The sequence below is a fragment of the Chlorocebus sabaeus genome, chromosome 14 (genome assembly GCF_047675955.1).
Source record: "Chlorocebus sabaeus isolate Y175 chromosome 14, mChlSab1.0.hap1, whole genome shotgun sequence".
Classification (NCBI taxonomy): domain Eukaryota; kingdom Metazoa; phylum Chordata; class Mammalia; order Primates; family Cercopithecidae; genus Chlorocebus; species Chlorocebus sabaeus.
In genome coordinates, this window is record NC_132917.1 from 85,726,448 (window position 1) to 85,863,877 (window position 137,430).

At 48.1% G+C, this 137,430-nt stretch overlaps 8 protein-coding genes, 1 long non-coding RNA gene and 1 pseudogene across 16 annotated transcripts; 6 read left to right on the forward strand and 4 right to left on the reverse strand.

The window, feature by feature from the left end:
- The first annotated feature begins 593 nt into the window (after positions 1-593).
- Positions 594-5,466, forward strand: VAMP8 (vesicle associated membrane protein 8). Its single transcript, XM_007970020.3, has 3 exons — positions 594-753; positions 2,115-2,273; positions 5,009-5,466. The coding sequence occupies exons 1-3, from the start codon at positions 751-753 to the stop codon at positions 5,147-5,149; spliced, it is 303 nt and encodes a 100-aa protein (XP_007968211.1). The 5' UTR covers positions 594-750; the 3' UTR covers positions 5,150-5,466.
- A 2,682-nt stretch (positions 5,467-8,148) lies between these two features.
- VAMP5 (vesicle associated membrane protein 5) lies at positions 8,149-17,230 on the forward strand. 2 transcript variants are annotated; one of them, XM_038007192.2, is made up of 4 exons: positions 8,169-8,246; positions 14,732-14,827; positions 15,537-15,674; positions 16,772-17,230. In XM_038007192.2, exons 3-4 carry the CDS (start codon positions 15,591-15,593, stop codon positions 16,979-16,981), a joined length of 294 nt encoding a protein of 97 aa, XP_037863120.1. In that variant the 5' UTR covers positions 8,169-8,246; positions 14,732-14,827; positions 15,537-15,590; the 3' UTR covers positions 16,982-17,230. The 2 variants fall into 2 exon arrangements, with proteins under 2 accessions (XP_007968210.2, XP_037863120.1); XM_007970019.3 differs by lacking the exon at positions 14,732-14,827 and having other exon boundaries at positions 8,149-8,246.
- A 1,450-nt stretch (positions 17,231-18,680) lies between these two features.
- RNF181 (ring finger protein 181) lies at positions 18,681-20,504 on the forward strand. The gene is made up of 5 exons (XM_007970018.3): positions 18,681-18,832; positions 19,449-19,579; positions 19,753-19,862; positions 20,035-20,109; positions 20,368-20,504. Exons 1-5 carry the CDS (start codon positions 18,747-18,749, stop codon positions 20,425-20,427), a joined length of 462 nt encoding a protein of 153 aa, XP_007968209.1. The 5' UTR covers positions 18,681-18,746; the 3' UTR covers positions 20,428-20,504.
- A 956-nt stretch (positions 20,505-21,460) lies between these two features.
- On the reverse strand, positions 21,461-25,628 carry TMEM150A (transmembrane protein 150A). Of its 3 annotated transcripts, none has more exons than XM_007970014.3 (8): positions 25,516-25,628; positions 24,799-24,979; positions 24,347-24,394; positions 23,936-24,022; positions 23,265-23,332; positions 22,820-22,947; positions 22,441-22,618; positions 21,461-22,233 (listed from the first exon to the last, which is right to left on the reverse strand). In XM_007970014.3, exons 2-8 carry the CDS (start codon positions 24,861-24,863, stop codon positions 21,992-21,994), a joined length of 816 nt encoding a protein of 271 aa, XP_007968205.1. In that variant the 5' UTR covers positions 24,864-24,979; positions 25,516-25,628; the 3' UTR covers positions 21,461-21,991. The 3 variants fall into 3 exon arrangements, with proteins under 3 accessions (XP_007968205.1, XP_007968206.1, XP_007968207.1); XM_007970015.3 differs by lacking the exon at positions 25,516-25,628 and adding an exon at positions 25,211-25,430; XM_007970016.3 differs by lacking the exon at positions 23,265-23,332.
- Positions 25,629-25,829: 201 nt separating this feature from the next.
- USP39 (ubiquitin specific peptidase 39) lies at positions 25,830-82,685 on the forward strand. Of its 3 annotated transcripts, XR_012095395.1 has the most exons (15): positions 38,978-39,302; positions 40,790-40,859; positions 43,264-43,358; positions 45,477-45,613; positions 47,347-47,499; positions 52,489-52,714; positions 57,911-57,988; positions 59,245-59,312; positions 61,060-61,248; positions 63,619-63,761; positions 67,532-67,667; positions 70,764-70,850; positions 71,576-71,668; positions 81,728-81,868; positions 81,966-82,685. XR_012095395.1 is itself a non-coding variant. In XM_007970009.3 (13 exons), exons 1-13 carry the CDS (start codon positions 39,035-39,037, stop codon positions 71,621-71,623), a joined length of 1,698 nt encoding a protein of 565 aa, XP_007968200.2. In that variant the 5' UTR covers positions 38,978-39,034; the 3' UTR covers positions 71,624-72,103. The 3 variants fall into 3 exon arrangements, 2 of the variants coding, with proteins under 2 accessions (XP_072879237.1, XP_007968200.2); XM_007970009.3 differs by lacking the exons at positions 81,728-81,868; positions 81,966-82,685 and having other exon boundaries at positions 71,576-72,103; XM_073023136.1 differs by lacking the exons at positions 38,978-39,302; positions 40,790-40,859; positions 81,728-81,868; positions 81,966-82,685 and adding an exon at positions 25,830-25,990 and having other exon boundaries at positions 71,576-72,103.
- Positions 27,828-34,646, reverse strand: C14H2orf68 (chromosome 14 C2orf68 homolog). Of its 2 annotated transcripts, XM_073023137.1 has the most exons (5): positions 34,436-34,646; positions 34,229-34,347; positions 33,652-33,752; positions 32,004-32,155; positions 27,828-31,636 (listed from the first exon to the last, which is right to left on the reverse strand). In XM_073023137.1, the coding sequence occupies exons 1-4, from the start codon at positions 34,540-34,542 to the stop codon at positions 32,051-32,053; spliced, it is 432 nt and encodes a 143-aa protein (XP_072879238.1). In that variant the 5' UTR covers positions 34,543-34,646; the 3' UTR covers positions 27,828-31,636; positions 32,004-32,050. The 2 variants fall into 2 exon arrangements, with proteins under 2 accessions (XP_072879238.1, XP_007968199.1); XM_007970008.3 differs by lacking the exon at positions 33,652-33,752 and having other exon boundaries at positions 34,436-34,643.
- A 1,973-nt stretch (positions 82,686-84,658) lies between the features above and the next one.
- On the reverse strand, positions 84,659-91,301 carry SFTPB (surfactant protein B). Its single transcript, XM_038007200.2, has 10 exons — positions 91,199-91,301; positions 90,765-90,892; positions 90,251-90,322; positions 89,762-89,887; positions 88,984-89,172; positions 88,677-88,766; positions 87,066-87,247; positions 86,750-86,897; positions 85,425-85,505; positions 84,659-84,931 (listed from the first exon to the last, which is right to left on the reverse strand). The coding sequence occupies exons 1-10, from the start codon at positions 91,299-91,301 to the stop codon at positions 84,869-84,871; spliced, it is 1,182 nt and encodes a 393-aa protein (XP_037863128.1). The 3' UTR covers positions 84,659-84,868.
- A 13,138-nt stretch (positions 91,302-104,439) lies between these two features.
- Positions 104,440-105,288, forward strand: LOC140713442 (uncharacterized). The gene is made up of 2 exons (XR_012095518.1): positions 104,440-104,526; positions 105,056-105,288. It is a non-coding gene; the product is annotated as an uncharacterized lncRNA (long non-coding RNA).
- Positions 105,289-107,473: 2,185 nt separating this feature from the next.
- On the reverse strand, positions 107,474-108,868 carry LOC103219935 (probable G-protein coupled receptor 160; annotated as a pseudogene).
- Positions 108,869-115,905: 7,037 nt separating this feature from the next.
- Positions 115,906-120,665, forward strand: GNLY (granulysin). Of its 2 annotated transcripts, XM_038007201.2 has the most exons (6): positions 115,906-116,036; positions 116,484-116,564; positions 116,888-116,991; positions 117,529-117,627; positions 119,077-119,248; positions 120,480-120,587. In XM_038007201.2, exons 1-6 carry the CDS (start codon positions 115,985-115,987, stop codon positions 120,488-120,490), a joined length of 519 nt encoding a protein of 172 aa, XP_037863129.1. In that variant the 5' UTR covers positions 115,906-115,984; the 3' UTR covers positions 120,491-120,587. The 2 variants fall into 2 exon arrangements, with proteins under 2 accessions (XP_037863129.1, XP_007968193.1); XM_007970002.3 differs by lacking the exon at positions 116,484-116,564 and having other exon boundaries at positions 115,914-116,036; positions 120,480-120,665.
- Positions 120,666-137,430: the final 16,765 nt, after the last annotated feature.

A 137,430-nucleotide genomic window follows, 5' to 3' on the forward strand; every position in this document is an offset into this window, starting at 1 on the left:
GCATCAGCACCTGCAAACTCCACAGAGGTGAAAAGGTTCACTCAGGGGCCTGTAACTAGTAACCCAGAGCTTTCTGAATCAGAGCCCGGGATCACAGTATTCCAGACTTCAGGGGTTTTAGTGCTTTCTGTCACTGAGGGACCTGAGAACAAGTGTTATCCAGCAAGAAATTTTCATAACTGCATTTTGTTTCCCTGTGAGCCAGGCCTGGCATGGTTGATCTCTGTCTCTAGAAACTGGAGTCAGATATTCAAGACATTAAAAGGAGATGGCTGGTGGGGCGTCATGGCTCCTAGGACTTTGGGGGGTTGAGGTGGGAGGATCGTCTGAGCCCAGGAGTTTGAGACCAGCCTGGGCAACATGGTGAGACCTCATCTCTATTAAAAAAAAAAAAAAAAAGAGAGAGAGAGAGATGGCTGCCCTTTCTAGATCAGGAGGTCCAGCCTCAGGAAACCTTGGAGGGCTGCTTGATCTTTCTTTTCTAATTCCTGAAAAGTTAGAAGACCTTTAACATCTGAGAACCCTATTACTCTAAGCTTAAGCTCTTGTTTGGGAAGCCACTGGGTGGACAGTGAAGAGTGCCCGCCTACCTGGGGAAACCTGAGTTAGGTGTGGCTGGAGCGACTCGAGATGCGAGGTGGGCGGGGGCAGGCTGAAAGCTGGAGCAAGCAGGAAGTGAGCTGACGGCCACCCTGGGAGGAAGCCGACTAGGCGAATTCACCTGCTGATCGGCCTGGGCTGCTCTGAGACATGGTGAGCGAACTGGAAACTAGGAAAGGGCTGATTTAAAGAGGAGCCAGAAGGGGCTCGGGACTGGGGGTTGGCTGTGTGGGGGGAGGAGAGTTGGCGGCAAAGTTAGAGGGCTGGGCCAGTGCTGCCTGTGGCGTCTCCTCTTTGACAACTTGGCTGCAAATAGCTCTGAACCGTCCTAGCAGGTGTTTCTATTCCTTCTTCCTCCCTCCCCTGACCTCTGTGCTGGTGGGGAGCTGGGCTTCCGTGCCAGTGCCAATGGGGGCTCCGAGTTCCAGGCAAAGTGTTGTTGTGCCTTCCTCCTCCAGGGAGCCCGAGGCGGGTGTTGTGACACCACCAGGCAGTGCCTGGGCAGTTTCCAGTTCAGATTCCAGCCCAGCGGCAGGAGCTCTCCTCTCTGGCCTTTCACTTTATCCCTACACAGAAACACAAAGGATTTGTGTGTCCACTGAGTCCTTTGGGTGTCCTTTCTCCATTAACATGAAGAAGAGAACTAAGGGTTTATAAGATAACCAGAAGTTGGTTCTCTGTGATAAGCTAGTTCTGACCCATGCCACTGGCCTGTTTTTGGAGGTCAAGGAGGGAGGAACTTAATAATATTTTTCTCTCCTTGTTCAAAAACCTTGTCATGAAGCCTCTGAGATGAGACATCAGCCAGGGAGGACTAGTCCTCCATTTCCCCCAACACCCAGGCGGGTATTTTTATTTAATATCTGCATAAGCAGGTGGTTGCTTGGTGCCTGCGCATGGTGCCCAGTGGTGGGGAAAGCAGAAGTGTGTGGCTCAACGGCTCTGGGCGCCTTCTGGGGTACTTGGTTGCCTGTTGTTCTGGGTCACAGCAGCAATGGCACTGCGGCCAGGGCCATGCTCCAGCAGCTATTTAGAGGGGCAGATGCGTGAGGCTGGGTGAGGGTGTTTTGCTGGCCAGCACAGACACTTTCAATGAGGATCCCGAGAAATCAGGAAAGGGGGGTGGCTCCGGGAATTGTAAATAGTGGTGGGCTCTGCCCTGGAAAGGGAACATTGTGAGATGCCGGCTCTGCTGTATTCTACGGCCTTCTCTAGGGAGCAAGGAAGCAGTGGGGAGGGATTTAGTGATGTGCTGCTTTTCCTTGTCAGGGGCCCTAACAATCCCGAAAGAAGTTTGATCTAGTCTCTTTAGCATCATGTCTTACCTTCTGGGGCTTACAAATGCATTTATTTTTGATTACACAAGTAATACATGAAAACATTCTCTTTGTAAACATTTCAAGCATTTTACAAAAAGCTGAAGTCTGCCTGAGGCCTTATCCTCCCCAGACCTCTGAGGCCAAGTCTCCAGTTCCCCTACCACTTGGTCTAATTAACCCCGTGTTGCCGCGCAGGAGGAAGCCAGTGAAGGTGGAGGAAATGATCGCGTTCGGAACCTGCAGAGTGAGGTGGAGGGAGTTAAGAATATTATGACCCAGAATGTGGAGCGGATCCTGGCCCGAGGGGAAAACTTGGAACATCTCCGTAACAAGACAGAGGATCTGGAAGCCACAGTGAGACAGGGAGCCCACTGGGGGCTGGAGGAAAAGAGGAAGGGAGGGAATTTCTTTTTGGTGGGGCAAAATGAACAGGAGGGTCAGAAGTGTAACATTTCTGTTGCCTTTCACCTGGTTTGGGAGCTGATGTGAGCTGAGTCTCCACTTCTGAATCTGCTCTGCTCCACAGATTGTTATGGATCCCAGGGAATGGATCCCATGACTGGGGCTTGAGGTGGCAGCTCACCCATAGAGGCATATTCTGAGACTGATAGCTCAGTCAGCCCATGCATTCTCAGGCTTCTCTCTGGGAAACTTGTTTTCCGTTTGAAGCCTGCCCATGACAATCATTTGGATCTGACCTTCCCAGGGCAGAAATATTGGCTTTGAGGAAACCCCCCCCACCGTGGCCTCTAGCCTTCTCTAGGAGCTATTAGACAAGGAGTGGGAAATTGCTGGCATCTTGCTGAGTTGGCTTTAAAAAGAAGGAGGAAAGAGCAGAGAAATGCTTTGATCCCAGGGTCCCCTGCTAGATGAAGGGTAAAATAATATCTCCCACACATCTTGCTAGACCTCATTCTTCTCTCTCTCCAGCCAGGGGCTGAGGCCAGCTGTTTCAGGGAGGAAGTAACTCCAAAGTTGAGCAAAGTCTGGAGCCTCAGATTTTGTGTCCAGCTGGGAAGCTGGCTCTGGCTTTCTTAGTCCTGTGTGAACTCTTGGCTCTTGGGTATTGCTCCCTTGTCTCCCTGGGGCTCATTGCCTGTTTCTGTAGCTTAATTTTAGCTTAATTTGGGGAGCACGGCCCCGGGATTTTTTTTTTTTTTTTTTAATAGAGCCTCACTCTGTTGCCCAGGCTAGAGTGGTGCAATCTCGGCTCACTTCAACCTTCGCCTCCTGGGTTCAAATGATTCTCTTGCCTCAGCCTCCTGAGTAGCTGGGATTACAGTGTGCACCACCACACCTGGCTAATTTTTGTATTTTCAGTAGAGATGAAGTTTTGCCATGTTGGCCAGGCTGGTCTCGAACTCCTGACCTCAGGTGATCCACCCACCTTGGCCTCTCAAAGTGCTGGGATTACAGACTTGAGTCACCATGCCTGGACAAACACTAGGAAATTTAGTGTCTATAACTCGAATTGCTGGGCATGGGGAAGAGTGCATGGAGGAGGAGGAGTTCCCTTACTTCCAACCCTCTGTACTGTCCTGGTCCCTCCTCCAGCCTCAGCAGTCCCGATGGGGCAAGGAGTCCTGGAGCTGGGAGATGTGCCCATCTGGAGCCTGCATCCCTCAGTCCCAGGATCTGCCCTCCCAAGGGCAGATTGTGCTGCCAGTGTTGTACCCCTGGGTGTAAGCAGGTGTCAAGGACCCCTCAGTGTGCATGACAGTACAGGGGTAAGAAGAGAAAGGGGACCCCTAGTCATATCTAGGTGGAGACCTCCTAGGATCCTGAGAATTCTAAATTTCAACCCGGCCTTCCAGATTTTTAGGAAGGTACATTTGTCAAGATAGGCAAGATAGAGCTTTTTTTTTTTTTTTTTTTTTGAGATGGAGTCTCGCTCTGTTGCCCAGGCTGGAGTGCATTGGTGTGATCTTGGCTCACTGCAACCTCCGCCTCCCAGGTTCAAGTGATCCTCCTGCTTCAGCCTCCCAAGTAGCTGGGATTACAAGCACCCACCACTATGCCTGGCTAATTTTTTTGTATTTTTAGTAGAGAGGGAGTTTCACAACGTTGGCCAGGCTGGTCATGAACTCCTGACCTCAGGAGATCCATCTGCCTCAGCCTCCCAAAGTGCTGGGATTATAGGTGTAAGCCACTGTGCCCGGCCAGAGCATATTTTATTTAGCAGTTTGCTACCTCAGCTTACAGTGTCACTATTAAGATGTATGGCTTGAGCTGGGCATGGTGTCATGTGCCTATAGTCCCAGCACTAGGGAGGCTGAAGTGGGAGGATTGCTTGAGCCCTGGAGATGGAGGCTACAGTAAGCCAAGATTGTGCCACTGCACTCCAGCCTGCACTGGGCGACAGAGCTAGACCCTGTCTCAAAAAACCAACAAACAAGGCCAGGCACCGTGGCTCATGCCTGTAATCCCAGCACTTTGGGAGACCAAAGCAGGTGGATCACCTGAGGTCAAGAGTTCAAGATCAGCCTGGCCAACATGGTGAAACCCCATCTCTACTAAAGATACAAATATTAGCTGGACATGGTGGTGCACGCCTGTAATCCCAGCTTCTCAGGAGGCTGAGGCGGGAGAATCTCTTGAACCCGGAAGGTGGAGGTTGCAGTGAACTGAGATTGCGCCACTGCATTCCAGCCTGGGCAGCAGAGTGAAACTCTGTCTCAAGAAAACAAAAACAAACAAGCAAACAGATGTCTGGCTTGTAGGCTGGGCACAGTGGCTCACACCTGTAATCCCACCCCAGGAGGGTGGATTACTTGAGGTCAGGAGTTCAAGACCAGCCTGGCCAACATGGTGAAATCTCATCTCTACTAAAAATACAAAAGTTAGCTGGGTATGGTGGTGGGCACCTGTTATCCCAGCTAGTCAGGAGGCTGAGGCAGGAGAATCACTTGAACCCAGGAGGTGGAGGCTGCACTGAGCCAAGATCGAACCACTGCCTGGGCGACAGAGCAAGACTCCATCTCAAAAAAAAAAAAAACAAGAAAGTTTGGCCTGTGGGTTGTACTTGTACTTATACTCTTGTTCCAGTGGGAGGAGCCACTGGGTCACTCACTCTGCCTTTTCCTCAACAGTCTGAGCATTTCAAGACGACATCGCAGAAGGTGGCTCGGAAATTCTGGTGGAAGAATGTGAAGATGATTGTCCTTATCTGCGTGATTGTTTTTATCATCATTCTCTTCATTGTGCTCTTTGCCACTGGTGCCTTCTCTTAAGTAATAGGGAACCTCTCCCACCTGCCCTTCTCTTCAGGGACAACCCTCCGTAAATGGGTGCCAAGAGGGTCTCCTTTCCTGTCCTCCTCTACAGAGAATGCTGCTCGGTCCTCCTACCCCTCTCCCCGAGGCCCTGCTGCCGTGTTGTATGCCCCAGAGGGTAACTTGGTCCCCCAGAAGGAGAGAAAAAAGAGAGCTGGACTGCGGATGCATTTCATGGGTCCTTAGAGTGGGCTGGAGAGACCTAGAGGGCCCAGCATGTGGCTGGGAAACTGCTGGTGGCCAGTGGGCAATAAAGACCTTTCAGTATCCCTATATGTGTGAGTCACTTTCTCTCTTCCCATTTTTCCTTTGGCTTTTCTATTTCTTTTCTTCCCAAGGATACCTTCTGGCTGAAATTCTCTCGTTTGAGGTCCAAGTGGTTTGAAGGGCAAAGAGTGTATGTTTGGAGAAGAAAGATGTCTTTCTTTATTCCTCCCGGTTCCATTCATTGTCACAGGTCTCAAGAACGAGAATTTTCTGGGAGTCTTGGCATATGGAAAATTCAAAACCTTCATAGCATTTTGGGGTGGTACGCAAGATTTTTAAGTGTTCCCATTGGGTCCTGCCATGGCCCTGTAGTACTCTTCTTCTGGAATTGTTAGCTGAGGCATGAAGCCTACCCGGACAGGGTGTTTAAGAGCTGCTTGAAGGCCTCCTGCCTCTTCCACCAGAGCCATCTCTCTTCAACGACCGTGTAGTCTAGAGCCGAGGGGTGGAGGAAATGGACTGCTATTCCTTTCCTTGTGCTTTGCATGTTCTATTTGTCTTTTCTCTGTCCTTGTCTTCTGGGACTTAGCAAGGCCTCTGGGTCTTAGTTATCCTAAGGGGGCAAGCATCTCTCCTCAGCATCCCATGGCTGGGCATAGTCAGTCAGTGTCACAGGACAGGGCCAATGGCCCTCCTTCCCCTCCATGCACAATGAGCCTTTCTGTCTTCAGGCCCCCCTCCTCCCTACCAGGTTCCACTATCACTGTTACTTTTTCCAGTGCCCAGTCTGCCTTGGTTTGCAGGGAGGGTTCTTGCTATCTCTGTTCCTGTTTCCTCTACAGGTTTTCCAGCATTGGAAACAACCTGTTGTCAGGAGGAAGGGGAAGGGTTGAGAGTCAGGATTTGGGACTAGACTGGCAAGTCAGGCTCTGGAAGAATCAGGCTCTGAAGCAGGGAGGAGGAAAGGTCAGAAAAGACCCGTATGAGATTTTTATTTTTATTTTTTATTTTTATTATTTTACTCTGTTGCCCAGGTTGGAGTGCAGTGGTGTGATCATGGCTCACTGTAACCTCCACCTCCTGGGCTTTAGAGATCTTCCTGCTTCAGCCTCCCTTGTAGCTGGGACCACAGGTGTGTGCTACCACACCTGGCTAACTTTTGTATTTTTAGTAGAGACATGGTCTCACTATGTTGCCCAGGCTGGTCTCAAACTCCTGGGCTCAAGCAATCCTACCGCCTTGGCCTCCCAAAGTGCTGGAATTACAAGTGGGAGCCACCGTGCCCGGCCTTGGGGTAGTCTTTGCTACATATATTAATCCTTTCTCTCCTGGATTCAAGGTGTAAGGAACTGAAGTGAAGCTTCTGCCTTGGGACCCAGGCTGTCCAAGGTGGGGGTGAGGGTCTGTGAAACCCTCTTGGTCTGGGACTTCTGTATTCACAGAGGCTTAGCCCCAGAGAGGGAAACTTTCAACTCTGTTGGTCAAGAGAGACCTTATTTGAGGGACTAGGCCCAGTGGCTCACACTTGTAATCCCAACACTTTTTTTTTTTTTTTTTTTTTTTTTTTTTGAGACGGAGTCTCGGCTCTGTGCCCCAGGCTGGAGTGCAGTGGCGCGATCTCGGCTCACTGCAAGCTCCGCCTCCCGGGTTCCCGCCATTCTCCTGCCTCAGCCTCCCGAGTAGCTGGGACTACAGGCGCCCGCCACCGCGCCCGGCTAGTTTTTTGTATTTTTTAGTAGAGATGGGGTTTCACCGTGTTAGTCAGGATGGTCTCGATCTCCTGACCTCGTGATCCGCCCGTCTCGGCCTCCCAAAGTGCTGGGATTACAGGCTTGAGCCACCGCGCCCGGCCAATCCCAACACTTTGGAAGCCTGAGGCAGAAGAACTGCTTGAGGCCAGGAGTTCGAGACCAGCCTGGTCAACATAGTGAGACCCTGTCTCTCTCTCTCTCTTAAAAAAAAAAAAAAAAAAAAAAGAGGGACCTTATTTTAAGATGTCTGAGGCAGCTTGGAGTAGTGGAGAACAGGTAGCTGGTGGTTTCTCTGCAGCAGTGAGAGGAGAGGATGGGTAGATTCGGCTCAGGAAGGCTCTGAAGTGGTAGCAGACACACCACCCTCCCCCATCCTCTGACTGAGGAGCAGGTGCATGGCAGGTGCATGCCAGCACAGAGCTGCACTTGCCCTCATGGTGAGGAGAGACATACAGAAAGGCTAGAGCTAGTACTTTGCCCATGTGGGGCTGCTTTCTTTTTGAATAGAGGTGAAAGTCACATAACATACAGTTTATTATTTTAAAGTGTACAAATCAGAAACATGTATTCAGAATGTTGTGCAACCACCACTTGTCTTTAGTTTCAAAACTTTGGGGGGGCCTGTTTTTGATTCTGGGTGAGATGCACTCACCAAGGTGACAAAGACCCTACCTGGCTTGTTCATGGCGTCTCCAGGACCTAGCGTGGTGCCTGACCGTGACACTCATAGGGTGTGTGTTGAGTGAATGAATGATGCCTCTTCATCTAAACCCGACGTAGGAGACTCCAGGGCTCACTCCACTGTGCCCATTCCACAGATCCGACCCCGAGGTGTGCCCGTTCACCAGGCTGAGGTGTCATTCGAATTCAGGCTCCTGGGGCCCGGGAGGAGGCAACTCTACGGACCCGGGTCGCTGTGGCCCATCGCTTTCGATTTGACTCAGTTTCGGTCGCCGCTCGCGGAAGGCGCGCCCCCCGCCCTCTCTCGGCGGCCCGCCCCGCCCCGCCCCTGCGCTTCCTCCGGGACCGCTGGCACTGCGGCCGCTCAGCCGGCAGAGAAGCCGGGAGCGGGCAAGGAGGCGGCGGCAGCGGCGATGGTGAGGGCCCGGGCGGGGCCGGCCAGCCCTGCGACGGGCAGAGGGCGAGTGGCGAGGGTGGGAGAAAGGAGTCCGAAGTCCACGGGCCGGGGCGTACACTAGGGCCCATGCGGGTCAGACCCGAGGCGGTGACCACGGCCGGAGCAGGATGGGGCGGACCCTCCACTCCCCGCGGGCTGCCTGGGAGGGAAATGCGTGAGCCCCGTCCTGGCTGCACCGCGCAGAGCGAGCGGGGCCCGGGCTCCCCATTCTCCTGAAGCGAAGCGGTTAAGAGCACCGGCTTTGGAGGACTCCGGGCTGGGATCCCAGCTCTGTGACCCGGGGCGAGTCACTTAACCTCCCTGAGCCTCCTTTTCCGCATCTGTGAAGTGGGGTCGGTAATACCTGCCTTGTTGGGTCCTTGCGAGGTTAAAGGAGACACAATGGCAGAGACCCGCCTGGCACTCAGAACCCACTGCTAAGAAGTGGTAGGAAATGTAATGACCTCGTCAGCCCTTTCCGCAGCTGTGAGGAGCCAAGCCTGGCTCAGGAGTTGGAAACTTGAGCAGATGGGGTGGCAGAGGCCATTCCAGCCCCATGGCAGGGTGTTGGAGGGCTAACTCCTCCCCTAGAGAAAGAGAAAGGGAGATGTTTACTCTGAAAGTTCCACTGAAGTTATCAGAGTGTGGCACAGGCCTGACTCCCTGCTAACCTCTACCTAGTGACACATTCCTGAGTTGAGTCACCCCCCCCACTCCTGCTGCATATCCTGGCCTCTGTCCTCACTTGCCATCTCTAAGGCGAAGATGTCAGGAACAGCTGGTGCCAGTTTCCCCCTTTCCCTAGGGCTCCTGGGAAGATGGACTGGGCAGGAAGTAGGCTTGGTGCTTTAAGATTTTGCCTTGTAGAAACTGACAGAGGTGTGATGGATGCGGCCTGGCTAGGGGTCAATGCCTGGATGGCCTCATCTCCAGGGAATTTGGAGGCAGGAAGAGGAAGTGGGGCAGGAAGGTAGCACTGAGCTCTGAGGCCATGCTGGGCAGCTGAGGAAGGCTCTGAGAATAGGGCAGAGCCCAGAGCCCACTTCAGGGTGTGCAGGGCAAGGGGTCAGGCAGGAGTAGGGGTGGGCTTCAGTTGGCCCTTAGCTCTTGGGGAGAAGCTCCTGAAGTGAAAGGTGAAGGCAGGATAATTTATTGGGGGACGAGGGTACTGGGAAACCTGGGGATTCTCACGGGTACATTTGAGGCAGTCTGTGGAGGAGAGCCTGGGGAGGTCGCTCCTCCACCCATCTATCTCCTAGCCTCTTCCTGTTTCTTCTTTCACTATTGCTCCTTTCTCACCCTAGCTCTTTCCCTTCCTTCCACCCATCCCCTTTCCCTCCCTGGTCCTTCTTCCTTTTACTTTTCTTTTATTTTCTATGACTCATTCAACCAACAAGGATTTCTTGGGCATGTCCTTCATGCCAGCATGGTGACAAGTATAGGGGACAGAGCAGGAACAAAGCAGGATAGGAAAGATGGAAATGGAATGAGTAATTACTTGAATTCATTAATCTTGTAGATGATCCTTTCTCCAAAGATTGTGTGTGTTGAGCCACAGGCCTCCCTCATATGCACACAAATTAAGTTGGTAGCATCAAAAGGTTTGGTGGTTCTTTAGCCAGTCAGCTAAAGTGTTTGACCTCCTTGTACCTATATCTAATTTAGCACAGCGGTTATGAATGTGATGCCTGGAGTCTGTGTTGGTTCAACTCCCAGATCTACTTACTGGCTCTGTGATCTTATACAGGTGATTTAATACCTCTGAACCAAAGTTTCCTATAAAACTGGGAAAAGGCCAGGCGCAGTGGCTCACACCTGTAATCCCAGCACTTTGGGAGGCCAAGTCAGGCAGATCACAAGGTCAAGAGTTCAAGACCAGCCTGGCAAGGATGGTGAAACCCTGTCTCTACTGAAAATATAAAAAAATAGCCGGGTGTGGTGGCATGCGCCCGTAGTCCCAACTACTCGGGAGGCTGAGGCAGGAGAATCACTGGAACCCGGGAGGTGGAGGTTGCAGTGAGCTGAGATCATGCCATTGTACTCCAGCCTGGGTGACAGAGTGAGACTGTGTCTCAAAACAAAAACAAACAAGCAAACAAAATAACTGGGTTAATAATATAGTCTTCAATGGGTTGTTGGGTGAAGATTAAATGAGGCAGAGCAAATGAACAGCAAGCAGCATAGTGCTTAGCTCAGAGTATGTGCCCATTGATGGTGGCTGTTATTCTTGCTCAAGATGTAAAACCTCAACAGCCTGCAGTGCCAGATGAAAATAAACTAGATGCTGCTTACCAAAGGCCCATGTAAAGTTCTGAGCTACGGGTTAGAAACGATTATGTGTACTATGTGTACAAGTTTGCCATAGGCAAGAGCTTGCTTGGCTGTGCATTTTGTAAAACGAAGAGGTTTTATTGACCACATGTATTACACAATTCTTTTTTTTTTTTTTTTTTTTTTTGAGATAGAGTCTCGCTCTGCATCCAGTCTGGAGTGCAGCGGCACAATCTCAGCTCACTGCAACCTCCGCCTCCCAAGTTCAAGTGATTCTCCTGCCTCAGCCTCCCAAGTAGCTGGGATTACGGGTGCCTGCCACCACGCCTGGCTAATTTTTGTATTTTTAGTAGAGACGGGGTTTCACCATATTGGCCAGACTGGTCTCGGACTCCTGACCTTGTGATCTGCCCGCCTCGGCCTCCCAAAGTGCTGGGATTCCCGGCGTGAGCCACCACACCTGGCCATATTGTACAATTCTTGAGATCTGACTGCTAAAAAAAAAAAAAAAAAAAAAAAAAATGGAGCTAGGGAAATGTGGGCCACATCAATAATTATAGCCCTTATTTATTGGGCATTTAGTATGTGCCAGGCATTGTGCTAAGCTTTTGATTTACATCACAAATGAATATGTCACATAATCCTTAGCTAACATTGTAAGAGAAGTCATTATTATCAGCACTTTACAGGAGAGGAAGTGGAGGTCAGAAAGGTCATATCCTCAGTCTCAGTCACTCAGCTAGTGAGTGGCAGAAGCAGGATTTCAACAGAGGGGTGCAAAGCAGAGCTCTACTCCTAGTCTCTGAGCTGAGTGCTGACTTAGGGAGGCAATGTTATACCAGTACTTGCGCCCATTTATCTGACGACAGTTAGAACAGGGTTTCTTGGATACTAGACTGGAGACAGGGAGACAAGAAGAGTTAGGATAGGGAGGTTTTTTTTGTTTTTGTTTCTTTGTTTTTTTTGAGACAGCATCTCACTCCTTCGCCCAGGCTGGAGTGCAGTGGTGCAATCTTGGCTCACTGCAGCCTCTGCCTCCCAGGTTCAAGCAATTCTCCTGCCTCAGCCTCCCGAGTAGCTGGGACTATGGGCAGGCACCACTTTGCCTGGCTAATTTTTGTATTTTTTGGTAGAGGCGTGATCCGCCCACCTTGGCTTCCCAAAGTCCAGGGATTACAGGCATGAGCCACCATGCCTGGCCCAGATGGTGTGGTTTTGAGAACTGCATTTTCAAAGCAGGAATCAAAGAGATTGAGCCCAGAAAAACCTGAAAGGTTTGAGTGTCATAGAGGGGATATTCTGTATAGGGGGCAACAGTCTGTCAAGAACATTTCCTGTGTAACTGCCACCCTCTGGCAATGACACAACTGCTCCCCGCTTGCTCTGGCTCAAAATTCCAAGCCCTGCAGGCTTCTGGCCTCAGGTCTCAGAAATGCCTCTCTCACCCTTCTTCCTTTCTCCACGCTCTGCTCATCACCTCTCTCTGTCCTGGTGGGCATCTCCTCACAGCCTTGCTGATGGTACTTCTCCACCCCTCTGGCTGGCCTCTCTGCTGTTTTCTTACTTCTATCCGTGCCTGTCTACCACCAATAGAGAAATTATCCTGAAGCACTTCTTGACTGTCACCCTTGACTCAAAAACCCACACTAGCTCTTAAGTTTTCTCACTCACTTGGAGCCAGTCTTCTCTACCTGACCTTTTCTGCCTTCTGTAGCCCCACCCTGTCCCGCCCATCCTCTGCCTGGTCCTCACTGTCAGGGTGTATCCCTATCTCTCAGTGCCAGAATGTCCCAGCTCCATGCCATCCTTCAAGGGGTCACCCCCCGCAATGGCACCCTCTCTGTGGCAGCTCCGACACTTACTATCTGTATCACACAGTGTAACTCTTTCCTCTTCTCTAATTATATTACATATGTATTTTCCCCAGGGCAAAGTGGTCTTTTTAAGAACAGGCACAGTTAGGCCGGGCATGATGGTTCATGCCTGTAATCCCAGCACTTTGGGAGGCTGAGGTGGGAGGACTGCTTGAGCCCAGGAGTTCAAGACCATCCTGGGCAACATAGAAAGACCCCATCTTTAAAAATATAGGCACAATTCATTCAGGAACTGTTTATCACATATCTGCTGTCTGCGGACATTATGCTGAGTTACAATGTGGCATAAGGCAGTGTGACCCTTGTCCTCTTGCTTACCTCCTTCCAGGGTCCCTGGAGCTTTATTTCTCACAGTGCTAGCAGAGACCTGTGGATATAGGCAGTGTCCTTTTTCCTCTGGTTGAGTGGGGGCCAAAGAGGGCCCGAGACTTGAGTCTAAGGCCTCTGTGTTCCCTGGAGTGAATGTGTTCTTTTAGGCCTGGGTCCATCTTGGCTCCAGGCAGGCCTGGCTTTGCATTGGGGGAGACTGGTCCAGATTACAGCTGGAAGCACAGCCAGCCCTCTGGAGAATATGACCCAAATATCACCCCTTGTTGAAGAATAAGGTAACAATAGCTGTAACATTTAGAATATGTATATATAAAAAAAGATAATATCCAGTATTTTCCCAGTCTCTAGCAGTGACTCTTATTTTCAAGTCTTTATCCATTCTCAAGTTTTTGCTTTGGACTATTTATTTTTATTTTTTTTATTTTTATTTTTTGAGATGGAGTCTTACCCTGTTGCCCAGGCTGGAGTGCAGTGGCGCAATCTCAGCTCACTGCAAGCTCCGCTTGCCAGGTTCACACCATTCTCCTGCCTCAGCCTCCCGAGTAGCTGGGACTACAGGCACCTGCCACTACGCCCAGCTAATTTTTGTATTTTTTAGTAGAGACGGGGTTTCACCATGTTAGCCAGGATGATCTCGATCTCCTGACCTTGTGATCTGCCTGCCTCGGCCTCCCAAAGTGCTGGGATTACAGGTGTGAGCCACCGTGCCTGGCCTTGGACTATTTAATTTTATTTTTTGTTTTGTTTTGTTTTGTTTGCTGAGATGGAGTCTTGCTCTGTTGTACAGGCTGGAGTGCAGTGGTGTGATCTCAGCTCACTGCAACCTCCGCCACCCAGGTTCAAGCGATTCTCCCACCTCAGCCTCCCAAGTAGCTGGGATTACAGGCACACACCACCATGCCTGGCTAATTTTTGTATTTTTAGTAGAGACAGGGTTTCACCATGTTGGCTGGGCTGGTCTCGAACTCCTGGCCTCAAGTGATCTGCCTGCCTCAGGCTCCCAAAGTGCTGGGGTTACAGGCGTGAGCCACCGTGCCCAGCCTGCCTTGGAGTATTTGAATGTGGGGAAGTTCAAAGGATTGAATGACAGAGACTTGTTGAATGCTATAGTAGTAATAATAGTGATGATGGTTGACTCAAGAAAAGGTGAGAGTGCAGTTTCTCTGCTCTCTTCGTTGTTCTTCTGTGTTTCCTGCTTACTGCTTCCTCCAGCCTATGAGCGCACCCTCCCCTACAGTGGTTTGCCTGACCTCTCTTGAAGCAGGTTGCTTTTCTAGCTCGTGGGTAAATATTGACCTATTTGGGTTTCAAATGCCTGCCCCTCGAAACTCATGCAGGGCTAGAAAAACATGCTGGGAGAACATCTCTTGAGAATAAGAGTTGCTTTTGGTTAGGCTGTATCGTAATTGGCCCACTTACTGAGTCCTTGCTTGCAATGGTCAGCACTGTGCTGGCCTCCTGGTGGGATGGTGGTGGACAAAGGCAGGGCACTGCTCCCTGCCCTCCCTCTGGGAGTTTGTGGTCCAGCTGGGGAGATAGGACTCACACACTGGGAATTCTTGGAGACTGTGTACCAAGCAGCTGCAAGGAACCTAAAGGAGGATTCTTGCCTGAGTAGGAGGTGGCCCTCTGTGACCACCAGATCTCTTCTAACACTTAAGTTTTCTGGTTTTAAGTGGAATTCAGTCAAGTGCCGAAATGTCTGTTGTAGACAATGGGTAACATGGGCTGGCAGAAAACGAAGCTTGCCCTTCTTGTAAGGAGGGGAAGGGAACAGGGATGGGCTGTGGGGAACTAGGCTAAGAGGAAGAAATTTCTGTGGTTTGCTAATCCACTGGTATTCATCTCCCTGAAATGTCCCTGCTCCTAGGCTTCTGGCTTATACTAGGGCCTCCTGCTTGGGGTCTCTGTTACGTGCACCCAAAGCCCAGTGCCTTTCTTGCACATGACCCAGATTTTCTCTCTCCCCTGTCATTTCAACCTTCCCCAGCTTGGACCCAAGACCTCCCTTCCCAGTCCTCTGAAATGAGCTGGGAAGGGAGGCAAAGCTGCCGCCCAGGCCGGGAAATCTGTCGGTCTCATCTCTGTAAGTTGGACCCCAGCGAGGACCCCAGCTGACTGGAAGGCTGGAGACCAGGGGCTGGTACCACTGACGTTCCCAGGCAGAGAGGGAAGTTGGGGCAGTGATACAGGGAGCAGGATCAGGCCAGGAGGCAGAACTGGCCTGACCAGTCAGAGGCCCAAGGAGGGAGATCTGAGCTTCTCAGTTTGGGGCGAGAGGGGTTAGGCAAAGACTATGATGTGTGCTGCTTCAAAATTACCTTTCTAGCCTGTAGGGTAGGTCTCCTCCCTGTGTGTTCCAGCCAGGTAGCTTGGTTACCCATTCTTTGCTGCCTTCTTAGGCCAGTGGGAAACCTTAGGGCAGCTGTGCATTATTGGGTAGAGGCCATTCTGGAGCAGGTGAGAAAAGAATCGGCTTGTGGGAGGGTGGGGTCCTGGGAAGATCCCACCTTGGGACAGCTTAGAGGAAGCTGAGGTGCTGGAAGCCAGGGCCGACCTAGGTCCTAGGTCACCCTGCCTTGATGTGCAAGGGGAGGACTGTGAGACCTGAGGTATGCTGCACTCACCCCGAAGGCCAGCCCTTCACTCCACACACATCACACCCTTACACGAAGGATGCTGTTACTCTCATGCCGTACCCACCTACAGGGGGAGAAGGAGGCTTCTAGATCTCAGGGGCAGATGAGGGTCAGGTGGGGGCCTCATGCATCCCTGACCTCGGGCTTGGTGCCCAGGCAGGAAAAGAGTTGGAGCGGTGCCAGCAGCAGGCGAACGAGGTGACGGAAATTATGCTTAACAACTTCGACAAGGTCCTGGAGCGTGATGGGAAGCTGGCCGAACTGGAGCAGCGTTCAGAGCAACTCCTGGATATGGTGTGAGGCCTGGGGGAGCATGGAGGGGAGGGGAGAGGATTGGGAAAGGCTCTTTTGGGCTGTATTCAGGATCTCCAGGTCATTGGTGGGGTTGAGGCCTTACTCAGGGCCAGTGTGGGGCCTCTGGGTTTCCTCAGGCACCCATAGCCTAGACATGCAACAGATAGACTCCACAAAATAAGGCGGCCTTGGTTTGAAGCTGTGGACCTTCCTAAAGGTAGAAGACTGGCGTTGTTTTTTGTTTCTTTTTTACTTTGAGACAGGGTCTCACTCTGTTGCCCAGGCTAATACAGTGACTCAATCACATCTGCTGCAGCCTCTACCTCCCAGGCTCAAGCGATCCTCCTGCCTCAGCCTCCTGAGGAGCTAGGACTATAAGCATGCACTGCTGTGCCTGGCTGATTTTTGATTTTTTGTAGAGATGAGGTCTCACCATGTTGCTCAGGCTGGTCTTGAAGTCCTAGATACAAAAGATCCTCCCACCTCGGCTTCCCAAAGTGCTGGGATTACAGGCATGAACCACTGTGTCCAGCCTGAGTACTGGCATTGTTAACTGAGGGTGAGACACTAGGGCTGAAAGTCAAGGGGCCACACTGGTGTTTGAGATGAGTCAGGTGGGGAGGGTTCCACGGCAGGTGGTATAGAAAGAGAGCAGACAAGGCCGGGCACGGTGGCTCATGCCTGTAATCCCAGCACTTTGGGAGGCCAAGGTGGGTGGATCACGAGGTCGGGAGTTCAAGACCAGCCTGGCCAACATGGTGAAACCCTGTCTCAACTAAAAATACACAAATTAGCTGGGCGCAGTGTTATATGCCGGTAGTCCCAGCTACTAGGGAGGCTGAGACAGAAGAATTTCTTGAATTCTCCTGTGAGCTGAGATTGTGCCACTGTACTCCAGCCTGGGTGACAGGGAGACACTCCATCTCAAACAAAACAAAACACAAACAAACAAATAAAAAAAAACAAAAAAGAAAGCAGACAAGATGGGGAGGATGCAGGAGGAGACTAAGCCTTACTGAGATGGGACTGGGAGGAGCTGGCTCCCAGGAAAAGGGGGTGCCAGCTAACTCTCACTTTGTGTCTGGGGGTATCCGCAGAGCTCAACCTTCAGCAAGACTACAAAGACCCTGGCCCAGAAGAAGCGCTGGGAGAACATCCGTAGCCGGGTCTGCTTGGGGCTGGTGGTGGTCGGTGGCCTGCTCATCATCCTGATTGTGCTGCTGGCCGTCTTTCTCCCTCAGAGCAGTGACAGCAGTAGTGCCCCACGGACCCAGGATGCAGGCACTGCCTCAGGGCCTGGGGACTGACCCAGCTGGTCCTGAAGCAGAAGCCAAACGGCTGCACTGGCCGGTTCTGGTCTCCAGAGGACCTTGGTGTTTGCTCTCCCTTGACCCACCCCAGTGAGTGCCAAAGGGCAGCCCCAACATGTGCACCCCTGCATTTCCTGTCATGCCACAGACTGGCCCTCGATGGCAGCCTGCTGTACTGGCCATGCTGGGCCAGCCCTACCTGGAGCTCAGTAAAAGCTGCTGTTTGATTAAAAGCTGTTATCTGTGTGTGAAGGTCCCCAGTTTGGTTAATCCCATCTGTCTCTACCCCTCGGGCTCCTTAGAAAGCCCATCACCCAAAGGACTCCACCCCTGGGAGATGGCTCCTTCCTCTCCCTTCCCTACTTGATCCAACCCTACACAGACCGGGAGTGTGGGTGCAAGAATACAATGGCCCCCAAACCAGACCCTTGAACCAGTCCTCCCCATCTGAGCCTGTTTCTCTGAGAATGAAATCTATTATTTTTCTGTCATCTTGGGGATGCTTAGAGGACCAATGAGACTGTAGATGGGATGACAAAGGAGAAAGCACTTCAACAAATTTTTTTTTTTTTTTTTGAGATGGAGTTTTTGCTCTGTTGCCCAGGCTGGAGTGCAATGGCACGATCTCAACTCACTGCAACCTCTACCTACTGGGTTCAAGCGATTCTCCTGCCTCAGCCTCCTAAGTAGCTGGGATTACAGGCGCCCGCCACCACGCCCGGCTAATTTTTTATTTTTTTTGTATTTTTACTAGAGACGGGGTTTGACCATGTTAGGTAGGATGGTCTCGATCTCCTGACCTCGTGATCCGCCCGTCTCAGCCTCCCAAAGTGCTGGGATTACAGGCTTGAGCCACCAAGCCCGGCCAAGAGTGCAGTGGTTCTTAAACCTGCTTCACCTGCAGAATTTATACAAGTGCCATTGCCCAGGCCCCACCACAGATCAGTTAAATCAGATTCTTGGAAGGTATCGTACACGGGTGTTTCTAAAGCTCCTCCGCGCCCATTTTCTCCTCTGGGAATTCATATGTAGCCAAGAATGAAAAGGTCTTAGTACAAGCCACTAGTTTTACAGAAGCTAGGGATAGCAATGGGCTGACGGTAACAGTCCCATGAGCTGGTTGAGGCCCCAGGTTCTCTGGCAGAGAGACCTCTCTCCCTCGGTTGGGGAGGCTTGCCCCACCCTTTATTATTATGCCTAACACATAAGAAATGTGCAGGAATTTTTTTTTTCGGGGGTTGGGGAGGAATCAAACGCAAACTCTTGAACCAAATAGAGCGCCGCGGGGCAGAAGTGTCCGGCGGGGATCTGGACAGCGCATCGGGAAGCGCCATGGCCCAACGCTCGCAGGAACCTGAACTCCTGGGCCAGCGCCGCCTTTTCTCGCAGAGGCCTCTAGCATCTGCACAGGCGAAGCCCTCTGAGCCTCAGGGCAGATTGAGGACCCTAACAGACCAGACATTTGGACGCGACCGCGCCAGAAATTCCAGGGAATTCAGTGTTGGCTCCGATTCCAAAACAAATGTTTCCTCACCAGCCGGATCTCCGTCATTGGCGTCGGTCTCTGGTCACCTGACTTATTCAAGCCAGTGAGAGGGGGCCGAATTAGTACTTCCGCTTTCCGTGAGGGTTAACGAGCCACTATGCCCGTCCCTCGGATACTCTGATTGGCCAGCCTCTCTCAGCTCCTCAGTTTATTGGGCAGCGCCGCTAGACCACTATCGAGCCGGGTGCGAGGGCTGTGTCAGGAGGTTGGGCAGCCATGGCGTCCTATTTCGATGAACACGACTGCGAGCCGTCTGACCCCGAGCAGGAGACGCGAACCAACATGCTGCTGGAGCTCGCAAGGTGGGTGCGCGGGGCTTGGGGATGGGGTCCAGCCCGCAGGTTTCTGGTCTGGGGCTGGCTGGAGAAGACGGATTACCAGGGGCAGTGGATTCTGGGGAGGACAGATGAGTAATCTGGAGTTAGTCCGGGCGGCGAGACTGAGGGGTGTGGGAATGAGCATCTCGATAATTTGGGCCGTCCGTTGGACTGGCCTGGGCATGGGGATTGCGGGAAAGATTGGAGCTGGAGAGTGGTGGGCGTGGGGGCGGAAGTTGAGGCATGGGGGCGGGGTTGGGGCCGTGTGCTGTGAGTGGGTATATTCATCAGGAATAGTAGGTACTGCTGACTTGGAATCTGGCTCTACCAGGTTATTCAACGTGGCCTGAGTAACTTCTCTGAGCCTGTTGCCTCATTTGTAAAATGGGAATAAACACTTTACGTGCTGGAGCGGTCTGATAGCAGCTGTAAACTTTCCCATCGTGCTTTTTATCTAGTGAGCATCTACTAACTACTAAGGGTAGCTATTATTCCTACTAGCTGGGCAGGGTGTTTATTAATGTCCAGTGGATTATGGGCGTCAAAGAAAAAGCATAGTTTTCCTTTGTTCTGACTTTACATTTGTACCTGACTTCCCCAGGTCACTTTTCAATAGGATGGACTTTGAAGACTTGGGGTTGGTAGTAGATTGGGACCACCACCTGCCTCCACCAGCTGCCAAGAATGTGGTTGAGAACCTCCCCAGGACAGTCATCAGAGGCTCTCAGGCTGGTGAGGATACTAATTCTTTCTGCTATTTGGGCCAGACCCACCCCTTCCCCAAGCCAGACTGTGGTCTGGGTCCTTCAGTTTTCCAGGTCAGGTGGGGGCAAGTATCCTTCAGGAGTGGGAGCTTGGGAGGCACAGCCTGTAGCAGCTCTCCTGACCAGCGCTCCTTCCTAAAGAGCTCAAGTGCCCCGTGTGTCTTTTGGAATTTGAGGAGGAGGAGACTGCCATTGAGATGCCTTGCCATCACCTTTTCCATTCCAGCTGCATTCTGCCCTGGCTAAGCAAGGTACTGCTTCTCTTCTTCCAGCTCTCACCCTGCCCTGGGCCCAGTACTCAAGCTTCTTTCTGTTCATGGACTGCTGGGGGACTGAAGAAGAGTGGCAGTTGGGAACAGGGGAGGGTGGTTATCAGCTTATGAAGATCAGACCAAGGCTAGAACACTACTCTACTTTTCTCAGACAAATTCCTGTCCCTTGTGCCGCCATGAGCTGCCCACTGATGACGACACTTATGAGGAGCACAGACGAGATAAGGTAGGGGCTGATGGTTAAGTGGAGGGGTCGTAATGGACTCCCCCTCAGTCCTGTCCCCGCTGCCATCACTTCCCACCTCAGCAGGACTGGGTAGGCCTCAGAATCCCTGGCTCTGGCTGCCTTGTTAGTGACTTTGATTTGTGGTAAGAGCCTCAGCAATGCAGATGCCAGAGAGAGTCAACCCCATGATAGCTTCCCATCCCCTCACCCATAGGCCTTCAGTTTGGGCCCCTGCCCAGAGTGCCTTCTTTCCTTTAGGCTCGAAAACAGCAGCAGCAACACCGACTGGAGAACCTCCATGGAGCCATGTACACGTGAGGAGGCTGGGGCTGAGTGCTGGCCCTCTGCGTCTTCCTTACTAACCTTGAATCCTCATTAAAGGTTTCTTTACCCACCCTGAGGCTGTATTGATCACAGACCTGGCCAGGGGCTCTGCATCCTCCATCAGGTCTCTACTCCTGTTGGGGAAGGTGATCCTAAACCACAGAAAGCACCAGGCTGCGGTTTTCCTCCCTGCTGGCCCATCTGGACTCATGGCAGTGGTAAAGAACTGGATTACTGCATCAGCCAGGGCTTGGGCCTATGTGTTCATGGTTGGAAGGCAAAATGTGTCAGGGTCTGGTACCCAATTAATTACTTAAAGCTGATAAACTAGGCCGGGTGCAGTGGCTCACGCATATAATCTCAGCAGTTTGGGAGGCCAAGGCAGGTGGATCACGAGGTCAGGAGTTCGAGACCATCCTGGCTAACATGGTGAAACCCTGTTTCTACTAAAAATACAAAAATTAGTTGGGCGTGGTGGCACACACCTGTAATCCCAGCTACCTGGGAGGCTGAGGCAGGATAATTGCTTGAACCTGGGAGGCAGAGGGTGCAGTGAGCTGAGATCATGCCATTGCACTCCAGCCTGAGCAATAAGAGCAAAACTGTCTCCAAAAAAAAAAAAAAAAGCTGATAAACTAGCCTGCACCCTCCTCCTACTGCAATGTCTAGTTAACTTTGTAATCCCAGAGGTTTTCTTTCTCTCCATTGAGAAAGCCACGTTTAATATTTTAAAGTTGCTCTCTGTACCACCCCCACCTTCCCCCCATGCCTCCTAAGGAATCAAAGTTCAAAGCAGACTCTGAGTGGGGGATGGGTGAGATTATCAGACCAAGGCAGTTCTTTAGATTGCTTAGAGGTCCAGAAGGGTTTCAAGCCCTTTGAAGGGGTATTTGGATGGCACCTGGCAGCCTTTGTTTCTGGCAAGAGTGCATTCAGCACTCTCCTGGGGGCAAGGGCTTGCCCTCCTTGGCTTATGGAAAGCCATCCCGGATCAGGCCCCCCGACTCTCCAGAACAGACTACAAACATGCAAATTAGAATCCTTTTAATATAAAAAAAAAAGTACTAAAATACCCACGTGGTTCTGCTGTGTTATTTGCCCTAACGGAAGTGAGGGGCAGAGTGAAGAATCCCAGTGCAGCTCAGTGGGCCCAGAAATGGGCCTTTCCGTAGGCTAAGGCGTGCCCACTCCACCTCCACCAGACTTCTATCCCCTCTGCTGTTCCCAGCCCCCAATTCCTGCAGCAGGAAACCCCAGTGGTCTGGCTTTGGCACTGGGAGTAGAAGGCACCTGAAGGGCTGGCTGGGTGAGTGAGGACAGGTGACCTTTAAAAACAAAACAACACTGTGGGGTGGGGAAGCAGGTCATGCAGCTATGGCAGCTGGCAGGGCCCACTCCTCTATGGCACAGGTGGACATGGGATGGCCACTTCTCCAGAAGTGAGGAAGCCCGGATCCCAACAGAATACTTTCTCAAAATTGTTTTTGGTACAAAATAAATGCAAAGAAGATATGGGGTGGGGTGCTGCCGAGGCCGGGCCAGCCACCCTCCCCAGACCTTAGATCATAGCGATGCTCTCGGGGGCACAGTTGAGGTGGGTGGAGGTGCTGCTGCTCCCGGAGGACTTGCAGGCCCGGCCAGGGGTAGGCTGCAATGCAGCCACCAGTGTGTCTGAGGAGACTGCCCCAAACTCATAGCTGAAGGTGCCATAGAAAATGAGGATATCGATGACACACACCCACTCACACAGGGCTGCCCCATGTTGCAGCTGAGAACTCTCATGGACAAAGAAGACTCCACCTGAAATGGGGCTAAGGAAATGTTCAGTAGGACATATGGAAACCTGGCAACACCCCTTCTGCAGTCTCAGGCCTCACCTCTCCAAAGGGAGAGGTGTTAGGCCTCTCCCCCACATGGCAGTGTTAGGCCGCCATCCCCCATCCTCTTGGGAGGGAGAAAGGTTGAGCTAGAGGATGAGTTCCCGGCTGCCCCGTCCTGAAAGGATACTGAGGACCAGGGTGATAAAGGCGATGACAGCCAGCACGCTTCGCAGATAGGCCACAGCCAGGTCCAGTGGGGCGGTGGCCCCTTGGTAGGAGAGAGCACAGTGCAGGCAGACAAAGAGTAGCCCCGCAGGGAAGGCCACACCAGCTCCAACGTAGTGCAGAGACCTGGCATGATCCACCTGGGCCCAGAGAAGGGCCAGTTGGTGATGTGGCCATTGGCCCCGACCCTCCACCCCTCCAGTGAATCTCCTCTCTCCCTCTTCCTTCCTCCCCCTCCTTTCTCATTCCCTCCTTCCAGTCCCAACCTTGAGGTGCCACCCTACAGGCAGCCACATCTTGTTAGGTAAAGTTCAAGGTTTGCGGGGAAGAAGGGGAAGCACCTGAAAGTTGCCAACCACCAAGAGGCCCGCAGCGTTGGTGCAGCCTGAGATGAGCGCTGTGGTGTTAACCCAAGAGTGCCTACTCTGCTCCAGGAGCTGCCCGTAGCGCAGGAGGCAGATCAGGGCCACTGGGGGAGGAGAGCACAGTTGAGGCCTTCCTCCAGCCTTGGCCCTGCCCAGTGAGCCTGTCAGCTTCCTCCAGACCCTGTGGTGCTCCTGCCCCTCAGAATGGACAGGTGGGTGGGGAACTAGGTTTCCTTAGGCTCCAGCCAGCAGGGTGGCTGTGTGGGAGTCAGCTTTTGGCCTTCAAGGAAGGGGAGAGACGTTGCTTCTATTGCCTCAGCCTTTGGTGGGGAGGGCTGCACAGAGGAAGGGCTTCCTGGGCCTTTCTGTGTTGGGGGCACTGGGCTGGGCAGGCAGGGTCAGGGCTAAGGGTACAACTCACCCATGAAAGCACCCATGTTGCCAATGAGGCTGAAGAGGCAGCTTTCTGGGGGATAGGAGCCGCACTTGCTGCGAGGAGGGGGAAGGACAGAGTAAGAGGGCGGCAGGAGGCCCAGGGGGCCCCCATTCTGGCTCACTGGCTCTCCCCTGGTTTACCTGCACCTGCTCCTTAGCAGGCAGGCCACTGATTTATGTGAAAAGCCAGGGTCCCTCATGAACAACTGGTTCCAGGCTGGGCCCCCAAAGCAGAGCTCGTGTGTGAGAGAGAAGGGAGTGCCCAGGAGTGTTCAGGCAACCCTGACACTCTTTGCTGAGCCCTGCAGCTGGTTTGGCTATCCTTGAGCCAGAACACGGGCTGGGCAATCTGAGGGCTCGAGCTGAAATCCAGGTGCCTCCACTTATTAGCTGTGTAACCTGGATGAGTAAGACTGAGCCTGTTTTCTCACCTATAAAATGGTGAAAACAATAGCTACCTCACTCCTGGGAAGATGAAAAGAGACAATGCATATAAAGCGCTCAGCAGAGTGCCTGCCCCATAGTAACTGGCAAGTAGTGTTGTTATGAAGTGGCTCTTAGGATACTTATTATTCCTGAGACCCAAGGACAGCTCTTTGCTTGAGGGTCTGTCTGGGAGGACCTCGGATCTCCCCCTGCCCAGTATCTAGGCCTTACCTGATGAGGGGGACATTGTCCAGGGTGCAGCAGGTCTTGGGACCCCCTTGCTCAGCAGGGTCAGGAGGGCAGGACTCGTTGTAGGACCTGGCAGGCAGGACAGGGAGTAGACTGGGGGAAGGGACTGCCCCCAGTCCCTTGGCCTATAGCCTCAGGCCTCAAAGAGGACTCTCTCCCAGACCTCCCCCACAGGGACAGAAGATCACACTCCCCAGTGCTGGCCTGAAGCAGTAACCAAAGGGGCAAAGGGATGGTGGGAAGTGCGTAGGCATGAAGTCATGCCTGGGGACCAATTTCAGAGAAGAGCAGTGAGGCTCTGGGTTGCAGTCTGGCTCGTGGCACCCTCGGGCCCAAGAGGGGACAGAGATGAAGGAAACTTTAGAGCGAGGCTGTCTGCAGAGTCCTTCATACCAGTTCTCCACGGGACATACATGGTGGTTCATCACAGCCATGGCATACCTGTGGGAACAGAACTGTCACCCTGGCCAGCCTTCCTGAGCTTCCCATCAACCCACCCCACGACCCTTCTCTTCAACCTTGATTTCTGGTCTCATTCAGCCTCATTATTGTTCCTGGGGACTCAAGTTGGGGTCCCTGAGGCTTGATGCCATACCAGCACCTGCAGCATGTCCCCCAGCTAGAGGCCCCCTGGAGATTGCCCTGGCTAGAAGTATATTTGTCAGGGCCACCCTGCTGGACAGCAGTTTTGCCAGCTTGTCCCAAGGGGCTGTGTGCCCAGGCACCAGGCCAGGCTTTTGAGACAGCCAGAGTGACCCTGGGTACCACCCTGGAGCCTACAATAGGACAAGGGACTTTGTGTGCATCATCAAGCTCCTGTTGCCCCCGCACCGCACTTTACTCACACAGTCCATATGCCAGTGATGGAGAACGCTGACAGGCTGACAGGCAGGAGGATCCAGGCGGTCATGAGGGAGGGGAGCCAGGGTGGTGGTGGTGTGGGGGGGAGGACAAGAGGTAGATGGGTAAGTGGGGGCGGACCAGCTACCTTGAGATGTTTCTGCCACAACCATCAGCTGCCCTGGCCTGGTGGAGAGAGAGCAAAGTCCAGGAGTGGGTAACTGGCCGGGAAGGGGGAGGGGAAGGGGGTCAACACCTTATCCAGGGCTCCCGTTGGGTCTCTGCGCGTCCAAAGTTTGGGCTGAGCCCAAGGCAGAACGTGGACACCCTCTGGCATTGGGGGCCTCCGCGGTCAACCCAAATGCCACCGGCGTGCTGAGAGACGCAGGCGGACCGTAACATCTGGAAGGGAGTTACCCTCCTTCTGAGGGACCAGGGCTGGGAGACGGGCTGGACAACCGAAGAGGCCACGCCAAGGAGAGGCTGGGTGCTGGCCCAGTGGAGCGGTGGCGAGTCAGCGGCGCGCAGGCAACCACCTGACCATCGGCGCCCTGGGCGAGGGGCAGGTTCACGCGAAAGCCCGGCCCGGCCCCCGCTCGCCTGGGCGCGGGGACCCCGACTGGGGCCGGAGCCTGCGGCCAGCTACTCCCCCGGACCCGGGACGCGAGACTCCCCAGGTGATTCCTGGAAGCCCGGAGGAAGGCAAGGAGCCCACTACGCACCTCCCCGGAACGCCCCGCCGCTGCCGCACCCTGCTCGGCCCCCTCGTGGCGCCGACTCTAGCTGCGGCCCTCGGAGCAGCCCTGAAAGGTTTAAAGGGCCGAGCGGCCCCGCCCCTGGCGGCCCCAGGCCTCGCCGCGCCGCCCGCCGGGACGTGGAGTCCGCGCAGCCCCGGCCTCGGCGCCCGCGCCCTGCCCAAGACTACAACTCCCGAGCCCCCGCGCCCATGTCACGGGGGAAACGTGGGCGGTGTCCCAACTTCGGAGGATCTGGGCGCGGAGGGCTGTGGCGTTAAGACCGCTCTAAAACCGAGATGCCTAGAGGTTTGGTTTAACCGGTTCCTGCGGGGGAAGCGCCAGCAGTTGGGGACCTCGGGGCAGCCTGCATTCCAGCTCTACCTGGGATTGTCGCCGTGCACATGGCTGGAGGAGCGTCTCTCCGCCGCTGCGCATATTTTGCAGCCTGCACCGGCCAACGGTGAGTCCTCTAGGAAGCTTTCTCAACTCGGCGCCCCATGCCTGCCTCTGGCCAGGGCTGCGGCGGGTCCAGAGAAGCAGACACAAAGCCTTGGCTGTTTCTTAAGAAATCCAAGCGCCTGGGATTTGGCTTATGGTTCCTGTGGCTCAGCAAACTCCGGAGGAGGGCTGCTTTCATTAGATACTTTTTGCTTTCCTGCGTGCAAGTACACAGCGTACTGGCCAGAAATAGTGCCCAAGACGTGTTTCCCGACTGATCAACACGTATTTGAAATAAGGCGGCAGAGACCAGAGGACATCCACACATGTAGGTGTCAGTGTAGAGTAGGTAAGGATTAACATGGCCAGTGTTGGTAAGCAAAGAGGGGAAGGTGAGAGACCCGGAGGATTCTGGGAAAAGGAAACAGGATAGTGTGGGAAAAATTACTGACCAGCTTCACCAAAAACTTACAGGCTATGAGTGCATTCTTGGATGTTTCTTAAATTATTGCAAGGGTGGAAATACTTTCACATATCAGAATTGTGCCTGGCATTCTGTCTCGAAGGCGGTCCCAGTATCTGTTGGAGCCCTTGTGAGATGACACTTGGGCAGATAATCACCTGAATGATGCACGGGCCCAGGCTGCCAGGTGTGGGGAGCTGAAGTTTGGCAACACTGATGAGGCAAAAGCTATGTGCAACAACAGGACCCTGTGCTTTAGAAAGGTAGAGCAGAATAAACCGCACAATGACTTGAAGAGGGATAAACCTTCTTGGACCCAGTGGAAAGAAGAAATGAAAGCAGAAAACCTGTTGGAGAGCCCTTTTTCTTTTGAGACGGAGTTTCACTTGTTGCCCAGGCTGGAATGCAATGGTGCAATCTCGGCTCACTGCTACCTCTGCCTCCTGGGTTCAAGTGATTCCTGTGCCTCAGCCTCCAGAGTAGCTGGGATTACAGGTGCCTGCCACCATGCCTGGCTAATAGTTTTGTATTTTTAGTAGAGACGGGGTTTCACCATGTTGGCCAGGCTGGTCTCGAACTCCTGACCTCAGGTGATCTGCTCGCTTGGCCTCTCAAAGTGCTGGGATTACAGATGTGAACAACCCTGCCCAGCAGGAGAGCCCTTTCCTTAATCACATCAGGACAAGTAGTTAAAACAGGGCTAAGAAGCATGGCTGTGTAGTGATCACTGTACAAGCACACCTGGCTGAATGAACCAGTGGGGGATAAAATCCAGGCCACCTGCCGCTGGCTATGCTTTGTGCCTCAGGACCAAGGTGTGCTTCCTTGCTAATTGACAGGAACCATCTTCCTGCCCAACTGCATTCCCATTGACTAGGCACCTTATCTGCCCAATGGGGCTGTGAACCCTAATTGGAAGCTTTGCAGTTCTTAACACTGTATCTTCTTGAGCTGGGGTTTGAGTCCCTATCCAATCAAGATGAAGGCCTGAGAGGACTATTCAAGTTCTAACATGATGTGGGGGCAAGGTATAGTACTCCAGATCCGGGACATGAGGCAGCTTTTGGCTTAATATGACAATCTAATAGTTCCTAAAATAGAATTATCCCAGGATAGAGCTCCGTATGACAGAAGGGCTCTTCATAGGTAGTTGGTAGGGGGAATTGTGTATCATGTACGAAGTAGGACCAGATGTCTTTAAAAAGGCCTTCCAACTCTAATGCTACATGAGTCTGTCTAGTTGTTATGTTCCAACAGGGACAGCTCTTAAAATAGTGTGGCAAAGCAAGAGATGAGATTTCCAGTGCTGACTTGGTGGTGGAATGACTTTAGGGCAGGTATTTAACCTCCACTTCCCCGTGTACACAAGTGATTTCACAACTCTTGGCAAAAACAGTGCTGTAAAAATAGTAAGTTTATTTGTTGAAAAAAATACTGCATTTGAAAAGTACCTTCCTTCTGGGATTTTCAAATAATTTGCACTACATTTTATTCATCTACACATTGGAAATGAGTAAACTGGTGAACATATAGCTTTTTATACATTTAACACAACCAGTGCAAATTCTCCTGGCTCTGAGAAGGCAGAGAAGCCCTTTACTCAGAAGGTCTTCAATTCTAGCATACTCCAACTCCTAGGGAAATTGCGGGTGGGTGCCTATGGCTGTATGACCATCTGATTCCTCATGGATAGGACAGGAATTCAGCAAGGGAGCTTAAAATATTTTAATTGTCAACATTCCATGGTGACTCTCCCCAAAAATCTAGTGGTAGGAAAGTAATCTGTACTTATTCCTCTTTGTGCACACAAAGGCTTCATTTAAATTTGTGAGCCTGCTGGGGATCCATTACCTAGCCATTCAGAGATCCTGTCAAATGCACAGCAGATTAGATACTCCCCATCCCAAAGGGGTTCCTCTCACCTGGATGGGGCCAATCTCTAGTTGACAGTGTCCCTCAGAGTGCATCATGGAGATGGACTGTCCCTTCCAGAGAGACTTTTACACAGGGAAAAGCATTTGTTGGCTGGGCTCCAACTCTCATTTGGTACAAAAAGCTTTACATTCTTTTCCCGTCTTACATTACATTCTTCAAAGACTTCTGTGCTTGCCAGCTGGATACAACTCAAGCTCTAGTGTTTACTCTTGCACAGCCCAAAACCCTTGCAAACCCAGCTTCCTTCTATCAGTGACATCACACATTGTGGCCCAAGAACCACAAAACCTAAAATACAGGCTTAAATTCAGTGAGTGAAGAACATTCCATATTGAATGGGCATGAGATACGCCTATCAGATTGTGTTTTTTTTTTTTTTTTTTTTTTTTTTAAAGACAGCCAATTACACTGTATCTAGTCAAATGAGCGGATTCTAAAGCAGCCTGCTGGGAAGTTCCACTTAGTCTCATCGGACACTGTTCTTTGGGACATCTGTGGGAAATGTGCTGGAACTTGTTCCTTCATGGGAAACACTAATTTTTGAAAGAAGTAGATATCTGGAGGCAGGTCTGGTGAATAAGCTGGATAGTACTGCCTTGGACTCCAGCTGAGGGGTGGCAGTAAGCAATGAGGATGGGCTATAAGGCTGTTAACTGGCTAAGGGCCATCCTTGGGCAGGCATCTCAGACACACCTGGAGAAAGGACAGTAGCATCTCCGATAGGCCAGCTCTGAAGGAAGCTTAGTGCTTAATACAGTCACACTGCATAAATAAGCTTACAGTGCTCTCTTGGGTGGAAAATATTAATAGTGTATATGCACTTGATAAGCAAAATTCCTCAAGAAAAAAATTTTAATAGCAAGGAATTTCCATCAGTCCCCTACGTGAGAGGGGTCTTTGTGAGGATTACCACAACAAACACTTAAAAGGATACAATAAGTATTTATTAAATGCTGCCTTGCCTTTTACCTCTTCCTTTTTTTTTTTTTTTTTTTTGAGACGGAGTCTCGCTTTGCTGCCCAGGCTGAAGTGCAGTGGTGTGATCTCGGCTCACTGCAACCTCCGCCTTCCAGGTTCAGGCGATTCTCTTGCCTTGGCCTCCCGAGTAGCTGGGATGGACTATAGGCACATGTCACCATGCCTGGCTAATTTTTTGTACTTTTAGTAGAGACGGGGTTTCTCTGTGTTAGCCAGGATGGTCTGGATCTCCTGATTTCATGATCCGCCCACCTCGGCCTCCCTACCTTTACCTTTTAAGTAAAGGCCTCCCTCCTTTACTTAACAAGAATGGGGTCTAAATTTTCAGGTGCCAACTCCCCAAACTCCTCTTCTAGCCTTCTGAATTGTGTAATAAAACCAGGAAACAGGTGATCCAGCTGAGAAGACAGACCTCAAAAGTATTTCCAGACTAAAAAGCCAAAGACTTCCAGTGAAATCCTATGTTCTAAGTCATCAGATCAGTTTAAGGACTGGAAGACTAGAATGACTGACTGGTTCTCTGACCAGGAAGAACAGGGTGGAGTTTGGGAGAGCCTCCTTGACCCAGGAGACTTTGGAGGGTAGTTAACATTAGAAGTCAAAAGGCACTTCTAGCCCAGTTGCCTAAGTAGAGGAAAAAGCCTTTCTGCTTTAAAAGGAGAACTGAGCCCAGGATTGGCAAGTTTAAGGCACTTAACCTTGACCAGTTCTGTAGGTCTGGAGCATTCTGGTCCCTGGCTGCTTTCACTACCAGGCCCTTCTCACTTATCCACCTGACTTACTGCCCCAGCATTCCTTTGGCATTGCGAGCTGTGACTTGCCACATTTTAATGACATGATTGAAGTAGCTACCTTGCAGGATAGATTTTCTGGGGTATAGGGAACAAACCAACAGTGCCATCAGGTGTCTTAACACCCGGATGTGGAGAAACCCCTGGGGCAAGGGGCTATGGTTTCAGGAAATCTCAGTTCTCAAAGGCTTAAAGCCACATTTCAAGGCACTGAGGTTAGGCTGATATGCTGGAAAACAAGTGCCTTGGAACTTCCGTACTGGAGAGGGAGGATGTCTTGTGGAATTCAGACGTAAGCCTAACCCTGCATTAGAAAAAATGTTCACCGGGTGAGAGCAGTGGTATTCCTGGGGATCTTTATACTAAGGATCTGAGTTATATACTCCTGGGAGGTAGGAAAGAAGGTCTCATTTCATTCCCTCTAGCGTGTTGTCAATCAGGCAATTATTGCTAATATTGACTTTCCCTTTGTAGGTATGTTCAGAACTGTTAAGTCACAACTTGAGAGTGAGTTCCCACTTGTTTTGATAATTCCCTTTTAGTCTGAACAGAGGACAGTCTGTTCGCAGCTAGGAATGAAGCTGAAAGTTGGAATTCTGTAGCCCTGGCCAAGGCAGGTTTTGCTGTAAGAAATCTTTGCAGTTTAGCACCAACATCTTCCTGGGTTTGCTATCTAGACAGTGCAAAGCAGTGGAACATGCGAGAAACGAAAAAGCCATGGAAAGGGAGGGAGACATGCTTGCAAATAGGCCTCAAAAATGGAGGTCTCCCACTTTATTGGTATCAGAATTACTTGCAGAGTTTTTCAGAAGGATAGATCCCTAGACCTCCCCACCTCCAAAGTCCTGAGCAGCTGGAGGTACACAGTCACGCTGGAGGGGGAGCAGAACTGATGGATTCTACCTGAGGCAAAAAGATGAGGGAAAGGAACAAAGAAAAAGGGCTGAAAAAAGGTCTATGAATACTTGGGTGGAAATGAGCAAAAGCACAGAAGAACCATAAAATAACAAACATGGTTCATGGAGCTGAGTGGAACAGCAGCAGCCAGGCATATGACCTCGGTGAGAAAGCACCATGTTAGCACAAGGCTTCATAAATTCTGGTTCTCCCTGGAGTCTCTGGTTCTAGAACACCACATTAGCCACACAAAATTCTCAAAAAAAAAATTCCAGAATATCAGGCTGGGTAAATGGGTCAACATCTAAGAAAAAATGACTGCAAGACAGGCCAGGTGTAGTCCTGCAACACCCTATGGATGCAGCAGCTCTGGGGGTCTCAAGATCAGACAAACTGGTCCTGGTACCCCCACACTAAATTTCCTGGGCAGAATTCTTCCGAGTGCAGTGAATCCAGCCTGGAGAGAACGCCTTCAACATGGTCAGTGTCGGCTCTGGCGCTTTGCAATCTCCTCCTGGATACGCAACTTGAGGGCTTCTCGCATGGGTGGATCCAGAGGCGTGTGTGCCGACACCTCCTCACTCACCTTTCCTGGGTCATCGCCCTACATGGAGGAAGAGTCAGGAGGCTCAGGGCCTGGCTTCTTCCAGAAAGGTGACCTGCCCTGTCCCTAAACACTCTCACAGAACTCCGTTTAGCTCAAGGCTTTTTGCCAGCACCTGTCATTTCCCAGGTGTCCCCTGTAATAGTGATTCTCCACTGGAGGCCAAGAGCCCTCCGTGTTGCCCTACTGAGAATCACTGTGAGATGGGAGTGAGTTGTGTTCAAAAGCACTGCCCGCCAGGCCTAGGCTCACATATGGAGCAGACACTTCCCAATGGGGGTCCTGAGGAAAACAGCGCTCAGGGTCTGACAGTGATTACTACCACAGCCCAGGACCTTCAGGCTGCAGCTGTTTCCACCAGGCGTACCTGATACACGATAACTGATGTGACCTCTCCACTGTCTGCCTCGTATTCTAAGCAGAAGAGCTGATGGCCAGAAGGCTCCAGCTCAGAGCCTCCACTACTGCTGCTTTCACCGGACTCCTCATAGTCTGGGTTGCGTGGGTGGGCAGAGACATCTGGAAGGATGAACCACAGTAAGAAAGAAGAGGGGGATGCTGCTGAAGGCCCTGCCCATAGAGATGCTGCAGGAAAATATACGGTTAAGAAAGGCCCAGTCTTCTTTTTTTGAGATGAAGTCTCACTCTGTCACCCAGGCTAGAGTGCAGTGGTGCGATCTCGGCCCACTGCAGTCTCCGCTCCGGGGTTCAAGCGCTTCTCTTGACTCAGCCTCCCGAGTGGCTAGGGTTACAGGCAAGTGCTGCCACGTCCAGCTAATTTTTGTATTTTTAGTAGAGATGGGGTTTCACCATGTTGGCCAGGCTGGTCTCGAACTCTTGACCTCAGGTGATCCGCCCACCTTGGCCTCCCAAAGTGCTGGGATTACAGGCATGCGCCACTGCGCCCAGCTGCCCCAATCTTCTTATGGGTCTAGTGTAAGTGGGTTTTTTTTTTGAGATGAGTCTTGCCCTGTCGCCCAGGCTGGAGTACAGTGGCTAAATTGTGGCTCACTGCAACCTCTGCTTCCTAGGTTCAAGCGATTCTCCTTCCTCAGCCTCCCGAGTAGCTGGGATTACAGCTGCCTGCCACCATGCCTGGCCAATTTTTGTATTTTTAGTAGAGATGGGGTTTCACCATGTTGTCCAGGCTAATTTCAAACTCCTGGCCTCAAGGGATCCGCCCACCTCGGCCTCCCAAACTGCTAGGATTACAGGCATGAACCACCGTGCCTGGCCCAATTTAAGTGTTTAGTGTGCTGCCAGTCAAGAACTTATTTACCTTTGCATCCCTGCCCTGAGGCCAGCACAGTCCTATCACACAGTAGGTACACAATGCATATTTGTCTAGCAAAAAGTACTGGAAAGCAGAAGGGTGGATAGAGCTCTGCCTGGATTCAAATCTAGGCTTTGCCATTTACTAGCTGAGATCTTGGGCAAGTTGTTTAACCTCTCTGTGCCTATTTCCTGACTGTGAAACAGATATAAGTGTTTTTATGAGGTTGTACAAAGACTCAATGAATTGGCTGGGCGCGGTGGCTCACGCCTGTAATCCCAGCACTTTGGGAGGCCGAGACTGGCAGATCACGAGGTCAGGAGATCGAGACCATCCTGACACGGTGAAACCCTGTCTCTACTAAAAATACAAAAATTAGCCGGGCACGGTGGCGGGCACCTGTAGTCCCAGCTACACGGGAGGCTAAGGCAAGAGAATGGCGTGAACCCGGGAGGCAGAGCTTGCAGTGAGTGGAGATCATGCCACCGCACTCCAGCCTGGGCGACAGAGCGAGACTCCGTCTCAAAAAAAAAACAAAAAAACAACAGACTCAATGAATTAATATACGTAAGATCTAAAAGCACTTTAAATAATGCCTAACAAAGGTAGGGTGTGGTGGCACACACCTATAATCCCACCACTTTGGGAGGCCGATGCAGGCAGGTCATCTGAGCTCAGGAGTTCGAGATCAGCCTGGGCAACGTGAGGGAAACCCCTTCTCTACAAAAAATACCAAAATTACCTGGGTGTGGTGGCACACGCCTGGGGTCCCAGGTACTCGGGAGGCTAAGGCTGCAGTGAGCCGAGATCGCACCATTGCACTCCAGCCTGGGCGACAGAGACCTAGTCTCAAAAATAAAATAAAAACTTTAAAAAAGAAGTAATAATGCTTAATAAAAATTGAGTGTCATATGTTAACCAGTGTGATCTCTAGGTAGCAGGGAAGCTGGGGAAAGGCCATTTACTGGGTTCATTCCACAATTATGTGCTGGTCGCTCATCGCTGTGCCAGACTTTCTCTTTGCTAGGTAGCGGAGCACCTTACTAAAATACAGCACGGCGGGGCAAACCGGCAGATAAACGTCTTGTTGGCTCCCGGATACTCTCTGTGACAGCGATGCTTAACTGGGGTCCTGTGAGTCTTCCCAGTTTTTGGGGAGAATCATTCAGCGGAGATTTGGGAGCGTTGAGGTGGAGGTTCCGGGAAGAGACGAGGTGAACTGAACCTTAGGAGTAAGAAGTGGTTTTTCCCTACAGAGAAGGGGAGTGCGTTGCAGGAAGAGCGCGCGGGCTGGAGACAGGCGGGGCGGGCGGCCTCACCTCGGTGTCGCGGCAGGTACACCTGCAGGTCTGGCTTGCGGGGCCGCGTCGGCGCGGGCGTGTGCCGCCTCCTCACCTTCTCCTTGGCCGCCTGCTTCACCTTCTTGTCATAGTCGTCCCTGCGGGGAGCCGAGCGGGAGTCAGGGACTGTCGGGCCAGGCCAGGCCAGGCCAGGAGTGGCGGCGACAGCGCAGGGCGGGGCGGTACCGAGCGATCTGGTTCCGTCGGATATGGTGCACGAAGCCGTGGTTCATGTCCAGCCGGCCGCCAGGCTTGCAGCAGTGCCCCGGCCGGGGATGCGGCCCCGCCTCCATCCGGAGCCGGGGGGCGCAGAGTCGCAGCCACCTCGACGGCCCCAACAACAGCCACCCGCCCACACAGGCCCGCGCCGCCCCTCGCTCAGCTTCCGGCCCCGCATCCTGACTTCCGGTCTGGGAGGCCCTGCCTGGCCAAGCGATGCGGCGCGCGGAGTTTTCGGGGCTAGTCGGGTCGGGTGGAGTAGAGTATGCTTAACTTCCACCGCCCGAACCTCTAGAGGGCTTTTGGTTTTGCTTCGTTTTTGTTTTTTCGTAACACATCGGTAGGAAGCAAGGACTTCGCTTACAGCTGATAGCAGAACCTTCAGCAAAATGCAAATCATCTATTAACACAACTCGATGCTTACGGCGGTGCCTTCCTGTCTTTCTTTCTGGTAATAGGATACTGTGCAATCCATCACCATCTGCGTGACTTTGGCTTACCGTGTAACCCTGCTATGCCTCAGTTTCCTCATTAGTAAATGGGAACACCTAGAGCACCTACCGCAAATAGATTGTGAGGCCTTGAAATGCTCAGGCAGAGCACACAGCGGCGCCCAGGCTCCGCGAAGGCTCTCCTGGCCTGGCTTGCCTCGTACCCTCGGCGTCGACGGCTTAACTGTCCCCGCGGAATGACCCAGGGTTTTTGAGGGACCTACGGGTGTATTATTTTCTTGTTTACTTATTTTTCTTTTTTTTTTTTTTGAGAAGGAGTCTTCACTCTGTTGCTCAGGCTGGAGTGCATTGGCGCGATCTCGGCCCACTGCAACCTCCGCCTCCCGGATTCAAGCGATTCTCCTGCCTCAGCCTCCGGAGTAGCACGTGCCTCCAGGCCCGACTAATTTTTGTATTTTTAGTAGAGATGAGGTTTCACCATGTTGGCCAGGCTGGTCTCGAACTCCGGACCTTAGGTGATCCGCCTGCCTCGGCCTCCCAAAGTGTTGGAATTGCAGGCATGAGCCACTGCGCCCAGCCCTTTTTTTTTTTTTTTCTATTTTTTTCTGACCACTGGGTTCACGTCACAGCGTGTAAAATTCTCAAGTCCTTTTACAAAAGTCAAAATCAGGAATTCATGATTAGGACAGGGACAAACAGCTGGGTGTGGTGGCTCATGCCTGTAATTCCAAAACTTTGGGATGCCGAAGTGGGAGTATCGCTGGAGCCAGAAATTTGAGACCAGCCTGGGCAACACAGTGAGACATCCTCTCTACGAGAAAAAAAATACATTTAAAAAGAAAGAAAGAAAGAGCTGGGTGCGGTGGCTCACGCCTGTAATCCCAGCACTTTCAGAGGCCCAGGCGGTCGGATCACGAGGTCAGGAGTTTGAGACTAGCCTGGCCAACATGACGAAACCCGGTCTCTACTAAAAATACAAAAAATTCGCTGGGCTTGATGGCCAGCGCCTGTAATCCCAACTACTTGGGAGGCTGAGGCAGGAGAATCGCTTGAACCTGGGAGGCGGAGGTTGCAGTGAGCTGAGATCGAGCCACTGCAGTCCAACCTCCATCTCAAACACACACACACACACACACACACAAAACAAAACAAAAAACAGGGACCAATGGTGGTCCAGCCACATGATGGAGTATTACTGAGCAATCCAAGGGAAGCTCTGTAGCTCACCAACATAGATGGATCATAAAGTAAATATGCCCAGTGAAAGAGGCCAGGGACTCTGTATGATTCCATTTATATAAGACTCTAAGAAGTGCAAACTAATCTATAGTGACTGAGAGATCAGTTGATTTTTGTGGGGGTTCTCTGGGAGGAAGAGGTTATCTTTGGGGCTGGGTAGATTCTTTAAAAAAAATTTTTTTTTTTTTGAGGCAGGATCTCTGTCGCATAGGTTGGATTGTAGTGGCGCAATCACTACTCCTCTCAGGCCCAAATAATCCTCCTGCCTCAGCCTCCTGAATAGCACACCACCATGCTCAGCTAATTTTTAAATTTTTTTTGTGGAGATGTGGTCTCTCTCTGTTGCCAAGGCTAGTCTTGAACTCCTGACCTCAAGTGATCCTCCTGCCTCAGGCCTCCCAAAGTGCTGGGATTATAGGTGTGAGCCACCATGCTGGGCCCAGATCTCTTCTCTTGATTGTGGTGATGGCTTCATGGGTGTATATATTACAGGAAAGGATCTGGATTCAGACCCTAACCGAGGGTTCTTGGATCTCGTGCAAGAAAGAATTCAGGGTGAATCCGCAGTGCAAAGTAAAAGCAAGTTTATTAAGAAAGTAAAGTAGCCAGGTGCGGTGGCTTATGCTTGTAATCCCTGCACTTTGGAAGGCGGAGGCAGGCGGATCACTTGAGGTCAGCAGTCCGAGACCAGCCTGGCCAACATGGTGAAACTCTGTGCCTACTAAAAATACAAAAATTAGCCGGGTGTGGTGGCAGGTGCCTGTAATCCCAGCTACTCAGGAGTCTGAGGCAGGAGAATCACTTGAACCGAGGAGGCGGAGGTTGCAGTGAGCCGAGATCTCGCCACTGCACTCCAACCTGGGTGACAAAGTGAGACTGTCTCAAAAAAAATACAAAATAGGCCGGGCTTGGTGGCTCAAGCCTGTAATCCCAGCACTTTGGGAGGCCGAGACGGGCGGATCACGAGGTCAGGAGATCGAGACCATCCTGGCTAATACGGTGAAACCCCGTCTCTACTAAAAAATACAAAAAAAAGCTAGCTGGGCGAGGTGGTGGGCGCCTGTAGTCCCAGCTACTCGGGAGGCTGAGGCAGGAGAATGGCCTAAACCCAGGAGGCGGAGCTTGCAGTGAGCTGAGATCCGACCACTGCACTCCAGCATGGGTGACAGAGCGAGACTCCGTCTCAAAAAAAAAAAACAAACAAACAAAAAAAAACAAAATAAAGTAATGAAAGTACAGCTACTCCATAGACAGAGTAGGGCGTTCCTGGAAGAGGAGGAACGCGTCCATCCTGGCTACAATGCTTGTTTACATATAGGATAAAAAGATTATGGGGAGATGTGCTCTGCTGCAAGGGTTTGTTATAAAGGATTAATTTTATTAATTACTATTTTTTGCAAGAAGCAATATTATCTTTAAAGCAAAATTAGGAATGCCTGTATTCTCCAGTTATTAGGATATTAGGACACTCCCAAGTCTGGATCTGTTTAGTAAACATTATCTCTCTGTTCCCTTAACCGGAGACATCTAGAGGCTAGGAATATTTAACTTCCTAGGAATGCAGCCTGTCAAGTCCCAGCCTCATTTTCCTAACCTTCAGTGGAGTTGGTCTGGTTCGAATGCCTCTGACATATACCTCAAGTCAGAATTCAGTAAATTGCTGTGTTGTGTTGTGTTGTATTGTATTCTAAGACGGAGTTTCACTCTTGTTGCCCAGGCTGGAGTGCAATGGCGCGATCTCGGCTCACTGCAACCTCCGCCTCCCGGGTTCAAGCGATTCTCCTGCCTCAGCCTCCTGAGTAGCTGGGATAACAGGCTCGTGCCACCGCAGCTAATTTCTGTATTTTTAGTAGAGACGGGGTTTCGCCATGTTGGCCAGGCTGGTCTCGAATCCTGACTCAGGTGATCCGCCCGCCTGGGCCTCCGAAAGTGCTGGAATTACAGGCGTGAACCACAGCGCCTGGCCTAAATTCCACACTTTAAACATGTAGTTTGTTGTATGTCAATTATACCTCAATGGAACAGTTCAAACAAGCAAACAAGTTCAAGGCAGGTCCTGAGGTTAGAGCTTTATTAGCTTCATGGTAAATCCGCTTCTACTGGGCATTTGCGTTTTCATGGTACCAAGAACCCTCTAACAGTAGAATTAGGGCCGTCAAGGGGATGATTTGGGAATGTTGCCTAGTTTTCCTGCGCAGGATTGTCAGCCTCCAAGAGACAGCCTCCAGGAGACTGTGGGAAACGACCTCGCGATGGTGGTTTTGAGGCACAAATCTGGGGCCAAATGACAGCTTCTTTTTCTTTTATTTTATTATTTCATTTTGAGACGGAGTTTCGCTCTTGTTGCCTAGGCTGGAGTGCAATGGCGCGATCTTGGCTCACTGCAACCTTCGCCTCCGCCTCCCGGGTTCAAGCGATTCTCCTGCCTCAGCCTCCCAAGTAGCTGGGATTACAGGCATGCGCCATAACGTCTGGCTAATTTTGTATTTTTAGTAGAGATGGAGTTTCTCCATGTTGGTCATGCTGGTCTTGAACTCCCGACCTCAGGTGATCCACCCGCCTCGGCCTCCCAAAGTGCTGGGATTACAGGCGTGAGCCACCGCGCCCGGCCTGACAACTTTTATCCAGAAAACTGTCGCCAGTAAAGGTTCCTGTGTCAGTAAACTGTAAAAGACAGTAGGCCCACAGAAGGTTCTCAGGGGCGGGGAAGCCGCTGCAGGAACAGCACCGCCCACAAATTTCCTGCAGCGTGATTTGTCCCCAGTGGCGACTCGTAGAGCGTTCGGGGCTCGCTACCAGCCCCTCTCCTGATTGGCCGTGTGCCGCGCGCTCGAGCGTGCCTGGCGCCTGCGCTAGAAGACTGCCGATAGTGGCGATGTCCGGCAGGTCTAAGCGGGAGTCTCGCGGTTCCACCCGCGGGAAGCGAGAGTCCGAGTCGCGGGGCAGCTCCGGTCGCGTCAAGCGGGAGCGAGATCGGGAGCGGGATCCTGAGGCGGCAAGCTCCCGGGGCAGCCCTGTGCGCGTGAAGCGAGAGGTCGAGCCGGCGAGCGTGCGCGAGGCCCAGGCTTCTGTTGTCCCGTTTGTGCGGGTGAAGCGGGAGCGCGAGGTCGATGAGGACTCGGAACCTGAGCGGGAGGTGCGAGGTGCGCGGGGCCGGGCCGGGCTAGGCGCGAGAGCCTCTTTTTTTCGCGTTCTTTTTTCTTGTCTCTCTAATCTTCCGCCAGGTCCCTGCGCCGGGTTTGGCGGGGGAGGGGTGGGGTTGGCAGGGGAGGGGTGGGGTTGGCGGGGAGAAGAGGAGGGATCCAGACTCTATGGTTTTGCTGTTCGACTTGTTTTGATGAAGACGGTATTCATCTCAACCGTATAATATTTATTTTTCTATTTTTCTATTTTTTTTTTTTGAGGTGAAGTCTCACTGTGTCACCCAGGCTGGAGTGCAATGGCACGATTTCAGCTCACTGCAACCTCCGCCTCCCGGGTTCAAGTGATTCTCCTGTCTCAGCCTCCCAAGCAGCTGGGATTACAGGCGCATGCCACCACACCTGGCTAATTTTTGTATTTTTAGTAGAAATGGAGTTTCATTATATTGATCAGGCTGGCCTCGAACTCCTGACCTCAGGTGAGCTGCCTGCATCTGCCTCCCAGAGTGCTGGGATTACAGGTATGAGCCACCCACCCAGCCACTCTTTAAATTATGTAGTACATTTGTGACCGGGCGCGGTGGCTCACACCTGTAATCCCAGCACTTTGGGAGGCCGAGGCAGGTGGATCACGAGGTCAGGAGTTCGAGACCAGCCTGGCCAACATGTTGAAACCCCATCTCTTCTAAAAGCATGAAAATTAGCTGGATGTGGTGGCATGCACCTGTAGTCCCAGCTATTCGGGAGGCTGAGGCAGGAGAATTGCTTGAATCTGGGAGGTGGAGGTTGCCGTGAGCCGAGATCGCGCTGTTGCACTCTAGCCTGGGTGACAGAGGGAGACTCTGTCTCAAAAAACAAAACAAAACAAATACACAACTATATAGTAGTACATTTGTATTACAATTAGTTTATTTTAGTGCTTGTGACATTTCATATTTTTCATGCTTTATGGGATTTCTTTACGTAAAATGCAAACAGATCTTGTGTTGATTTTATGTATACCAAATGTATTCTCCTAGTTTGTGGCTTGTTCTATTAGTGGACTTTTTTCGCTTCTTTTTTTTTGAGACAGAGTTTTGCTCGTCCCCAGACTGGAGTGTAGTGGCACGATCTCGGCCCCCTGCAACCTCCTTCTCCCAGGTTCAAGCGATTCTCCTGCCTCAACCCCCCAAGTAGCTGGGATTACAGGCGCCCACCACCATGCCTGGCTAATTTTTGTGGTTTTAGTAGAGATAGGGTTTCACCATGTTGGCCAGACTAGTTCTCAAACTCCTGACCTAAGGTGATCCGCCCATCTTGGCTTCCCAAAGTGCTGGGATTATAGGTGTGAGCCACGACGCCCGGCTAGTGGACTTGTTTTTCGATGTTGCCACCCAAACAATAGGAACTCATCTTGATTAGTTTTTCCCATTTCTGTTTCTTTTCGTACTGCTAGTTGGCACTGAGTATAGGTTTCCCATTTTCAAAGCCTGTGATGATTTTCCTTTCAGCAAAGAATGGCCGAGTGGATTCTGAGGACCGGAGGAGCCGCCACTGCCCATACCTGGACACCATTAATAGGTCAGTAGGACAGAGATGCTGAGGATAGCACAAGAACAATGGAATCTATGCAGAAAGTTTTTTGACTGTACATTCAACAACACTTTCCCAAATTTTACTTTTTTTTTTTTAGCTTATTTATTTATTTATTTATTTTTTATTATACTTTTAAGTTCTAGGGTACATGTGCACAGTGTGCAGGTTTGTTACATATGTATACATATGCCATGTTGGTGTACTGCACCCATTAACTGGTCATTTACATTAGGTATATCTCCTAATGCTATCCCTCCCCCTTCCCCCCAAATTTAAACCTGTCTAGAGAGTTGTGCTTCTTGCCATGTTACTCTTTATTCTTTGATCGTAAGTGCTAGAACACATGTTGTTAAAGAGCTTTTAGCTTATTTTGCATTTGTATGTTGGGATAACAGGATGCATAGTATCCTAAAATAACAGTAGCACATTGAAATATTTATGGAGTATCTAGTATGTACTGGATACTCTTTTGGGTGCCTGGGATTCAGCAGAAAAAAACACAGAAATTTGTTTGAAAGATGAGGTAGTTTACCTCATCATAGCATTCTTTTCTCTGATTCCCAGGTGGCCTATAGAATGTTTTTCAACCTATATTGTAGGGGAATGTTCTACAATAATATAATTACTCTTGTAAGAGCTGGGTGTGGTGGCCCACACCTGTAATCTCAGCCCTTTGGCAGGCCAAGGCAGGAGGATCACTTGAGGCCAGAAATTTGAGACCAGCCTAGTCAACATAACGAGACCCATCTTTTTTTTTTTTTTTTTTTTTTTTTTTGAGACGGAGTTTCACTTTTGTACCCCAGGCTGGAGGGCAATGGCATGATCTTGGCTTACTGCAACCTTTGTCTTCCAGGGTCAAGCGATTCTCCTGCCTCAGCTTCCTGAGTAGCTGGGATTACAGGTGCCTGCCACCATGCCCAGCTAATTTTTGTATTTTCTTTTAGAAGAGATGAGGTTTCTTCATGTTGGCCAGGCTGGTCTTGAACTCCTGATCTCAGGTGATCCACTCGCCTTGGCCTCCCAAAGTGCTGGGTTTACAGGCGTGAGCCACCGTGCCCGGCCAACGAGACCCATCTTTTAAAAAAACTTAACAAAAAAAAGTTATGACTGAGTTCTCTGGCTCGTGCCTGTAATCCCAGCACTTTGGGAGGCTGAGGCAGGCAGATTGCTTGAGCTCAGGAGTTTGAGCATCCTGGGCAACGTGGCAAAACTTCATCTCTACAAAAAAAAACACAAAAAATTAGCCAGGTGTGGTGGTGCAGTCCTGTAGTCGCAGCTTCTTGGGGGGCTGAAGCAGGAGGATTGCTTGAACCTAGGAGGTTGAGGCTGCAGTGAGCTGAGATTGTGCCACTGCACTTCAGCCTGGATGATAAAGTGAGACCCTATCTCAAAAAAAAAACACCAAAAAAGTTATAAGGGCTGTTCATTATGGTAGGCATGAGCTACCTGTGGCTGCAGTGGCTCCTGCAATTGAAGAACTGAATTTAAAATTTTATGTAATTGAATTACAGTCAGCCTCAGTATCAGAATATGGAACCTGAAGATACAAAGGGCCAACTGTAAGGGGCTTGAACATTCCGAATTTTGGTATCTGAAGGTGTCCTAGAACCAGTGTCGTGTGGCTACTGAGGGACAGCTGTATTTTAAATTTAATTGTCAATAGCCACTTTGTCTAGTGGCCTCTAATAAATTAGATACCATAGCTTTTTGGTATCATTATCAGTTAATTAAGAGTTACTATTTGAAACTAAATCTCTTTGTGGATTCAGTGGAGGTAAGGTTTTTGTTCCTTACTGCCCAGTACTCACTTTGCACTTGAATAGATAGGTCTATTTGTGTAGGTATTTTAAAATTCTTCAGGCTTTTCATTTGTTTCTATGGATAAAAATACATTTTTAAAAAATTATTTGTTTTTAGGAGAAGATCCCACTCTGTATCCCAGTCTGGAGTGCAGTGGTGGATCACAGCTCACTGTAGCCACAAAGTCCTGGGCTTAAATGATATGTTTTTCTTTTATGCAAGGATTTTTTCACCGTTTTTATGTGCTCTCCACCTCCAGAATGCTGTTGGGGTACTGTTTACCTTAGTCTGACTTGTAGCTTTCCCTCTAGGGAAAGTGACTGCAATGAAAAGTCCTGAACTGGTTACAAACAGTAATGAGAGAGAGGCTCCTGGGTATTGTGTGTCTGGTGGAGACACCTTAACAGTGCTTTGGAGCATGGCGGGTGGAGGTGAGGAATCATCAGTGTCCCCCATGGTGTATATATGGTTGGGAACTGTTTTCTGAAGGATGTTGTGTGGTATCATGGGTCATAGAGCCAACACTGCTTCATTTGAGTGCCTTCCTACGTGTCCATCCTATTTATTTTTTTCTGTTTTGTTTCCTTAGGAGTGTGCTGGACTTTGACTTTGAGAAACTGTGTTCTATCTCCCTCTCACACATCAATGCTTACGCCTGTCTGGTGTGTGGCAAGTACTTTCAAGGTAAATGAATGTTAGGAATTATAAACCTAAGTTTTTCAAGCTAGCTGCAGTTCTGCTCCAGAGGGACTTTTTTTTTTTTTTTAAAGAAAGTAAACTGTTCTCAGGCATCATATCTAATAATTTCTATTTGTTCCCAGGAAATTGAAATATTCTTAGAAAACCAATAAGAGGTTCTCTGACTGATCAGAACCTGGATATATCTGAAAGGGAGAAAGAGCTAGTCATATGAAAGATTGTAATCTCAAAGACTCTGGGTTTGAGAGTCTCCGAATCTCTGATATATGTATTTTTTTAAGTTTTAATTTTTAAAAATCATTTTGAGACAGAATCCCACTTTGTTGCCCAGGTTGGCTCACTGCAACCTCCGCCTCCTGGGTTCAAGCAATTTTCCTGCCTCAGCCTCTGGAGTGGCTGAGATTACAGGCATGCGCCATGACGTCTGGCTAATTTTTGTACTTTTAGTAGAGACGGGGTTTCACCATGTTGGCCAGGCTGGTCTCGAACTCCTGGCCTCAGGTAATCCACCCGTCTTGGCCTCCTAAAGTGCTGGGATTACAGGCATGAGCCACTGCCCCCAGCCTAATTTTTTTTTTTTTAAGAGATGGAGTCTCACTCTGTCACCCAGGCTGCAGTGCAGTGATGTGATCTTGGCTCACTGCAGCCTCTGACTCCCAAGTTCAAGCGATTCTTCTGCCTCACCCTCCCGAGTAGCTGGGATTAGAGGCATGCACCACCACACCTGGCTAATTTTAGTATTTTTTAGTAGAGACAGGGTTTCACCATATTGGCCAGGCTGGTCTTGGACTCCTGACCTTAAGTGATCCACACTTTTTGGCCTCCCAAAGTGCTGGGATTACAGGCGTGAGCCATGGCGCACAGCCACATTTTTTTTTTAAAAGATGGGATTGTACTCTGTTGCCCAGGCTAGTCTTGAAACTCCTGAGCTCAAGCAGTGTGACTGCCTGTACCTCCCAAAGTGCTGGGATTACAGATGTGAGCCATTGCACCCCGCTATCTGGCTAAATATTTTATTTTATTTTTTTTGTGGAGACAAGGCCTTACTATGTTACCCAGGCTACAATTTTTTTTTTTTTTTGAAGTATCCTTTAGCTCAAAGGACTTTTTTTATACCTTTTTTTTTTTTTTTTTTCTGAAAATGTATCATTTCAACTCATTCACACCAAGCAGATGCCATGTACATAGTACAGTGGAGGATTCAAATGAGGTAAAAACAACTGGGCACAGTGGCTTACACGTGTAATCCTAGCATTTTGGAAGGCTGAGGAGAAGAATTGTTTAAAGCCAAGAGTTCAAGATCCACCTGGCTAACATAGCAAGACCCTGTCTCAAAAAAAGAGATAAAAACTATATTCTTTGCTCTTATTAGGAGCTTCTAAGGAGTCAAGGTTGACATGTGAAACAACCAGCGAGTTCTGTTAGACCATAAAGATTACTGCTGGACTGTGACACTGAGTAAAAATAAGTGCAGTAGGAGTTAAAATGTGCAAAAATCCATGTTAGCTGGAGTGTTGATGTTGAGTTCATGAAGGAGTGGAGGTGGGACTTGAATTGGCAGGACATAGGAGTTTGAATGGTTAGGGGAGAGAGATTCTAGAAAGGAGTAGCAATATGAAAAAAGTTACATAGGTACAGCATTGTCCTGAATATGGGCATTTGGAAATTCAGGACTGAGTGATCGATGGACTGTCATAGGATATGTATATATTTATGTATATGTGTATTTATGCACACACATATGCATAGATATTTCTAGTTTCATATACATAGGAAACTGTGAATATATAGTTATATATATAGAGATTACCTGTATTTTATATGTGATATGTATTTTACAAATATATGCAAAAAGTAGTGAAATTTGTTTCCCCAATCAATGTCTTATGCCATCTAGAGAAAGAAGTAACTAATGTGCTAGTCTTTCTTGCTAATTTTTTTATGGGAGAACTTCATGTGGAGGATTCATTTTATGAATGACATAATATTTGTTTTTTGCGGATGTTAACGTGTTCTGGTAGAAAATAATGAAAGGAAAAGCAAACCTGATCTGCGCCTTCTAGTATCTGCCCTTCTATTACAGCCTTTCACCCTTCCCTACAGGCCGAGGTTTGAAGTCTCACGCCTACATTCACAGTGTCCAATTTAGCCACCATGTTTTCCTCAACCTCCATACCCTCAAGTTTTACTGCCTTCCAGACAACTATGAGATCATCGATTCCTCATTGGAGGATATCACGGTGTGTGTCTTAAGAGGGTTGGTTTGGGGTCCATCCCAGCCATCCCAGGGCTCCCAGGGGACTGCCCCATCTGAGGACAGGGAAGAATCTCAGTCCTTTTGGGCATTGAGAGGCTGCTTTCCCTTTTGGGAAGAACTGGGGAAACTGAGTAAGGTCAGAATTCATTATTGCAGCCTGTAGTCTATAACTTAACTGTCATTTCTACTTGTAACATTGAGGGCTAGGACTGAAGAAATATGGGTGTATTCTGATGGGGTTTAAAGTGTTTTTGTGAAATTATTCTTCCACACTTTGAAGCAGGGATATGAATTGGTCCTGGTGTAGGATAATATTTACCAAGCTGCACACCAGTTTCTGGCTGCTTTTAACATATGATGGGACCAGAGCATCCAGCCACAGATGTCTCCTCTCTGGGCTCTAGTTTGTGACCTGTACCAAGAGACACTCATTGTGCTGAGCATGGGCTTTGATTAGTGTTGGGTTTTTGATTATTATTTTCCTTTTCAGCACTTGGGGCATATTCATGGTGCCAAGTGCTCTGTTTTGTTTTTGTTTTTTAGACGGAGTCTCGCTCTGTCGCCCAGGCTGGAGTGTGGTGGCACCATCACAGCTCACTGCAGCCTCGACCTCATGGGTTCAAGTGATCCTCCTACCTCAGCCTCCCACCTCAGCCTCCCAAGTAGCTAGGACTATAGGCATTACCATCATGGCCAGATAAATTTTTAAAATTTTTTGTAGAGATGGAGTCTCACTGTGTTGCCCAGGTTGGTCATGTTCTGTTTATTTTTAAGGAAATGGTGGTATTTAGTCTTTGAAATACTGCTTTTTCTACTTGTAAAAATTTTATAAGCCTATTATTAGTAGTTGAGATTAAAATAGTTACGGACAGGCTGGGTGTGGAGGCTCACGCCTGTAATCTGAGCACTTTGGGAGGCGGAGGCAGGTGGGTCATTTGAGGTCAGGAGTTTGAGACCAGCCTGACCAACATGACGAGACCCCATTTCTACTAAAAATACAAAATTACCCTGGCATGGTGACACATGCCTGTAATCCCAGCTACTTGGGAGGCTGAGGTGGGAGAATTGCTTGAATCTGGGAGCGGGAGGTTGCAGTGAACCGAGATTGTGCCATGGCACTCCAGCCTGGGCAACAAGAGTGAAACTCCGTCTAAAAAAAAAAAAGTATGGACAGTATTTAGAGAGGGAGAAACTGGGCTCAATTCAGTGTTTCAAAGTGAATTTGGGATGACCTCTGTCCAGTCTGTGACATAATGACTCTGGTAACTCTGCCTGAGAAGAGTCTGATCCTGCTCTTCCAGTACCAGGGACTCGTGGAGATCCTCAGTCTCACCCAGAATGGAGGAAACTCTCCTGCTCCAAAGCTAGGTACATGTGCTGCTCCCGGGAGGTTCTATCTGAGACTTAGACTGCCTTTAGGAACTTAATAGTTTCTAGCAGTCAGTTTTCATGAGTTGACCAGATCTGAGGTCTATGAAAAGACCTGGGATTCAGTGATTTTGGGTTAGACACAGAGATCCCCTTGTAGATTAGCCATGGGAGAGGATCTACCCTGTGTTACTTCAATCTTTACACCTACTGATTGGGACTTTTTCTGTGTGTGGTGGGATGTTCATGGCCAAAGTGTTCTTTGTTTTTGTAGAAATTGCTGTTGTTTGTAGACATTTCTTGTGAACTCAGCTCTTAAACAACTTAGCATTTTCTTTTGCTTTGCAGTATGTGTTGAAGCCCACTTTCACAAAGCAGCAAATTGCAAACTTGGACAAGCAAGCCAAATTGTCCCGGGCATATGATGGTACCACTTACCTGCCGGGTATTGTGGGACTGAATAACATAAAGGCCAATGACTATGCCAACGCTGTTCTTCAGGTAAGATCAAGACGGGAACACTGAGGAAGAGAAGGACACCCAGAAGGCTGGGCACAGTGGCTCACCCCTGTAATCCCAGCACTTTGGGAGGCCAAGGCAGGTGGATTGCCTGAGGTCAGGAGTTCCAGCCAGCCTGGCCAACATGGCGGAACCCTGTCTCTACTAAAATTACAAAAATTAGCCAGGTATGGTCGTGCAAGCCTGTAATCCCACTTGTTCGGCAGGCTGAGGTGGGAGAATCAACTTGAATCCGGCAGGCAGAGGTTATAGTGACCTGAGATCGTGCCACTGCACTCCAGCCTGGGGAACAGAGTGAGACTCTGTTTCAAGAAAAAATAAAAAAGAGAGGGACAGGAAATAGTATGTATACTGGCCAAGGAATTACTGCCTTTGGCCGGGCGTGGTGGCTCATACCTGTAATCACAGCACTTTGGGAGGCCAAAGTGGGAGGATCACCTGAGGTCAGGAGTTCGAGACCAACTTGGCCAACATGGAGAAACCCCATCTCTACTAAAAATACAAAATTAGCTGGGTGTGGTGGTGCATGCCTGTAATCCCAACTACTCGGGAGGCTGAGGCAGGAGAATCGCTTGAACCTGGGAGGTGGAGGTTGCAGTGAGCCGATATCATGCCATTGCACTCCAACCTGGGCAATAAGAGCGAAACTCCTCCATCTCAAAAAAGAAATTACTGTCTTCTTATAGAGTATAGTCAGATGATCCTCAGATACCAAGTCTTGCTAAGGACTCTACTTGAGTAATTGTTCTGCAACAGGCAGAGCATTCCTTTGCTCACTGGGCTGCTGTCAAATGGTGAGGCTTTTTCAAGCCTCTGGCTCATGGCCTTTGTAACTTCCAGGGAATGCGGGACCAAGTCTCTGTTGCCTTGCAGTGTCAAGTAAGAAACATGCCAGATGCATTTTTTTTTTTTAAATGGTGTAAATGTTTGTCATGCTGACTGATCAATGACTTTCTCTTGCCCATATGCCCATAACCCTGAAATGGAAAAGACAGAAAACCAAAGTTGTCCTGTTTTCTTTTCTCTTCTTTTTTTTTTTGAGACGGAGTCTCAGTCTGTTGTCCAGGCTGGAGTGTAGTGGCGGGATCTCAGCTCACTGCAACCTCTGCCGCACGGGTTCAGGCGATTCTCCTGCTTCAGCCTCCTGAGTAACTGGGATTACAGGCGCCTGCCACTGCGCCTGGCTGATTTTTGTAGTTCTAGTAGAGACAGGGTTTCACCATCTTGGCCAGGCTGGTCTTGAACTCCTGACCTCATGATCCACCTGCCTCAGCCTCCCAAAGTGCTGGGATTACAGGTGTGAGCCACCATGCCCGGCCAATTTTTAAATGTTGGTAAGTATAATAAGAAAACAATAATTCTACTTCACCAAGAAAGTGATTAAAAAATTATAATTGTAAACACAGGCTTACTGGGGGAAAAATGTATAAATTGTGAGGGGCTGGGTACGGTGGCTCATGCCTCTAATCCCAACTCTTGGGGAGGCCAAAGTGGCAGGGTCCCTTGAGGCCAGTAGTTTGAAACCAGCCTGGCAACATAGCAAGACCCTGTCTCTATTTAAAAAAAAAAATTAGCTGGGCACGGTGGTGCGTGCATGCCTGTGGTCCTAGCTGTTTGGGAGGCTGAGGTGGAGGATCCCGTCAGCCCAGGAATTCGAGGCTGTTGGAGAATTTTGAGGACTTTGAGAAGTACAGGCATTACTGGTGTGAGCCACTGCACCCAAACTTGCTTCACTTCTGAAGTTGATTATTTATATTTTTTTCTTGAGTTATTGCACCTTACAGACTCCTTTCCTATTGGTTCATCTTACTGAGCTTTAAGAAATATATAATGAAGTTATACCCTTTTCTGTTGGATATGTTGCAAATGTTTTCTGCTAGTACTTATTTGGCCTTTAAATTTTTCTAAGTGATATTTTTGTCATGAAGAATTGGACAAAAAACTGTAAAGGCGTAGTTTTTACATTTGGTGTCTGCTCTTGGTGTCATGCCTAGTCTGTGGAAAGGTCAAATTCTTAGGTAGAGAGAGACTTTTCATCAGATTGTTCCCTTTAAATCCTCTCATGGCTGCGTGAAAACTAATTTTTTTTGAGATGGAGTCTTGCTCTGTCTCCCAGGCTGGAATGCAGTGGCGCAATCTCAGCTCACTGCAACCTCTGCCTCCCAAGGTTCAGGCGATTCTCCTGCCTCAGCCTCCCAAGTAGCTGGGACTACAGGTACGTGCCACTACGCCTGGCTAATTTTTTGCATTTTTAGTAGAGATGGGGTTTCATCATGTTAGCCAGGATGGTCTCGATCTCCTGACCTCGTGATCCGCTCCCCTCGGCCTCCCAAAGTACTGGGATTACAGGTGTAAGCCACCGTGCCCCGCTGAGTGAAAACTTATAGGATGGACAGATAGAATTTGGATTTGGTCAGAGCTGTTAGTCTTGGCTTTCTGATGAATTTTAGTTCGTGTAGGAACGTCTCTTTATAAAAATAAATGGATGAACAAACCCTGTGTGATGATGTTTCCGCTAAAATAGGGTTGACTGGACCAGGTCATCCATGTGGAGGGTGGATAATTCTTCTCTGAGGATGTCCAATATTATTTGTATTGTTGCTGAAGCCAGAGTGCAACAGAGTGCAACATTTCTCCATAAGATAGACAACTGAGAATTAGGATAAACTTTATGCATCCTCTTGTTTTGAGAGTAAATCTCTCTTTGAAGTAATTATTCTACAAGTTGGAAATCCTTGTTTCTTTAGCTGGGCTCAGCTTGTCAGGGCTTTCCTAATCCCCTCTATGGTTAAAGTACTCTCTGTGTTCTTTTTTTTGTTGTTGTTGTTGTTTTTGAGATGGAGTCTTGCTCTGTCGCCCAGGCTGGAGTGCAGTGGCGCGATCTCGGCTCACTGCAAGCTCTGCCTCCTGGGTTCATGCCGTTCTCCTGCCTCAGCCTCCCGAGTAGCTGGGACTACAGGTGCCCGCCACCACGCCCGGCTAATTTTTTGTATTTTCAGTAGAGACGGGGTTTCACCATGTTACCCAAGACGGTCTTGATCTCCTGACCTCGTGATCTGCCCGCCTCAGCCTCCCAAAGTGCTGGGATTACAGGCATGAGCCACTGTACCCGGCCAGTGCTCTCTGTGTTTTGAATTGTCTTCCTTAGAGATGCCTGAGTTTATTCCATTTAGCAGAAACCCTTCTAGCTGACTCCCTGAATAGATGACCTTGTTTAAGGAAGAAGTGTGTTCATGGTAAGCACAGTGCTGGTCAGGAAGGACCTGTGGGGATACTGCATTTTTATTTAGGGTCTGCTTGGTCCTCCTCTTCCCAGTTTTGTTTTGCTTTTTTGAGATGGAATTTCGCTCTTTTTGCCCTGACTGGAGTGCAATGGAGCGATCTCGGCTTACTGCAACCTCTGCCCCCGCCGGGTGATTCTCCTGCCTCAGCCTCCCGAGAGGCTGGAATTACAGGCACTCACCACCATGCCCAGCTAATTTTGTATTTTTAGTAGAGACGGGGTTTCACCGTGTTGGCCTGGCAGGTCTCAAACTCCTGACCTCAAATGATCCACCCGCCTTGGCCTCCCAAAGTGCTAGGATTGTGGACATGAACCACCACACCCAGACCCTGCCTCCCAGTTTTGTAGCTCAGGCTAATGAGCCTGTGTTTCTTCCTGAAACCAATACGGCTAATTTTTATCTTTCTGCTTAATGAGATCCAATTTGCTTTTATTGTCCTAAACCTTTTGACCATTTTCTCTTTTTCTTTTTCTTTTTTTTTTTTTTTGAGATGGAGTTTTGCTGTCGTTGTCCAGGCTGGAGTGCAGTGGTGCCATTTGGCTAACTGCAACTTCTGCCTCCTGGGTTCAAGTGATTCTCTTGCCTCAGCCTCCCGAGCAGCAGGGATTACAGGCACCTGCCACCACGCCTGGCTAATTTTTGTATTTTTGGTAGAGAGGGGGTTTCACCATGTTGGCCAGGCTGGTCTTGAACTCCTGACCTCAGGTGATCCTCCCGCCTCGGCCTCCCAAAGTGCTGGGATCACAGGCATGAGCCACCTCGCCTGGCCGACCATTTTCCATCATAACAGTATATTTACTTTTTAAAAAAAATTTTGGCTGGGCACGGTGGCTCAGGCATGAGAATTGCTTGAAGCCTGGAGGCAGAGGTTGCAGTGAGCCGAAATCATGCCGCTGCACTCCAGCCTGGGGGATGGAGCAAGACTCTGTCTCCAAAAATAAAAAAAAATTTCAATAGGTTTTTGTGGAACAGGTGGTTTTTGGTTACATGAATAAGTTATTTAGTGGTGATTTCTGAGATTTTGGTCACTCATAGCCCGAGCAGTGTATACTGTACCCGATGTGTAGTCTTTTATCCCCCACCCCTCCTCACACTCTTTCCCCCAAGTCCCCAAAGGTCGTTGTATCATTCTTACTCCTTTGCGTCCTCACAGCTCCCTATATTTACTTTTATGTACAATTATATGGTTTTATTATGGGAAAACATCAAATTTTAAGATAATTTTCATATTATTTTAGTGTGGAGTTGAGAGATGGGAGAACTGTGTTTCCTAGGTAGTTATTTTTGCTTCAACCAAAATGGATGATTAAGGAAAGGGTATTTGGATTTTACCTTTCTACCTTATGAATTTAAGTATTGTCACAGCATAATTAGAGTAACAAAAGGAAATTGTTAAATAAGTTGATAGAGATTTGAATACCTGTGGGGTTTTTTTGTTTTGTTTTAACCTTCTTTGTGGTATCCACATCAGCAAAGTGTCTGTAGAACTGTAGGTCATATGAAACTCAACATTAATGATATTTCTGTAATGTGAGCCTGGGTAGGATTCTCCAAGGGTCGATTTACTTTGGCTCTTTAAGGCCATCACAGGCACATCACAAGATTCTGTTAGAACTTTAGTTGGAAGAGCTTGGCTCAAGGGGTCCTACAAAGGGGCTTTGGGTTAATCGGAGTGTTTGATTTTCAGGCTCTATCTAATGTTCCTCCTCTCCGGAACTACTTTCTGGAAGAAGACAATTATAAGAACATTAAGCGTCCTCCAGGGGATATCATGTTCTTGTTGGTCCAGCGTTTCGGAGAGCTGATGAGAAAGCTCTGGAACCCTCGAAATTTCAAAGCACATGTGTCTCCCCATGAGATGCTTCAGGCGGTTGTACTTTGCAGTAAGAAGACTTTTCAGATCACCAAACAAGGTAAGAACAAGTCATTTTTGTTTCAGGACAACAAAACTAGTTTAATGAACAAATTTATTTCTACTTGGCAGTGAATTTTTTTTTTAATTAATTAATTTTATTTTATTTTATTTTTTTGAGATGGAGTCTCACTCTGTCACCCAGACTGGAGTACAATGGCATGGTCTCGGCTCACTGCAGCCTCCGCCTCCAGGGTTCAAGCGATTCTCCCACCTCAGCCTCCCGAGTAGCTGGGACTACAGGCACGTGCCACCATGCCCGGCTTATTTTTATATTTTTAGCAGAGATGGGGTTTCACTGTGTTGGCCAGGCTGATCTCGAACTCCTGACCTCGTGATCCACCCTACTCAACCTCCCAAGTTCTGGGATTACAGGCATGAGCCACTGCGCCTGGCCTTTTTTTGTTTTGTTTTGTTTTGTTTTTTTTAAGAGACAGAGTCTTGCTCTTTTGACCAGGCTGGAGTACAGTGATGGGATTTGTAGCTCACTGCAACCTTGAACTTCTGGACTGAAGGGATCCTCTTGCCTCAGCTTCAGGTAGCTGTGATTACAGGCGTGAGCCACTGTACCGAGCTGCAGTGAATCTTGAGAGTAGCCAGGAGTGTCCAGTGGATTGTGTGGTTAGGTTCCTCATTCTTCTCTGACCAGTCTGCCCTGCTAAGAGTCCCAGGAGATTGTAGCTGAATAGAAAGTCGGTCTTACTTGGTAAATTAAACTGTATGGCTTAGGGAAATACCAGGAGACTGGGAAAGACACTAGCTTTTATTAAACACCTGTCACCTATCCTCATTTTTTCATGTCCCACATTAGGGTATTCTGATGATTTTTTTTTTTTTTTTTTTTTTTGAGACCGAGTCTTACTCCATTACCCAGGCTGGAGTGCAGTGGTATGATCTGTGCTCACTGCAACCTCTGCCTCCCGGGTTCAAGGGATTCTCCTGCCTCAGCCTCCCAAGTAGTTGGGATTACAGATGCCCGCCAACGTGCCCAGCTAATTTTTGTATTTTTAGTAGAGAGGGGATTTCACCGTGTTGGCCAGGCTGGTCTTGAACTCCTGACCTCAAGTGATTCACCTGCTTTGGCCTCCCAAAGTGCTGGGATTATGGGTGTGAGACACTGCACCCAGCCTCTGATGAACTATTTTGACTGTTTTTATCTCTCCAGACCCAATGTGTTATTGCCTTATGAGTAAAGCGGACAGTGTAACTTTGTACCTGAATCTCATATCATATCGTCTAGCATCCATATTAGTTTATTCAACGTTCACTCATGGTGCTGGGTTTTAGAGCAGCAGGGATAAAAAACAAGATTTTTCTCTTTGAAGAACTCACAGTCTAGTGGGGAAATAAAGTTATGTACAAAGGTTGAGTGTGCTGGCACAAGCCTGTGGTCTGAGCTACTTGGGAGGCTGAGGCAGGTTGCTTGAGCCCAGGAGTTCAAGGCTACAGTGAGCTATGATCACACCACTGCACTCCAGCTGGGTAAAGGAGGAAGACCCTGTCTTTAAAAATAAGTAAGCAGGCTGGGCATGGTGGCTCACGCCTGTAATCCCAGCACTTTGGGAGGCTGAGGCGGGTGGATCACAAGGTCAGGAGATCGAGATCATCCTGGCTAACACGGTGAAACCCCGTCTCTACTAAAAATAGAAAAATCAGCTGGACGTGGTGGCGGGCGCCTGTAGTCCCAGCTACTTGGGATGCTGACGCAGGAGAATGACGTGAACCCAGGAGGCGGAGCTTGCAATGAGCCGAGATTGCGCCACTGTACTCCAGCCTGGGTGACAGAGCCAGACTCCGTCTCAAAAAAAAAAAAAAAAAAAAAAAAAAGTAAGCAATTTCAACTGTCTTTTTTTTTTTTTTGAGACGGAGTCTCGCTCTGTTGCCTAGGCTGGAGTGCAATGGCACGATCTTGGCTCACTGCAACCTCTGTCTCCCAGAATCAAGTGATTCTCCTGCCTTAGCCTCCTGAGTAGCTGGGACTACAGGCATGTGCCACCATGCCTGGCTAATTTTTTTGTATTTTTAGTAGAGACAGGGTTTCACGGTGTTAACCAGGCTGGTCTCAATCTCCTGACCTCGTGATCCACCCGCCTCAGCCTCCCAAAGTGCTGGGATTACAGGCGTGAGCAACCGCGCCTGGCTCAACTATCTTTTTTTAGAAAAGGTAATTACAGGTGTTAAGTCCTGTGCTATGGGAAGGGAGCATGGAGTAAGGACCCCCTCAACTGAACATGTGGGAGGTAGATAAGAGGTCAGAGTGGAGGAAGAGACCCTGAGTTTTAGGTAGATGTGGAGGCAGGTTGGGATGGGGAGTGAACATTCCAGGTAGAGAGGACATGGTGGGCAGAAGAGAAAAGTGCCTGGTATAGACAGACTGCAAGTAGCGGGACCCTCGGACTCCAGGGGTCAATGGAGAGCCAAGGTGTAGCTCCTGAGGGAGGGACCAGATGGCCTGGTTTGTAAGCCACCATAAAGAGCTTGGATTATATCCTGACAATAGCTGGAGTCATTGAAGGCTTTTTTTTTTTTTTTTCCCCCGGAGAGGGAGTCTCACTCTGTTGCCCAGCCTGGAGTGCAGTAGTGTGATCTCGGCTCACTGCAGCTTCTGTCTCCCAGGTTCAAGCAATTCTTCTGCCTCAGCCTCTCGAGTAGCTGGGAATACAGGCACCTGCCACCATACCTGGCTAGTTTTTTGGTATTTTTAGTAGAGACAGGGTTTTACTATGTTGGTCAGGCAGGTGTTGAACTCCTCACCTCAGGTGATCCGCCTGCCTCGGCCTCCCAAAGTGCCAGGATTACAGGCGTGAACCACTATGCCCGGCCTCATTGAAGGCTTTTAACAAAGATGTGACATCAGACTTAATTTGTTTTAAAAACATTCTAGCTGGGCATGGTCATTCATACCTGTAATCCCAGCACTTTGGGAGGTCGAGGTGGGTGGATCACTTGAGCCCAGGAGTTCGAGACCATCCTGCGCAACATAGCGAGACCCTGTATCTATAACAAGTTTTTAAAAATTACCCAGGCATGGTGGTGTGTACCTGTAGTTCCAGCTACTTGAGAGGCTGAGGTTGGAGGATCACGCGAGCCTAGGAGGTAGAAGCTGCAGTGAGCCATGTTAGCTCCACTGTACTCCAGTCTGGGCAACAGAGTGAGACCTCTATCTAAAATAAAAAGAAAAATGTTATTCTGGCTGAGGATTGACTTAGAGGGGAAGTCGAGTAGTGGCTTTTAAGAGTCTCTTAAAAGCCTATTTCTCCTTAACTAAGGAGAAATAGGAGGAATCAAGGTGATAAGGAATGGGGCCCATGGAGCACTTGGTTCAGGGTTAGTAGGAAATAAGATACACTTCGGGTTGGATAATATATATTGATCAGAAGCCCTGTGATTTAGTCTCAACCGAGCAGAAGTTATAAGCCATTTGGGCTTGGCAATTGATGGTGTTTAGTAGTTTACAACATGGCCAATAAAATCTTAATCTGGGGCCAGGCACCCTGGCTCATGCCTGTAATCCCAGCACTTTGGGAGGCTGAAGTGGGAGGATTGCTTGAGCCCAAGAGTTCAAGACCAGCCTGAGCAACATAGGGAGACTCCCTCTTGACAAAAAATCGAAAAGTTAGCCGGGCATGATGGCACACGCCTGTAGTCCCAGCTACTTGGGAAACTGAGGTGGAAGGATTCCTTGGGCCTGGGAGGCAGAGCTTGCAGTGAGCTGAGGTTGTGTCACTGCACTCCAGCCTGGGCGACAGAGCGAGACCCTGTGTCGGGAAAAAAAAAATCTGGGTGCCTCACCCTTCTAAACAGGTGACAGCCTGTTTGTGTGCTTTGTAGGACCATCTAATTCCCAGGAACTAGGTGGCTAGGTTATCTTGTGTTTATAGGGACATTTCTGTTTCTGGACCAACTCTCTGAGCTCCCAGGGTTTTATATTAAGGCTGCAACAAAGGAAAAAATTTTTGCTGAGAATGATGTTTTTGTGGACCATGAATGGACGGATCAATGTCAGCATTCACTGTGTTCCACAGGTGACCTCTGGCCTGAAGGTGGATAGTGGGGCCTGTCAGCTTTTGGCAGTTTGGAAAGTTACGGCATAATTGGGTTGTAGAGTTGCAGGAAAATCAGTTGAGAATGAATATGTCTACTTTCTTCTATCACAGCCACTGTTGGTTATGATAGTTACGATGTCACATAATTTCCTCCATCTCTGAGACCTAGTAGGTTATTACTTGTCTAGCGTTTAGATGTGTGAAGTGTTTCTTGCTGTGGTAGTTTGTTGCCATGTAAAAGCATTCTATGTGTGGAATAAAAAGAAAATCATCTATGGAGTTGTCAGGGGTCTCGGTTTAGGGAAATGAAATTGAGGAAGATATACTATAGTCTTTGAGATTTTAATTGGGTGAGCAAAGAGGAACTAAATAGAAGCAAATCTTAGTTGATGAGAAAGTAAACATTAGGCTGAGGTGGGAGGATCCCTTGAGGTCAAGAGTTTGAGACCAGCCTGGCCAACATGGCGAAGCCCCATCTCTACTAAAAATACAAAAATTAGCTGGGCCTGGTGGCAGGCGCCTGTAATCCCAGCTACTCGGGAGGCTGAGGTGGGAGAATCGCTTGAACCCGGGAGGGGAGGTTGTAGTGAGCTGAGATCATGCCACTGCACTCCAACCTGGGCAACAGAGCGAGATTCTGTCTCAAAAAAAAAAAAAAAAAAAAGTAGCCATTATCCCAGAAACGTCTGAGTGGCAGACTCCGTAGACAGCATTTTCATGGAATATTGTCAATCTGCTTGTTTCCAGAACCCCTTGTTCTGTATGCCTTTTCAGTCTGTATGCTAGTCACTTTCCTACAAGATAGGAATCTTTGTGAGCTACAGAAGGGAAGAAGGAAGTGTGAGCTCACTCTGGAGAGAAGTGGATGTTAAAAGGTTATATTCATTTGTTTTGGTCATCCCTGAGTGATACTATACAGTCCTGGTATGAATCAGATAGCCTATGGAGAGAGTCAAGATCAGAAGAGTTAGAGCTTGACCTTGAGGAGTGCCAGCATTTAATGATCAGATAGAGGAGGATGCACAGGAGTTGGGATGGGATGGCATGGCCAGAGAGGAAGGGGGAGAATCAGGAATGCCAACCAGTGCATGGTTTAAGTTAACTCTAATGCCACTTAGCTTCAACGTTTTCTATCCTTCCTTTTTTTCCAGGAGATGGAGTCGACTTTCTGTCTTGGTTTCTGAATGCTCTGCACTCAGCTCTGGGGGGCACAAAGAAGAAAAAGAAGAGTAAGTCATTTACTGATAAAAAAAAAAAAAAAAGGAGCTCTTTTGTTCCCTTTTAAAAAGCTTTGCATCTGGGCACGATGGCTCATGCTTATAATCCTCTTCGAGAGGCCGAGGTGGGTGGATTACCTGAGGTCAGGAGTTTGAGACCGGCCTGGCCAACGTGGTGAAACCCCATCTCTACCAAAAATACAAAAGTTAGCCAGGTGTGGTGACTGTAGTCCCAGTGACTTGTGGGGCTGAGGCAACTTCCCATTCTTTTGTTAACTCTATCTGGGGTAGGGTGGTATCTGTTTTATACATAAACTAAATGTTCTTTCCGAATAGGCCCCTCTGCATAGTTTTTGCTAGAATATGGTTATAGTCACAATGATATTTTATTTTATATATTTTTTGAGACGGAGTCTTGCTCTGTCACTTAGGCTGGAGTGCAGTGACACGGTCTCAGTTCATGGTAGCCTCCATCTCCTAGGTTCAAGCAGTTCTCCTCCCTCAGCCTCCCAAGAGTAGCTGGGATTACAGGCACCTACCACCACGCTTAGCTAATTTTTGTATTTTTAGTAGAGATGGGATTTCACCTTGTTGGCCAGGCTGGTCTCAAACTCCTGACCTCAGGTGATCTGCCCAAAGTGCTGGGATTATAGGCGTGATGGTGTCTTGATGTGGGATTGTGGCCTGTTGCTCTTCCCACTGGATGGCCCTGCCCTCTCTACCAGTGTCTTCAGCCTGTGTTAACCCTGTGAGCTCTCAAACTTACGTTTTGGCAGGATGCTAGAACTTGGTTGTGCTTTCTGTCTTGTTGCTTTGATCCTGTTCTGACCCATCTCTTAGTCTGTCATTGTCCTCTTGTCTTCATTACAGTTTGGACATTGTCTCCCTTTGAAAGTAGCTTATGGTTATGGGAAGTTCCTTGGTTTTCCTTGTTTCGCTTGTGAATTTTTTTTGTAATTCATGTATTGCCGGGCTCTGTAAATCATTCCTTCATTTTGAATACATTTACCTTTTCTTTTATGGACCAGGCCCTGTGATGGAGGATCAAAAGTTGTCTTAAGGAAGAGAAATAAAGTAATTATTTACACAAATAATTATAAAGGTACCCTGGTGGTATATGGTACAAAAGGAAACTTCTGTGTTTAGTGAGAGCTCTGGGTCTTTTGCTGGAAGATGCTGGTTTATTTCAGAAATTTAGAAGCTGGAAATATATTTTAGACATGTTTTCCATCCTCATGGAATTTCTCTCTTGCTTCCTGTTTGTGCAGCTATTGTGACTGATGTTTTCCAGGGGTCCATGAGGATCTTCACTAAAAAGCTTCCCCATCCTGATCTGGTGAGTTAGCTGAGCCTGGGTCTTGGACTGATTTATATTGCTTGAGGGGACATAGGGGAGATGAAGAGATGCTTAGAGAACTGACAAGCCTGCTTGCCCCAGAAGAGGTTCAACAAAGCACCTGCCTAGTGGCAGCTCACTTTTCAGTTTGGGAGTTAGTGGTTGGATGTACTTTGCTGGTTTAAGTGTTCTGGCCAACTAAGTGGTGCTGCTGTGTTTTTTCAGAAAGCTCAGCTAAGCTTTCTTTTTGTTTTTCTGAGACGGTCTTCCTCTTTCGCCAAGGCTGGAGTGCAGTGGCGCCATCTCCACTCACTGCAGCTTCTACTTTCTAGGTTCAAACGATTCTCCTGCCTTAGCCTCCTGAGTAGCTGTGAATACAGGCGCTTGCCACCATGCCTAGCTAATTTTGTATTTTTAGTAGTGACGGGGCTTCACCATGTTGGTCCAGGCTGGTCTGGAACTCCTGACCTCAGGTGATCTGCCTGCCTTGGCCTCCCAAACTGTTGGGATTACAGGCATGAGCCACTGCGCCTGGCCCTCAGCTAAGCTTCTTAGATGGTCTTAGAGCTTTTCTTTTTTGAGATGGAGTTTTGCTCTTGTTGCCCAGTCTGTAGTGCAATGTCATGATCTCAGCTCACTGCAGCCTCCACCTCCCAGGTTCAAGCAATTCTCCTGCCTCAGCCTCCCAAGTAGCTGGGATTACAGGCATGTGCCACCAAACCTGGCTAATTTTTCTATTTTTAGTAGAGATGGGGTTTTACCATGTTGGTCAGGCTGGTCTCAAACTCCTGACCTTAGGTGATCCACCCGCCTTGGCCTCCCAAAGTGCTGGGATTACAGGCGTGAGCCACTGTGCCTGGCCCACTTTCTTTCTTTTTTTAATGGATTTTTTTTTTTTTTCTTTTTGAGACAAGATCTCACTCTATCACTCAGGCTGAGTGTAGTGGCGTGATTATGGTTCACTGCAGCCTCAACCTCTCCTGCTCAAGTGATCCTCCCACCTTAACCTCCCCAGAAGCTGGGACTATAGATGCACAGCACCACACTGGGCTAATTTTTTATTTTTATTTTAGTTTTATTTATTTATTTATTTATTTAATTGAGATGGAGTTTTATTCTTGTTGCCCAGGCTGGAGTGCAATGGCACGATCTTGGCTCACTGCAACCTCCGCCTCCCAAGTTCAAGTGATTCTCCTGCCTCAGCCTCCCAAGTAGCTGGGATTACAGGCATGCACCACCACGCCCAGCTGATTTTGTATTTTTAGTAGGGATGGGGTTTCTCCATGTTGGTCAGGTTGGTCTCGAACTCCCGACCTCAGGTGATCTACCTCCCTCCACCTCCCAAAGTGCTGGGATTACAGATGAGAGCCATCATGCCCGGCCAGTTTTTTATTTTTTGTAGAGATGGAATCTCCCCGTGTTGCCCAGGCTGGTCTCGAAGTCCTGGACTCAAGCTGTCCTCTCATCTTTGTCTCCCAAAGTGTTGAGATTACAGGCGTGAGCCATCACACTTGGCCTCAGAGCTTTTTAGATAGTCTGGTATATAAGCAAAATCTCTTTAAAGAAGGAAACCTGTTGGTTCTTAAGTTAATCTAACCAGGTGGTGCATGCCAGCTGCCCAATCTCTCAGGCACCTCTCTTTGTTCTTTGAGATGAAGGAAGTGTCAGCGTAGCAAACCACCGGTTCTGTGTTTGTTCCTATACCACTCACACTTCTTTCCTCTCTTTTCTTCTCATTCATTTCTAGCCAGCAGAAGAAAAAGAGCAGTTGCTCCATAATGACGAGTACCAGGAGACGATGGTGGAGTCCACTTTTATGTACCTGACACTTGACCTTCCTACTGCCCCCCTCTACAAGGACGAGAAGGAGCAGCTCATCATTCCCCAAGTGCCACTCTTCAACATCCTGGCCAAATTCAATGGCATCACTGAGAAGGTAGCCCATTAACACACCTGCCCTGCCTATACTTATCTTTGCGCTCTCGACTTTTTCATTTTCTTTTTTCTTTTTTTTCCAAGACAGTTTTGCTCTTGTCGCCCAAGCTGGAGTGCAGTGGCGTGATTTCAGCTCACTGCAATCTCCACCTTCCAGTTTCAAGCGATTCTTCTGCCTCAGCCTCCTGAGTAACTGGGATTACAGACATCCACCACCATGCCCGGCTAATTTTTTTGTATTTTTAGTAGAGATGAGATTTCAGCATGTTGGCCAGACTAGTCTCGAACTCTTGACCTCAAGTGATCCACCTGCCTCGCCTCCCAAAGTGCTGGAATTATAGGCGTGAGCCACCACGCCCGGCCCATTTTCATTTTATACATAAGAATCACCACATGTATGTGATGTATTTATTATAAAGTATATTGACTTTATTGAGCCTCCCAGACTCCTTGGTATTTCTAGCTGGTCACCCCCAACTCTTAACTTACAGTGCCCGTCTTTTTATTATTTTCTGAGACAGGGTCTTGCTCTGTCACCCAGGCTGGGGTGCAGTGGCATGATCATGGCTCACTGCAACTTCAAACTCTTGGGCTCAAGTGATCCTCTCACCTTAGCCTCCTGAGTAGCTGGGACTTTTTAGTAGAGATGGGGTTTCTTTTTTTTTTTTTTTTTTTTTTTTTTTGAGACGGAGTCTGGCTCAGTCGCCCAGGCTGGAGTGCAGTGGCGCGATCTCGGCTCACTGCAAGCTCCGCCTCCCGGGTTCACGCCATTCTCCTGCCTCAGCCTCCCGGGTAGCCGGGACTACAGGCGCCCGCCACCTCGCCCGGCTAATTTTTTGCATTTTTAGTAGAGACGGGGTTTCACCGTGTTAGCCAGGATGGTCTCGATCTCCTGACCTCGTGATCCGCCCGCCTTGGCCTCCCAAAGTGCTGGGATTACAGGCGTGAGCCACCACGCCCGGCCTAGAGATGGGGTTTCTCCATGTTGGTCAGGTTGGTCTCGAACTCCCAACCTCAGATGATCTACCCGCCTCAGCCTCCCAAAGTGCTGGGATTACAGGTGAGAGCCATCGTGCCTGGCCAATTTTTTATTTTGTGAAGAAAAAAAAAAGACACGCTTCACCACGCCCAGCTAAGTTTTTTTGTAGAGAGAGCTCTCGCTCTGTTGCCCAGGCTGGTCTTTAACTCCTGTCCTCAAGGTATCTTCCCACTTTGACCTCCCAAAGTGTTGGGATTATAGATGTGAACCAGTGCCCAACCACAGTGCCCCCTCTTGTACTTCTCATATCCTTTTTTCAGCTTTCTGCCTGCTTCTGGGTAGTATAGAGAAAGGAAGGTCATTTAGGAGAGGAGAAACTCCAAAAAGTGGGGAGACATACTTTTTTTTTTTTGAGATGGAGTCTCACTCTGTTTCCTAGTCTGGAGTGCAGTGGTGTGATCTCAGCTTACTGCAACCTCCGCCTACCGGGCTCAAGCGATTCTTCTGCCTCAGCCTCCTGAATAGCTGGGACTACAGGTACATGCCACCATGCCCAGCTAATGTTTGTATTTTTAGTAGAGATGGGGTTTCACCATGTTGGCCAGGCTGGTCTCAATCTCCTGGCCTCAAGTGATCTGCCTGCCTCAGCCTCTCAAAATATTGGGATTATAGGCATGAACCATCGTGCCTGGTTAGCTTGCTTTGTTTACATACATATTTATATATATATATATGTATTTTTTTTCCTTTTCTTTTTTTTTTTTTTTTGAGACAGAGTCTCACTCTGTCGCCCAGGCTGGAGTGCAGTGACGCGATCTCGGCTCACTGCAAGCTCCGCCTCCCGGGTTCATGCCATTCTCCTGGCTCAGCCTCCTGAGTTGCTGGGACTATAGGCGCCCGCCACCACACGCAGCTAATTTTTTGTATTTTTAGTAGAGACAGGATTTCACCATGTTAGCCAGGATGGTCTCGATCTCCTGGCCTCATGATCCACCGGCCTTGGCCTCCCAAAGTGCTGGGATTACAGGCATAAGCCACCGCGCCCGGCCTTTTTTTTTTTTTTTCTTTTTTTTCTTTTTTAGTAGAGATCGGGTTTCACCATGTTGTCAAGGCTCGTCTGGAACTTCTGTGCTGAAGTGATCCCCCTGCCTCGGCGTCCTATAGTGATAGGATTACAGGCGTGAGCCACCAGGCCCGGCCTTTTTTTTAAGTCAGCCTTAGCCAAACTGCACATCCTAAGCCTCATACATAATTTCTGGGACCAAGAGTCTTGTGAACTTTCGGTGTGAGGCAAAATTACATTTTCAAAAACCAAAATGAAAACCTCATGCCCCTGCTCTAACACCTACTGAACTTCAGCACTAATTTGATCATTTTCTTTTTTTTCTCTAGGAATATAAGACTTACAAGGAGAACTTTCTGAAGCGCTTCCAGCTTACCAAGCTACCTCCATATCTAATCTTTTGTATCAAGAGATTCACTAAGAACAACTTCTTTGTTGAGAAGAATCCAACTATTGTCAATTTCCCTATTACGTAAGTAACACCCTGCTTCACTTCCTCTCACGGGGAGTGAACCTGGATTTCTTCTCTTATGTTTTTACCAGTATTAATTTTGGACTGTCTTGGTTGGGGATTACAATTAACAGAGCCTACCTACAGTAGATAACAGTTTTTATTGGAAGGATACACTTAACTTCAGGGACCACAAAAGATGGATGTTTACTAGGAGGCAATCCCTGTTTTATCTCCTCTCCTGTTGCTGGCTGGAAATTATAGTCCTTCTGCGTAGAGAAGAAGAAATGATGCAAGTAGGATAGGACAAGTAGAATTCTGCCTGGTTTGGAAGATGTCCTGAGTAGTGAGGGTCTGCCCATCTATTTGCTGGCCGTCACACCTTTTTGCACCCTGGAGTTGTACTAGATGCTTTTAATTTGCTTCCTTCTAACTCAGAAAACTTCTGCAAAATCCTTTTTGGGGTAGACTGTTGGTTTTCAGTTCTCAAGAGACAAGGTTTTTCACACTTAAGAAGATGTTGGGCCGGTCATGGTGGCTCACACCTGTAATCCCAGCACGTTGGGAGGCCAAGGCAGATAGATCGCTTGAGCTCAGGAGTTCAAGACCAGCCTGGGCAACATGGCAAAACCCCATCTCTACAAAAAAAATACAAAAAATTAGCCCGATGTGGTGGTGCACACCTGTAGTCCCAGCTACTTGAGGGGCTGAGGCAGTAGGATTGCTTGAGCCTTGGAGATTGAGGCTACAGTGAGGTGAGATGGTGTCACTGCCCTGCAGCCTGGGTGATAGAGTGTGACTGTGCTCAAAAAAAAAAAAAGAAAGAAGTAGTGTCAGTTTTAAATTCTACGTAGCGTTTAAGAAGGTAGTATCTAAAATTAAGAGGCCCGAGTTTTAGGCTGCCTTAGTGGTGGGCGCTCGGACCCGTAGTTTGCATGTTTTCTGGATATGTTCTCTGAAAGATAAAATGAGCAGCTTGGAGTAGATGGGCCTGAGCCCTAGGGGTTTGTCCAGGTGTAACATCTTATTATAGTATTGCTAGGACTCTTAGAACCATGGAGGGTGAGGAGAGAACATTTGCAGTTGAGAATTACAGGGGAATTTTCTCTTTTCTCTTTTCCCCCACTTTTCTCCACTAGCATCTTGTTTGTGAGACAGTAGAATTAAATAGGGAGACATGGAGGTTTGTTCTCTGCCTCCTTGAGTAGGATGACAGAGCTGCTTTCTTTGAAAGTCTGTGCATCAGGGTTTTATTTCAGCACTAGCCTCTTGTGAATTACCAGTCATCTGTCTGTTCCTGGTAGGTAGGGGCAGTCTTGATTCCAAGGGCAGCTCCAGAGGGAGGAAGACTGTGTATCGATACTTCCTGCTCAGTTGCCACAGAAATTTCCTTGTCCCATTGTTTTCTTTTGTGGGCCTAGAGTAGGCCCAGTATAAAAGTTTGTCCTTCAGAAAGCTTACTTCAGAGAAGTTAAGAGAAAACTTGGTTCTTAACTAGGCAGTCTTTTAGAGAACATCAAATTGTGACTAATTTTGGAAACTTGCCCTTTTAAATATTTTGTGTGCTGTAATTACTTCGAGTAATACGATTCTGGATCATTTCATCGTCCATACTTCTTGAAAAGGATCCTTTTCATACCTGTCTTCTCCTGTGATTTATTCATAACACATCCTATTTTTGTCAGAGTTATCAGACTTACAGTGATTAGGCACCCTCTGCTTATTTGGAGACAGATTTTTGAGGGCAGGTTTAAAGTTTCACTTTCAAGTAATTAGCCATTCTCTTAACTGGTCTGTTGCTGTGGCTGGGAGATGAGTATAGTTTGCTCTTTTAGGCTGGGTGCAGTGGCTCACATCTGTAATGTCACCACTTTGGGAGGCCGAGGTGGGAGGATTGCTTGAGCTCAAGAGTTTGAGACCAGCCTGGACAATATAGCAAGATCTCGTCTCTACTAAAAAAAAAAAAATGAATAGTTTGCTCCTTTTCCTGTTTACTAAAACAAAGTGATTAAACGTAGTATTTCTCTTTTGCCACATGGACAGTTTTGGTTCAGTCATGAAATCTTGAGTATAAAGACTTCTCTGGGCTGGGCGGGTGGCTCACGCCTGTAATCCCAGCACTTTGGGAGGCCGAGGTGGGTGGATCATGAAGTCAGGAGATCGAGACCATCCTGGCTAACACAGTGAAACCCCGTCTCTACTAAAAATACAAAAAGTAGCCGGGCGTGGTGGCGGGCACCTGTAGTCCCAGGTACTGGGGTGGCTGAGGCAGGAGAATGGTGAGAACCCAGGAGATGGCGCTTGCAGTGAGCCGAGATAGCACCATTGCACTCCAGCCTGGGCGACAGAGTGAGACTCTGTCTCAAAAAAAAAAAAAAAAAAAAAAAAAAGACTTCTCTGATACTCATTTAGACAAGTCTAGTTAGCTTTTGTTCAAGCTGAAGAGAAAATGAGAAGTCAGCTTTTGGCAGCAGGGAGGCAGGTTGGCTATCTAGAGCTCACATGGACTCAGGACTCATACCTCCATTTTTTTTTTGGAGACGGAGTCTCGCTCTGTTGCCCAGGCTGGAGTGCAGTGGCGTGATCTTGCTTCACTGCAACCTCTGCCTCCCGGGTTCAAGCAATTCTCCTGCCTCAGCCTCCTGAGTAGGTGGGACTACAGGTGCATGCCGCCGCACCCAGCTAATTTTTTTTTTTGTACTTTAGTAGAGGCAGGGTTTCACCATGTTGCCCAGGCTGGTTTCGAACTCCTAAGCTCAGGCAGTCTGCCCGCCTTGGCCTTCCAAAGTGTTGGGATTACAGGCATGAGCCACCACACCCGGCCTCTATTTTCTTAACGGTGAATGTTTATTGCAGTCTGACTGCATCATATATGGGACACTGTCAGTCTATAGAAACAAATAGCTGTCACCAATACATAGGAAGCTACATATAATAATTACAACAAAGTTGTATGTTTATTACCAGATGGTTTACATTTTAAACTCTGTAATTTGAAAAGTTAGTAGGTTCACAGTCTGACTTCAAAGGGAGATATATAACTGGACGTGACCACCATTAGCTGTTTCTTGTGAACTGTTCAGTAATAACATGGTTTTGTTTCATGTAATAGAGTTGTAGCACATCAAACAGCTTTTATGATGTAATATCTTTTTAATTTTACTTTGTATTGTTTAAGTTTTTATAAATATTTGTAGGCTCCAAAATGATATATTTTCCTAAAATTATGTGTTTAAAATAGTTTCTTAATAATCTTGTTAACTGTCTGTTTTCCTTTTTAATTGTTTGAAAATTCTTCTTTTTGGGGGTTTTGTGAGACAGGGTCTCACTGTTGCCATGGCTGGAGTGCAGTAGTGTGGTCCTGGCTCACTTTAGCCGTAATCTCCTGGGCTCAAGTGATCCTCTCACCTCAGCCTCCTGAGTAGCTAGGACCACAGGCATGTACCACCATGTCTGGCTAATTTTTTTTTTTTGTAGGGGTCGCACTACATTGCCCAGGCTGGTCTTGAACTCCTGGGCTCAAGCAGTCCTCCTACCTTGACCTCTGAAAGTGTTGGGATTATAGGTATAAGCCACTTCCTGTCATTTATTTATTTATTTATTTATTTAATCATGTGGGAAGCTGTGTAACCCTGTCATTCATTTTGGCATATTTTGTGAATTCCAACACACCTGGACCTTCTTGACTCTGCAGGCCTACCCAGAGCCTTTGTGGTCTGTTTGTGTAGGACAGCTTCCTTAGCTGCACGGCCTTTGTCTGATTATTCCGGCTTTATTTTCACCATTAACAGCAATGTGGATCTCAGAGAATACTTGTCTGAAGAAGTACAAGCAGTACACAAGAATACCACCTATGACCTCATTGCCAACATCGTGCATGATGGCAAGCCCTCTGAGGGCTCCTACCGGATCCATGTGCTTCATCATGTGAGTGGCTGCTGACCCAGTCTCATGGCACAGAGTGGCAAAAACAGGTGTTTCTTTGGCATCTCAGAGGGCAGCTCCCTTCAGTTTGTCCTTGCTTGGCCTTGGCTTTGGGATTTTGCAAGTAATAGTGCTGTCAGTAGTTAGTTTAAGGCAGTGGTTCTCAGTTTTGGCTACACATTGGACTTACCTTGGGAGGTTTTCTTTTTTTTTTGAGACAGTCTCGCTCTGTAGCCCAGGCTGGAATGCAGTCGTGTGATATTGGCTCACTGCAACCTCCGCCTCCTGGGTTCAAGCAATTCTCTGCCATAGCCTCCCAAATAGCTGGGATTATGGGATTACAGGCGCCCGTCACCATGCCCGGCTAATTTTTGTATTTTTAGTGGAGATGGGGTTTTACTATCTTGGCCAGGCTGGTCTTGAACTCCTGACCTTGTGATCCACCTGCCTTTGCTAATTAATACAAAAAAATTAGCCAGGCGCGGTGGCAGGCGCCTGTAGTCCCAGCTACTGGGGAGGCTGAGGCAGGAGAATGGCGTGAACCCGGGAGGCGGAGCTTGCAGTGAGCCGAGATCACGCCACTGGACTCCAGCCTGGACGACAGAGCGAGACTCCGTCTCAAAAAAAAGAAATCAGCTTGTTAGAAATGCAGACTCTCAGGCCCCTCAAACCTACTAAATCAGAACCGGGATTTTAACATGACCCTCTGATTTGTAAGAAATTAAAGTTTGTGGCTGGGCGCGGTGGCTCACACCTGTAATCCCAGCACTTTTGGAGGCTGAGGCGAGCAGATCACGAGGTCAGGAGATCGAGACCATCCTGGCTAACATGGTGAAACCCCGTCTCTACTGAAAATACAAAAAATCAGTCGGACGTGGTGGCGGGCGCCTGTAGTCCCAGCTACTCGGGAGGCTGAGGCAGTAGAATGGCATGAGCCCAGGAGGTGGAGCTTGCAGTGAACCGAGCTTGTGCCACTGCACTCCAGCTGGGGTGACAGAACGAGACTCCGTCTCAAAAAAAAAAAAAAGAAAAAAAGAAATTAAAAGTTTGCGAAGCACCGGTTTAGGGGCTCCCTTTCATCTTAAAAATTTTGTGGATTTATTTCAAGCTGAAAACAGATAAAACATGTAACTTGATATATTTGATATCACATAGATTATTAGTATAAATTGTTCTCATTTGATTAGTCTCTTCTGGAACTGTGGGTTTAATCTTAACTAGCTTCTGTTTATCAAGTGCTTTACTGTGATTAGGCAGTACGCCAGTTACTTAATGTACATTAATCTCATTTTTTTTCATTAAAACACAATTCCAAGACAGTTGTCAGTATCATCTTTTTTACAGAGGAGGAGACCTAGGCTCCGAGTTTCAGTAATTGACCTCAAGTCAGTAGAATTAGGATTTGAACCCAAGTACTCTGCTTCAAAGCTTATGTCTTAACTTGTCCTTGAAGCAGGAATGGGAACTTGCTTATGTGACCCTGAGCTTTCCTTGTTTCCTATTTTCTCGAGGATCTGGAATATTTATATTCTACAATAGTGGTTTTTGGCATGTCTTAGAACTTTGGTTGGATAAGGCAGGGTGGGCGGCCAGAGGTGCTTCTGCCTTAATCTAGAAACCTTTTTCCCTTGTTCGTGGAAGCATGAAGTGAGATATGTTTTGCTGTATTTGCAGCACTGGTTTCTTAGGCCAAAGGAATCAGGTTAATGTAATAGACAGTGTCCACCAAGGACACCTTTTCTTGATGACCTGTTGCTTTTTTTTTTTTTTTTTTTTTTTTTAAGACGGTCTCCATCTGTCACTCAGGCTGGAGTGCAGTGGCATGATCTTGGCTCACTGCAACCTCCACCTCCTGGGTTCAAGTGATTCTCCTGCCTCAGCCTCCCAAGTAGCTGGGACCTACAGGCGCCTGCCACCACGCCTGGCTAATTTTTGTATTTTTGGTAGAGATGGGGTTTTACTATGTTGGCCAGGCTGGTCTCAAACTCCTGACCTCAAGTGATCCGCCCGCCTCGGCCTCCCAAAATGCTGGGATTACAGGGGTGAGCCCCTGCACCCAGCCAGGAATGTCCATATTTAGGTTCTCTCAGTGGTTGACTCTGTGTACCTCATAAGTGAGAATGTCTATTCTGTCATTTCTGAGCAGGAAGGAGACATAGGTGATGATTAGAGGGCTTCCTCTTTTCTCCACTTTAGTGTCCACTAAATTCCTTTTAAAAAAATGTACAGAAGTGTTTCAGACTCCATTGTACTTTAAGGGGCCAGGCACAGTGGCTCATACCCATAATCCTAGCACTTTAGGAGGCTGAGGTGGGAGGATCTTTTGAGACCAGGAGCTAGCCTGGGCAACACAGTGGAACCCCATCTCTATTAAAAAAAAAAAATTAGCCAGTTGTAGTGGCACACACCTGTAGTCCCAGCTACCTGGGAGGCTGAGGCGGGAGGATTGCTTGAGTCCAGAGGGTCGAGGCTGCAGTGAGCTGTGGTTACACCACTGCACTCCAGCCTGAATGACAGAGTGAGACTCTGTCTCAAAAAAACAAACCAAATAGCAAACAAACAAAAAAAACTGTACTTTAAAAAATTGAGTTTGCCATGATTGACACATCAAAAGTCCTGTTAATTGAATCAGGCCCACAGAAGTCATGTACCCTCTTTTTTTTTTTTTTTTTTTGAGACAGTGTCTCGCTCTGTCACCCAGGCTGGAGTACAGTGGTGCAATCTCGGCTCACTGCAAGCTCCGCCTCCCAGGTTCACGCCATTCTCCTGCCTCAGCCTCTTGAGTAGCTGGGACTATAGGCGCCCGCCACCACGTCCAGCTGATTTTTTGTATTTTAAGTAGAGATGGGGTTTCATCGTGTTAGCCAGCATGATCTTGATCTCCTGACCTCGTGATCCGCCCGCATCGGCCTCCAAAAGTGCTGAGATTACAGGCGTGAGCCACCACGCCCGGCCCATGTACTCTCTTCTTTATGATTCTTGCTGAATGATGTCTAGTGGCTATTATTCTAATTTTTCTAACCTTGGCTATGATCATTTCCTTCTACACCCTTTTGGTTTTAGAGAGCAGACTAACCCAGCTCTTCATACTTTCTGCAGGGGACAGGCAAATGGTATGAATTACAAGACCTCCAGGTGACTGACATCCTTCCCCAGATGATCACACTGTCAGAGGCTTACATTCAGGTGGGTTGGCCACAGGCTTAGTGAGCCACAAATAGGTGGGGTGTGGGGCCAGTGAGAGGAGTGGGCCAAGGCAGGAAGAGGGATAGAGTTAGGACCTTGGTTGGAGGGCCAGGTACCTGTTGGGAAGTACTTAGGAGTGAGTTGGGGCCAGAATATATGGCCCTGAAAGTCAAGCAGAGATTTTCAGAAAATAATTATAAGAAAATGTATGAGTGAGCAAAGAAAGTTGTGATTATGGCTAGATTAGTTTTGCAGAAGTGTGCGGTCTAGTTTCAAGGAGGAAGGGAGGCTGGCTAGAAGTCGACCGTGAAGTACTCCCCAAGAGCCCCAGGCAGAGCTCTCTTTGTGACCCCACAGCACTTTCTGCTTGCCTTTTGTTTTAGTGCCGACCATATCGCTTTGCCTGTCTGTCCTCTCCATTGGATTGACCCGTGGAGCACAGAGCATCTCTGCCTTCTCTCTATGTAACTGCCCTAGTACCTGGCAAAAGAAGGAAGATTGAGACAAAAGCCATAGCTTTGTAAGAAGAAAGTGATACCTCTCCTAGAGATAACTGTTTCTTCCCTTCAGTGACTGTAGCCACTGTAGCAGATTTCCAGATGGAGTATAGCAGGTTTATAAATGGCATGACGAGTTATCCGTGGCCTGGCACAGAATAGGTATTTGACAAGTATCTGTTGACTGAATGCCTCCTAGACTTCAGTTTGTGTTTTCATTTCTTACAGATTTGGAAGAGGCGAGATAATGATGAAACCAACCAGCAGGGGGCTTGAAGGAGGCATCTAGGGCTTTGCTTCCGAGGGCTGTGGCTGATGATGGTAAATAAGAACACAGAAGCTGTAGCTGTTCAGCTACAGGCTGACTGGGGGCCTCCCTGGGCCAGCCCAGCTTGTATGGATTCTGGCTACACCAGAGCACCAGGAGCCCACTTGCCTGGGATGGCCCCACACCGTCACCCAGCTGTTCTTTGATCATTTTTTTCTAGATTGATGCTCCTTTCTCCCATGCATCGAGCTCCCTTCTAGCTTCAGCAGGGCAGAACCCTTCTCCAGATGTGTGTAACTTATGTCTGAGTATCTGGGAGTAGCTGAAGAACAGATAATTTCTTCCAAACATCAAGCCTTGGGATTCTTGGAGCAAGCAGAAAGCCAGTAACCTCACTCTTGTCTGTTAGAGGTGGAGGATTTTCCTATGGTTCCCCTCATTTCCTGATGTGTATTTTTAGATGGATTAAATACTCTCCTGTTTTTAAACTAGCCTCTTGTTTTATATCTTTTCCTTTGGTGGTTAGCTGAGGAAAATATTTTCCTTTTTAATCTTCACAAACTACCCTACAGTCTGACATCTGGCAGACACCACGCTCGCCCTTTCCTGTCAGCTTGTGGGTGGTGTGTCAGTTAGGATGCATTTGTTTCTAAGTAAAAAAATGCTTGAGTCAAGGGGATACATTATTATTGTGCTTAACTAGAAGGCCAGAGGTGGGCAGTCTCCGGCTGCAGTGCAGGAATGAGTAAGGGAAGAGGAAAGAAAGGAAATAGGAAGTTCTTCTCACTACAGTGCAATTCTGAGAAGGTCTCAACCAGGCCAATGTGGAGCCCCAGGGCAAAGATTCCCTGTCAGACAATTCATCAGCTCTGTAGTGGGCTCTAGCAGCCTAGAAGAAGGGTGACCTTGGCATGAGCACTGTGGCAGGTCCAAAGATGTGGGAAGCAGCTGGAGGCAGCCAGTCAGCCTCAGCAAGTTCTCTTGAAGGGAGACAGGAGCCGTGCACTCCTGTGGTGCCACCCTTTACCTGGACACAACCCTGTCCTCACTTTCCTCTACCTCTCTGGAAGCTGCAGTATTTCCTTTGCAAGCTTATCTCTTTTATCCAGCTATTACATGTTGAGATTTCTCAAGATTCAGTCCTAGCATCAGTCTTCTTGCTGTTTACTTTTTCCTTAGGCCATTTTGGCTATGCCTAGGGCTTCACTTACCATTTTTATGGAAATGACTCATAAACACATCTTAATCCCAGATTTCTCTAAACTCTTGAACTTCACTCTGTTGCCCAGGCTGGAGTGCAGTGGCAGTCAGCTCACTGCAACCTCCACCTCCCAGGTTCAAGTGATTTCCGGCTAATTTTTGTATTTTTATTTTTATTTTATTTTATTTTTGAGATGGAGTCTTGCTCCTTCTCCCAGGCTAGAGTGCAGCGGCGTGATCTCAGCTTACTGCAACCTCTGCCTCCTGGGTTCAAGTGATTCTCCTGCCTCAGCTTCCTGAGTAGCTGGGATCACAGGCGCCCACCACCGTGCCCAGCTAATTTTTGTATTTTTAGTAGAGATGGGGTTTCATCATGTTGGCCAGGCTGGTCTCGAACTCCTGACCTCGTGATCCACCCCCGTCAGCCTCCCAAAGTGCTGGGATTACAGATGTGAGCTACCACATCCAGCCAATTTAAAAAAAATTTTTAGTAGAGATAGGGTTTCACCATGTTGGCCAGACTGGTCTCGAACTCCTGACCTCAAGTGATTTGCCTGCCTCAGCCTCCTAGAGTGTTGGGATTACAGGCATGAGTTATGGTGCCCAGCCCTATTTTGGGGTGTTTTAAAGTAAACTCAAACTTAACATTGTTCAGAACTGAGCTTGCAAGGTGTGACTTCTGCCTGTAATCCTGGCACTTTGGGAGGCTGAGGTGAAAGAATTGTTTGTGACCAGGAATTCAAGACTAGCCTGGCCAACATAGCGATACCCCATCTCTAACAACAACAAAAGTTAGCTGGGCATGGTGGTGTGTGCCTGTAGTTCTACCTACTTGGGAGGCTGAGGCAGGAAGATCCTTTGAGCGCAAGATTTGAGGCTGCAGTGAACCGTGGTTGCACCACTGCACTCCAGCCTGGGCAACAGAGCAAGACCTTGTCATTACAAAAAAGAAAAACGTTAAGCTTGTGAGTTTTCCCCTTTTTTTTTTTTTTTTTTTTTGAGACGGAGTCTCACTCTTGCCCAGACTGGAGTGCAGTGGTGCGATCTTGACTCACTGCCGACCTCTGCCTCCCAGGCTCGAGTGATTCTCCTGCCACAGCCTCCCAAGTAGGTGGGACTATAGGTGTGTGCCCCACACCTGGCTGATTTTTGTACTTTTAGTAGAGATGGGGTTTCACCATGTTGGTCAGGCTGGTCTCAAACTCCTGACCTCAGGGGATCCACTGACCTCGGCCTCCCAAAGTGTTGGGATTACAGGCATGAGCCACTGTGCCCAGCCATGAGTTTACCTTTAAACTTGACTATTTTCAAGGTTACACTATCTTGAAGATTAGACTATCCAGTTACAGAAATTCATGTATTATAATCAGGGAAAGTTTAATTTCAATAATTATTCTACAACAGGGGTTTGTAGTTGACAGGGGATTAGTTAGTAACAAGTAAAGAATGTAGAAATAACAGATACAAAGAGCTGCCACTACCTCTGGGGCTGACAGTGTCCAAAACTGAGATCCAGACCTTGCTAAAAGTATGCTCTTTGAACCTCATTAAAAATCTGCTTTGTAGTGTGCTTGGGAAAGCCATTCACAGGTGTCTCCCTGGAGGCCTCTGCTACAAAACTGTCCAGGGAGGAGAGAGTGCCAGCTGAAGCTACTGGGTGCCCGTGCTGTCCAAATGTATATGTTGTCTCCAAAAGCCAAGAAAAACCTATCAAACATTGTGCGTGTGTGTGTGTGTGTGCGCGCGTGTGCGTGTGTGAGGTGGTATGAGGTACAGCCACCTGTCTTACTTTGGAGAGAATATTTTGACATAACTCTATACTGTTGACTTCCCAGCAATGTCCCTGAGGTGGCAGGCACCTGAATTGTTTTTGGGTTTAACTCCCAACTTCTTATTTATGTCTTACTAAGGCATTTAAAGCACTTGGTACTTTCTGCTCATTGGATCCAACAGCGTAGTGTCATCACTGTAGTGGACTAGTGTGATATTTTGTGGATTGCCAAGATGATCAAGATCTCTGTGAACTGTATTATGCTAGAGAGCAGAACTGACATAGTCCTGAGGTAACACTAGGAAGGTATACTGTTGGCCCTGCCAGGTAAAAGCAAACGACTTCTGGTGATCCTTATAAATTGATATGGAGAAATACCAATTTGATTCTAATTTAGTAGCTACATACCAAGTGCCAAGAGCTGTTCTTTATCAATAAAGATGCTACATCTGGTCCCGGGCGTGGTAGCTTACAGATGTAATCCCAGCAGCTTGGGAAGCCAAGGCAGGAGGATTGCTTGAACCCAGGAGTTCAAGACCAGCCTGGGCAACAAAGTGAGACCCCATCCCTACAAAAAAAATTAGCCGGGCATGGTGGCATGCACCTGTGGTCCGAGCTACGTGGGAGACAGGAGGATCACTTGAGTCAAGGCTGCAGTGAGCTGAGTTTGAGCTCTGGGTGACAGAGCAAGACACTAAAAAAAAAAAAAAAAAAAAAAAAGGATACATCTGGGACAGCAGCTTCGGTTGGAGTCACTCTGATTAAGTTTACGATAGTCCACAGTCATTCTCCAAGATCCATCAGACTTCTGCACAGGCCCTTTGCCACTCTTATTTTAGTCTAAGCTATTGCCAGTTTCTGTTTGCAGTGGTCTCAATAGGTCTCTCTACATTTTTTTGCCTCCTACCCCCAGTTTATCCATGCTTTAGTCAGAGTAATCTTTTAAAACACAAACCTGAGTCATTTCTCCCCCATACTCTGATCTCATGCTTAAAGACACTTCATTGGCTCTTAGGATAGCAAGTGAAATCCTCAGCTGCTAGCCTAATTTATCAGGAAGTTTCTACCGTTTTTTTTTTTTTTTTTTTTTTTTTTTGAGACAGGGTCTGGCACTGTCGCCCAGGCTGGAGTGTAGTGGCATGATCTTGGCTCACTGCAACCTCCGCCTCCTGGGCTCAAGCCATCCTCCCACCTCAGTCTCCTGAGTAGCTGGGCCCACAGGCTTGCACCACTACACTACACTGGGCTAGTTGTTTTGATTTTTTTGTAGAGATAGTATTTCACCATGTTGCCCAGGCTGGCCTCAAACTTGTGAGCTCAAGTGGTCTGCCTGCCTCGGCCTCCTGAAGTATTGGGATTATAGGCATGAGCCACCACGCCCGGCTCCCTGCTTGTTCTTGACCCCAGGCTCACTGAACTTCATTCTATTGCTAGATGTGCCACATGACATGAGGCCTCTATGCCATCTGCTTCCTCTGTGAGGGATGCTCCTTTCCCTTTTAATTCTTTCTCCTCCATGACCTCTCATACCCTTAATACCCTGTATATCTCTAATTGATGACCCTTATTGCACCTGAAAAATTTGTTTTTTCTGTGATTCTTTGATTAAGGCCTGTTTTTCCAACTAAACTCTCAAGTTACAAAGGATAGATAGAAACTTTTGTGCCCAGTCCTAGGGAAATGCTCGGCACTTGGAAGTCAATCACCCATATTGTATTTATTTATTTATTTTTTGAGATGGAGTTTTGCTCTTGTTGCCCAGGCTGGAGTGCAATGGCACGATCTCGATTCACCACAACCCCCGCCTCCTGGGTTCAAGCAATTCTCCTGCCTCAGTTTCCCAGGTAGCTGGATTACAGGCATGTGCCACCATGCCTGGCTAATTTTGTGTTTTTAGTAGAGATGGGGTTTCTCCATGTTGGTCAGACTGGTCTTGAACTCTCAACTTCAAGTGATCTGCCCGCCTCGGTCTCCCAAAGTGCTGGGATTATAGGCATGGGCCACCTTGCCTGGCCAATCACCCATATTTTTTGAGTAAATGCTTTAGTACTTAGCCTGTGTTCTCTTTGTTGTCCTTTTGCACAAATGATTTTGTCTCTTTCTACCCTTTCAAGATGGTGAAAATAGGTATTGTCACTTAAAAGTTTAGGGACTATTTCTTGGGAATATTTCTGGGGACTGTCATATCCTGTGTGATCTTGAGGTCCTTTGTGGGTGACACATGGCTTGCTTCCACCACTGCTGTCTGGGCTGGGGGCCTGGCCTGCATGTCTTCAAAGCTGGTCCCAGCATGCCCTTCCTCTTTTGGAGACCTCAAGGTCTGACCAGAGTTTGAACGACACATTGGGAAGAAGTTAAATTCAATTCATGTTTTCTTAGCGTGACCCCACAGCCAGAAGTCACAGAGGAAAAGATAGATATGGAAAAAATACCCCAGATATATGATAGAGAAAAATTTGCAATGTATAGGACAGTAAATAAATGAATATACCTAGTTTATTTTTACTGGTAAAACAATAAAAAGAAACCTAAAGAGAAAAGTGGGCAAAAAACCTAAGTAGGCATTTCACAAAAGATGAAATACAAATAGCCACTAAGCATGTGAGGAGGTGTTTATTTGGTAACTAAAGAAATGCAAATTAGAACAACCATGAGACATCATTTAAAAATATTTTGGATTAGTGGGAAAAAAAAAAGGAACAAAACCAAGCCAAAACAAAACAAAACAAATATTTTGGATATGCCAGGTGCAGTGGCTCACACCTGTAATCCCAGCACTTTTGGAGGCCAAGGCTGGTGGATCATCTGAGGTCAGGAGTTCAAGACCAGCCTGGACAACATGGTGAAACCCCGTCTCTACTAAAAATGCAAAAATTAACCAGGCATGGTAGCACACCCCTGTAATCCCAGCTACTCTGGAGGCTGAGGCGAGAGAATTGCTTGAACCTGGGAGGCGGAGGCTGCAGCAAGCTGAGATCATGCCAATGCACTCCAGCCTGGGCGACAGCGAGACTTCCTCTCAAAAAAAAAATATATATATATATATTTATATATATAATACATATATATTTACAATATATATTATATATAAAAATATATATTTTTATATATATATATTTTTCGGGATTAGCGAAGTTTGAAAGACTGTTAATTCCCCAGTTTGGTGAGAGTGGAAAGAGGCACTTGTTTTCTGTTGGGATAGAAATTGGTATGGCTGGCACAGAAGCCCAGATTGATAATCCAGCCTCTGTTAAAAGTAAAGGTGTCAGACCGGGTACGGTGGCTCACGTCTGTAATCCTAGCACTTTGGGAGTCTGAGACGGGCAGATCACGAGTTCAGGAGATCGAGACCATCCTGGGTAACATGGTGAAATCCCGTCTCTACTGAAAATACAAAAAATTAGCCGGGCATGGTGGCGGGCACCTGTAGTCCCAGCTACTCGGGAGGCTGAGGCAGGAGAACGGCATAAACCCGGGAGGCGGAGCTTGCAGTGAGCCAAGATTGCACCATTGTACTCCAGCCTGGGCGATGGAGTGAGACTCCCTCTCAAAAAAAAAAAAAAAAAAGTAAAGGTGTCCCCCCAAATTTCACGTCTTGGAATTGATTCTAAGAAGACAGTCAGACAAAGATGTAAGTGCAAGCATTTATATTCTTCGCAAATCATTGATAACAGTTGCTTAAAAAAAGAAAGGGCCAGCCATGGTATGTGAAGCCTGCAGTCCCAGCACTTAGGGAGGCAGAGGCAGGAGGATTGCTTGAACCCCAGAGTGATTGCACCACTGCACTCTAGCCTGGGAGACAGAGCTGTCATGTGGCAATTAGCAATAATAATAGATACTTATATTTATTGACCTGAAAAGGTTATTGTTAAATGGATAGTGCAGGTTACAAAGCAGCATGTGTAGGATGTTTCCAGTTTTGTAGATCTGCTGTATCTTTTTGTATATGTGCGCAGAAAGCTTTGGAATTATAGATAATAACGTGTTAATAATGATTATGTTGTGGATTTAAAATTTCAGTTATTCATTATGGGGACATAATGTAATAGTCTTTATTTCTCTGTAGCTGAACTCATTTTGGCTCATGAGCCCTCAAAACATATTCTTTCCATTTCGGAATAACTTGTTCCCTTCTTAATACTCAGCCTCTCTTGGCTGACTCACCACTGAATCCTCCTTCCCCTTTCCCTGGGAATGATTTACAGATTGCCCTGTGGTGAGAAGAGGCATTGGGGACTAAGCATTCCCTGGCCGTCCAGGTTTCTCTGGAGTGTCTCTCGTCTTGCCTGATCATCATCATCTTGTGCCATCATTGCTACACATCTGATTTCTGCTCATCTCAAGATCCACTAAATCTGTCACAGATCCATCCCCAGCCATGGGCTCTTACGGGCGCACCATCTTGTCTAGAGCCAATTCTGACTGCCTGTAGGTCTGTGGGTTGAGGTTGCTCTTCTGCAGCCACATCATGTTGGGGACACTCTCTGTGAGGCAGACCTCAGGCCAGCTGCCTAGCTCCATCCCTCAGGCTAGTGTCCTCACCCTGTCTGATGTCCTGTGAGAGGCAGGCTTCTCTTAGAAGCCCACACCCTGGAAAGTGAAGAATAAGTCCCCTCCTCCTGGGCTACTCCTGGGCTACTCCCCTCCTGGGACTTCTCTTCCCCTGCCTTCCTAAGGGCAGGGGTGCAGCATGTTGGACACTTCTCAGGGACCCTAGGAGTCTCAAGTGTAGCCACTTCCTGTCAATTCTGTCCTCCTACCAGCCGGTCAACTCTTTTTAAAAATTATTTATTTGTTTTTGAAATAGGATCTCTCTGTGTTGCCCAGGGTGGAGTGCAGTGGCATCATCACGGCTCACTGCAGCCTCGACCTCCTGGATTCAAGCAATCCTCCCACCTCAGCCTTCTGAATAGCTGGGACCACAGACACATGTGATCACGCCCAGCTAATTTTTGTATCTTTTATTTTTTTTCTTCTTTTATACAGAGTTTTACTCTTGTTGCCCAGGCTGGAGTGCCGTGGTGCAATCCCTGCTCACTGCAACCTCTGCCTCCCGGGTTCAAGCAATTCTCCTGTCTCAGCCTCCTGAGTAGCTGGGATTACAGGTGTGCGCCACCACATCAAGCTAATTTTGTATTTTTTTTAGTAGACATGTGGTTTCACCATGTTGGTCAGGCTGGACTCGAACTCCTGATCTCAAGTGATCCACCCACCTCAGCCTCCCAAAGTGCTGGGATTACAGGTGTGAGTCACCGTGCCCAGCCAAATTTTTGTATTTTTTATAGAGATGGGGTTTTGCCATGTTGCCCAGGCAGGTCTTGAACTCCTGGGCTCAAGTAATCCTCCTACCTCAGCCTCCCAAAATCTGTTGACTCTTGACCTCCTTTTGAGTGAAGCCTCCTTTTTCACTATCAGGCACTCATTCCCACTCTTATTTTTGGGATAAACTATTAATGCCTCCCCTTCTTCAAAGATTGGCTCTTCATTGTCCCAATCAAGCTTTTTAATTTTTATTTTTTAATTTAATTTTAATTTTAATTTTTAATTTAAAACATCCTTTTCTCTCAGAGAGTTGGATTTTATAATTGAAACAATTACTTTAAAGACAGTAGTTAGCTATAGGTTTACAAATGTCTACTTAAAAGTTAAAAGTCCAGGAGCCAATGAGTTGTGTGTCTCATCCCTAGCCCAAGAGCAGGCTGCATAAACAGCTCTTCCTGGTGCTTGAACCGTGGAGGCTTGGAGCCAGAGGCTGCGGGGAGAGGACTAAAAAAGCCCAAGCTCTGTGTCAAAATACACACCCTGCAATAGCTCTCTCCTGGGCTTGGTGGGATTGTGGGTTATCACCCACGTCCCTGTGAAGAGACCACCAAACAGGCTTTGTGTGAGCAATAAAGCTTTTCTTTTTTTGAGACAGTCTCGCTCTGTAGCCCAGGCTGGAGTGTAGTGGCACGATCTTGCCTCACTTCAAGCTCCGCCTCCCAGGTTCACGCCATTCTCCTGCCTCAGCCTCCCAAGTAGCTGGGACTACAGGCGCCTGCCACCATGCCTGGCTTATTTTTTGTATTTTTAGTAGAGACAGGGTTTCACCGTGTTAGCCAGGATGGTCTCGATCTCCTGACCTCATGATCCACCTGCTTTGGCCTACCAAAGTGCTGGGATTACAGGTGTGAGCCATCGCACCCAGCCTGCAATAAAGCTATTTAATCACCTGGGTGCAGGCGGGCTGAGTCCAAAAAGAGAGTCAGCAAAGGGTGGTGGGATTATCATTAGTTCTTACAGGTTTAGGATAGGTGGTGGAATTAGGAGCAGTTTTTTGTGGGCAGGGGGTGGATCTTACAAAGTACATTCTCAAGGGCGGAGAGAATATTACAAAGTACCTTCTTAAGTGTGGGGAGGGTGTATAGTACAAAGTACATTCGCAAGGGTGGGGGAATATCACAAAGTTCATTACTGCAAGGGTGGGGAGGATGTATTGTCACAAAGTCAACTGATCAGTTAGGGTGGAGCGGGAACAAATCACAATGGTGGAATGTCATCAGTTAATGCAGGAACTGGCTATTTTCACTTCTTTTGTGGATCTTCAGTTGCTTTAAGCCATCTGGATGTATAGTGCAGGGCACAGGGGATATGATGGCTTAGCTTGGGCTCAGAGGCCTGACAGTGGATAATTTCCACTCTCTTTTTGTCTATAGTTTCTGAATTTCTTACAAGAAACGTGTATAAGAAATATGACAGGCCGGGCGCGGTGGCTCACTCCTGTAATCCCAGCACTTTGGGAGGCCGAGGCGGGTGGATCACCTGAGGTTGGGAGTTCAAGACCAGCCTGACCAACATGGAGAAACCCCATCTCTACTAAAAATACAAAATTAGCCAGGCATGGTGGCGCATGCCTGTAATCCCAGCTACTTGGGAGGCTGAGGCAGGAGAATTGCTTGAACCCAGGAGGTGGAGGTTGTGGTGAGCTGAGATCGTGCCATTGCACTCCAGCCTGGGCAAAAAGAGCAAAACTCCGTCTCAAAAAAAAAAAAAAAAAAAAAAAAAAAAAATGACAAAAGTTATTTTATAAATAAAGGGACACTTTGAGGCATTTCAGTCTTTAAAAAAGCTAAGGCTTATTTGGTTTTTTGTTTATTTTTAGATTTTTGATATCCTCACGACCTCACCTCATCCCATTGAGTAGAGACTGGGAGGGGAGAGCAGCAGCCGGAGGGCAGGCTGGGAACCCTTGTGAGCAAGAGGAGCTGTGGACACCTGCTTCTCTGCCAAGGGAGAGAGTGAGGTAGGCCCGGGCCTACTGACTTCAGGGTGAGGCTACAGCTACTGCAGCGCTTTTTATGTATTTATTTACTGAGATGGAATCTTGCTCTGTCACCTAGGCTGGAGTGCAATGGTGTGATCTCGGCTCACTGCAACCTCCGCCTCCTGGGCTCCAGTGATTCTCCTGCGCTCAAGCGATTCTCCTGCCTCAGCCTTCTGAGTAGCTGGGATTACAGGCACGCGCCACCACACCCGGCTAATTTTTTGTATTTCTAGTAGAAACGGGGTTTCACCATGTTGGTGAGGCTGGTCTTGAACTCCTGACCTCAAGTGATCCTCCTGCCTCGGCCTCCTAAGGTGCTGGGATTACAGGTGTGAACCCACGTCCGGCCATACTGCAGCACTTTAAAGGACGGTGTCTTTTTCTCATACAAGAGGACTTTATTAGCATTGGTGCAAGCATTGCATTACACAGGAATGGGTCCCTAGCATGCACAACCCCAGCTGGGCTTTGAGCAGATAAATCACAGCAGAAATAGAATCGCCCTAGGACTTTCAATCAAAAGCTGGAAGTCCACCTTACAGAAAGACAAAAAGAAAACCCCTTTTTATATCTTAACAAAGCGACAGCTCTCAAGGAGCAGAGCATCTCGAGGAAGAAAGCTTGCCTGGTCGCCATCCCATCATGCCAGAGTGTGCAGTGTCCACCCTCGACCACGCTGGGGAGTTGCTGATTTTTTGAAAAAGCTTAACAATTTCTGATGTCTATCTTTTAGAGTTCTATATGTTCCCATTTTTTATTCTTCCGAATTTTGAATTACAAATAGCTGTAAAAGCCAGTCTTTGAGTGCATGGGGGTGGGTGTGAGGCAGGGCTCAGCTTCTACTCCCTGTCCTGTGGAGCAGTGGCTGGTTTCTCCTGAGCCCAGCCCTGGGAGGTTGTGGTAGGCGTGGAGGCTGCAGAGCTCCTCCAGATGCTGCCCTTGCTGTGCCTCATACCAGAGAGGATGGAAGTGGCTCTGGCGTCGGACTGTGGTTGAGCTGAGACAGACAAGGCTGACACAGGGCTGGGGGCCTGTGGTCCACCAGTGGAAGTGACTCCCGAGGAAGGGCGGCGAGGAGGGTGGTGTGGGATCTGAGGCTTCTTTTCAGTGTGGCAGCTGTCGAGGGCCAGGGAGCAGGGGGAAGAGCCTGGTCACCATGGTCCCAGAGCCCGTCTCACTTGGCTCTTCCTTTGCAGCTGAGGAGGATGAGGACCAGAGAGGGACTGTGCATGTGTCCTGCCTGGGGACCCACAGCCAGGTGATAGCAGAGTTGGGTTTGAAGCCCGGGCCTCCCATGCCAACCCAATGGTCTTGCTGTTTCAGCAGGGAAGGCCGGGAGCCTGGGAGCTTGGAAAAGGGGACTGCCTGGCTCCTGGTGACTCCCCACCCCCAGGTCCCCAGCTGTCATCAGTGGGGCAAGGACACATTTAACTGGTTCCTGTGGGTCAGGTCTGAGTGGGGGAGGACCTCCCCTCCCCACTGCCTCCCACAGGGGCTTGTGATTCAGGGTTTCAGGAACAGGGCTGGCTCCCCCGCCTCAGATGGAAGAAGTGGACTTGGCTGTGAACTCCAGGAAGGCAGGGCTCAGCCATGGCCCTTACCCTAGGATATGGCCTGGCCACAAGCACTCACTACATTTTTTTTTCTTTTCTTTTTTTTTTTTTTGAGACGGAGTCTCGCTCTGTTGCCCAGGCTGGAGTGCAGTGGCACGATCTCAGCTCACTGCAACCTCCGCCTCCCAGGTTCAAGCAGTTCTCCTCCTCAGCCTCCCAAGTAGCTGGGATTACAGGTGTGTGCCACCACATCTGGTTAATTTTTTACTTTTTTAGTAGATGTGGGGTTTTGTCATGTTGGTAAGGCTGGTCTTGAACTCCTGACCTCAAGTGATCCACTCGCCTCGGTCTCCCAAAGTTCTGGGATTACAGGTGTGAGCCACTTTGCCCGGCAAAGAAATACCTTTTTTTTCTTTTCCTGAAACAGAGTTGTGCTCTGTTGCCTAGGCTGGAGTGCAGTGGCACGATCTCGGCAACCTCCGCCTCCCAGGTTCAAGTGATTCTCCTGCCTAAACATCCTGAGTAGCTGGGATTACAAGCGCCCACTACCATGCTCAGCTAATTTTTAAAAATATTTTTAGTATAGATGGGGTTTCGCCATGTTGGCCAGGCTAGTCTCGAACTCCTGACCTGAGGTGATCCGCCTGCCTCGGCCTCCCAAAGTGCTGGGATTACAGGCGTGAGCCACCATGCCTGGCCTTACATTTTTTAAAATGAGGGAACGAATGAATAAATGACCACCATATTAGGGGCTGGCTCTGAACAGAACTGTAAAGTGGACCAAGCTTGTGCTCAGGGTCACCTTAAGCCCACGGTCACTGTGTCCTGCCCTCTCAGGGCCATTTCCCAGCCCCCAGGCACCTGTTCACAGAGGCTTCATCTGGCCCTGCCTTCACCCCTCCGTCCTAAAGTGCTCCTCTGACTTAGAACATGACAGTCAGGGAGAGAATGTGCCTCAGGAGGGTGGAGTCAGATGATCACGGCCTTCCTGGCATCTGAGGGGAGATAGCTTTGGTAGCAAAGTGTGATTTTCTCTGAGCCCAGGAAAGCTTGGCCTTGGTCGGAATACATTGAACTCTGAGGGCCATAGAGTCCCTGGGGCAAGCTCTGAGGGGGAGGCCTGGGACAGGGCGGGGCAGGGGGAGGGGAGTGGGGGAAGTAGGTGGGGAGCTGGGGGTTGGGGTTACCGGGGTTCTAGGGGAGGGGAGTACTCAGGGTCCCGGAAAGGGCGTTTTCCTGATGGTGCACCAGAAGCCCTCAGGAGCCTCCAGCTGCCTGGTGAGAGGGAGGATGGAGCAGCCGGCAGGAGTAGCCGCCTCTTCCTGCTTGGGGAGCAGAAGGGCCTCCCATGCCGTGATGGTCAGGACCTGCCCCCTTCTCTCCCCGCAACTGGGGGCCTGGACTCACCTGGACAGCTGAGTTCTCATCAGAGGTCGGGGCTGTGGATACACTGGAGAGGGCTGGACGTGGTGCCACACACCCCGAGAGCCTGTCACAGGGACAGCACCAGGGCTGAGGCCTGGGCCCCCTCAGCTCCCCACACCCAGCTCTTCCGGAAAAGAACAGCACTCACGCCACCTTCCGCCTAGCGGGTGCTCCCAGTGTGACTCTGGAGACCCCTCGGGTCACTCCCTGAGCCACAGGCCTTAGGGTTTAGAGCCTGAGGAGGTGAGATTTTAACTCCAGAACACCTACTTTGTACCCCTAACCCACCAGCACACACTGGCCAGGGAACACAGCCCCATCCCGTAATGGACATCCAGCCGCACTCCTCAGGCCATCCCTCCCTTCCCATCCCCCTTTTCCATACTGTCATGATTTTCTACGTGGAAACAGTGAGGGGTGCCTCCCAGTCTCTGGCCTATGCACCTGGGACCACCTTGGACCCAGGGGAGTGGGGCCTCTGAGGATCACGGGCCCAAAGGGTGGGGGTTCTGGGAGCCGAGGGAAGTCCTAGGACCAACTGGGAGGGGTGGATGTACCTGGCAGGTGGTGTGGGCATCCCAGCCCCTGGACACCAGGGTCAGCAGCTGGGGCGTGTGCTGAGCCACAAATTGCTTGCACTGAGGAAGGAGACACATAGCTGTGGAGGGGACCCGGGCCCTTTGCAGGACTCTCCTGTCGTGTGGTCCTGGCCTCTCCACTTCTCTGGATCACTTTAGGGCTCCCTTCTGACTCCTCCATCAGCCCTCACAGAACAGCTCTGGCTGCAGTTAAAACCCTTAACAAACCGGAGCTGGCTGAAATGGAGGACTTCCATCAGAAAAGCGGGTGATGCTGGAGATGGAGGACTGAGGCAGAGGGGTGGAATCTCAGCCACCACCCTCCCCTCCCTCCACCTCCATTTCAGTTCTAGAAGGAACCTTAATGTTCATCTGGTCCTTGATACCAGATGTGATGGGCAGCGGGGAGGCTTGGGAGTTGCTGAGCAGGGAGCACAGTGTGGACAGCTGCCTCCTAGGAAGAGCATCAGCTAGCTTGCCTGAGGACAGGATCTTGCTTCAAGAAGGGAATTTCCTGTCTGGGTGCAGTGGCTCACGCCTGTAAACTCAGCACTTTGGGAGGCCAAGGCGGGCAGATCACTTGAGGTCAAGAGTTTGAGAGCAGCCTGACCAATAAGGTGAAACCTTGTCTCTACCAAAAATACAAAAATTAGCCGAGCGTGATAGCACGTGCCTGTGATCCCAGCTACTTGAGAGGCTGAGGCAGGAGAATCTCTTGAACCCAGAGGCAGAGGTTGCAGTGAGCCAAGATTGCGCCATTGCACTCCAGCCTGGGCAACAAGAACAAAACTCCGTCTCAAAAAAAAAAAAAAAAAAAAAAAAGCAGGGGATTTCCTGTCATTGACTGAGTATTGGCAGGGGCCCTAGGACCTTCAAGCCCAACCCTCTCTCCTTTTGCAGATGGGTTTGTCCTGAGTGAGTTAAGCCTTGAGGAGTGTGGGAGCAGTAATGGGATCAGGACCCTGGAGAGAAGGCCAGTCCCTTTCCTGGCTCGAGTTGGCCCTGGCATTACTCATTTCCTAGTAGATAACCAGGCCTCTGAAGGCTTGCCTGGTGCTCACTCAGCCCGTGAAGGGGCCTGCTGGTCTCTGGAGCCCACAGCCCTTTGTCCAGAGGCGACTCCTAACCCTTAACAGGCTCTGCCCTAACTTACAGTCCCACCATTGTCTGCCCCACATCCTGCCTGCCTGTCTGCGCTCTATTCTGGCCCATCCTATGTGTCTCTGGCTGCAAAGCCTTTCCTGGGCTCAGGCTTCCACCTTGAACAGGCCCTGACCACGAGTCCCCATGTGCCTGCCCTGTACCTTTTCCCTGTCCAGCCAAGAGCTGACACAGGACTGGAGCAGTGCCTGTGGTATGGCCTGCTCGCTGCTGTTCCTGGCCTGGGTGGTCACAGACATGCAGAGGCGGCACTCAGAGTCTTGTGGCAGCCATTCTCCTGTGGGCGACCCCAGAGACACGAGCGTTAGGGGGAAAGCAGGCAAGGCCACCCTGCAGAGGCGTTCATTTCTGTCCTTGGTGCATTGCAGCGGGACCAGAGAGGGAGAGCATCATGCAGGGGCACGGTAGGGGGAGGAGGAGAGCAGGCTTTGGGCTAAGGAGGGGGCAGTGGGTTCACCTGGGCCAGTGCTGTCATCCATGGAGCAGCGGAGGACGAGGCCGCAGACCAGCTGGGGCAGCATGCGGCCCAGCAGCATGTCGAGCAGGATGACAGAGTAGCGTTCAGCCAGGCACTGGCAGATGCCACCCGCCACCAGGGGTACCACGCGGCACACCTGGGCCACTGCCACAGCTAGCACACCCTGGGGTGGGGGCGGAGAGAAACCAGCATGGGGTCTTCACTTGGCAAGCCTCCACTCTCTGCCCAGCACCCAGCTAGGCACTTCCTACACATTCCCTCATTCTCTTCTAGAAGGGAGGGCAAGGCTATTCACAAATAAGGACACTGTGGATCAGAGAGTCCAAGGGATGCAGGGGACTCACACAGGGTCGCTGAGTGTAGGAGCCAGCTTCAGACCTACATCTGGTCCCGAAGGCTGTGGCCCACAGCTAGTGACTCTCAGACTGATATGCTGGACCTGACTTTCCCCCAGGCTTGAGATTCAGCTGCTTGCCTGACTCTCCTCTCCTGCACTTCACACAGGCATCTTGAACTCAACATGGCCAGGAGGGAGCTCTTTTTTTCTACTCAAACCTGTTTCTTGTTGAGTCTCCCCATCTCAGCTGCTGGTATTACAGAAGGTCGGTTGCTCTGGCCAGTCTGTAAAAGTCACTGTGGAGTCCTCCCTGGTCCTCACACTCCAGCATCCATGCCCAAGTGCAGCGGGCCCGCCTCCCAAATGCGTCCCCAGACCAGCCCTCAGCTCCGTCCCTGTCCCATCACCTCTCACTGTGATCTCTGCAGTGATCTTTCTTTTTTTCTTTTTTCTTTTTTCTTTTTTTTTGAGACAGAGTCTTGCTCTGTCACCCAGGCTGGAGTGCAGTGGTGCAATCTCGGCTCACTGCAACTTCTGCCTCCTGGGTTCAAGTGATTCTCCTGCCTCAGCCTCCCACGTAGCTGGAACTACAGGCACCCGCCACCACATCTGGCTAATTTTTGTATTTTTAGTAGAGACGGGGTTTTGCCATGTTGCTCGAGCTGGTCTCCTGGGCTCACATGAACCACCTGCCTCAGCAGGAACCTCACCTGCTGCCTTGAGTCCGCAGTGGCCCATGTGACCCCATCTGGGAAAGGCTGAGAGGGGAGGGCCTTTCCTCATTTGGGCTCCATTTTGGGGCAAGGTAGCCCTGGGCTGGTGGGGCCATTGGACAACAGCTACTGCAGGTCTGGAAGACTCCAAACTGGACTCAGGCAGAGATGGGGAATCTATCTGTGGAAATTTCCCTCTTGAAAGATCAAAGCAACTTTTCTACAGGGACCTCTGGGGATCCTTCTCCATCAGTTGGTGAGCTGCTGGAGGACAAAGCTGCATCTTGTCCATTTTTGTACTTTGGCACCTGGTGTGGCACCTCCATACGGGGGGGCTTAATGTTTGTTGCATGAACTGTAGGCCTGGTACCTACCAGGCCTGAGCCTGAGCCCCAGGGTCCGTGGGTGGGGGCAATGCACAAACGGTTCTCTCCCCTCCTAACTTCTGGCAGCCAGCTGGGCCCTGATGCGGGTGTGAGTTGGGAGAGAGGTGGGATCTGCAGGGGACCCTCCTGGGCTCTGTGTGCCCTTGGATGCCTCACCTTGGGAATCATGGCTTGGATCCGCTTGATCAGAGCCTTGCAGAGCCAGCAGTAGGGGAGAGGAATGGGGAATTGCTGCTCAGAGAGATCCTGGGGAGAGAATCCGGTGGAGGCCAGGCTGGGTGCTGGGAGAAGAGTCCTCCAGGCTCTCCTCCCCTCCCTTTCTCTCCCTCCTCCCTTAGGCCCTGCCTGGAGCTTCCCGTCACCTTCCCGGCTCTGCCTCTTCCAGGGCCCAGTGCTCATGGGCTTCAGAGGTGGCTCTAGCCCTCCAGATCCCCACTTAACTGGCTGTGGGGGCCTCCCTCACCTGTGTGTGAGGCCCAGGCCTCACCTGGAGGGCCCCGGGCAGCACGGGGAGGACCAGCTTGTCCGGCAGAGGGTCTGGCAGAGGGTCCCACAGAGGTTCGGGCAGGGGGTCTGACATCCCTGACTCCTGCTCTGGCTCTGGCTGCCGGGATTTGCACAGGCCCAGGTGTATACAGATGCCCTTTGAGTCCTGGGGCACAGCACAGGGTGGGAGTGTTAGGCTATGGGAGGGAAGCCCACCCCTGTTCATGCTGGCCCAAGGGCTCAGGGACCAGGATCCCTGGAATGGGAGGAAACAGGCCTAGTGGGGGTGCTGTGGTTTAGAACTCTATGTGGGGGGACAAAAGGCAAAGATGGGGCTGTGTGGGGACTTCAAGGGAGGTGGCCGGGATTGCATGTATTCAAATGAGCATGAGCATATATGTGAGCATGAGTGTGTAAGCATGTGTGTGAGAGTGTAAGGGTGTGTGAGCGTGCAAGCCCACCATATGAACCTGAACCTGGGGGGCTGTGGTCGGGTGCATGGCTGAAGGGCACTTAGTTTCCTGGGCCCTTTGTGGGCAGAGTGTGTTTGTGTGTGTGTGTGTGTGTGTGACCAGTTGGGGTGCTGTGTGTGTGTATGTGTCTAACTGGCTGGGGTGCTGTGTGTGTGTATGTGTCTGGATGGGGTGCTGTGTGTGTGTGTCCACCTGGCTGGGGTGCTATGTGTGTCACTCCCCATGGGTGGGCACAGGGGCCTGCGTGGGGAGGCAGGCAGGAGGTGAGCTTGCAGCCCTCACAATCTGGTTCTGGAAGTAGTCGATGACCAGGGGGAAGTAGTCGTCGAGTACTTGGTTGCACTGGGGCATGAACAGCTTCAAGGGGAGGACGTTGCACTCCTGCTCCAGAAACTTCCGCATCGTGTCCTGGGAGGCCAGAGCGGGCTGTCAGCTGGGCCTCTCTGAGGTCTATCCCACCCAAGTCCCTGGACACAAGGCCCCACCAGGGCAGACCTACCCCTATTCCCCCAGGGCACTGGAGTTCAAGAGTTTCATGGAGTTAAGTAGTTGGGCACATGTAGGGGCCCTTCCCCTCAGGAAGGACCATCTCTGGCTGTGCTGTTGAGCTCAGGGCCAGGACCTACTCCCAGCCAGGAGGAGCTGGGAGTTCTCAGGCACCCAGGCCTCCTCCTCAGCCTGGAAATGGCCCCTTTAGGGGGCTCACCTCTTCCCTGCTCTGTCCCTCATCTCTTGGGCCCCAACCTTCATCCAGGATCTGGGCCTCATTACCTGGAAAATGGCCTCCTTGGCCATCTTGTTAAGGATGTGGACGATGTCCTCACACTCTTGGCATAGGTCATCCTGGGGAGGGAGGGAGCCCCCAGGTGGAGGACACATAAGTGGGGGGCAGGCTCCCAGCTCCAATGGGGAGGCTCTCTCAGGCAGAGGTCAACAGAGCACTCCAAGGCACCAGCGGCTGCCCACCAGCCCATCTTGTCCCAACTCATCCATTCCATTTTATTCATCCCATCCCATCCATCTCTTCTATTCATCCATCCCAATCCATCCATTGTTATTCTGTCATCCCATCCCATCCCATCCCATTCATCCGACTCCATCTATTCTATGTCATCATATCCCATCACATCCATCCCATTCCATTTCATCCTATCTCATTTCATCTCATCCCATTCCATCTCAACCATCCCTTATGGGGGCTCCACTCCCCTCCTGCCCATTCAGAGCCCACCCAGCACCCTTCATCTCAGACCCTCAGTTGCTGTGCATCCTTGGTGGTACTCACAGCTCCCACATGTCCCCAGACTTCTTGTAAGCAGTGCCCTAGGGCTCTGCACTGCAATGCTTGCTCCAGGCTTTGGCACCAGAACTCAGGGCCCTGGGCACAGGCCAAGGATGAGGTGGTCCAGGCAGCTGCGGTTCGGGGCCAGACCTTAGTCAGGATCCAGGCTACATACCTGGCATCCTGATTTCACCCAATCTCTAGACCCAATTTTGCTGGGAGTGCGAGGCCATTAAACATGTGGGTGTCAGACAGCTTTGGGTTCCACCGGCTCCCGGACCCACCAGCTGTGTGACCTTGGATAAGCTCTGAACCCTCTCTGAGCCCCAGCTGCCTTGTCTTTAAAATGAGGACAGACTTGGGATAATGCCTAGCACAGAGCAGTGCTCAGTGAGTGGTGGAGCTGCCTAGGACAGGGCAGGCTGGGGCAGACTCACCAGTGCCTGGGCCACAGAGTGTGGGCAGCAGCAGCAGCAGCCACTGCAGCAGGTGTGACTTGGCCATGGTACCTCTGCAGCCTGGATACCCTGCTTGGGGCATGGCCCCTTATAGCTGGGCGGGGCATAGGGGCTCTGTGGGAGTGGCAGCGACCTCAGTGTTTGTCTTAGCTCTGGAGAGCCCTTCAGGTGCTTGATCCCACCTTTTCCCAGCAGGGACGCTCCTGCCTGCCTTACCACCTGTCCTGGCTGATGGCCTGTTCCTGCTTCCTTTGCCCCCTGCCCGGACTCCCATGTTGCTGGACTTGTGGCTTCCTCCAACCAGGGGCTTTCAAGCCTCCATTCCTGGTCTCACCTCTCCAGGCCGTGGGAGGGAAGCTGAGGAGGGTGGGGGGCATCTGGTTGGGGGTAGCCTTGGTGTTCCCCTCCCATCCCCTCCCGGGGCCTCTGGGGCCCCCTCTACTCTTGAGCAATGCTCTTGAGAGCTTCCTGCCTGGCTCTTAACCCAGGCTCTTAACCCCTGGAAGGGCAGACCTAGGACACTCTCACCTCCTCCTTACCTTTGCCTCTGGAAAAATCTTCTGGTTCTATGGACATAAGATTTGCGTTAGTCAGAAGAACATTTACATAAAACAGAAAACAAAATACCCTGAGTCAGAGACAAGATTTCTGTGCCCCTGGAGTGGCTCCCAGACAGCCCTATACAGGAAGTACTGCCCATGGACCCTGGGGACTCCTTCAGGGTAGGGGCTGGGGCATAGCTGCGATGGTTCAGCAGAAAGAAACTGTCCTCTGCAGCTGCAGGGGCTCTCAGGCAGGGCCCCCACTGGCAGAGCATACTGGAGAAAAAGCTCACAGGCTGAGGGAGACAGAGGATATCTTGAGTGGAAGAAAGAGAAAGTTAGCACATTGCTATCACCCCAGCTGTTGTGATCAGTTTATCTGATCTCTGCAGGAACCCTCTCCCTAGTGGAGGCTCACAGGCCCCTATACTCAGAAGCACTACAGTGCTCTTGGGGGTGGACAGGGCAGGAATTTGTACCATGATGAAAAGAGTTGGGGCTGGGCATGGTGGCTCACTTCTGTAATTCTGGCACTTTGGGAGGCTGAGGAGGGAGGATCCTTTGAGCCCAGGAATTTGAGACCAGCCTGGCCAATATAGTGAGACTCCATCATTACAAAAAAAATTTAAAAATTAGCCGGGTGTGGTGATGCATGTCTCTGGTCCCAGCTACTCAGAAAGCTGAGGCAGGAGGATCGCTTGAGCCCACTAGGTCACGGCTGCAGTGAGCCATGATTACACCACTGCACTCCAGTCTGGGAGTGCGAGGCCATTAAACATGTGACTGAGCTGAGGGTGTCCTGGCTCCTGGTCCCTGGGATGCGCGGTCCCCCGGCACAATGTTGGCCAAGTAACAGAGACTCTGTCTCAAAAAAAAACAAAAAAACAAACAAAAAAAGGAATTGGATACAAGGTGGCTATTGACACACTCAAGGTTACCCAAGGATTATGTAGTTTCTGTTGGCCTCAAGCGCTTGTCAGTACAACAAACACAGCTGCCATCATGGGAGTCCACCAAGACTGTGTAAAAATGTGTAACCAAAGATTGGAAACTGAGTGACCTTGGTAGAACCTCAGGAAGGTGGAACTGAAACGTGCGTGTTATTCAGTATGTGTTTAAAAAATGAGTGAGTGGTATCTGGTTTGGATACAATCAGGACAGGCTGTGCAAGAGAGTGGGGATTTGTGGCTGGCTGCCTCCAGGGGTGTATTTGTCAGGGTGGTCCCACTACCATAACAGAGAGCCCTCCAGTCTATTGGCTCCTGCATGTTTCTTTTTCTTTTTTTCTTTCTTTCTTTTTTTTTTTTTTTTTTTGACACGGGGTCTCACTCTGGCACCCAGGCTGGAGTGCAGTGGCGCGATCTTGGCTCGCTGCAACCTCCGCCTCCCAGGCTCAGGTGATCCTCCCACCTCAGTCTCCAGAGTAGCTAGGACCACAGGCGCATGCCACCACGTCCGGCTAATTTTTTCTCTGATATTTTTGGTAGAGACAGGGTTTTGCCATATTGTCCAGGCTCGTCTTGAACTCCTGAGCTCAGGCGATCCACCTGCCTCAGCCTCCCAAAGTGCTAGGATTACAGGCATAAGCCACTGTGCCCGGGCCACATGTTTCCTTCTTTTTGTTTTTGTTTCTTTTGTTTTTTTTTTTTGAGATAGAGTCTCACTCTGTCGCCCAGGCTGGAGTGCAGTGGTACGATCTTGGCTTCCTGCAACCTCTGCCTCCCGGGTTCAAGCGATTCTCCTGCCTCAGCCTCCCGAGTAGCTGAGGAGTACAGACACCCATGATGATGCCCAGCGAATTTTTGTATATTTTTAGTAGAGATGGGGTTTCACCATGTTGACCAGGTCGGTCAAAACCATACCTCACACCCTTTAGGACGGCTATTATGAAAAAACAGAAAATAATATGTGTTGAGAGAATGTGGAGAAATTGGAACCCTAGGTGCTTTGCTGCTGAGAATGTGAAATGGTGCAGTCACCATGGAAACCCATGTGGAAACCCTTGTGGAAACCCATGTGGAAACCCATGTGGAAAAGACTTTCAACAAAACAGTTTCTGAAAAGTTTGAATATTGAATTACCTTCAGACCCAGCAATTCCATTCCTACATATGTATTTTGAAGAGAATGGAAAACAGGTACTGGAACAGATATTTGTATGTCAATTTTCATCACAGCATTATTCATAATAGCCAAAAGGTAGAAACAACTCAAGTGTTCATCCACGGACGAATGGGTAAACACACTCAAAGGAATATTATTGAGCCTTTTTAGGAAGGAAATGCATCTGGGCGCAGTGACTCACACCTGTAATCCCAGGACTTTGGGAGGCCAAGGTGGGCAGATCACGAGGTCAGGAGTTCGAGACCAGCCTTACCAACATGGTGAAATCCCATCCCTACTAAAAATACAAAAATTAGCCAGGTGTGGTGGTGCATGCCTGTAATCCCAGCTACTCGGGAGGCTGAGGCTGGAGAATCGCTTGAACCTGGGAGGCGGAGGTTGCAGGGAACCGAGATTGCGCCACCGCACTCCAGCCTGGGCAAGAAAGCAATACTCTCTCTTGGGGGGTGGGGAGAGGAAAAAAAGGAAAGAAATTTGGACACATGCTACAACATGGATGAATCTTGAAAACATGATGCTCAGTGAAATAATCCAGTCACAAAAGGACAAGTATTGTGTGATTCCCTTTATAGGAAGTATGCAGAGTAGTCAAACTCGTAGGGACAGAAAGTAGGTCAGAGGTTACCAGGGGCTGGGGAAGAGGGAACAGGGAGGTATTGGCTAATGGAAGCAGGGTTTCTACTTGGGATGATGAAAAGTTCTGGAGATGAACAGTGGTTTTGGTTGCATAATGTGGGGGTGTGCTTGATGTTCCTGAGCTGTACACTTAAAAATGGTTAAGACAGTATTATGTTATCTATAGTTGTATATTTCATCACAATTGAAAAAGAAAGGGGAGGAGAGAGAAATAAGCCAGGCTGTGGGTGGAGAAGAGTCTTGTTTTTCTTCTTGACTATGGAAAATGTGAGGCTGTCAAGTGTGGGACTTGAGACACCTGGGGCCGGGACAAAAGAGATCAGCCAAATGGGATATTAAAATCTCTGTTATGTCTTTGCAGAGATGCACGGAAGAGCAGATTCATTTTAGTTCCTTTTGTTGTATTTTGGGCTGCATTCTTCTGACACTACTCGGGGCCTGAGCCTAAGGGCCCGTGACTTTCCTCCCCTCTCCTATCCCCACTCTTCACAGTTGAATTTATTTGAGTGTAACTTCTATTTCTGGGGTAGAACCAACCCATGAGAAATACAAGGCCAGTGCCCTCGGGAGGCCTCATGGTAGCAGCCTTTCCTAGCATAGCCCTATCTTATGTCTTACTTTCTTTCAAAAGAAGGAATTTCTCCATGGGAAGGGGTAGGGAGGTAGGGCCCTTGGCAATGAAGCTTACAGTTTCACAATTCATTCGTTTGACCAAAAAATGGTAAATGAGCTAGGAGTTGGGATGACAACGGTCACTGCCCTGGTGGACTTAATATCTATGGGGTGGGGGCACAGACCAGTAATCAGAGTGGAATACTACCCAGGCCTAGAGAAGGAGGGGAGACTCTGGGGGAGATGGGGCAGCTAAGGGGAGACTTGGGGAGACGTAGAAATTGGTGCAGTCAAATGGTGGGGTGGGATTGATTGAGGAGGAATTCCAGGCAGATAAATAGTTCATGCAAAGGCCTAGGAAAAGAGAGAGCATGGGGCTGGTGCAGGGAGCGTTCACCACTCTGCACCACAAATAGAGGTTCAGAGTGTTGGGGAGCTTGGTAGAGAGTGACAGCCAAACCCACATCTCCTGCTCCCTGGTCTGTATCTGAGCAGCCCGAATAGCTTTGGCCCTGAATGTCTCTGGGGACTGGGATCATCTCTTTTCCTCCCTCTGTCTCCCCAAGCTCAGCTGGATTCTATTAAGAACAGCCGGTGGGAGGAACTGGCAATGTTGACATTGACCTTCCTTGAATTCCCTTTCCTTTATGCTGCTGTTGTGGGCTGAATTGTGTCCTCTAAAAGATATGTTGATGTCCTAACCCTTGGCGTCTGTGACTGTGACCTTATTTGAAATAGAGCCTTTGCAGGTGTAATCTATTTAAGATGTGGTCATTAGGGTGGGCCCTAATCCAATGACTGGTGTCCTTAAAAGAAATGGAGATTGGGGCACAGAGGGAGTGCCATGTGACCATGGAGGCAGAGATTGGAGTGACGCAGCTGCAAGCCCAGGAACACTAGGGATTGCAGCAACCGCCAGAAGCCAAGGAGAGGCAGGGAAAGGTTCTTCCCTACAGCCTTCGGAGCGTGCATGGCCTGGATTTCAGACTTTTGGCCTCCAAAGTCATTAGAGAACACGTTTCTGTTGCTTGAAGCCACCCAGCTTGTGGTGCTTTGTTCCAGCAGCCCTAGGAAATGCATGCAGCTGCCCACCATATTTGCAGCCCATCCGTGTTGCCCCTTCCCCACACCAAGATGTGAGGCTCTGTTTTCCAAATCCAAATTGAACACTGGACATGTTGGGTTTGGGGCAGGCACAGTTCGAGTCACTCTTGCTGTGCATGAGTTCTATGACCAAAAAGTTTGATTGCAGTAGAGGCCTTGGGGAAGATCTGAGTGTTGAATCTCAGTGCAGAATATTCCCTGAGTAAGTGTCCCAGATGGGTGACATTTGGCTCCTGCATCAGGGCTGTCCTCTTTCACCATCTGTCAGATGTCCGTTCCCCCAGGGCCCTGATGAAAGCTCACTGTTCATCTTCCCTGCCAGGAATGTCCTTTCCCTCTGTCCCTAACTGGACACTCCCTGCAGGAAGGAAATGTGCTTGTCTGCTCATGGCTGATTCAGGCCCCAGCATGGTGCTGGGAACATAGTGGCTGCCTAATCAACCAACTGCCATTCCTTCTTTCTTTGTCGTTAATGGAACCCAAGTTTTGTTCTGGTTCAGAGAGCTGATTCCGTGGCCTCACTCTGTGGACCCATTGTGATCTGGCCACGCCATCTCCGTTTGCCAGTAATTACTTAGGGTAAGTGTGTGTTTGGGTTCTGGTCAACCAGACTGACACAAGTTGGCTGGGGGCAGCATGGTGGGGGATCCTTCCTGGGAATGTTTTCATCCTGGTTAAAGCAGACAGATGAGGAGAAGTGCCTGTTTTTTCTTTTGGACATTCCCATTGCAAGGCTGGGATGTCGAAACCATGGCAGCCATCTTGCCCCAAGAAGCGGGGGAGACAGAAGAAGTACTGAGAAGGAGCTCAGAGCCCTGACATGGCCAAGATGCTGATATAACCAATCCCGAGCCCTTATTGTTCTGTTTATATAATTTCTACTTGGATATTCTGTTATGTGCAGCCCAAATAATCTCAATCAAAGGCAGAAGGAAGGAAAGACAGAAAGAAAGAAGGAAAAAGAAAAGAGGGAGGGAAGGAAGAAAGGAAGTTAGTTTGTACTTTGCATCCTTTTTGTGCAGGTTAAATTTTACATCCTCCAAGGAGGTCTCTCAGTTTCCCCTGACCGGAACCCGATCTCTTCCCTCTTGCCATTGTACTATCTGTCCTTTGGGAGAGCTCTTAGTACTGCCAGACTTTGACTTGGGTGTCCATTTGGCCTGGAGGCTACAACTTGAGCCTCTCCCATGCCCCCTCCTGGATGCACACACATTTGGTTCTGGCCGGTGTCCTCCTGCTGTAGTAGCCTGCTGGGAAGGAGCATGGGGGCCTGGGAGCCTCTTGGGAGAACCTGCTCTCGGAGTGCAATGGCATGATCTCAGCTCACTGCAACCTCCAACTCCTGGGTTCAAGCAACTTTCCTGCTTCAGCCTCCTGAGTAGCTAGGATTACAGGCATGCACCACCACACCCGGCTAATTTTTATTTTTATTTTTATTTTTTTTTGAGATGGAGTCTTACCCTGTTGCCCAGGCAGGAGTGCAGTGGTGTGATCTGGGCTCACTGCAAGCTCCGCCTCCTGGGTTCATGCCATTCTCCTGCCTCAGCCTCCCAGTGGCTGGGATTACAGGCGCTCGCCACCACGCCCGGCTAATTTTTTTGTATTTTTAGTAGAGACGGGGTTTCACCGTGTTAGCCAGGATGGTCTCGATCTCCTGACCTCGTGATCTACCCACCTCAGCCTCCCAAAGTGCTGGAATTACAGGTGTGAGCCACCGCGCCCGGCCTAATTTTTATATTTTTTAGTAGAGACGGGGTTTCACCATGTTGGCCAGTCTGGTCTCAAACTCCTGACCTCAGGTGATCCTCCCACCTCGGCCTCCCAAAGTGCTGGGATTACAGGGCTGAGCCACTGTGCCCGGCCCGGGTGCTGACCTTTTTATGGCATTTGTCATCTACCAGCCCAGCCCTGCCCCTTCAAGTAGAGCCTGGGTTCCAAGAAAGGAGAGAGCAAACAAATCTGTTCCACTAACAACTTCAAGGGACCCTTCTGAAGTTCAAGTTGTTTGACTCTGGCATTGACTCCATTTTTAAATCCACATTGGTATAACCTGAAGAAGTAATGGTTCCATTCATTTATTCATTTCTATTGTTTTTATTCAATTATAAAAATATATACTTGGCAATGTGCCAGGCACTAATCTAGGCACCAGAGAAACGGCAGTAAACCAACCAGATAATGTGCTTCGTTTCAAGGAGCTTCCCTCCTAAGTGGGTGCTGTTCATGAAGACAGGTTTGTTCCTCATTGACCCCTGCAGCAGAAATTGCATCTAATGATATCTTCAGCTCTCATCACACCCTTGATGGGACTTTGTCCACAGTTGGGGCTCAGAAATATTTTCTGAATTCAAGTAGTCCTGATATATTAACCCCATTCAGGACAAGCTTAATGTAAGAATTCGCTCAACATGGCACTTTCATATTTTATTCAAAAGTCAGAAATATCTGAGGGCAAAGGGAGAACTAAAAATAACTTTCAGGCTTTCTTAAAGCTGGTAAGAGAAGATTTGACCTTGGGGAATGTATTTATTGTTTTTGTGTTAATTAGTTAAATTGTGATTGCAAAAGTAAGTGTATCAGGCATTTTTATGTTACAAAGCAGAGATAACTTGAGGCAAACTCACCTATAGGAAAGAGAATTTTCACTTGAACCCAAGAGTTCGAGGTCAGCCTGGGCAACATAGTGAGATTCTGTCTCAAAGAGAAAAGCAGGAGCAGGATTTTTGGTTCATGTAATTGAAAAATCTGGGAGTTGATCAAGTAGTTGCTGGCAAAGTTTATCCATGGGTGCAAATCATGTCACCAAGATCTGGCTTCTCCCTGTGCTCAGCCTCTGCTGTCTGGACCCTCCAAGTCTTCCTCCATAGCAGTGAAAAGGCTACAGCTCTTCCATAGCAGTGAAAAGGCCACAGCTTCATCTACGTTGTCCAAGCAGACAGTGGGACTTGTCTGGTAGCTCTAGTGCTAGTCTCGCTCTGTTGCCCAGGCTGGAGTGCAGTGGCACGATCTCTGCTCACTGCAGCCTCAACCTCCTGGGTTCAAGCGATCCTCCCACCTCAGCCTCCCAAGGAGCTGGGATTACAGGCACCTGCCAGCATTCCCAGCTAATTTTTGTATTTTTAGTAGAGACGGGGTTTCACCATGTTGGCCAGGCTGGTCTCAAACTCCTGACCTCAGGTGATCCTCCCACCTTGGCCTCCCAAAGTGCTGAGATTACAGGCGTGAGCCACCATGGCTGGCCTAGCATATTTAAATTTTAATGCACACTGCCAATAGGTATCCCAAGATGTCATGTTGACTTCATCTCCTCTGAGCAGTGTAGAAGAGAATGCCTTTCTCCTGACTGGAATTGTGAATCTTTTTCTTTTTTCATTTGTGGTAAAATACACATAACCTAAACTTTGCATCCTAGGCCAGGAGCGGTGGCTTGCGCCTGTAATCCCAGCACTTTGGGAGGCCGAGGTGGGTGGATCACCTGAGGTCAGGAGGTCAAGACCAGCCTGACCAACATGGTGAAACCCCATCTTTACTAAAAATACCAAAATTAGCTGGGCATGCTAGCTGGCGCCTGTAATCCCAGCTACTGTGGAGGCGGAGGCATGAGAATTGCTTGAACTTGGGAGGCAGAGGTTGTGGTAAGCCGAGATCGCGCCACTACACTCCAGCCTGGCCGACCGACAGTGAGACTCCTAACCATTTCCAAGTGTATATTCAGTGGCTTTAGGTACATTCACATTGATGCACAGCCATCACCACCATCCATCTCCAGAATGCTTTTTACCTTCCCAAGCGGAAACTCTGTGCCCATGAAACACTAACTCTCCTTTCCTCCCATCCCCTCACAATCATTCTACTTCACATCTCTAACTCTCCTTTCCCCCACCCGCTGACAACCATTCTACTTCCTGTCTCTATGATTTTCACTGTTCTATGTCCCTCCTGGAAGTGGACTCATATAGTATTTGTCTTTTTGTGACTGGTTTATTTCAGTTAGCAGAGTGTCTTTTGGGTTCATCCATGGTACCATGCATCTCATATAATTTCCTTCCTTTTAAAGGCTGTGTGCATATACCACATTTTGTTTGTGGTATATGCACACAAGCCTTTTAAATGTCCCTAAAATTGCACCTGTTGGCTGTAGCTGCGCCTATAGTTTGTAGCTAGAGGACATTCCTGCCCATTGTTGGTTTCTGTTCCTTTCTGCCTTTCTGGCCCAGCCTCCAACTGCTCGGGTCTAAGGCGATAAGAGACCCACACAGGCCTCTGGCAGGGGCTGGGTCTCCTTTCTGCAGGAAATGCTCCCTCTTCTTGGTCTCTCCCTGAAGTAAGAAGCTTCAAGGGGAGTCCTGAGGGGCATGATGAGGGCTTGCCCTGAACAGGTGCAAAGTGTGGAGGGAAAATGTGGATCCTGAGGAAGGCATCTGGAGGCAGGAGCAGAGAAGGCCCAGTGGGCACCTCCTTAGTTGAGCTGCCTTAGGACAAGGGAGCAGTGATGGTGGCTTCAACAGGAAAAGAGAAGCTGATTCTGACTGGAAGGCTTCCAACTGCCATTCCTGCAGGAACAAGTGTTTTCCCAGGAGGATGGGGTCAGGTCGCTGAATCTGGTGGGCCCTGGCTCTGTGCTCAAGCACTGTTCCAGGCACAGGGTGGGTGACAGAAGGGGCAGCAGCCCTGCTCTCACCAAGCCACCTGTCTGAGAAAACACAACAAAGGCATTCCTTCAGCCACCAGGAGCCTCTGTCTCCAGGAAATTACCACGAAACCCCTAAGTGTAGTGGCTCAGGGCCACAAAGCTTCTTCGTCCCATGCCCAGGCTCAGGCCCATCACGTATGGCCAGGGACTCTGCTCATCACAGTCACCCTGGGGCGCAGGCTGACTTGCGGTGGTCATCTTGAACACTGCCCATCATCATGCCAGGAGAAAAGAGAATTCTGGGGTCTCTCCCTGGCTGTTAAATGTTCCAGTTGGGAAGGAACAGGCTTAACTTTTGCTCAGGAAGTACCCTGGCAGGGCGCCACCCCCGCCTTCTCAACCCTCACACCCAAACACAAGGCTGCCAGAGAGTGCAATTCCGAGCAAGACCGGGAGGTGGCGCCCGGGAGCCAGGTGGCGATGCACCGCCCTGGGCAGCGCGATCCCCACACCTTGCCTCTCGCGGACTTCGCTGCACCCCAAGAAGTTGGGGCAGCTTTTTCTGCTGAACTAAAGGAACACCAGAGGGTCCAGTCTCTCGACACCCCAGGGCCCATCTACCTGTTGAGGAAGGCGCTCCTTCATTACAGGCGGCAGCACAGCGTATCTGGGCTTTACAACATTTTAATCTCCCTTCCCCTCCCCTCCCCTCCCCTCCCCTAATTTTTCTTTTTCTTTTTTTGACGGAATCTCGCTCTATAGGTCTATAGGCCAGGCTGGAGTGCAATGGCACGATCTCGGCTCACTGCAACCTCTGCCTCCTGGGTTCAAGCGATTCTCCTGCCTCAGCCTCCCAAGTAGCTGGAATTACAGGCATGAGCCACCACACCCGGCTGAGTTTTGTATTTTTAGTAGAGACGGGGTTTCACCATATTGGCCAGACTGGTCTCAAACTCCTGACCTCAGGTGATCTGCCTACCTCGGCCTCCCAAAGTGCTGGGATTACAGGCGTGAGCCACTGTGCCCGGACAAGCTGTTCTTTCTTACTGTTTACACTCCTTTGTAATTTTTTTTTCTTTTTTTTTGAGATGGAGTTTTGCTTTGTCACCCAGGCTGGAATACAGTAGCACAATCTCAGCTCACTGCAACATCTGCCTCCCAAGTTCAAGCGATTCTCCTGCCTCAGTCTCCCAAGTAGCTGGGTTTATAGGTGCCCACCACAACACCTGACTAATTTTTGCATTTTTAGTAGAGATGGGGTTTCACCATGTTGGTCAGGCTGGTCTCGAACTCTTGACCTCAAGTAATCAGCTGGCCTTGACATCCCAAAGTGCTGGGATTACAGGTGTAAGTCACCATGCTGGGCCCACTTATTTGTAATTTGATCATTGTCTTCTCTCCCGCAAGAAAGTAAGTTCCATGAGGGCAGGCCCCATGTTCGTGTTTACTCATCTTTGTGTTCTCAGTGCCTGGTGGAGTACCTGGCACAGAGTAGCATTCACTTAGTATTTGCCCAATTAATGAACATGACCGAGGGCTGCATTCTGAGGTCTGGAGGCTTTGCAGACTGGTTGGGAGCACCATCCTGAAGGCTATCAGAGCAACTGCTGAGAGAGACTCCGACCAGGCTGGAGCTCCACTTGTAGCAGAGCCCCAGTGTTCTGGCTGAGCAGGGAGTAGGGCAGTTCTGAAAATTGACAGGGAGGTCTGCCCTCAGCCCAGCCCCCGGGGGCTCTTGTCCAAGTCCCAGTGACAGGATGTCTGCAAGTAAATGCTGAAGGAGATGCTTCAGCTAAAAGCTCCAGGACATGTAGGTTCAAATGGCCTAACAGACTGGGAAACCACAGTAGAGGGAGACATTCTCATTTCAGGATAGACCCTAGCTGCCTTGGGGCCTCCAGGGTACTAGGGGACACAACCCAGCTCTGCATCCCTGGCAGAGATGGCCACATCCAGCAGGCCCTGGTGGCAGTGCAGAGAGAACAGTACCCTGGGGACCAATTATCCTGGGAAACAGGCTGGTGCCTATCCAGATGGTGGTGCCAGGCACTGCCACAGTACAACTGGTCTGATTTGGTGAATAAGTTGCAGACATAATCGAAGGGCAATTTGTTGGGGATGTAAAGTACTGCAATGGCCCACAGGGTAAGAGACAGTAAAATAAGGGTAAATGTCACCACTCGGAATTTACACACAGGTTGGTATGCCTCAGGAAACTTAGGTTCATAATGAAAAAGCAAAAAACAAAACGAAACACTGGAGAACTACTGGCAGGATGTGTACTAGCTTGTTGATAATGGTATTTCTTGCTAGAATTACATGTGGTCATTACTCATTGTCTTTGTACTTTGAAAAAAAAATTAAGCCAAAGAAAAAAATTAAGCCAAAGGAAAAAAAAAAAACCAACCTTCCTTTCCCAGTCAAATATAGTAGCAACCAAGAAGCTCTTATAAAACAATTCTCGCTGGTGTAGATTTTGTCCTGTTTTGGTTGTGAGGATGAGGGGCTGGTGTGGATCCACAGTCCTGAGGGGGAAGCAGGAATTCCAGAAGAGGGAGGGTCAGGCTGGGGAATGCAGTTCTGGAAGCTGAAAGGAGAGTGCCCAGTCTTTTCACATCAGGAACGAGTCAAACACCAGGACAGGGCTGTGGTAAAGGTCAGGCACCAGGACACCCAGCGACAGAAGCCAGCAGCCAAGTGAGGCTGCGGCGGAGGCCAGAGTCATGTGGGTCATTCTGGGATGGAAGCTGATAGGTGGGAGGGTGGGGAAGGCAGGCGGGTAGGGCTCACAGCCAGGTGAGGGTTCAGAGTGGGCGTATATGAACCTCAGTTCTAAGACCTCTAGATCCAAGCTGTCATCAACCATGAAAGTCAGACAGGGAAGTTGCCAGTGACTTTGGAGCCTCCCAAAGGAAGGGACCCACGTAGGGGAGGTTCTGGGGTGGGAGAGTTTTGAGAAGTTATGTGGCAGAAAGCCTGTGCATGAGGGAGAAAGGGTGATGTAAAGGGTTAACTTCTGAAACCAGAGGTTTTGGTGAAGGTTGAGCCTCTCTTGCAGCCTAGGAACTTGAGAAATGAGTTATGGACAGTTCAGATGAGGTCTGCTAACTCCCGGGGAAACTACTGGAAACGACTGACTGTCCTTTGTGTCATACTCCAAAGCCTGATACAAATGGTGGTGGCCATGTGGTCAGGAGTGTTTTTTTTTTTTTTTTTTTTTGGTAGAGATGGGGGTCTTGCTATGTTGCCCAGGCTGGCCTTGATCTCCTGGCCTCAAGTGATCCTCCTGCCTTGGCCTCTCAAAGTGCTGGGAATACAGATGTGAACTGTTGTGCCCAGCCTCATTTCTTTTGGGTATATACTCAGAAGAGGGATTGCTGAATCATATGGTAATTCCATTTTTAATTTTTTAAGGAACCTTTATACCGTTGTCCATAATGGCTGTACTAATTTACATTTCCATTAATGCTTCACTATGTATACGTTTGTCAAAATATCATGTTGTATGCCTTAATATATGCAATTTTTACTTTAACAAGTCAGCCTTCACACTTTTATCTATTTTTAGTTTACCAGAGCGCTGTATTCAGGAGCTTCTGTCCAAGACACGAAGCCTGGCTGGCCTGTCATTTCTTAATAATCCAGCAAGCTTCCAGGGTGAGTAGGGTGCCTGGGCCCAGAATGGGCCCTTACAGTCAGCTGATGCATAACTGTCTCTGTAACATCCATTTTAAAGGGCATCCAGGCAGGACGTGGTGGCTCATGCCTGTATCCCAGCACTTTGGGAGGCCGAGGCAGGTGGTCAGGAGTTTGAGACCAGCCTGGCCAACATGGTGAAACCCTGTCTCTACGAAAAATACAAAAATTGGCTGGGCATGCTGGCACATGCCTATAATCCCAGTTCCTCGGGAGTCTGAGGCAGGAGAATTGCTTGAACATGGGAGGTGGAGGTTGCAGTGAGCTGAGATCGCGCCACTGCCCTGCAGCCTGGGCGACAGAGTGATAATCTGTCTCAAAATAATAAAATAAAATAAAATAAAATAATATAAAGGGCATCCCAGGGGATGTATCCACCCGGGGGGTGTATCCAAAATGATGAGCAAAAACTATGGCATGTGGGGGCTGTTTCCAATCATCCATCCATTCACCCATCATCTAGATTTTCTTTCTTGTTTCTTCCTTGCAGACTGACCTCATCCTTCTGTCCATTCAATCATCCATCCATCCACTTACCCATCCATCTATCCAAAGGGGCACAAGGACACTTTTTGGGCTGATGGATGTGTTCACTGTCTTGACTGCTATGATGGTTTTATGGGTGTGTACATGTGTCAGCACTGGTAAAGTGACACACTTTAAATGTGTGCATGTGAGTGTACCTTAATTATATCTCAATAAAGTTGGAAAAAGGAAGGTAAGTAGGTCAAAACTGATAACACCCCACATATCCATGGATAAGACAATGGATAAGCTGTGGAATATCCATATGATGGAATACTGCTCAGCAGTGGAAAGGAACAGACTGCTCAAAGATACGACAACATGGACCATCTCACACATGAATGCTGATCAAAAGACGTCAGATGCAACAATCATTCTGTACGGTTCCATTTATATACACTTCAAAAACGGAGAAAACAGGCCTGGCATGGTGGCTCATGCCTATAATTCTAGCACTTTGGGAGGCTGAGGCGGGTGGATCACCCGAGGTCAGGAGTTCAAGGCCAGCCTGACCAACATGGTGAAACTCTGTCTCCACTAAAAATACAAAAATTAGCTGGGTGTGGCGGTGTGCGCTTGTAATCCCAGCTAGTTAGGAGACTGAGGCAAGAGAATCGCTTGAACCCGGGAGGTGGAGGTTGCAGTGAGCCGAGATCGCGCCATTGCACTCCAGCCTGGGCAACAAGAGCGAAACTCCAACTCAAAACCAACTAACCAACCGACCAACCAACCAGAGAAAACAGAGCTATGGAGTTTAAGAGTATGTGCTCAGGTGGTAAAACTCTAAAGAAAAACAAGAACACAATTACCATGAAGTCCTCCCTAGGGAAGGAGGAAGGGGTGGTCCCTGGGAGGGAAGATGATAGGGCTTCTGGGGAGCTGGCTGCGTTCTTGACCTGGGTGGTTACGTGGATGTGTGCTTGATGATAAACCGTTGAGCTGTACATTTTGTTTCGTGTGCATTTCTGAATATGTTTTACATTGTGTAATTTAAAATGGAGCAACATATATACACATGCTTGTACGGAAAGGTACAAAAAAGAAAATTTTAACAGTTTTTCTTTCCTCTGAGGAGAGAGGCTACAGACTAGTGGGGGCTTATATTCTTTTTTCTTACGCTTTTCGTAAGTACATAAAAATGTCAAAAATACGTAAAATATTTCCTTACACGTTCATAAGGAAAACCCACAAATTTTCATCATAAATGTATGAATGAGAAAGCAAAGAAGGGGCTCTCCAGCTGTAGGTACTGAAGCAAGGACTGGGGATCCAGGCAGAAGACAGAGGCGGCAATGGCTTGTGTGTCTACGTGAGAGAGTGTGTGTGTGTCTATGTGAGAGTGTGTATGTGTGTCTATGTGAGTGTATGTGTCTATGTGAGAATGTGTTTCTGTGTGAGAGTGTGTCTATGCGAGAGTGTGTGTCTTTGTGAGTGTGCGTTTATTCGAATGTGTCTATGTGAATGTGTCTGCGAGAGTGTGTGTGTGTATGTGAGTGTATGTGTGTATGTGAGAGTGTGTTTGAGTGCGTGCATATGTGTGTGTGCGTGCCTTTGTGTGTGTGTGTCTGTGTGTCTATATGAGTGTCTATGTGAGTGTGTCTGTGTGTGTGTGTCTGCGTGTATATGTAAGAGTGTGTGTGTGGGGGTGTAGTGAAATGGGGGACAGGAAAATGAGGCAGAGGGGCCTTCAGAGAGACTGAAAGCCTGAGAAAGATTTACGCCACCATCGCTGGCTTCGAAGGGACGGACAGGGCCATGAGCCTGGAGATACCAGCAGCCTTTAGAGCTGAGAATGACCCTCCGATAACAGCACGGAAAGGGGCATCTCAGTCCTGCAACCACACGGCACTGAGCTCTGCCAACAATGTGGCATGAACCTAGAAACAGATTCTTCTCAGATCCTTCAGGTTAGAGCCCAGCCAGCCCACATCTTGACTTTGGCCTTGTGATCACCAGTTGAGCACACCCAGTCTTCTGACCGATGGAACTGTCGGATAATACACGGGTGTTATTTTAACCCATTAGGGTTGTGGTAATTGCTGTGACAATAATAGAAAATTAATACAGTCAAGGACAATGGAAGTGATTTCTCAGCCTGAGGGAGTCCAGCTAGAAGGAAGGTAATTGGAGCACGAGAGAGTTGCCCAAGGCTTTTCTTTGTGTTGCTTTTCTCACTCATGTTTATATTTTGGGTGGCAAGCTGCTTCTGAGGAGTTGTTTTCTGTTTTTCAATTTGATTAAAATGTTCATTTAAGTTTATATCATAAAGTTGGCAGTAAATTTTATATTTACATAGCAAATTCATATTTATAATATACAATATCCCTGAACAGGCATAACAAATGTTCTTAGAGTTATTTTTTAAATTTAAAAACTTTTTTTGAGATGGGGTCTGTGTTGCTCAGGCTGATCTCAAACTCCAGGGTTTGAGTGATCGCCCCACTTCAGCCTCCCAAAGTGCTGGGATTATAGGCATGAGTCACCATGATTGGCTGGAATTATTTTGTTTTTAAAATAAAATACTATTTAATAAATAATACCATATCCCCAAAAGATACATTCTGAAGAGATGTGAAAGTTAGAGGGGAAAGGCTTTCATCCATTTCTTTTTTTGTTTGTTTGAGACTGGGTCTCAATATGTCGCCCAGGCTGCTCTTAAACTCCGGGGCTTCCCGAGAAGCTGGGACTACAGGTGCGCGTGCCACTGCCTCAGGCTTCGGCTTGTTTTTTATATATCCTGACTCATCATTGTTTTTCAATCATAAAATTATGATTCTTATTGTAGTTGTAAATTTTAATTCACTTTAACATGGCAACATATTAACAGATTCTTATTGAGCAAATTTTCAAGATTATAAATTGTACATGGAAGGAAGCAGCATTTCCAGTTGACAAATGGATCCACAGGTAATTCGATGTCTCCTAAATTAAGCTTGTGACGATTAAACCAATACATTGTAGCTATGAGAAAACTATTGACAAAGTACAACCAGGGAACTCATCTCAATGCTGGAATCTGTAGCTTAAGAAAAAGGATGATTACTTGAAGTGGTACAAATGGCAACCAGGTACCAAGAAAACAGTGAGTTTGGGCAAGTGTAATTTTTTAGAGCTCACAGTATATCTAGAATGGGATGAAAGGGAAGAAGATATAGGATAGTCTCATTCATATAGAAAGTTATCCTAAACTCATGTAACAAAGAGGTTATAAAAACGATAAAATCATCAGGAAAAATGACAGCCACTAACCCTGAATGCTGATGTAGAAAGGACATTGATGAGAATAACATTCTGTGCCTTCAGGCTTTGGCAGATGGCTGGGTCTCCCAAAACGTAAGCAAGGACTGAAATCTAAATTGAAATTACTGCAAAGAAATAAAAATAACTTTGATGCTTAAGGGAAACTTGGTGGTTTTCGAGAAATTCAGGCAATCATCTATACAAACTATCAGGAAAACTGGATAATGCAAAAAGCCTTTAAGTAAAGGATATCATTTGAGTAAATAGGCAGATGTGGTATTTAGTAAACCTACTGCCTGAAAGTACAGAATTCCTGAAATAGGAGATAATGGAAATGTTTACCAAAAGTAAGAGATCGATGGATGCTGGTGAAGTGTAAAAATGTTCCATAAAATTTGATAGGTATATTTTCTTCTCATTCTTAGGGTGAGGCTATTTAATAATATTTTCCCAAGTGCAATCAGACAGTTAACATCTAAGGACTGCTTGTTTGCTGTGACTGGTGCTGAGAAGAGCAGTTCTCTAAATAAAGGGCCATCGTGTTTTAAATTTCAGAAAGTCTGGTGAAACACATACCGTAAAATGCGGCTTCACTTTATTTTCCATCATCTGCTTTCTCCCATGGGTCTTTCTTGGCTGATTATCTCCCTATCTTATTTTTGTTTTACTGCCTTTAATTATCTCATTTTGAGTCCCTGGCGTTTTGTTTTGTTATATCACAATGTCACGTGAATAAGCTCTGAGTCATTTGCACAAGTTGGGGAGAAAGCAGAAGAGGGATCTGCTCCCAGCTGGACATCCCTCTGAAGTCTCATGCCCCCCGTCGGCCCCCGCCAACTCCCTGGCCACCCAGGAGCGTCATGGTCTGAGTCCCAGGTTGGCTGATGCTCAGCTCCCCTGCACTGGAGAACTCTTCCTAAAACTTTATTGAGAGAGAGAAAAAGGATGACTTGGAAAAAATAGAAAGTCATACTATGATCTGCTGGGCGCAGTGGCTCACGCCTGTAATCCCAGCACTTTGGGAGGCCAAGGCAGGCAGATCACTTGAGGCCAGGAGTTCAAGACCAGTCTGGCCAACATGGTGAAAACCAGTCTCTATTAAAAATACAAAAATTAGTGAGGTGTGGTGGTGGGCGCCTGTAATCCCAGCTATTCAGGGGTCTGAGGCAGAAGAATCAGTTGAACCTGGGAGGCGGAAGTTGCACTGAGCCGAGATCACACCACTGCACTCCAGCCTGGGCAACAAAGCCAGACCCATCTCAAAAAACAAACAAAGAAACAAACAAAAAACAGCCGGGCACGGTGGCTCACGCCTGTAATCCCAGCACTTTGGGAGGCTGAAGTGGGTGGATCATGAGGTCAGGAGATCAAGACCATCCTGGCTAACATGGTGAAACCCCGTCTCTACTAAAAATATAAAAAATTAGCTGGGCGTGGTGGCAGGTGCCTGCAGTCCTAGCTACTCGGGAGGCTGAGGCAGGAGAATGGCGTGAACCTGGGAGGCGGAGCTTGCAGTGAGTCAAGATCGTGCCACTGCACTCCAGCCTGGGCGACAGAGAGAGACTCCGTCTCAAAAAAAAAAAAAAAGAAAGTTATACTATGATCATGGCTGAAAGAGTGACTACAAAGAAGTGAATTTTTTATATATTAGTTTTTAGTTATAATAAAATTTAAAGTGAAAATTACAATCTGATATATTGGTCAAAATAATTTATATTTAGCATTTAGTAGATATTTAATATTTAGTATATAAATATTATACCTTATATATACTTTTAGCATATAAAGTATTATAGTATATAAAATATTACTCAAAGTACAATTTAAAAGTAAAGGGATATCAAAGGAAAATATCAAGAAGAAAACTGCAGGATTGGATAATGTTAATAGAACACTAGATATCCAGGTCAATTAGAATGGATAACTCAGAATTTGATCTTATTATGTATAACTGAATATACAATAAAAGAACAATTTCAAATCAGTGGAGAGGAGGGGAAGTATGTAATCAATACCTTTAGATTAAGAGAATAGCAATTTGAAAAGAATACATTTTCATCCCACCTCATACCTTCCTAAAATCAGTTCCAGAGGATTAAAGTGTCACATTAAAAAATATGTCTAACTGCAAAAATTAGCAAAAATATAATTATTTTCTAGGGAAAAAGAGGCAATCACAACTTTCTAAACTGAGAAAAGATGTCACAAATAAATATTCATATTTGATTATAGAAAATGAAAACTTTCTATGCGTAAGAACCTTATGGAAATTTAAAGGTCAATCAAAAAGTGACAATATTTGTAGCAAATATATCAAAACATTAATGTATTTATTAATAAAGAATTCTTACAAATTAAAAAACATAGTAGAGTCCAATAGATACTGGGCAAGGGCCATAAAAGACAATTTCAAAATAAATGTAAATATAAACAAATACCTGGGAAAATATTAAACTTAATTTGTAGTAATTGAAATGAAAATAAAAATAGGTGTGATTTTCACTCATTACATTTGTAAAATAAACAATGTGATAATATTGAATGCTGGTGAGAGTTCAGGGAACTCTCATACAATGTTGGCAGTGTTGTAAATGGATACTATCCTTTGGGGAAGTATTTGATGTTGTTCATTGGGAGTCATAAAATTGTAACTTTTTTTTGTCTGGGTACAGTGGCTCACGCTTGTAGTCCCAGCACTTTGGGAGGCCGAGGTGGGCGGATCACCTGAGTTGGGGAGTTCTAGACCAGCCTGACCAACATGGAGAAACCCCATTTCTACTAAAAATACAAAATTAGCCGGGCGTGGTGGCACATGCCTGCAATTCCAGCTACCCGGGAGGCTGAGGCAGGAGAATAGCTTGAATCCTGGAGGCAGAGGTTTCAGTGAGCCGAGATCGTGCCATTGCACTCCAGACTGGGCAACAAGAGGAAAACTCCATCTCAAAAAAAAAAAAAAAAAGAAAATTTTGGATAATTTTAGAATTGAGATATAATTTACATGTAGCTAAACACTTAAATCTTAACTGTCCAGTTTGAAGAGTTTTGATAGATGCACACTCACACAATTCACAAGCTAATTAAGATATAGAACACTTTCACTACCTAAGAAAATCCCGGTGCCAGCCCAATAACCCTCACATCGTCCTCCACCTCCTACTATTTCTCTGATTTCTTTTGCCATAGATGAATTTTGCTTGTTCAAGAACTTCATATAAATGGAATCATACAGAATGAAGTCTTTCATGTCTGGCTTCTTTTTCTTCCTTTTTTTTTTTAAGATTTATTCATTTTATTGCATGTATTAGTAGTTCATTCCTTTTTATTGCCAAGTTGTGTACAATATTGCATGGCTCTACCTTAATTTCTTCATCCATTGACCTGTTGATGGACATTTGGTTTATGTCTAATTTTGGCTCTTATGAAAAAGCTTCTGCAAACAATCTTTTATTTACTTATTTATTCTTCCTTCTTTCATTTTCTTTGAACAGACTTTTAAAATAATTTTTTTTCTATTGTGGTAAAATACATATAACATAAAATGTGTACCACAAAAAATGATAGGGGAGGTAATAGATATGTTAATTACCTTGATTTAATCATTCTAAGTGGTATTCATATATCAAAACATCACATTGTACTCCATAAATATATAAAATTATGATTTGTCAATTAAAAATAATATTAATAAAAATAAATAACAAAATTAACCATTTTAATCATTTTAGATGTACAATCCAGTGGCATTAATTACACTCACAAAGTTGTGGAATCATCTGTTTGGAACTATCTATTTCCAAAACCGTTCTCATCACACCAAATGGAAAGTCTGTAACCAATGGGCACTAAGTCCCTCATTTCTCACTCCTTCCAGCCCTGGGTAACCTCTAATCTACTTTCTGTCCCTATGAATTTGCTTATTCTAGAAATGTTATGTAAGTGGAATCATACAATGTTTATCCTTTTGTGTTTGACTTATTTCAGTTGGCATAATTATTTCAAGGTTCATTCATGTTGTAGTACGTATCAGAGCTGTGTTCCCTTTTTTGGCTGAATCGTACTCCATCTCCATTGTATATGTACAGCACATTTTGTTTATGCATTTTAAAAAATTTTTCTTTTTCTTTTTCTTAGAGATAGGCTCTCACTCTGTCACCCAGGCTGGAGTGCAGTGGCATGACCTTGGCTCACTGCAGCCTTGACCTCTTGGGCTCAAGCAATCCTCTCACCTCAGCCTCCTGAGTAGCTGGGACTATAGGCACATGCCACTATGCCCAGCTAATTCTTAAATTTTTCTGTAGAACTGGGGTCTACTATGTTGCTGAGAGTGGCCTCAAACTCCTGGCCTCAAGCCATCTTCCCACCTTAGCCTCCCAAAGTGCTGGGATTAGAGGTTGAGCCATGATGACTGGCTTGTTTATCCATTTATTTGTCAATGGATACCTGGGCTTTTTCCACCTTTTGGCTACTGTCATGTTGATGACCTCATCTCAGTAGAGTTTTAATACAGAATTTCTTGGCCAGGCGTGGTGGCTCGTGCCTGTAATCCCAACACTTTGGGAGGCCGAGGTGGGTGGATCACTTGATATCAGCAGTTCAAGACCAGAATGGACCAAGATGGTGAAACCCCATCTCTACTAAAAATACAAAAATTAGCCAGGCATAGTGGTATGTGCCTGTAATCCCAGCTACTCAGGAGGCTGAGGCAGGAGAATTGCTTGAACCCAGGAGACAGAAGTGGCAGTGAGCTGAGTTTGTGCCACTGTACTCCAGCCTGGGCGACAGAGTGAGGCTGCAGCTCAAAAAAAGGAATTTCTTTGTGATTTACAATGTTGAGCAGGTTTTCAAATATTTTGGTCGTTCTTATCTTCCTTTGCAAATTACCTGTTCAAATATTTTGCCCATTTAAAAAATTTGATTGCTTTATTATTATTATATTATTATTATTGCAGTAGTAGTTGATAAAATGAGTACACAAACAGACCCATAGTCAATTGATATTCAGCCAACATGCCAAAGCAATTCAATGGGAAAAGAAAAATCTTTTCAAGAAATTGATATTGAAAAACAGAACCGCAACCCAACTCACATTATACATTCATTTGAGACGAGTCATAGACCTAAATGTCAAAGTTAAAATTATAAAAGTTCTAGAAAAAAACATAGAGGCTATTTTTATGACTTTAGCGTAAATGAAGATTTTCTGAAGAAGATACAGAAGGCAGTATTTCACACAGGAATTTTTTTGGGGCCTGGTCCTGACTTGCAATGGGTCAGTTCCCGGGGTACCATGGGTAGGAACTGGGTAAGACCCCAGGTTCTTATCACACGGGACCCCAGAGGCCGGGGTGGAGACTTGTGACTAACTACGTGAGCTTTGTCACGTACACCTCAACACCTCAGAAAAGGACTCACTGCAATATTTGGTCTCACCAAGTTTCCCACAATAGAGACATGAGTCACCTTTCAAGGCCTTTTCTGCCCATTAATATGGTCTTCACACATGAGACCAAGGTCTACAGGTGGTCAGGAGAGAGGGAGCCTGCTGAGACGGGGGAGTAGTGCCTGAGCTGGCCTCAAGAGGATTGTGGCCCTGCACTGAAAACCTGGAGACTGAGATAGGGTAGGGCTGGGGGAAAACTTGGGCTTTGGAGTCATAGGGTCTGGGTTCATATCCACAGACCATTCCCTTCCTAGCTATGTGTTGGTGGGTAATTCACTGGATCTCTCTGAGTCCTCCTTTCCTCATCTGAGGTAAAAGGAGTTTGCCGGTTGGTCTGAGAGCTGTTCTAGGCATGGTGGGGAGACCCTGACAGGCAGAGGCAGTCCTGCCCTCAAGCAGTTGATTTACAGCTGGGGAAACAAGCCAGCCACAAATGCAATACCTCAAACTCAACTTCTCACCAACAAGCTCCTTTTTCTAATTTGCACAGCCAGTCCCTCAGCCTCCTGATATTTCACTAATATTTCACCAAATATTAGTGAAACCTTTGCCTCCTCTCTCTTGTTTCTTTCTTGTAATCATATAGCTACAAAGTCCTACCAATTCTTCCCGAAATATGTTTCCTTATCAAAAAGTCCTGCAAAATCAGGCATGGTTGCTCATGCCTATAATCTCAGCACTTTGGAGGCGGGGAGGATCACTTGAGTCCAGGAGTTCGAGACTAGCCTGGGCAACATATGGAGACCCATCTCTTCCAAAAATTTTAAAATCAGCAGGGGTGATAGTGGCAAGCACCTATGGTCTCATCTACTAGGGAGGCTGAGGTGGGGGGATTTTTGGAGCCTGGGCGGTTGAGGCTGCAGTGATCTGTGATTGTACCACTGCACTCTAGCCTGAACGACAGAGCAAGACCTTGTATCAAAACAAACAAACAAACAAAAAAAAAACAAAAGTCGTGCAGTAACTGACACTGCCATTGCCTATATGATTCCCATTCCCTCATCCTCCCTAACAGAATACCAATTTTGTTCAAAGTGTCAATGAAGGCCGCGTGCGATGGCTCACGCTTGTAATCCTAGCACTTTGGGAGGCTGAGGCGGGCGGATCACCTGAGGTCAGGAGTTTGAGACCAGCCTGGCCAACGTGGTGAAACCCTGTCTCTACTAAAAACACACAAATTAGCAGGGCGTGGTGGCATGCGCCTGTAATCCCAGCTACTCAGGACGCTGAGACAGGAGAATCACTTGAACCTGGAGGTGGAGGTTGCAGCAAGCCAAGATCACACCATTGCACTCCAGCCTGGGTGACAAGAGTGAAACTCCATCTCAAAAAAGAAAAACCAAACCAAACCAAACCAAGCAAACAACAACAAAAAACGAAGTGTCAGTGAAGGTCCAGCAAAAGACTCCCTTCCTGTTGCCCTTTGCAGCCAGGGTCATCATGTGACACAGTTCAGATCAATTAGATGGAGGTTGAGGGTCCCTGGGAAAGATGTTTTTCCTATACAAGTACCACCTCTTTCTGCTTCACTCTTTCCATTTTCCACATGAACAGGCCTTGTAGCCTGGAGGAGCTACAGCTGCCATTTTGAGATGCTGAGGCACCCTGTCTGAAGAAGGCCTTCACATCACTCAACTCGACTACCGGGTGAGCCCTTGGAGAGGCTTCCCGGCCTCTGCTCTTCAAACCAAAGTACTACAGGGGACATGAGTCCCAGAGTTACAGGACCCCAGCTATGGTTCATGTGTAAAGGGAACCATTAGGTAACCAGTGGAAATGATGAAGAAGATCTATATTTACAGATGTGGAAAGATGTTCGTGGTATATTGTTAAATTTAAAAAGCTGTTTAAAAATAGGTTTTGGATCAAGTGAGATGACTCACTTATACTTTTAGTATAAGTATGTCCCACGCAGTACTTGGAACATACTTGTACTAAGCGGTTTCTCCCTCCATTAGCACATCCCAAGCATCCAGGCAGCTGCTGGCCTCCAGCAACCCGGCATTCTAGTTGTGTGGGAGTGGGGTGTGGTGTAAACCCTGTGGGCTACCACTGCACTGACTTGCTTCTTCATAAATTAGTATTTATATTTGTGGTAAACCCAGTGACACAGGGAAGATGACATACAAAAAGGGCAGGACCTGAGAAAGGTTAAGCTGCAGGCTCCCTGCCCATAAAACAGGGTGTGAAAGGCATCTGAGCAGCTGCCCCACCATGGCTACCTGGGCACTCCTTCTCCTTGCAGCCATGCTCCTGGGCAACCCAGGTAAGGCCTTCCCCTCGGGATCGATCCTGATGGCCCTCCCAGCCTCGCACTCTCAGGCTGGCTGAACCCGGAGCGTGGACTCTGTGGGCACCCAGGTGCCCCTGCCTCTCCCCAGCCTTCTCCCACATCATGGAGACCTGGCCCTCCCCTCAGAGCCAGGCTTAGCCCAGTGTGTTGCCCAGCCTGTCAGTGGCCTGGCCAAGGAGGAGAGACAGGCCAGGGATTCTGGTCCTAACTCTACTGGCCACACTGTGTGGCCTGAGACCCCCCGTTTCCCTCCCAAGGCCCTGCCTCCGCATCTGTGTGGTGAAGGCCATTGGCCTTCATTGGTGGATCTGCGTTTCCTCGGGCCTACACTGTCTAGGATTGTGCAGGGCTGGTGAGAGAACGGGGTCTCTTCCCTGCTCAAGGCAGACTTCCTGCCCCCTGCACCCTGCTGTCTCCCAGGCCTTGGGGTCAGTGTGAGCCCCAAGGGCAAGGACACTTCTGGAAGGGAGAGTGGATTTGGCTGGGCCATCTGGATGGAAGGTAAAAAAAGAAAATCTCTTGAAAGGAGATTGAGGGAAGTTTCTAGACAAACTGACCCCCAAATCTGTGTTGCTGGCAGAACAGAGGAGAAGAGAAAGTCTCGCCCTCCTGGCTTTCTAGAAGGAAAGTGAGAACATGTGTTTGTGCTGAGAGTGGGTCAGAGCGGCTCCAGGGCAAAGCATGTGGACAGGTATCCTGGCCCCCTGCAAGGCCCAGCCCCTGTCCGAGGCCCTGGCCACCTCCTGGACTTCCACCAGCCAGGAGAATGGGTTTTCCCTCTCCTTCCACCTGCGGAGGGGAAGCTGAAGTGCCTTCTTCCTCAGGTCTGGTCTTCTCTCGTCTGAGCCCTGAGTACTATGAAGTGGCAACAGCCCACCTGTGTGACAAGGAGCAATCCTGCCCGTGCCTGGCGCAGGAGGACCCCCAGGTACATGTTGGCTGTCTGCTCACCTGCCACAGTCCCTCTCCTTTCCCTCCTCCCTGGGTGGCTCCTGGGGTGAGGGCTGGAGCTCTCTAATGAGGTCAGGAGGTGGGAGTGGAGGCTGGGCTGTTTCTGACGATGCTGGTTTTGTCGAATTCATGTCTGGCCAGGAGGGCTACAGATACCTGATAGACTGTCCCAAGAGGATCCTCCGGGGTCTCACCCTCCAAAGAGCCTGGGGCTGCAGAACCCAAATAGGTAGACTCCCCTGGGAGTTCCTCAATAGGAGAGGGGCAAGTGCAGGGCTGGGAAAGTACTGGGGGTGTGGGAGGCTGTTTCTGGGGTGTCTCGGAGCCTCTAAGACAAGCAAAAAGGCAGGCAGGGTCCAGGCAGCCAGTTCAGGCCTTCAGTGTATCCATGCTCTGGGAAGAGATCACGGACGTTCCTGCCAGTCTCAGAAACACCAAGGGCCCCTTTCTTGGTCACTTTCACGCACTCCCAGAATGTCTGAGAGACCATGATAGGGGCTTTCTTTCCTGACAGGGTGACCTGTTGATCAAAATGCAGGAGCTGGGCTTCGACTGCAAGATCTGTCTGAGGATAGTCCAGACACTGAAGGCTATGGTGAATGAGCCCACCGAGGTGAGGCCGAGGGGCTACAGAGCCTCCCGTCTGCTGCTCAATGGAGGGGCCGGCCTGTGACCAGGTCGGGGATCAGGGAGCCTGGGGTCACCTTGCACAGTGGTCCTGGGGAAGGGCTTCCTAGAAGGGAATCTGTGAGTCCCCATGTGTCTGTGGATGAATTTCAGAGAACTTGTGAAATTGTTTGTGACTCTCTGGAACTGTGTAAGTCAGAGAAAGTATACACGGTTTTCATCATGTATCCTCAAAGAGGGCTTGTCCCAGGGAAGTTAGGAATCTTCCCCTAAAGCCCTAACATTTGTGTCCAAGGCAGAGCTTTGAGAAGCTGGTTCCCTAAGAGACCTGAGTCAGGACCGATAAATCCCAGATCTGCTACTTGGAAGCTGCACGGCCTTGGGCAAGTCACTTCCACTTTCTGAGCCTCAGTTATCTTATCTTTGAAATGGGATGGATAAGAGTCCCTATCTCACAAGTTGTCGAAGCTCTTTTTTTTTTCTTCTTGAGATAGGATCTTACTCTTAAACCCAGGCTGGAGTGTAGTGGTGTGATCTCAGCTCACTGCAACCTCTGCCTCCCTGGCCCAAGCAATTCTCCTGCCTGAACCTCCCAAGTAGCTGGGACTCCAGGTGTGCGCCACCACGCCCAGCTAATTTTGGTACTTTTGTAGAAACAGGGTCTCACTGTGCTGCCCAGGCTGGTCTCCAACTTCTGAGCTGAAGCAATCCACCTGCCTTGGCCTCCCAAAGTGTGGGATTACAGGTGTGAGCCACTGCACCTGGCTGCTGAAGCTTTTTAAAAGAGCTGAGGGCTGGGATGTGCTTAGCTCCACATCTAGCACTGAGTGAATGCTTAACAAATGACTGCGTTACTACCAAGAATTACTGTTTCACTCTCCCTCCTTCCCTCTCCTCTGCTCCCCCAAACTTCTTAGCATCCTGGCACTGCAGGCTCACACTTAGCCCTGGATACCCAGATTCATCCTCCCCCCTGGGATGGCATAAAAGAGACTTTAAAACCAAATAAGCCAAGACTCCAAGCTCTAACCACACCTCCCACCCCCACCAGTCTTCTCTATGCACCCCCTCTGGCTGTAGCCCCCAGCCAGGTCCTGGACCTAGGTAGCTACATGGCAGAGCATTTAATGTGTGCCTGGCAGCCATGGGCACCATTCTCCACACAGAAGGCAGGGGACAGGTGGACAAGGGGCTGAGACCTCAGCAGGGCTAACTGTCCTTGTCTCAGGAGCCCTACCTGACCAGGCTTGGGCCAGGCCTTGGAGAGTGGGAGTAGGGGCCCAGCCCTGTGTCTACAGTCTCTGGCTCCATGGGCACCAGGCGCCAGTTCCTCGCACCTAGTACTCCCATTGCTAGGGCTGCTGGAACCTACAGGGTGGCAGAGCTGCGCAGGACTCACCCTATAACCATGTCCACTGTGGTTCTGCTGCTGCAGAGAAGCATTTCCAATGCTGAGGCCCGTGTGTGTAGGATGGTGAGGTCACAATGGCGCGACGTCTGCAAAAATTTCATGAGGAGGTATCAGCCTAGAGTTACCCAGGGCCTCCTGGCCGGAGAAACTGCCCGGAAGATCTGTGTGGACCTCAGGTTGTGTGAACCTTCTATGGGTGAGTGCAGAGGTGACAGCAGGGATGCCTCCTGAGGGGTGGAGACAGTTTCCCCCAGGATACATCAAAGCTGCCTTCTTAGGACACATTACTCCCCCATCTCCCAGCACGGGAAAGTGTGGAGAACTGAGCAGATGGACTTTAGCTAGAAATGTTTGAGAAATACTGATTAGAGCTTGGGCTTCAGACACAGGTGGTCGTGGAGTAAAATCTGGTCTCCATCTCTCCCTGGCTGTGTGACCTTAAGCAAATAACTTGACCTCTCTGAGCTTCAGTTTCTTCATCTGTGAAGGGGAGATAGCAATCCTGATTTTTGAGATTGGAATGAGAATTGAAGGAGGTCACCGTGTGTGTAGACCTGACCCTGGAGAAATGTCCTCAGACTGAGGCTATTCAAGGTCATCAGACCCTCAGTCAAACTCCAATCCCCAGCCCAGCATGGGTCCCTGGGGTCGGGAACTGGGGCCACATCCTCCCCCACAATCCTGGGTCCTGAAAGCTGGACTAGGGAACCCTTCAGGCAGGGGAGCGTGAGGCCTTTCCCTCCATGACTGCCCAGGCTGTGCCTGGAGAGAACACCACTCGGCTGTAGGAAGTGGGGCCAGAAAGGGGCCTTGGTGATTGGCTTTGGCAGCTCAGCTGGCACTTGCCAATGCTCTGGGATTCTGTGCTAGCAGATCTGGGGTCCCTACCATTTCCTGTCACTGGAGCTTGTGACTTTTCTTTTTTTTTTTTTTTGAGAGGGAGTCTCGCGCTGTCGCCCAGGCTGGAGTGCAGTGGCCGGATCGCAGCTCACTGCAAGCTCCGCCTCCCGGGTTTGTGCCATTCTCCTGCCTCAGCCTCCCTATAGCTGGGACTACAGGCGCCCGCCACCTCACCCGGCTATTTTTTTTTGTATTTTTTAGTAGAGACGGGGTTTCACTGTATTAGAGACGGGGTTTCACTGTATTAGCCAGGATGGTCTCGATCTCCTGACCTCTTGATCCGCCCGTCTCGGCCTCCCAAAGTGCTGGGATTACAGGCTTGAACCACGGCGCCCGGCCGCTTGTGACTTTTCTATTCAAGGCCCCACAACCTGCTCAGGCTGCCGGCTGGCTTCCAGGATGTGCCACTGGGTGTGTTCAGTAGGGACGGGTGGCTGCGAGACCTTAAGCAAGTAACATTCTGAGTGCCTGCTTCCCCATGGGGACCCACCACATCTGCCCACAGCTGGCTGTTCTCTCTGCTCCAGGTTCCCTCTGAGCCCTCTCACCCTGTCCTGTGGAAGAAGCACAGGCTCCTGTCCTCAGATCCCGAGAACCTCAGCAACCTCCGCCGGCTCCTCGCTTCCTCGGTCCAGAATCCACTCTCCAGTCTCCCTTCCCCGACTCCCTTTGCTGCGCTCCCCTCTTAGGAGAATAAAGTGTCAAGCAAGATTTTAGCCGCAGCTTCTTCTCCTTTGGTGGATTTGAGGGGTGGGTGTCAGTGGCATGCTGGGGTGAGCTGTGTAGTCCTTCAATAAATGTCTGTCGTGTGTCCCATACACTGTTGTAGATGCTACGGATTTAGCGATGAACGAGACAACCTTAACAGCATTCACACAGTTATGCTTACTGAGCACTCACCACAGCCATGCGTTATTCTGAGAGGCCGGGACACACAGTGGCTATGTCCCCAGAAGCTCTTAGACCAGTGGGGGAGACCAGCAGCGTTAGAGGTTTTTTTTGTTTTGTTTTTGGTGAAAAGGAACAGAAACCCATCTTTTTGCTTCTTGCCACAGGCAGCCTTCCTTTGCTGTTTCGGGGGAGTGTATCATTTAGGGCCCTTTTGGTTGCAAGCAACAGAAGTCTCAGCCCATTCTGGCCTAATTAAAAAAGGTAATTTACTAGTTCAAATAACCAGTCCACAGATATGTTCAGGCACAGAATGATCCAGAAATGTGTGGCGTCACCAGAGCCCCAGTCCTGTTTATTGCACGTTTTCGTTCTCCCCACCTCTGTATATTGACATTGTGTTCAGGTTTGCTTCTCTCTTGGCAGCAGAAATGGCTTCATCAGGTCCACACTTCACCATCTTTACAGCGCATCCATCAGAGGGAGAGAGAGCTCCCTTGGAAAGCCATAGGAAGCTTCTTTCCCAGAAGGCCTATCAGCTATCTCCTCAGTTCTCATTGGCCAGTTCTCACATGTCATTTGCCCACTCTCAGACCAATCACTGTGTCCTGGAGAATAATGGGGCACACTGATTGGCTCACGCTAAGCAGGGCATACCGCTGAGGCTGAGGTGGGGTCCATCTCAACCCAATCACTTGGTTGACAATAAACATTAAAATCTGGGCTGCTGTTGGTGGGAAGAGGGAAAAATGGATGCTGGCCACCCAAGGAGTATGGTGTGTTATTCTGGATTCAATCAAAGAAGCTATTCAAGGGGAGTACCTATGGCCAAATCTGGGGCTATTTGAGCCTCAGAATAGATAATGACAAGAACAGATTGTAATCCGTTGATTAAAGTAGAATCCATGAGTTCATATAAATACAAATAATACACGAATAAATAAACAAGGGAAAAGGAAACGTGCTACCTAACGATACAATTACAGTTAATAAATGTAGACCTAGTTGCAGAGTATATCCTACTAACATATTTAGTATAGTGAGTATATCAAATAATAACTTGATTTTTAAAAAGTATTTATTTATTTATTTATTTATTTATTTATTTATTCTTTTAGAGACAGAGTCTCACTTTGTCTCCCAGGCTGGAGTGCAGTGGCCCTTCTCAGGCATGATCTTAGCACACTGTAGCCTCAAACTCCTGGCCCCAAGGGATCCTCCCACCTCAGCCTCCAGAGTAGCTGGGACTACAGGTGTGCAGAACTGCTCCTGGCTCACTAATTTAATATTAATTAATATATTCCATTATTAGTTAATCTGACAGTGGAGAAGCCTGTCAGCTGATGAAAGTTAATGCCACCTCTCATGGGGCAAGTCAATATCATGGGCCTCATAATATAATGCTCTGAGAGAAATATAGTACTATTTTTCCATTGTTACTGCCAAAAATGCAAAAATCATGAGGAAACATCAGAGCAAACCCAACTGACATTTTACAAAGGACTTAGCCTGTCCTTTAAAAAAATTAAAAAAAATTTTTTTTTATTTTAGGCCTGGCGTGGTGGCTCACGCCTGTAATCCCAGCACTTTGGGAGGCTGAGGTGGGCGGATCACAAGGTCAGGAGATCGAGACCATCCTGGCTAACACGGTGAAAACCCGTCTCTACTAAAAATGCAAAAAATTAGCCGGGCGTGGCAGTGGGCGCCTGTAGTCCCAGCTACTTGGGAGGCTGAGGCAGTAGAATGGTGTGAACCCGGGAGGCGGAGCTTGCAGTGAGCCGAGATCGGGCCACTGCACTCCAGCATGGGCGATTGAGTGAGGCTCCGTCTTAAAAAAAAAAAAAAAAAAAAAAAAAAAAAAATTATTTTAGACTGAGTCTGACTCTGTCACCCAGGCTGGAGTGCAGTGGTACGATCTGGGCTCACTGTAGCCTCTGCCTCCTGGGTTCAAGTGATTCTCCTGCCTCAGCCTTCCAAGTAGCTGAGATTACAGGTATGTACCACCATACCTAGCTAATTTTGTATTTTTTAGTAGAGAAGGGGTTTCACCATGTTGGCCAGGCTGGTCTTAAACTCCTGACCTCAAGTAATCTGCCTGCCTTGGCCTCTCAAAGTGCTGGGATTACAGACAGGAGCCACTGCACTCTAGCCTGTCCTCTTCAAAAATGCCAAGGTCTTGAAAGACAAGTAAAAATTGAAGAACTGTTCCAGATAGAAGGAAACTAAAGAGACATGACAACTAACTGCAACACATGATCCTGATTTGGATCCAGACCTATAAAGAACATAATTGGGGCAATTTATAAAATGTGACTGGAATCTGCGATGGTAATATTCTGTTAATGTTAATTCCTGATTTTGACAGTTGTGCTATGGTTACGTATGGCAGCGTCTTTGTTAGAACATATACACTAAAGTATTCAAAGAGTAATAGGTCATCATATCTGCAATTACAGTGAAATGATTCAAAAAAAAGGCAATACATATGCAAAGAATGAGTGTGATAAGGTGTATACCACATACATGGGATGTGGTAAAGTGTTAACAGTGGGGAATCCTGTTTAAGGGTAAATAGGTGCTCGTGTTTACACTGGGAGGTTTGGAAGGTGTAATCTCCAAACTCAATGGCAAGTTGCAAGAAAGCAACTTTCAAACTTCATGTTGAAATGTGATCCCTGGCTGCGCGTGGTGGCTCACGCCTGTAATCCCAGCATTTTGGGAGGCCGAGGTGGGTGAATCACCTGAGGTAGGGAGTTCAAGACCAGCCTTACCAACATGGAGAAACCCCTCTCTACTAAAAATACAAAAAGTTAGCTGGGCCTGGCAGCACATGCCTGTAATCCCAGCTACTAGGGAGGCTGAGGTAGGAGAATAGCTTGAACCTGGGAGGCAGAGGTTGTGGTGAGCCAAGATTGTGCCATTGCACTCCAGCCTGGGCAACAAGGATAAAACTCTGCCTTGGGGAAAAATAAATAAATAAATAAAAAGACATGTGATCCCCAATATTGGAGGTGGGACCTAGTGGGAGGTGTTTGAGTCAGGTAGGTGGATCTCTCATGAATGGCTTGGAGCCATTCCTGCGGTAATGAGCGAGTTCTCGCTCTGTTAGTTTCTGTGAGAGCTGCTTGTTGAACCTCCTTTCTCTCTTTTTTCCTCACTATGTGATCTCTGCGCACACTATCTCCCTTTTTCTTCTGCCGTAAGTAGAAACACCTTTTTTTGAGACGGAATCTTGCTGTGTCACCCAGGCTGGAGTGCAGTGGCAGCTGCAACCTCTACCTCCCAGGTTCCTGGGTCCAAGTGATTCCCCTGCCTCAGCCTCCCCAGTAGCTGGGACTACAGGTGTCCACCACCACGCCTAGCTAGTTTTTATATTTTTAGTAGAGATGGGATTTCTCTGTGTTGGCCAGGCTGGTCTTGAACTCCTGGCCTCAAGTGATCTGCTCGGCTCAGCCTCCCAAAGCGTTAGGTTTACAGGCATGAGCCACTGTGCATGACCATAAGTGGAAGCATCTTGAGGCCATCACCTATACCAGATGCAGATGCTGGAGCCATGCCTCTGGTATAGCTTATGGAACTGTGAGCCAAGCAAAGCTCTTTCTTTATAAATTACCCAACATCAGGTGTCTCTTTATAGCAACACAAATAGACTAAGACACAACTTTTCTCTAGATTTGAAATTATTTCAAAATCAAAGTAAGTGATTTGTAGCATTTTGACTTAGCAAATGGTGGTGACATTTACTGAGATCGAGGAGACACTTGGATGGTTAGATTTGGAGGGAATAATGAAGAGCTCTGCTTTGGCCATGTGAAGGTTAAGTGTTAAATATCCAAGGTGAGATAGCAAGTGGGGGAGTTTGGCCCAAAATACACATTTGAAGCCTGGATGAGGCCATCTAGGAGTGAGTGAGTTAGAGGTCTACTTCCAGCCACAGTTCATTTTGATCAGTGAACTCTAGTGTTGGACAGTTTGAATCATTTTTGAGACAAAAAGTCTATGCATTGAGACACATCTCAATTTTGATTCATTATTTTAATGAATTCCTTAGTGTGTGGGATCATGTCATCTGCAAATAGAGATCATAGTACTTCTCTCCAATCTGAATTTTATTTCATCTTCTTGCCTAATTTTCCTCACTAGAATCTTCAGTATAATGTTGAATAGAAGTTATAAGAGCAGCAGTCCTTGTCTTGTTCTTATCTTCAGGGGAAAGCATTTAGTCTTTCACTATTAAGTACAAAGTCAGCTCTGGGTTTTCACAAACGCACTTGATCAGGTTGAGGAAGATCCCTTCTACTCCTAGTATGTGGAGAGTATTGTCATGAAGAGATGTTAAATTTTGTAATGATGTTTCTGGGCTGTTGAGAGGATCATGTGTTTTTCATTTTTTATTTTATTGATATGATGAATTTTATTAATTGACTTTTGGTTGCTGATTTGCCTTGCATTTCTGGATAAATCTTACTTGGTCATGGTATATAATTGTTTTTATGTGTTGCAGGATTCAGCTTGCTAGAATTTTTTTTTGAAAATGTTTGCATCCATACTTAAAAGACATATTAGTTTGTAGTTTTTTTGTGTTTTCTTTTGATGTCTTCATCTGGTTTCACCTGGTTTTGGCATCAGGGCATCCTCTTCTATTTTTTGGAAGAGTTTTTGAAGAACTGGTATTAATTCTTTAAATATTTGGCAGAATTCACCAATGAAGACATCTGGCTTGGTAGTTTCTTTGTGGGTCATTATTTTGATGACTAATTCAACCTATTTATTATAGGTCCATTCAAATTTTCTGTTATTCTTGCATCAGTTTCAGTCATTTGTGTTTTTGTAGGAATGTGCCCATTTCATTCTAAGTTGTCTAATGTATTAGCATAATTAATTAGCAAAATAGTAAAATCCTTTTTCTCTCTGTAAGGTCAGTTGTAATTTTCCCTCCTTCATTTCTGATTCTAGTAATTTGCAGCTTCTCTCTTTTTATTGTGGTCAGTCTAGCTAAAGACTTGCTTTTTCAAAGAACCAACTTTTGGTTTCATTTTGTATACTCAAATATTGTTTCTAGTCTCCATTTTAATAATTTCCACACTTCCACTCTAATTTTTCAAATTTCCCTTTTTTACTGCTTGCTTTAGGTTTAATTTGCACTTCTTTTTCATGTCTTTTTTTTTTTTTCTTTCCATTGTAACCTTGAACTAGGCTCAAGCAATCTTCCTGCCTCAGACTCCCAAGTAGCTAGGACTATAGGCACAGGCCACCATGCTCAGCTAATTTACTTTTATTTTTTTAGAGATAGATCTTGCTATGTTGCCCAGGCTGGGTTTGAACTCCTGGCATCAAATGATCTTCCTGCGTTGGCCTCCCAAAGTGCTGAGACTACAGATGTGAGCCTTTTTCCAGTGTCTTAAAGTGGGATTTCTGAGAGGAAGATTTCAAATCTTCCTCTTTTTCAATATAGGCATTTACAGCTACAGATTTCCCTTTTGGCATGCCTTAAGCTACATCCTGTAAGTTTTGAGTGTGCTGTGGTTTCATTTTCTTTCACCTCCAGGTATTTTCTAATTTCCCTCTTGATTTTTCGTTTAATCCATTGGTTATTTAGGAGTGTGTTGTTTAATTTCCACATATTTGTGAGTTCCCCAAATTTGTTTCTATTATTGATTACTAGTTTTATTCTGTTGTGGTCAGGGAACATATTTTGTATTATTTATATCCTTTTTAATTTATTGAGGTTTGTTTTATGGGCTAGCACACAGTCTATCCTGGAGGTGTGTTTCTCCACTGCTATCTGGACTCATCTGCACTCCACAGTTTATGATGAGAAGGCACCTGTTAATAATTGTGAGTTCCCTTGTAAGTGATGAATTGTTTTTCTTCTGCTGTCTTTCTTTCTTTCTTTCTTTCTTTCTTTCTTTCTTTCTTTCTTTCTTTCTTTCTTTCTTTCTTTCTTTCTTTCTCTCTCTTTCCTTCCTTTCTTTCTTTCTTTCTTTCTTTCTTTCTTTCTTTCTTTCTTTCTTTCTTTCTTTCTTTCTTTCTTTCTTTCTTTCTTGGTTTTTCTTCTGCCGTCTTTTTCTTTCTTTCTTTCTCTTTCTTTTCTTTCTTTCTTTCTTTCTTTCTTTCTTTCTTTCTTTCTTTCTTTCTTTCTTTCTTTCTTTCTTTCTTTCTTTCTTTCTTTCCTTCCTTCCTTCCTTCCTTCCTTCCTTCCTTCCTTCCTTCCTTCCTTCCTTCCTTCCTTCCTTCTTTCTCTCTCTCTCTTTCTTTTTTTTTTTTTTTTTTGAGACGGAGTCTCGCTCTGTCGCCCAGGCTGGAGTGCAGTGGCCGGGCTCAGCTCACTGCAAGCTCCACCTCCCGGGTTTACGCCATTCTCCTGCCTCAGCCTCCCGAGTAGCTGGGACTACAGGCTCCCGCCACATCGCCTGGCTAGTTTTTTGTGTTTTTTTAGTAGAGACGGGGTTTCACCATGTTAACCAGGATGGTCTCGATCTCCTGACCTCGTGATCCGCCCGTCTCGGCCTCCCAAAGTGCTGGGATTACAGGCTTGAGCCACCGTGCCTGGGCCCTTCTCTCTCTTTCTTTTCCTTCCTTCCTTCCCCTCTTTCTTTCTTTCCCTTCCTTTCTTTCTCTCTTTCTCTCTTTCTTTCTTTCTGACAGAGTCTTGCTCAGTCACCCAGGCTAGAGTGCAGTGGCACCATCTCAGCTCACTGCAACCTCCACCTCCTGGGTTCAAGCTATTCTCCTGCCTCAGCCTCCCAAATAGCTGGGATTACAGGCCCCCACCATCATGCCCAGCTAATTATTTTTTGTATTTTTAGTAAAGATGGGGTTTCATCATGCTGGCCAGGCTGGTCTCAAACTCCTAAACTCAGGTGATCCACCCACCTCGAACTCCCAAAGTGCCAGGATTACACGCGTGAACCACTAGGCCTGGCGGCTTTCAGCATGTGATATATTTATTTGTGGATCTCTTTGCATGTATCCTATTTAGAGTTTATTGAGCTTCCTGGGTATGTAGATTGTTTTTCAATAAATTCATGACATTTTCAGCCATTATTTCTTCGACTACTTTTTTCTGTTGTGTTCTCTGTCTCCTTCTCTTCTGTATTCTGCTATGCATCTGTTGGCATGCTTATGGTGTACCAGTCCTCTGAGGCTCTGTTTATTTTTCTTCATTCTATTTTCTCTCTGTTCTTTGGATTACATAATCTCTATTGATTTATTAATATCTTCAAGTTGGCTAATTCTTTATTCTGATTGTTCAAATCTACTGTTGAGCTCCCCTAGGGAATTTTTTATTTTAGTTATTGTACTTCTTCTTTTTCTTTTTCTTTTTTTTTTTTTTGAGATGGAGTTTTGCTCTGGTCGCCCAGGCTGGAGTGCAGTGGCGCAAGTTTGACTCACTGCAACCTCTGTCTCCTGGGTTCAAGTGATTCTCCTGCCTCAGCCTCCCAAGTAGCTGGGATTACAGCTGCTCACCACTATGTCTAATTTTTGTGTTTTTAGTAGAGATGGGGTTTTGCCATGTTGGCCAGGCTGGTCTCGAACTCCTGACCTCAGGTGATCAGACTGCCTCGACCTCCCAATGTGCTGGGATTACAGGCGTGAGCTACAGCGCCCCGTTAGTTATTGTACTTTTCAACTCCAGACTTTCCATTTCTTCTTTTTAAGAATAATTCTATCTCTGTATTAATATTTCTATTTGATGAGATATTATCATCATATCTTTCTTTACTTCTTCAATCACAGTTTTCTTTAGTTATTTCTGAACATATTTATAATGGCTGCTAGGAAATCTTTCTTAAATCTGATATTTGGTTGCTTTCATAGGCAGTTTCTGGTTTTTTTTTTTTTTTTTTTTCTGTGTATGGATCACTGTTTCTTATTTCTTTTTATAGCTCAAAAGTTTCTCTGGGAAACTGGGCATTTTAGATATTATGTTGTCGCATATCTGGCTACTGGTCATCCCCCTGCCCCTATCCAAGCATAATACTGTTATTTCCTTATTTAGTTGTTTGGTGACTAGTTGGATTATTTTAGTGAATTCCCCCACCCCACACAGTGTGAAGCCTCTGATGATACACCTTAGGGAGTGTTGCCTTGAGTGTACCCACAGTCATCCTGTAATGACAGTGGTTTTGGCAGGGCTCTCTTATCTAGTTCTTTCTCTGACCACAGCTATCTGTTAAACTACCTAATTCCTGGCTGATTGCTCTGTTGTTTTCAACAATGCCTTTTATGGAAAAACAAATCATGTTTTCCCTCTGCTCTTACACCAACACAACAACAATCCACACAGAAGACTTCTGCAACTCCCAAATATGTGGGGATTTCTCCCCACCAGCAAGCAAGCAGTCAGTTCCGCTGTGGACACCAGCTAGGTGTCCTCCAACTCAATTCTGACAGTATTTATCTAGAGACAGTGTCATATCCCACAGGGTGGGGGCTCAGTCCCCACAATTGCCTTGGCAGATTTGGGATTTGAATCCAGGCAGTCTTAGCTGTGAACCGCCACACAAAGCCACCTTTCTCCAAAGAATGGAGGCTTGAGCTCCCTTGTAACTTGGGGTAAATAATCTGGGTACATATCCTCGAGGAACAGCAGGACCAGAATGCTCTGCACAGGACTGGAAATGGCTGGGGGTAGGAAAACCAAGTCCCTGACCATGTTGACCATTTCCTTCATCCTGTGAGGGAGTGGGCTTGACCCTGCAATGTTCCCAGCACAAGTCTGAGGAGTGATGCAATAGAGAGTAGGTGAGTTGGGTAACCACTTGAAATTCCACTCCTCCCTTCCCTTTTCATAACAGATGTCCTAACTTTTTGCCAAGCACACTTGGTTTTCCATATTCTGCTCAGAAGTTACCAACTGGCTGTTGGTTAGGGCTAGCAAATTACACAGATTTGTTTTTGTCTAAGAATCTTAGCAAGTTTATTCCCTCAGGGTAGGAAGGTCATATTTGTTCTTTAGGCTCCACTTTGGACTTCCCTCAGGAGGGGAAATAGGAATTCTTTCTTCCTCAGGATGAGCTGGTATAAGGCCAGGCTCATGGATGATAAGAAGCAGAAATGGACTCAGGCTAAATTAGGACAAGGGAAGTGACAGGGCAGCCACGGCTGCCACAGGATGGAAGGGAAGGACTGGAACAGAGCTTAAACAGACAGAGGCCAGGCAGCTCAAATGGTCTTTGAAGCAGGAACAGTTCCATGATCTTGCCCAGGTGCCATCACTGGGATGAATGAGCTTCCACCATGCCTTCTGTCCTCGTGTTTCTTACTCCATAGCCACGTGCCTAGGAAAGCAAGTCCAAGCTTAGTTCTCATGCCTGCCTTTGGTTGCTGTAAGATGGCGAGAGGAAAGTCAGGCAGGAGCAGGGCACCGGGAAGACCCTTTTGTCTTAGGAATGGGATGGCGGATGCTGGGTTTACTCTACACAGTAGGTGCCAGATAATTCTCCAAAAGAAGATAGGAAGAGAAATAAGCAGCGCCAGATTTCCAGCACAGCTTGTGCTGGCAGGTGGGTACTGTCACTGTGGTACGTCCAAATAGGAAGAGATGTCTCTGACAGAATCAGGAACTGGAGATTTACCCATTGAAAACTGGAAACCTAAGCGAGATATGCTTTCCCCTTGCTCAGGCCGAAAACCTTGGAGTTTTTGCAACAGACTTCCAGCACACCCCCCTTGGGTGTCTCTTGCCCTCTCCTGCCACTCATGGGAGCAGGACTGGTAATGCAAGGACACTGACAGGAGAAGTTCCTGTGTCTGAGCCTCTTATTCTGTGGTTAGATGGACACAAGGTCCCACATTGGGGCCCTATTGCCCCCCATCACTCCCTTTTTAGCCATGTTGAGTGGGCCTCTGTTTCTTGCTTCAAATGGAGCCTCTTGTTTCTCCAGCCCCAGATAGAGAGCCTGCACACAGGACTTTGTGTGTCTTTGTAAGCCCCACCCAGGCCCTGGGCCGGGGGGATCCCAGAGTGTGAAGGGGCAGAGCCTGAGAACCTATCCAGCTCCTTGCGTGGCTTGGGACCTCAATAAGCTCTGTCCACCCTCCACCCCAGGGATGATATTCCAAGTCCTGGGGGACCTGAGACCCACCCACCAGGAGCAGGTGTCCTGTGGCCTGGGCCAGGTTTGCGCAGATTTGCTTGAATTCACTGTGGGTATTTCACATCCCTAAGCACAACTTTTAATAAAAAGTTGACCCATATATCAGTTGATGTGAGGGAAACAAGAAAGAGGTTGGAAGCACTGAAGCTTTCCATACAATAGGAAATGTATGGAAATGTATGGGCATTTAGGGATGGGGCATTTCTTTTCTTTCTTTTTTTTTTTTTTAAGTTGTGGATTATTTCTCACGTTTTGTATGAGGATCCTAATTCTGAAGTTGTTTTCTTTCTCCAGCATGCTTGGGTTATCTCATAAGGAACCCGCCTCAAAGGCAACAACACATATGCTGCCACCTAATGGAGAAAAATGATCTGTTTCTACAACTACGTGAAGTCATGAATCAAACATAACCACAGAAATACAGATAGGCTCTGAGAAACACGTCTTTAGGTGATTTCATCGTTGTGCGAACATCATAGAGTGTACGCACACAAACCTAGATGGTATAGCCTACTACACACCTAGGCTATATGGTATAGCTAATTTCACTGAGGCTACAACTCCTTACAGGATGTTACTGTACTGATACCATAGGCATTTGTAACATGCCAGTATTTGTGTCTAAACATATCTAAACATAGAAAAGGTACAGTAAAAATATGGTATCATAATCTTATGAAACCGCTGTCATATATGAAGTCCATCTTTGACTGAAACGTCGTTGTGTGGCACACAACTATGTGGAAAGAGAAATTGTACGGAAAGCTTCAGTGTTTCCAACCTCTTTCTTGTTTCCCTCACATCAACTGATATATAGGTCAACTTTTTATTAAAACAATTGGGTAGTCATAGAAAATTTCCCTTTATTTCCTAATTAATAGTTTATAAAAATATATACCATTTATCTAGGGTTTCCTATGCGCTAAACACTTTACATACGTTCCCTCAATCCTCACTGCACTCCTATGAGCTACACATTGTTATTAATCCTATTTTGCAGATAAGGAAGGTGAGATTCAGAAAGATTAAATACCTTCCAACTTCCAGAGTTCATACACTTAACCACTAGTCTGTCTTTCTTCAGCTTTAACCTTAACAACATTTATCGACTAAAATTACACAAACATAAAAAAGGCATCCAAAATCCTGAAACTATCTCAAGCACATTCCACAGTTAATCAAATAAGTAAACATATGGCAGATAGTGAGTACCAGGTTTTTCACTGTTGAAAAAGCATAACAAATATGGAAAGGGGGAAGGTTAGAATACACCTGGTGGGGCTGGATTAGAATCAGAGGAATTGGTGTGAATGGATGGTTTATATACATAGGTAGATATAGAAACTGTTATAGGTATATATATATTAGGTAGATATAAAAATTGTCATAGTTATATGTATATAACTATATATACACATACATATACATATATAATTATAACTGTTTATCTACTATATGTATTATAGGTATATATATTAGGTATATATATATATATATATATCAGCCATTAACTTCAGTGTTCATAGATGGTTCTTGCCAGCCACAATTATTACTGTGATGTTAGCCAAATGGTGATTTTCCATTTCCATCCTTCCCTCTACATTTATTAATTGGAATAGATGTGTTCCATTTATTTTTTATATATATATATATCTCACACCTATATATACCTATAACCATTTCTATATGTATTTATGTGTGTGTATATATATGTGTGTGTGTATATATATATTTCCCAGCTTTGTTCTCTGAGAAAGACTAGAAGTAATGACACCCTAGTAGCTTTGGGCCCCATGGATCTTCATCTCTAAGGACCATTCTTTAATAAAAGGAATAAGGGCTCCTTGGAGAAATGTCTGATTTTAAGGCTTTCACAGAGAAAGTATAAATGCCTTGGAAGATTTTGCAGTGCTAGAAAAACTGCTTGAAAATGATGAGGACACTACAAAGGACACAGGAGCAACATTGAAGGAGCTCCTGATGGTCAAATTTGAGACAATTTGAGTAACAAAGTAAATAATGATAGCAATAGATTATAACCCATAGAATGAAGCAGATAGCCATGACTCCACATTGATACAAATAAATAACTGAATAAATGAAAAAGAAAGGAAAGCTCTTCTTTGCAGTAGAATTCCAATTAATAAATGTAGAGGGAAGGATGGAAGTGGAAAATCACCATTTGGCTAACATCGCAGTAATAACTGTGGCCGGCAAGAACCATCAATGAACACTAAAGTTAATGACTGAAAATGTGATGAGAAACAAAACATTTACATAGTCTCAAAGCCTCTTCACAAGAGACTTATTAATTGCAAAGGGAGCAATAGTATAATAACTGTGCAATGGACCAGTCTGGTAGGTACCACCTTTTCCAAGTGATCAAAGTTAAGATCACCAGGAACAAGATGTATCAGCATCCTGTGCCTCCTGCTGTGATGTACTGAGAAGGACTCACTTGTGGTGTTCTTGCCAAAAATGCATAACTACAATCTAATAATGAGTAAACACTATACACACCCAAAGTGAGGAACATTCTACAAAATAATTGGCCACCACTCTTCAAAACTGCCATCATCATGAAAGAAAAGACGGAGGAAGCTGTCCCAGATTGAATGAGGCAACTCAGTGCAATGTGGGATCCTGGAACAGAAAAAAAAAAAAGACACCTTTGTGGGACAGTTGATAAAGTCTGAATAAAGTCGGGAGATCAGTTCCCAGTATTGTATCAGTGTTCCTATCCTGGTTGTGAGAATTATGGTAATTATGCGGTGCAGTGGTGCAGCTTTTTTTGGAAAGCTGAGTGAAAGGTACACAGTATTCTTTGCACCACTTTTGCAGTGTTTTCAAAGTCTAATATTATTTCAAAGCTAAAAACTAAGACAAGCTTACAATAAAAATATATAAGTAAAAATGCTTTAAAAAGACATGACAAAGTGTGTCAGATATTTGATTATCAAAAGCCAGGAACCCTTTGGGGCTAGAGCTCAAATTCTCTTGTTTTCAGTCTCTATCAAATGAAAACTGTCTGCCTTCTACCTTTATCATGACATAGAAGTAGAAAGAAGGGAAGTGTTTAGGCAGATGTTGAGCAAAACACACATAGCAAACACTCATTCGATGTTTTGGCTGAATTGTAGAACACAGTAGACTGTCTAAACCCTCTGTTCCTGTTCTGGAATGTTCTGATCACAGCTGCTGGCTTATGTCTATCTTATAATGATCCCCAAAGCTGCACCCTCTGTAGTCCTGAGGATCACAGGACTTAGCATTTCCTGCTTCCACAATGCTGGCCCTTGAGGGATATACTTAGGGGCCCAGAGGAAGCAGATTGTATCTGTTGAGTGCTTGAAATAATAATAGTGATGATGATTGATAATGATGATGATGATGATGATGATATCTAAGCTATCACATGCCAGGCACTTTTCCAAATGCTTTAATGCTTAAACCATCCCTGGGAGGAAGGGTCTGTTACTGCACACATTTACAGAGTGAGGGCATTGCTCAGCTTCTCTCACTTCTCTACATGGCCAGTGAGTAGCGGAGCTGGGCTCTGACCCCACGCAGACCGCCTCTGGAGCCCACCTTCTGATGAATGAGAATGCACATGGGGTGGTGGGCTGAGTCATAGGGCACACGCAAGGTTAGTTGGGGATTAGCCTCAACCCCTTTTGGCTTTGATAGAAATCCTTCTCAGAAACTCTCGGAACAGAGTGGTGGTAAAGCACCACCTGGGACCTGTGGGAGGCCATTTTGGACCCAGTTCTCAGTTTCCAGGGCTGTAGATGTCCCTGGATGGGGCCAGCGCCTGGGGTCTCCCCACCACCCCACACCATACCAGCTCCTGTTATCAGCCATTTATCTAGCTACTTAGCGCTTTCTCTTGGAAGTGCCATGCTTTGGGACACTTGGAGGTTCTGACATGGGAGTTCCTGATAGTCTCCCTTCTGGGTAAAGTCAATCCTGATGCTTGGGGTGTCTGAAACCCCTCTTGCTGCTGAGCTGAGCCCCAGTGCTGAGCCCTGAGCTAGGACAAACACCCTTCTGGGCAAGTATAGAATAGAAACTTAAATAGAAATAAACTCCAACAAAAGCGAACTTCCTGGGGTTTTCCTCCTGCCTCCTCACATCCTCTGAAAGGTGTGTGGACCAGGAGTCCTGACCTTGCCTGGGCCCTCTCTAGGCTTTGGTGAACTCAGCTGTGAGTGAGGGGTAGGAGTTGATGATTTCCAGTGTCTCTGCTTCCAGTGCCTTCATATTATGGCACCCAGGGCTTGTGACAAGAGCAGAAGGAAGCCAGGCCCATTCCTGGTGGACTTGAAGGTGTTAGCTCTTTGTTCCCTGGAAGTGTGTGGCCACAGCATTAGGGAGGGCTTGCCACTGCTCTGTCCACACACAATTAGGGCTGAGGTGACTCAGAAGCAAGCACGCCATGTGTTAAAATAAGAGTTGGTGTTTCTGAGAAGGGAAGTCCAGGAGCTGACCAGGATGGGATTAGCTGTTGATAAGGGGCCCGGCATTGTTCTAGCTCTCCCCTGAGGCCCACACCACATCCTAGAAGAGAAGCCAGGTCCCTCGGCCCTACCAGGGCTGGGACATTCGGGGCACAGCTGCAGGAGACGCCCTGGGAGGCCGTCTGGGCTGTGGCAGGAGGAGGCAGGGCGGTGCAGTGGTTGGGAGGCGGCTGCTCTGCCTCTGTTGAGTTTTCTGGCTTTGTCACTTGACGTTGATTCTCCCCTCAGGGCCAGAGTGGGGTCAAGTGGGGGACCATGGAGGAGGACATGAGATCCTAACAGGTGACCTCAAACTGCTGTACAAGCCCAGCAACCCTGACCGCTCCCCCGCCCACAACCCGCAAAGGTCAAGGCCAGTGCCAAGAAGTGTGGGGAGGGCGGTGTGGGGGACTCTCCAGTTTAGACTCTTCAGTCTCGAAAAACAAAGGCTGACAGGAATGTGAGGAAACCACTGTTTACTCTGTTTTCAAGGGTGTTCCACTGAAGAGTGTCCCGAGATGTTTCCAGAAGGAGGATGACGGGGGTGGTGCTGAAGAGGCTCTGCCATGGGAAATGGAGCCGGAGATGCTGGCCAGAACTCTGGGTTCTCTGGAAGTGGTGGGAGGAAACCCGCAAGAGGGAAGAGGCCATCGCTCCTTTAACTCCCAGGGGAACAGACCGCAGGAGCCGAGGGTGCTAGCCCTCTTTGAAGCTGAAAGGGAGCAGGAAAGGAAGGGACTCAGGGGATCTCATGGGAGCCAGAAGGGCCCAGATTTAGGATCTGAAATTGTGCCTACGAGAGCGATGAGCATTGGAGATGCTCCTAGGGGTTGGTTGGTGGAAGGCAACAGGAATCTGTGAATGCTGGCTTAGCTTTAGAGGGACTGAGGGTGAGGATCTCACAGAGCCCAAGGGCAGGATTCAGAGCCCAGCCTCCAGGAGGACAAGAATGGGGACATTCCTTGGGGACAAAGTTGGGCTCTCAGTCACTGTCTCAGACCTTCTCACCAGCCTGTCTGGTTGCCCGTCTCCGCAGTGCGCCTGCCGACCCTGTCTGATCATTGCTGCTCATGGTTTCAAAATGTATTTCCTCAGATGGTGGCCCCAGGCCCTGAGCCTTGTGATCTTCTAGATATAGAGCTCATGCAGCCAGCTAACCAGAGACCCTGTGTCTCAGCCCCAGACCCTAGAAAGAGAATGTGATTGTTCCAGACTGGCCGGGGATTCACCCCCTAGTTTAGTGGGTCTGGCCACGCGGCAGGCCCACAGGAACAATGCAGGAGCCCTCCACTTCCTCTCCAGCTGTGGGCAAGGGCAGTTCTTGCATCCCAAAGAGGGAACCTAAAGAAACAAGAGAAATATGGGAGGCAGGAGATTGGGTGGAACTAGAAGTGGAGGATGGGGCCGTGGAGGGGGATCGGATTAGGGACAACACAAGGACCCACACCCATGAGCTGCACAGTTCATTCCTAGATAATGACGAGAGGTTTGGGCTTTTATAAACTAAAATTTCCCATGAGGAGAATCTATAACCCAACTGCCATTGATACAGTGAAAAAGTCTGGCTTCTCTAGGAAGCCATTTAGCTCAAGATAACCTCAGGGAGAGAAATAGGTTTAGGAGTAACAAAGTCTTCATGGCCAGGATGGAAATGTCCTGCCTAGAAAGAGGCCATAAGGAAAAAGTCCAGAAGTGCATATGTGTGTGAGCCTGGACCCCACCACACCCCAGTGAAATCAGAATCTCTAGGGGTGGGACTGGCCAGGTGATTCCCACAAGCACCCAGGATTTCAAATCACTGGCCTAGGAACGGTTGACAGGTCATTCAGCTTTTCTCCATGACAGGAGCTCAGATATTTGGAGATTGCCAATAGAAGTCAATGTGACAGAGCTTGCCCTGTTTCCTGGGCCGTGGGCTCTGGGAACTGGCATCTCAGAGCCTCATGGCCCAGAGGAGCTGTGGAGCTACCCCTGTTTGCATTGGTGAAGCC

Excerpts from the sequence above, each read along its gene's own strand:
- RNF181 (XM_007970018.3), top strand. The coding sequence starts at position 18,747 with ATGGCGTCCTATTTCGATGAACACGACTGCGAGCCGTCTGACCCCGAG. Across the intron at positions 18,833-19,448 it reads ATGCTGCTGGAGCTCGCAAG|GTCACTTTTCAATAGGATGG; the intron begins GTGGGTGCGCGG and ends TGACTTCCCCAG. Across the intron at positions 20,110-20,367 it reads AGGAGCACAGACGAGATAAG|GCTCGAAAACAGCAGCAGCA; the intron begins GTAGGGGCTGAT and ends TCTTTCCTTTAG.
- C14H2orf68 (XM_007970008.3), bottom strand. The coding sequence starts at position 34,542 with ATGGAGGCGGGGCCGCATCCCCGGCCGGGGCACTGCTGCAAGCCTGGC. Across the intron at positions 34,348-34,435 it reads CGACGGAACCAGATCGCTCG|GGACGACTATGACAAGAAGG; the intron begins GTACCGCCCCGC and ends GGCTCCCCGCAG. Across the intron at positions 31,637-32,003 it reads CATCAGTTATCGTGTATCAG|GGCGATGACCCAGGAAAGGT; the intron begins GTACGCCTGGTG and ends TCCTCCATGTAG.
- GNLY (XM_038007201.2), top strand. The coding sequence starts at position 115,985 with ATGGCTACCTGGGCACTCCTTCTCCTTGCAGCCATGCTCCTGGGCAAC. Across the intron at positions 116,992-117,528 it reads TGGCGCAGGAGGACCCCCAG|GGTGACCTGTTGATCAAAAT; the intron begins GTACATGTTGGC and ends CTTTCCTGACAG. Across the intron at positions 117,628-119,076 it reads TGGTGAATGAGCCCACCGAG|AGAAGCATTTCCAATGCTGA; the intron begins GTGAGGCCGAGG and ends CTGCTGCTGCAG.
- SFTPB (XM_038007200.2), bottom strand. The coding sequence starts at position 91,301 with ATGCCCCAAGCAGGGTATCCAGGCTGCAGAGGTACCATGGCCAAGTCA. Across the intron at positions 89,888-90,250 it reads CCAAGGAGGCCATTTTCCAG|GACACGATGCGGAAGTTTCT; the intron begins GTAATGAGGCCC and ends CTGGCCTCCCAG. Across the intron at positions 88,767-88,983 it reads GGCCTGGGCCTCACACACAG|GATCTCTCTGAGCAGCAATT; the intron begins GTGAGGGAGGCC and ends TTCTCTCCCCAG.
- VAMP8 (XM_007970020.3), top strand. Across the intron at positions 2,274-5,008 it reads CAGAGGATCTGGAAGCCACA|TCTGAGCATTTCAAGACGAC; the intron begins GTGAGACAGGGA and ends TTTCCTCAACAG.
- VAMP5 (XM_007970019.3), top strand. Across the intron at positions 15,675-16,771 it reads CAGAGCAACTCCTGGATATG|AGCTCAACCTTCAGCAAGAC; the intron begins GTGTGAGGCCTG and ends GGGTATCCGCAG.
- TMEM150A (XM_007970014.3), bottom strand. The coding sequence starts at position 24,863 with ATGACCGCCTGGATCCTCCTGCCTGTCAGCCTGTCAGCGTTCTCCATC. Across the intron at positions 24,395-24,798 it reads ATCACTGGCATATGGACTGT|GTATGCCATGGCTGTGATGA; the intron begins GTGAGTAAAGTG and ends CTGTTCCCACAG. Across the intron at positions 22,619-22,819 it reads TGGTGGTTGGCAACTTTCAG|GTGGATCATGCCAGGTCTCT; the intron begins GTGCTTCCCCTT and ends CTCTGGGCCCAG.
- USP39 (XM_007970009.3), top strand. The coding sequence starts at position 39,035 with ATGTCCGGCAGGTCTAAGCGGGAGTCTCGCGGTTCCACCCGCGGGAAG. Across the intron at positions 45,614-47,346 it reads CCTCATTGGAGGATATCACG|TATGTGTTGAAGCCCACTTT; the intron begins GTGTGTGTCTTA and ends TTTGCTTTGCAG. Across the intron at positions 70,851-71,575 it reads TGTCAGAGGCTTACATTCAG|ATTTGGAAGAGGCGAGATAA; the intron begins GTGGGTTGGCCA and ends CATTTCTTACAG.